Source organism: Etheostoma spectabile, unplaced genomic scaffold (assembly GCF_008692095.1).
Source record: "Etheostoma spectabile isolate EspeVRDwgs_2016 unplaced genomic scaffold, UIUC_Espe_1.0 scaffold00018611, whole genome shotgun sequence".
NCBI lineage: Eukaryota > Metazoa > Chordata > Actinopteri > Perciformes > Percidae > Etheostoma > Etheostoma spectabile.
Genome location: NW_022604349.1, coordinates 182,217 through 313,507, shown reverse-complemented (window position 1 = coordinate 313,507; position 131,291 = coordinate 182,217). Strand labels below are relative to the sequence as shown.

General features: G+C 41.2%; 2 long non-coding RNA genes, 18 other non-coding genes and 1 pseudogene across 21 annotated transcripts; 10 read left to right on the top strand and 11 right to left on the bottom strand.

Moving 5' to 3' along the window:
• Nucleotides 1-6,583: 6,583 nt before the first annotated feature.
• LOC116681321 (U5 spliceosomal RNA) lies at nt 6,584-6,701 on the bottom strand. The gene has a single exon (XR_004330004.1). It is a non-coding gene; the product is annotated as a U5 spliceosomal RNA (small nuclear RNA).
• Nucleotides 6,702-23,560: 16,859 nt separating this feature from the next.
• On the top strand, nt 23,561-23,632 carry trnae-uuc (transfer RNA glutamic acid (anticodon UUC)). Its single transcript has one exon. It is a non-coding gene; the product is annotated as a tRNA-Glu (tRNA).
• A 2,310-nt stretch (nt 23,633-25,942) lies between these two features.
• Nucleotides 25,943-26,014, bottom strand: trnae-uuc (transfer RNA glutamic acid (anticodon UUC)). Its single transcript has one exon. It is a non-coding gene; the product is annotated as a tRNA-Glu (tRNA).
• Nucleotides 26,015-28,876: 2,862 nt separating this feature from the next.
• LOC116681310 (zinc finger protein 235-like) lies at nt 28,877-87,147 on the bottom strand (annotated as a pseudogene).
• On the bottom strand, nt 39,043-43,685 carry LOC116681313 (uncharacterized). Its single transcript, XR_004330001.1, has 3 exons — nt 43,597-43,685; nt 43,317-43,319; nt 39,043-39,053 (listed from the first exon to the last, which is right to left on the bottom strand). It is a non-coding gene; the product is annotated as an uncharacterized LOC116681313 (long non-coding RNA).
• LOC116681311 (uncharacterized) lies at nt 63,850-65,744 on the bottom strand. Of its 2 annotated transcripts, XR_004329998.1 has the most exons (4): nt 65,627-65,744; nt 64,588-64,720; nt 64,360-64,466; nt 63,850-64,301 (listed from the first exon to the last, which is right to left on the bottom strand). It is a non-coding gene; the product is annotated as an uncharacterized LOC116681311 (long non-coding RNA). The 2 variants fall into 2 exon arrangements; XR_004329997.1 differs by having other exon boundaries at nt 63,850-64,466.
• Nucleotides 67,200-67,273, top strand: trnan-guu (transfer RNA asparagine (anticodon GUU)). The gene has a single exon. It is a non-coding gene; the product is annotated as a tRNA-Asn (tRNA).
• On the bottom strand, nt 70,975-71,046 carry trnaq-cug (transfer RNA glutamine (anticodon CUG)). Its single transcript has one exon. It is a non-coding gene; the product is annotated as a tRNA-Gln (tRNA).
• trnal-uag (transfer RNA leucine (anticodon UAG)) lies at nt 73,032-73,113 on the top strand. Its single transcript has one exon. It is a non-coding gene; the product is annotated as a tRNA-Leu (tRNA).
• Nucleotides 76,703-76,820, top strand: LOC116681322 (U5 spliceosomal RNA). Its single transcript, XR_004330005.1, has one exon. It is a non-coding gene; the product is annotated as a U5 spliceosomal RNA (small nuclear RNA).
• On the top strand, nt 82,546-82,617 carry trnap-ugg (transfer RNA proline (anticodon UGG)). Its single transcript has one exon. It is a non-coding gene; the product is annotated as a tRNA-Pro (tRNA).
• Nucleotides 83,247-83,334, bottom strand: trnay-gua (transfer RNA tyrosine (anticodon GUA)). The gene is given in 2 exon segments: nt 83,247-83,282; nt 83,298-83,334. It is a non-coding gene; the product is annotated as a tRNA-Tyr (tRNA).
• A 15,338-nt stretch (nt 87,148-102,485) lies between the features above and the next one.
• Nucleotides 102,486-102,557, top strand: trnaq-uug (transfer RNA glutamine (anticodon UUG)). Its single transcript has one exon. It is a non-coding gene; the product is annotated as a tRNA-Gln (tRNA).
• Nucleotides 102,558-104,806: 2,249 nt separating this feature from the next.
• Nucleotides 104,807-104,880, top strand: trnat-agu (transfer RNA threonine (anticodon AGU)). Its single transcript has one exon. It is a non-coding gene; the product is annotated as a tRNA-Thr (tRNA).
• Nucleotides 104,881-105,623: 743 nt separating this feature from the next.
• Nucleotides 105,624-105,696, top strand: trnat-cgu (transfer RNA threonine (anticodon CGU)). The gene has a single exon. It is a non-coding gene; the product is annotated as a tRNA-Thr (tRNA).
• Nucleotides 105,697-106,431: 735 nt separating this feature from the next.
• On the top strand, nt 106,432-106,504 carry trnat-ugu (transfer RNA threonine (anticodon UGU)). The gene has a single exon. It is a non-coding gene; the product is annotated as a tRNA-Thr (tRNA).
• A 1,039-nt stretch (nt 106,505-107,543) lies between these two features.
• Nucleotides 107,544-107,615, top strand: trnam-cau (transfer RNA methionine (anticodon CAU)). Its single transcript has one exon. It is a non-coding gene; the product is annotated as a tRNA-Met (tRNA).
• Nucleotides 107,616-119,947: 12,332 nt separating this feature from the next.
• Nucleotides 119,948-120,019, bottom strand: trnae-uuc (transfer RNA glutamic acid (anticodon UUC)). The gene has a single exon. It is a non-coding gene; the product is annotated as a tRNA-Glu (tRNA).
• A 3,492-nt stretch (nt 120,020-123,511) lies between these two features.
• Nucleotides 123,512-123,585, bottom strand: trnat-agu (transfer RNA threonine (anticodon AGU)). The gene has a single exon. It is a non-coding gene; the product is annotated as a tRNA-Thr (tRNA).
• Nucleotides 123,586-124,922: 1,337 nt separating this feature from the next.
• trnat-cgu (transfer RNA threonine (anticodon CGU)) lies at nt 124,923-124,995 on the bottom strand. The gene has a single exon. It is a non-coding gene; the product is annotated as a tRNA-Thr (tRNA).
• A 666-nt stretch (nt 124,996-125,661) lies between these two features.
• On the bottom strand, nt 125,662-125,734 carry trnat-cgu (transfer RNA threonine (anticodon CGU)). Its single transcript has one exon. It is a non-coding gene; the product is annotated as a tRNA-Thr (tRNA).
• Nucleotides 125,735-131,291: the final 5,557 nt, after the last annotated feature.

Genomic DNA, 131,291 nt, shown 5'->3' with positions numbered 1-131,291 from the left:
TGTTCCCCCTGCAAACACTGTCCTTATTTGAATGCCTTGCATTTAAATGTAAACCACCCTTCCCCGTGACAATGCTCCTCATCTACCGGCCCCCCAAACCCAACTCAGCTTTCATCTCAGACATACACGACCTTTTCACAACACTTTGCACCACTTCTGCCAACATTATTATACTTGCAGATATTAATATTCATGTTGACAACACTTCATGCCACCTTGCAGCTGAGTTTCTGCAACTATCGGACAGCCTCAACCTCCAACAACATGTCAATGTCCCCACGCACTCCAGGAGACACACACTGGACCTGGTCATTTCCAACTCCGCCCTCATTAACAACCTTCGGACGTGTGATCTGGGTGTGTCTGACCACAAGATCATCTCAATGGAGCTGTTACTCCTTCCCCACACACCAAAGACAAGCGTCAAATCTGCTATAGGGACCTAAAAAAGATTAACCCAGACACCTTGACCTTTGACCTCCAACATCTCTCCTCTGCTGATTTCTCCTTAGTCACAGAGTCAGTTGACTTCTACAATCAATCTCTGAGCAGTCTCCTAGACCTCCACGCCCCTGTCAAAATTAGAACTGTCAGCTTCTTACGCTCAGCCCCCTGGTACACCTACGAAATCCGGCAAATTAAAAACAGCTGGACGTGTCCTTAAGCAGCGCCTCAAGTTCACAGGACTCACTGTTCAGAGGCAGGCCTACCAAGAACATCAGAAGTCCTATGCAAGGTCCTTGAGATATGCACGTTGACAGTTCTATTCCAACATTATCAACAAGAGCCCTGACAACTCTAAGCAGCTTTTCTCTGCCATACATGACATCCACAAACCCAAACTCACTCTCGGTCAGAAGCCGCAGAAGAGAGGTGCAACAATTTCATCACTTTTTTATAAAAAAAGTAGACCACATCCGCTTCCTGCTATCCAGTTTCTCCACACTGCCTGTCCTGACTGCTGACCCACAGCTTGCGATTTCCCAACCTCTCTGCTGTTTTTGGGTCATCTCACAGCGAAAGGTTGAGGACATCGTCAAAAACATGAAACCATCCACCTTTGCCCTGGACCCCTTCCCCACAGCCTTGGTAAAATCCAACCTCCATGCCATAAGTCCCCTCATCACAAAGGTCATTAGCTACCCCCTCCAGGCAGGCCATGTTCCATCAACACTGAAAACAGCTGTTATCAGGCCATTTCTCAAAAAACCCAACCTAGACCCAGAAGTATTTGTCAACTACAGGCCCATCTCCCACCTTCCATTCCTTTCCAAGGTGCTGGAAAAAGTAGTTGCCGCACAGTAGGGATGAGTGAGTACAGCATTATCTGTATCTGTATCTGTATCTGTTTACCACATGAATTATCTGTATCCGGATCCGTACTCGGAGTGGGCGGGGCCTAAACCGGAAGTGGTCATATTTAACCAGGAAGTGGGTCGGGTTCTCTTGAAATGTGCGGGGCTTTAACCGGTATGTTATTTAAGCATGCAATTGATATGAGTTGATCAAAAATTGTTATATTTATTGCTGATTTGAAAACTATTTACATGACAGCATTGAGCTTCAGATCAATGGTGTTGTCATGGTAACAAACAAACTATATACAGAACGTTTTGCAACAATGAATACAACACATGGCTCGCAATTATGAAGTAAAATGTAATGAACAAGAGTTTTCATACTCAATATAACTTTCTTTTTTTAACTTTATTTTTTTATGATCAGTGTGATTTTCTTTATTTTTTGGTTCTTTTTTATTTTTTTAATTTATTTTATTTCCACACAAGGTGTGTGTGTGTGTGTGTGTGTGTGTGTGTGTGTGTGTGTGTGTGTGTGTGTGTGTGTAAGTAAGGGAGAGACACAGAGAGAGAGGGGGCAGCTGACAGTAAAAAAAAAAAAAATCTCCGATGCCAGAGACGCAACGGGAGTTGCATTTAAAACAAGCAGCATGTCTGAAACCCACGTTCACCAGAAACCTACTGGTTACTATAAGTACTACAAACCAAAGTTAAAAACAAACCTGAAGAAACCCTAAACATTAACGGAACAGATCCGCAGACCGAATTGACTGAAGTAGCGGGAGCGAGCGAGAGAGATAGAGAGAGAGCGAGCGAGCGAGAGAGAGAGAGGGAGCGCATTTCTCCTTGTTCTGTGTGTGTGTGTGATTGATCCGAGCGGGTTTGTAGGCGGGGGGGGGGGGGCGCTGTGATTATCACAGAACGCTGCGCGGCTAGTTGAGGAGTTTTATTCAATCCCAGCACGGATATTGACTCATATTACTCGGATAATACTTGTACTCGGCAAAAGTGCTTTATCCGTACCAGATACTCGTTTCAGCCGGATACTCGGATCACCCCTATTAAAAACCTTCACATCCAAAGCAGCACAGCTTCAGGACCATCTCAAACAAAACAACCTTTTTAAATTTCAGTCCGGTTTCCGCCCTGACCACAGCACAGAAATAGCCCTGGTCAGGGTCACAAATGACCTTTTACTGTCCCCTGTGTGATTTTACTTTACATTTACCCCTGACCCTAACACCCCTAACCCTAATACTAGCAGGTAGCTTCTACCTACCGGAGTAGCCCGTATGAGCAGATGTATGTGAATTAATTCAGCCAGTCTCCAACATACGTTGTCCTAGGGAAAGGGGGGGGGCAATTCATTTTCCCAAAGGGCCACACGAGAAACAGGGGCTGTTGTGGAGGAAGTATCAAGGTAGTAAGTACTAAAAGCTAAATGTACAATGTATACTTCGATGTATGTGTCACACGGAAGACACTTGGAGAGATACCTGCTGCTGTACAAGTTGCTGATCTTCAGCTCATTAGATGGTCAGTTAGCTCCATCTAGTGGACAGATAGTAGAACTCCATCATCTGATGGGGGACTTCTCTAACACTGACTGGCTCTGGGAACAGGTTGGACTGGTTCTGACGTGTCTCTGACTCTGAAGTTATGAAGATGTCACGGCTTCATCGGATCAAATGCACATCGACTCCAGAAACTCATACGTTCTAGAATTATTCTATTAATGTTAAGAAGTAACACAGTTGTAGAAGAAAGACATCCCTTTATTCGTATATGTGGTGAGGGGAAATTCACATAGTTCACTCAGTTTGGTACATTTAATACACACTTGACAGTAAGGTATTGGCAGAGGTGGAAAATAAAATACTTTAACTTACGTTACTGTATTGAGCAGTTTTTTTGTGCATTTTTCAAGTAAAATGTACTTCCCCATTGGGGAAATTACAATTTACACTCTGTGAGTAATCACCCACAGTCCTGAACTACTACTACTACTACCACACACACACACGTGGAGAGATGTCAGAGTGAGTGGGCCGCCAGCCAAACCAGCGCCCTGAGCAGTTGGGGGGTACGGTGCCTTGCTCAACAGCACCTGGCAGTGCCCAGGAGGTGAAGTAGCATCTCTCCAGCCACCAATCCTCACTCCCTACTTTTTGGTCCATACGGGGGACTTGAACCAGTGACCCTCCGGTTCCCAACCCAACTCCCTACGGACTTAGCTACTGCCACCCCATTTTTGATTTTAAGGTGAAGGATTGTATTTTGCTACATTACAAATCCTATCGGTTACTGAGTAAAAAGAAGTTTGCCTAACAAAAACTGAAAGGTAGAAAAATAAAATCTTTCTTTTTTGTGCGAACTTATGAACAACATCGCCAGAACACTACGCCATTTTCTGAAGGGGAGTTTCTAGTTACTTTTGAGGTTTTTTCCCTTCTTGTCCAATGAAAACCACGTATCTCCAGATGTGTGTTGATGTTGAATGTTTGTGATAAACTGAAGTATGATGTCATAAAAGAATAAATCTGTAAAATAAGAAGAAACTAAATGTCAAAGTTCAACTCGGTTCAGTTTATTTAAGAAGAAGACAGATCAAATTAATAAAACAAATGATTATACATGGGTTAAAAATCTCAGAATTTGCCAAAAGCTCGCAAACCTCCCCCTGAACACAATCAGCTGTTCTCATGGCGCAGGGAACCTTTCATGAGTAGAAGGAAAAATGGATTCAATACAATTTCAGCAAATTTTGGACGCTAACTTGATGCCATCTGTGAAAAAGCTGAAGTTAAAGAGAGGATGGCTTCTACAAATGGATAATGATCCTAAACACACCTCAAAATCCACAGTGGATTACATCAAGAGTAAACTGAAGGTTTTGCCATGGCCTTCACAATCTCCTGACCTCAACATAATGTAAATCTATGGATAGACCTTAAAACAGAAGAAATCTCAAAGAACTGGAAGACTTTTGGAAGGAAAAATGGGCGAACACACCTCAAACAAGAATCAAAGACTCTTGGCTGGCTACAAGAAGCGTTTCCAAGCTGTGATACTGGGGGGGGGGGGGGGGGGGGGGAGGTTCAAGGTATTAACTGTTTTTGTTTTCTGTTGTTTTGAAAGTGTAAATAATGGAAATAATACTTATTATTAGTTCATTAGTTCATTGTTGTTTTGTTGTGGTCTTGTGGGTTGAGCAAGTCAATATTGAAATCTCAGCAGATAAAAAAACATTTTGAAATTACTGAATATTACTGAATATTTCTGTAATTATTTCCTTAAACATGTCATTATTCGATCCCGGTTTCCTATACATGCAGCTCATTAGAATGTTTTTAGATTTTTCCATTTCAATTTGTACTGTGATGCATTCCATGATTGTATTTAAAACAAAATACATTTTAGTAACTATTTGACATTAATATCTTGGGTCAATATATAATGCAACCCCCCACCCTTTGATTGTTTCCTATTCATGAATGATAGTTCATATCCCTTAATCTCCACCAACTCCGGTTGTTCTACCGTGAGCCAAGTCTCCGTTATTGCAAATGCTGTGAACAATGTGTTCCTTTTGTTTCAGGTACTGTTTGATTTTTTAAAGGTTTGCGATAAGGCTCCTGCAGTTAAAAGTCAGCTCATGGAGTGCTGACTTTTTCTTTCTGTTGGTGAACCGGATTATTACCAATGCAGATGCTGTTTGTTTTTGCTCGGCAGAGTATTACAATCCTCAATGTCCCCGCTATCAACATAAATGCCTTTTCTGTCCAAAAATCAGGCCTGGCCTGTTGTTCCAGCATCTCCTTCTCTTCCTCGGTAGCTTCACTCGGACTGGCAGTGGTATATCCAGCATCCGCGGCCACCCTGGCATAGTTCTGTTGTTTGGTTCTCCGGCCGCTGATAATCACACATATTGCTCGAGGTCAGCAGCTCGATTCTACAGAAAACCAATCTTCTCCACGCTTTGCCTCTTTAGCATTTTTATTTCACTTATCAGATCCATGATTTTCTTCTGTTGCTCTGCAACAGTTGAAATCTCCGCCGACAAGAAGTCCAGAGATTTCTTGATCTCCTCAACCTCATCGGGTAGGATTGCATTTTTCTTAGGCGGCATATTCCCCTGGGCCTGGTGGTAGCTGGCGGCACCAGAGCACCTGAGATGTCAAGGTTTCAATCTCCACTTCTTATGCGGATTATGTCTAACTATGTCGTAAATAGTAGAGGCGAGGCCTCAAAACCGAGAATATACTCGGGCGTTATATTTTAATAGGATTTTTTCCAGCTGTTGCATTTATCAATGTACGATCATTCTTACGCTCTGACTGGTGTGATACAAACGTTTCATGAATCTCACGTAAAGCCTGTTGTAAGAGGATTTCTGCGCTCATATCTGCGCTGGATTTCTACGTTAGGTTGATAAATGAGGGCTATTAGCTCTAAAGATTTGATTCAATACATAACTGAAGTGAACACACGAATGAGAAGCACAATGGTGTTATTTGTTTACCTTGTCATAAGCTAAAGCCTTTTTCCAAAGCTACAAGAAAACAAGGTGCTCTTCTGCAAACGCACAGCTGGGAGTGCTTGAGAGCACTTTGAGGTGCAGAGGGATTTTCGTCTGAGATGCTTCGGGTGTGTTTAGGTGTGAGCCCAAATAGTCATCGAACAACAAAGACAAGAGAGCGATCATGCGGGGGAACCGGGGTATTGATGTCCTGTCCATGCAACCGATGGATATGATCAAAACCTGTATACAGCCCAACCACTTACCAATCACATCACTGGAAAGTCAATATTACTACAGGGTCCTGACCGGGTAGTGGATGTTGATTTGGCAAAATGGACAGTAGACTACCAGAACATGATATTCCTCATATGTCATAACCTCTTGATGCATCACCCTTTCAGAGTGTCTATCAGTGTGTCTCCAGCAGAGGATGGTTTCAATCCATCTACCTTTGGGTTATGGGCCCAGCACGCTTCCGCTGCGCCACTCTGCTAAAAATCAGCCCAGATGGGACTTGAACCCACTAGGCCACTGGGGCTTTACATTAACCATGTACACCAGTTCAGGAGAAATACATATACAGCGACTCCTAGTGGTTATGTATGCCAAATTTAAAGGGACTCCCTCTAGGCATTCAGAGATATTGCATTCACTTCACAAGAATCAGGAACATGGAGGCAGCAGTTGTCTCCAACCACAGATCCAGAGCCAGAAACACCTGCAGGAAGCGATCGGAGCTGCTTAATTTTCACAAGTACAAAAGGCTCGGCCAAACAGCAAAGCCCACCAAAAAGAGTTTCATCTCATCGGGGGGTTCCCCTTCAAGGAAGTCTTTAGTAAAAGGCGAAAGACTTGTGTATTGTGAAGAGAAACCAGAGTGAGTACAGCGGTCTGATCGAGAGCAGCAGAAAACCCTAGTGGACCCAGTCCAAACCATCACGGTAAGCCTCACTGGGTGTCCAAACTAAAATGATAAGAGGCAACTTGGTAAACTCCTTACTGATGTTTATATCTGCACTCACAATGCCCTTTTTTTAAACACCAGCCAATCACAAGTGATACATGTGAATAATTAAGGTGTGAGAAATCAGGAAGCTCACATAAAAGATAGTTGTAAAGTCTACCAAATGTTTAACTTTACAACCCGTAAGCTGCTGGAACCTTGGCTGCCACATGTTCCCTTACCATCCCTCACAATGTGATTCACAGATTGTCCAGCCCATGGTTATGAACAGCTTTTAGATTCAGATTTTACTTTTTTTAAATCAAGGCATTAAGATCACTTTCCAAAAGATGATTTTTTTTAATTCCTCTTTTAGTCAACTTCAGCATGGGTTCCTAAACGAATGCATACCACTGTATGCATGTATACCCGCATGCAATTCAAAATGTAGGCCAAATATGTACTTAAAAAAAAGAAACAGACCCGTTTTGACACAAAAACAGAATTTGACAGCAGAAAGCACCAATTTAAGGACAGAGAAATTAGGAATATCACATAAAAAATAGTGACAAGGTCTACCAAATGTTGCTGTTGGTTGATTGGTTGCCACCGGTTCCCAAACCTTTCCTCGGAATGTCACTCACAGATTTTCCAGCCCCTGAGCTTGAACAGCAGAGCAGAGTGGCGCAGCGGGAGCGTGCTGGGCCCATAACCCAGAGGTTGATGGATCAAAACCATCCTCTGCTATTTGGTATACTTTGGAGCAGTATTAAGTGTGTTCATGTTTATCAAAGCATCTGTTTCTGAAGTGAAATGTCTACATTTGCTGAAGAGTAAACTTAATGTCAAGTTAATTTCATCTATAAAAATGGAAACTACAGTTCTCATACCTGCCGTAACACCCATAAAAACATAATGCAATAAATATACTACATTTAAAGTGCTTGTTATGCTATCTGATAGCCTGTACTCGGATTGAATACAACTCCTCAGCTCACCGCACTGCGTTCTGTGATAGTCACACGCTCTGGGCCCTGAGGCCATTTTTACAGTTTCATTTCCGTCTGGATTCATTTAATAAAAAAGCTTGTAAAACATCAACCCTGATGTCTACAGTCAAGATATCATTTTTTAGGACAAACTGGGTTATTGGAATATTTGGGTTGCAGTGAGGTCACTTGCATGTTAAAAATGGTTGTAGGGCCTTAAAGATAAATAAATAAATAAATAAATAAATCTTCCAGATATGTATTGATATCACAGACATATAAGTAAAACCTAAGCCCTTTTCCTTTCTAAAACACTTCTCATATGTCTTGGGAGCAGAGATGGGAAATAACGAAGTGCAAATACTTCGTTACTGTACTCAAGTAGATTTTTCTGATATTTTTACTTTACTTTACTATTTATTTTTGTGGCGACTTTTTACTTCTACTCCTTACATTTTAACACAAATATCGGTACTTTCTACTCCTTACATTTTAAAAATTGGCTCGTTACTTTCGTTTTGTACAAGAGGTTATGTCGGAAAATAGCGCGGACACGCGCCACACACCGCGAGCGGGTGTGCGCGCCACACGGAGAGAGAAAAGTGAGAGAAGTGAAAAGGAGCTGTCCGAAGGATAACCAGCTGAGATCGTGTGTGTGCGTCTTTGAGAACTGTAAGTCGTATAACTCATGTTGTCAGTTCACTTAAGCCTGTTACTGGTCTATAGTTCTTCACATTTAAAGTAAGTTAGCTAGTGGTTTTGGTGTGTTCTTCACCTGTTAGCTGGGCTGCACGTTGATCTTAATCAACAGTTTCACCAGCTTTATTCGCATGAGTTTTTTTTTTTTTTTGACCGAACTTCAGATTCTGTAATTCAAATGAGAAGTGGATAGAAACTTAGCTAGAGAGAAGTTGTCTCCGTCTGTTTTAACAGACACACCTGGGGCCAAGTTGGACACCAGATTCACCTTTAATCCAGTCCTAATCTAGTCCTCAACTTTCACATTATTTCACTGGAGTTATCCTTATTATTGTTTACGTCATCAATACCATATTCAATCTAAATGGATGGGAATATATCTACTGTACGTTGCATTTGACGCACGACTAAGACAACTCAACAGATTCAGCATTCTGCATTAATTCACAGCAAATCATTGTGCCTTGATGGTGCTAACGTTAGCACATAGTAGCATGGACGGTGCTAACGTTAGCACATAGTAGTATGGATGGTGTTAACGTTAGCACATAGTAGCATGGATGGTGTTAACGTTAGCACATAGTAGTATGGATGGTGCTAACGTTAGCCCATAGTAGTATGGACGGTGTTAACGTTAGCACATAGTAGTATGGATGGTGCTAACGTTAGCACATAGTAGTATGGATGGCACTAACGTTAGCACATAGTTGTATGGAGGGCGACATGATTGAAAAAGAAGAAAACAGCAAGACATTCCCATCATCCTCGGCCTTATCTGAGAGAGATGTTTGAGACAGTAGGCATCAAGAAGGACTCCTGGCCAATGTGCTGGGGAACTTCTTCATTAATGTCTGTTTAGTCATTCATATTTAAATCCTTTACTTTATTTCCAGAAGCCATATTTGAGCACACACCTACATGTAGATTAATTTAAATGTTAGGGGGAAAGATTAAAAATAAAAACTGGATCTGTTAATTCTCACAGAATCACAACTGAATTCATATCTTGCTAATAAGTCAGAATCTTATTAACCTGGAGTCCCAGTTTGAGTCATATAGTTTGAGTCCTCCGTTACTTTGGGACTTGGTAATGAATTAAATGCTAACAGAATCACATCCTTAAATTTAGCTACAGCACTATCAGATAGACATCTTGTATAGGACGTTTTGCCTAACGGCGTGTAGTTCAGCAGTATAAACTCAAAAGTTATCAAACAGTGGTCAGATAAAAAGGCATTCTGTGGGAACACTATTAAATGTTTAATTTCAACACCATATACCAGAACAAGATCGAGGGTGTGATTAAAAAGGTGAGTCGGTTTATGAACACTTTGAGAGAAGCCAATAGAATCTAATAGAGAGATAAACGTAGTGCTAAGGCTATCATTCTCATCGTCCACATGAATATTAAAATCCCCTACAATAATAACTTTGTCCGTTTTTAGCACTAAGTTTGACAGAAACTCTGCAAATTCGGATAAGAATTCAGAGTATGGACCAGGTGCTCGGTACACTATAACAAATAGAACTGGATGCATTGATTTCCAACTTGGGTGTGAAAGACTAAGAACAAGACTTTCAAATGAGTTATAATTTAGTTTAGGTTTAGGTTAGCACACATGTTGGTGTGTAATCGTGGTTGCTAAAGTTCATGTACTTTATATACCGTATAATAAATAGCGACCGGGGCCCCTAACACATGCAAATGTTAGCTAACGCTACCAGGAAACTTAACCTACCCTTTTGTGTCGGCAAACAATAATTTGCTCCTGTTTTTTTAGCGGTGATTTTTGTTGCTTCTGGTTGTGGCAAGTAGCCAACGTGCTGTTGTAAGTTGCGTTGAAAATTACATCATCACGCGTAGCTATGGTGACCAGCCACGCTGAGGCGTTACCCAGTCTGCAATGAAAACGGACGCAGAATGCGTCGAGGCGAGTCGAGGCGAGTCAAGTTGAGCTGTTACCAGCAGTGGAAAAACGGCAAAAGATCAACACTGTTTGCATAGAATGGTGTGAGAAGCCAGGTACTCCCAATGCTCTCTGAACGTAGAGCTAGTGGGGCAATGGGTAATGTGTCTGACTACAGATCACAAGATGTTAGTGTCATGGGCCCGCTGCTGTCTATGTCTGTCTTCCTTTTTTCCCTGTGTGTCTGTCTGTATTACTGTCGTCCACTAGAGGACTCCATTGAGGAACCTGGTCCGGAGGCGTGTCCACACTCTGCCATCCGCTTTCCACACAGCTGCAACCCATCCTCATCAATCCAGCTCCACAGCTGCTAACCATCCTCATCAGTCCAGCTCCACAACTGCTAACCATCCTCATCAGTCCAGCTCCACAGTATATATACCCGGGCCGACCACCTCTTCGGCGCCAGTTTGTACTAACCCTCTAAGTGGTAACTAGGCCAGTCATTAGTACACGCTGCTCTCTAAACCTTGCTTCTGACTAACTTTTTTTGTTCTCTTCACAGTGTTCTACATGCGATCTGTTGCTGATTTTAATTAACAACTGACTGGAGATGATCCGTGATCTAAACGGATTTAGTCTCTGACTTTTTAACGTCACTATCAGCCACACAACATGTGTTCTGGACAGAATAAGTCTTTAAATCAGACAAATAGCAGTTAAAATCCATCCAATTAAAAAACAAAAAGTTTATATAAAACGTCATCATGTTGTAAACCAATTAGGTGTTAAATCAGCTGAGAAGCCGGCGTTTCCCAGCATGCTCTGGGTCCACCTGGCTCTTGCAGTCGGTGAAAAGCAACTGCGCCGCCTGCGTCTCAGAACTGCGGCCGCCTTGCTCTCGTGAGATTTCCGTTGCCCACATGTGCATGACGTCAGAGCAAGTCGGGATCAAGTCGGACACAAATCTAACCGGCATGCAACGGGCGCCGATCGCCGGTGATCGATTCTGCGCAGACCTGGCTCATCTCGAACAAGCCTATTGATAGAAACTGGACAACTTAGCCTAAAGGTCCTGCAGGAGGCCCCACATTTTGGACTACAACAAAGATTTGACTGGCTTTCTGTACACTTGCCAACAAAGATCACCACTGATTGCATACAATGGTGTGAGAACGTAGCTAGTGCTAATGCTAAACGTAGGGCTAGTGGCGCAATGGATAACATGTCTGACTACAGATCAGAAGATTCTAGGTTTGACTCCTGGCTAGCTCGTAGTGCTCTTCAGCGACTAAATCTCTTGTTTGTCATTTCCAACTTTACCCCCCAGGACAAACTCTACAAAGAAAACGTACATCTATAAAGAGCCAAATGATGAGTACTTATTGTTTCAACATGCGTGTAAAGTCATCTAAGTCTCTAAGTGTCAGTCAACGACAGCAATAATCAAGCTTCTGTTTTTGCTTGCTAATCATCTTTCCTTGAAAAAAAATGTCCCTGAAGGAGAGGATCTGCAGTGCTAGATAAACCATCCATAAAAGTTTAATTTGTTAGTCAACAATCTGTGAAAGCGGGAAAATATCAGTTGATATTCCGAGTTCCCACTATGCTTTCACAACAACAAGGCCCTGCTGGTACCAAGTGGCCGTGATCGTATAGTGGTTAGTACTCTGTGTTGTGGCCGCAGCAACCCCGGTTTGAATCCGGTTCACGGCAGCTTTGTAAAGCCAGTTTTCTTTTATGCCTCCAAATTGTTCCATCCTCCGCTTCATTTTACATTGATAGAAACTGCAAAGCAGGGGTGGCCAACTAGTCAAGGAACAGCAAGAGACTTGGTATATGGTACAGATGTGTAATCTGTCATGTCCTGCCTGCTGAAGCTCTAGCCAGGCGCCATTCCTCGCCTAAAACAATATGAGTTATTCCAGTAAGTGAAAAGGAAACTCACATCTACAAAGATAAATTAGATAGTTATGACTCCCTGATAGTCTAGTGGCTAGGATTTGGCGCTCTCACCGCCGCGACCCGGATTCAATTCCCGGTCAGGGAATGGTCTGGCTTGACAGATACAGGTGTCACATTTTAAAGAGTAAGTTTTGGTTGGTGTAGATTTTTCAAATTCTTCCTCACTAGTTTAACGCTAGAACCCCAACACTTTTAAAGAGTACCGTTTCCTTTAAATCAGACCCCCGACAGCGGATGTATCCTTTTGTCATCATTGATGGTCATAAACACTTCATCTGCCTCTATCTCAATAACAATTCTTTTCATTTTTTCAAACAGTAACTTGTAATGGAAAATTATATTTAAACAATTATTTTCATATTAATTATTCATGATAAGATCTCCAATGCCTCTCAGAGTATATGACTTCTGTATCTTTCCTCTGTGTCTTCTCCTTGTAGGAGACAACTGAATTTGTTATGACTTTGCATTTTCCCACCACTGAGGGCTCCACTCGGAAATCAAAACAACAAGGAAGCAATTTCAAACAGCAGGGGTAAGTTAAAGTTTCAATTCTGTTGGATAAATTATTTAAATTGGACATTGAGATGGTTTTTGAGACAAATATTGACTGTGATTCAACTGAGGGATTCGGGGAAAGTTATATTTTGTTTTGTAAAACTTTGGGTTGTTTACAAAACAGGAAAGAAGAGAAGCTAGATTTTTTGCAATTCTTCTGTTCACACTTGGCACTATTTAACATCTTTAGTCTGTAGTGCTCTATTCTGTCAGGATTTAATTCTGTCTCCCCCACCTCTTCTTTTTTTCTTGTTATGTCTCGGCAAGAAGTATTATGCTTTTGGGTTGTCTGTCCATCTCTACATCAGAATCAGAAAAACTTTATGGATCTGTGAAGGGAAACTCTTGAAAAGCGACCTAAGGATTTCAAATTTACGCTTCTACAGTCCTCCGCTCTACCAACTGAGCTATCGAAGGGCAACAATGTACATGAACACACTTCCCATTCTTGTTGATGTAATGACACAGGACCACCCTGGAGGGATTTTCTGACTCATCAGGGCCTGTAGCTCAGTGATAGAGTGCACTTACAGTCTCAATGCCCAGCTCTATTACAAGATTTGAAGTGAACTTTGTATTGACCAGTGATGGTGGTATAGTGGTGAGCATAGCTGCCTTCCAAGCAGTTGACCTGGGAACGCGGAATCCCAGTCATCGCAGTAGCTTTCTTTGAGTGATGTTACTTGCTTTTTTTTTTTTTACAAAAAGTCAGCAGAAAGGTTACTTGCACAACCTGGTTTGATAAAACATTAGATCTCTTTGGGCTGCACGATTATGGTCAAAGTGATACTCATGATTAGTTTGATCAATATCACAATTATCTGTTAATTTTCTACTCCAAAGTGCTGGAAAGGAAGGTTTCACCAATCATTGAACCTCAGGTTAACAAGGAATAATCTCCCTCTTTTGGCTTCTTCTTTGCGCTCATTCCCACTTGGACCTCCACAGGAAATAAAAGATGGCTCGTTACACGTCTAAAATCACTTAAAAAAAGAGCTGATGAGTAAATTAAAGCTAAAATCACTGCCTTTTTTAAAACACCAATGTGAATGGTCAACGTGTGAGCAATCAGGAAGCTCACATAAAAGATAGCTGTTGGAACCTTGGTCCTTCCTAAACCTTCCCTCAAAACGTGAATCACAGATTTAACAGCCCCTGGGCAGGTTAAGGAGAGCAGAGTGACACAGCGGAAGAGGGCTGGCCCATAACCCAGAGGTTGATGTATCAAAACCATCCTCTGTTAATTGTTATGAATTGCTTCAGCTTTAAATTGATGTTTAACAAAGCAGCTCCTGCTGCAAGTGTCTGAAGTTAAATTTCTGCACCTGCTGAAGGCTGTTACGAAATTACAGTGGTCATACATCCTTTAACACCCATAAAAGCTGAAGGGTACACCCTTACTGGCATGTGAAATTGTGCTGTCTGATAACCTGAGGTATGAAAGAGAGCATACTGCTAAGTTTGTGTCACAGGAGGTCTTAGTCTACCACTACGTTCTATAACCCTACCAGTCAGATTACCACAGGAGGTAATATCTTCTGCAGCTCTTTTAAAGACTCTACCATAATACCTGCTGGAGATGCCAGGTCCTCATACATGTAAAGCATGAGCTCTACCACTGAGCTACATTCTTTTTTACTTTTTTTCTGAGATAGACTTAGACTCATCTTTATTAATCCTTTTGGCATGACTCCTGCAAGGAAATTGAAATATTACTGAATAAAAGAAGAAACCTGGGTAAAACATGTAATGGTAATGTTGTATATGGCTTCAAAACCTGTAAATGCAACTGTGGTGGCTGGAAATCAAACCTGGGCAAAATGCTTGCACTGCTATGGTATAAATTATAGTCGAAAAGTAACACACCTGTTGCCTTTCTGCTGGACAATACAACGTTCACTGCAAATCTTGTAACACAGACTGAAAATAAATGCTAAGAGATACATTGGTGGAGACTGGTGGCTTCCAGTACCTACGAGATAACACAATATTGTTCGTAAAGGCACATCTGCAATTTGGTATAATGTGATGTGTCATTAGTTTGCTACCACTTTCGTTGTAAGCAGGATTTAATACTGTACCATACATTCATTATCTTAATGAACAACAATTTAACAATCGCCATTATATCAAATCAACAGCCGGGTGTAACCTAGGTAACAGGTGTAACCTAGCTAAAGATTAATATGTACTGACTTATGCGTAAATGTAGAAGCTGGACGTGCATTGTATTGTTCTTACATGTCAATTTAATTCTGACTTTGAATTCAAATATTTGGCCTCCAAGAAAATTTGGGAACTGATGATGTATCAGTCATTTTGCTGGTGGTTTCTTGGTCACAGCAACAAGCTTGATCATTGACATACAGTTGCACGCCACGTATCACAAAACTATTGGGTGGGGCCTTATGTATTTGCTTATATTACCTCAAGTGACCTGCATACCAATGACCGTAAAGATTAATGTGTACATGGTTTGTAGAACTGTACCTTCTAATAGACATAAGGCCACTGTTTGGGCTGCTCTATGGTCTTCTGGAGAAGGATAAATCCCAGAGTTGGCTCTCTCCAGGTTATTTAAGCAACAAACGTCCCTGGGTGGACTTGAACCACCATCCTTTCAGTTAACAGCCGACTGCGCTGACCTATTGCGCCACAGAGACTGCATCTAGCTGGTGTTTTATGAGCGAGAACTTGATGTTTAAGCCACAAGCGTTTGCTTTATAGCTTTTTGAGGTTTAGCGGCACATGTATGCTTATCAGGCTATTACTCAGAAAATTGGGGAAGCTGACTCATGCAGAAGTGTAGAAGTGTAGAAGCTGACTGACTTAGAATTCAAATATTTGGCATCCAAGAAAATTCCGGAACTGATGATATATTAGTAATTTTGCTGGTGGTTTCTTGGTCACAGCGACAAGCTGGATCATTGACAGACAGTTGCACGCCATTTGTCACAAAACTGTTGGGGGGGCCTTATGTATTTGCTTGTATTACATCAAGTGACCTGCATACCAATGACCGTCAGTGATGGCAAAAGTACTCAATGCGCATACTTAAGTAGAAGTACAGATAATTGTGTTAACAAATACTCTGGTAAAAGTAGAAGTACTGATTTAACTTTACTCAAGTAAAAGTAACAAAGTACAGGCTTAGCAATTAGAGGACTCGCCCCAATGGTGCTATTAAAAACCTCCTTCACCATTCTAAATGTCTAAGGGACAGTTGGTAGGTTTCATGTATTGTACAACCTCGGGCTTAAATTCCTCAAACACAGCTGAGTATGTAGAAGAATTAGATAAAAAGACCTTAACATTAGCACTGGTAATTTTGTGTGACCACCATTGAAGGATGGCTTTCATTGTTGGCAGAATATGAACCTGCGAGGGGAGACCCCAAAGGATTTCTAGTCCATCGCCTTAACCACTCGGCCACGACAACCTGAAAAGCTATGCGATACCGCGATGCACTAATATGGATAACCTATTCAAGGCAAGGCAGCTTTATTTATTTTTTATTTATTTATTTTTATAGCCCATTTCAGCCACAGGGCAATTCCAAGTGCTTTACTCTTAAAAAGGAGTTATAAAATTTAAAAAATAGATAAAACACAAGAATAAACAGTTAAAAAATAAAATCTGATAAAACACAAGAATAAAAGTTACAGTGCAGTATAACAAATCAAACATTAAAGATATGAACAACCATTAAAAGACAGGTCTTCAGCCTTGATTTAAATGAACTGAGAGTAGCAGCGGATCTACAGGTTTCTGTGACTTTATTCCAGATATGAGGAGCATAGAAACTGAAAGCTGCTTCCCCTTGTTTAGTTCTGACTCTGGGGACAGAAAGTAGACCTGTCCCAGATGACCTGAGAGGTCTGGGGGGGTCATAGTGTAGTAGCAGATCAGAAATGTATTTTGGACCTAAACCGTTTAGTGATTTATAAACTAGCGAAAGTACTTTGAAATCAATTCTTTGAGACACAGGAAGCCAGTGTAAAGACTTCAGAACTGGAGGGATGCGATCCAGTCTCCTGGTCTTAATGAGGACTGGAGGGATGTGATCCAGTCTCTTGGTCTTAGTGAGGACTGGAGTGATGTGATCCAGTCTCTTGGTCTTAGTGAGGACTGGAGTGATGTGATCCAGTCTCTTGGTCTTAGTGAGGACCCGAGCAGCAGCGTTCTGAATCAGCTGTAGCTGTCTGATTGATTTTTTAGTGAGACCTGTAAAGACCCCGTTACAGTAGTCAAGTCTACTGAAGATGAAAGCATGGACCAGTTTTTCCAAGTCCTGTTGACACATAAGTCCTTTAACCCTTGATATGTTCTTAAGGTGATAGTAGGCTGACTTTGTAATTGTCTTAATGTTGCTGTTAAAGTTCAGGTCTGAGTCCATGACTACACCAAGATTTCTGGCTTTGTCTGTTGTTTTTAACATTGTTGTTTGAAGCTGAGCGCAGACTTTTAATCGTTCCTCTTTTGCTCCAAAAACAACCACCTCAGTTTTTCCTTCATTTAATTTCAGAAAGTTCTGGCACATCCAGCCGTTAATTTGTTCAATACACTTAGTCAGTTTAAAGATAAACACTTGCCCATCAAGTGTAGAATAACATCAGCTGTGAACTGTAGTTGTGTTTCACATAAAACTGTCAGTACAAAAAGATCTAGGGCCCTTTAGTTGTTGTAATCATTTCAATTTAGTGTCATTCATATGTGATCCCTGGTTAACATACAGTATATTGTCTTTATGACATAATTATGTGAAGCACTATGAAGTCCTGTTGCAAGAAGCAAAAATAATAGATTATTTAAAAAGACAGGATTATCTACTATCAGATCATTGAAGTCACATTTCCAGAGAAACGTGTAATCATTGGACAGAGAAAGTTCAAGTTTAACAAATTATGTAAAGAGTAATGGACTGCAATTTTTAATCAGTTTTATTAGAAAATCATCAGAATTGTCATTTATTTATTGTTACATAGCATAGAGATGTGTTGCAAAGTGGCATATGATGATAAACAGACCTATTCACAACGTAATATTGTCTCTTTTTATTGTTATTTTTGTTCAGCTACATTATCTGCAAACTTCAACTGCCCCAGTTATTACTCTCTGCTGACTCGCCAGAAGATGGAGCTGCTGACTTGTATTTTTCAGGATAGAAATGAAGTAAAGCAGTTGAGATGAGAAGATAAATAGTGGTGTAGTCAAGTCAACCTTTTTCAAGTAGTTTGCTACTTTTACTTTTATACTTTATGTAAATTTCCAAGCCTGTACTTTGTTACTTTTACTTGAGTAAAGAAGTTAAATCAGTACTTCTACTTTTACCAGATACTTAGTTTAAGTATATGTACTTCTACTTGAGTACGGGAAGTAAGTACTGAGCGATTCATGGCGTGGTATGAAATATGTAATGTTAGAAATATGTTAGACAGAGAGAAATACTGGCACTCGCTCCTCCGGTTAGTTTTTCAGTAGTAGAGCACGATTCTTTACTTCACTAGGCTACTGCAAAACAGAAATACTCAAAATGCCCCTGTGAGTGTCAGACTACATGCATTATGTTGTTATTATTGAAAGTTAATTTACAACAAACATTATAATAGCAGTTTCTTAACTGAGAATTTTTACAGTGATAGACTTCACAGTTGACAGGATCCATAATAAGACAGCACTCTGGTTCCACGGGGGATTGAACCCAGGAACTACACTACAGAACCTCAGCTATAGTGTTTTCTGTGATATAATCAAAATCAAAATGTGATCTGAACCATACAGTAGAAATAATAAATGGAGCTCCACTTACTAAAAGTGAAACAAATGCTAAGGTGCAAGAAGTGAAGAGGTCTTTGAGAACAATTAGGTTGATTGTCGTTCACTCCTTTTTAAAGTCTTTTCAACTGATGCCTGCTAGGTTGTAACAGGACGTAGTTCTTACATCAAGCCTTAAGTCTGGCTCCACGGGGGATTGAATCCAGGACCTTCTGCATGCAAAGCAGACGTGATAACTACTACACTATGGAACCTCTGTACCAATATAATCTTTGACATAATCGGATTCATACTGTAAATAAAAATAGATTGAGCTCAGGTTCTGAAAGTGAAACAAATGTGTCTTTAGAGTAGTTTTTTTTTTATTGTTTAGTGTCAGTCACTCCCTTTTAAAGAGACACCTGCCAGGTGGTAACACAAAATAGTTCTTACTTTAAACCTTAAGTCTGGTTCCACTGTGGATTGAACCAAGGACCTTCTGCATGTAAAGCAGAGGTGACAACTACTACAGACTCCAAGTAAATAATCACTACTTTTAGCGTGTATAGAGCAGCATATCTCCACCAGACTCCATGTAAATAATCACTACTTTTAGCGTGTATAGAGCAGCATATCTCCACATGTAAATGGGTGAATTAAGAGTTTATTCCAACCAGACCAGAGGGGTGATTGTTGGAACAGTGGAAAGATGAACCAAGACGGCTTTTGGTAGATTTATTTAGTTTCTGTCCAATTTTACAGTTTTTTCCATTTGCTAACACACTAAAATGACATGCACAGCACAATTATTTAAACTGACACACAGAGAGCAAAACTTCCTCTCAAGTCTCCGAAAGTCTAAACACATTTTCTGCTTTACACACATTTTGCATTTTAAAATGGCACTTTTTAAAATGAACTGAACACAGTTTCCTGCATAAGACACAAAAATCTGACACAAAGTCACATGTTTGCCATTTCAAAACACTGCCATTCAAAATGACACTACATGAGCTATTTGGCTAATTACATGTGCCACCTGGCCAAACACCTCATTGGTTAATTGCCAACACTCCAATCAGGATGTAAGCACTATGAAAAGACCACAGGTGAGCACCTTTTTTTAACAGCAACAATGGAAGACGTTGCAGAGAGAGGAAGAGGAAGAGGAAGAGGGAGGTTGAGAACAAGAGGGGGAGGAAGAGTGAGAGGTAGGTGTAGAGCAGGTAGAGGAGTTCATGGCCAAAGAAGACAAAGACTTTCAAATGAAATCCGAGCAACCTTAGTAGATCATGTCATCAACCATGGGCTGACAATGCGTGAGGCTGGACAGAGAGTGCAGCCAAACTTGAGCCGTTTTACTGTCGCCTCTGTCATCCGGACCTTTAGACTGGAGAACAGGTATGTAACTAAGATTTCATGTAGTACACATGCAGTACACCCCATGACATAGTGCATCAGTTGGGTGACACCTGTTTACTTACTGTATGACATCAGCCATTTATGAACTGTACAAGTTTCCTGTACAATGTACTCTACTGTGGGGGGGAAATATTTAGGCTGCAATGTCCAAGCTCTGTATATTTCTTTATTTAATTTTTTCTAAAGGACTGAGAGACGACACCATGGTGGAGGAAGGGGCCGAATGTTCACCGGGGTACAGGAAGCTGGAATTGTAAACTTGGTTTTGGAACATAATGAAATCAGATTACGAGAAATTCAAAGCCACATCATCCAAGACAACACCTTGTTCCACAACATTCAACGAGTCAGTCTGTCCACATTGGCTCGCATTCTCAAGCGAAACCAAATTAGAATGAAACAACTTTATAAGGTGCCGTTTGAGAGAAACTCTCAAGGAAACAAAGAGGTCAGACGAGCATATGTGGATGTAAGTACTGTATTGACTGTTATCCAGTAGAACTGGATAACACCATATTGACAGATTTTTGTTCTTTGTTCTCAGAGAGTACTGGAAATGGATGCTCATGCAATCCCACATGAGTTCATCTTTATAGATGAGGCTGGGTTTAACCTGGCAAAGACCAGAAGAAGGGGGAGAAACGTCATTGGCCACAGAGCCACTATAGATGTTCCTGGCCAACGTGGTGGGTACATCACAATGTGCGCTGCCATCTCCAGTATGCATGGTGTCCTTCACCGTCATGCCAACCTTGGACCTTACAACACAGCCCATATTCTCACATTTCTGGACAGACTTCACAACATTCTCATACCACCAGAGCGTATGAATGATGCAGACCCTCAAGGAAACCGATACGTTGCAGTATGGGACAACGTGAGCTTTCATCGTGCCGCCGCAGTCCAAAACTGGTTTGCTGACCACCCACCATTTCTCATGCAATACCTGCCACCATACTCACCATTTCTGAACCCCATAGAAGAGTTCTTTTCGGCATGGCGGTGGAAGGTATACGACCGGCAGCCCTTTGTGCGCGTGCCTCTTGTGCAGGATATGGAAGAGGCAAGTGATGAGATTGATGTGGGTCCAATTCAGGGATGGATAAGGCATTCAAGGCGCTTCTTCCCTCAATGTCTGGCAGGAGAAGATATTGCCTGTGATGTTGACGAGGCGTTGTGGCCAGACCCGGCTGTGCGGCAAGATGCTGCCTAATTATTTTTGTTGCCTCTTTTTTTTTACTGTAATATATTTTTTCTGAAATTTTCTTTTCTACGAATATTTTTGTTTGGTCCCATGTGAATATATCCGCTGTGCATATGTTGAATTGACTTGTTTACTGTAGTGAAACAATAAAATGTTCTAACAGCGTGTGTGTGTGTGTGTAAATATTTCTGTGCATGTGAACAATCTGATACATATTTTAGTATTATGGCAATGCATAGTAAAGATGAGGGTGCTTTTCATTATGCCCAACAGTGTGTAGTTGGTTAGGCAAAACTCTGGTAATATGAATGAAGTGTGTGTCGTTTCATGCAAAAGTTTGATTTTGATAATACTATGTGTAGTTTTGGTTGCAGTGCTTCATTTTGCAGGATATATGAGGTATTTTGCAGTTTGGGTGTGTGGTTTTGTGAATTGTGTTAAGTATTTTGATAAAACCAGACTAGTTTGCAAAATTGTGTGTTAGCAATAGGAAAAAACTGTAATGAACTGTGTTTTACGATGATAAAAGTAGTGATTATTTACATGGAGTCTGGTGTGACAGTTGGTTGTGTATTTGTATGTGTGTGTGTGTATGTGTGTGTGTATTCATGTATATGTGTGTGTGTGTATTAATGTGTGTGTGTGTTTATGTATTTGTGTGTGTGTGTGTGTGTGTGAGCATATGCACAAACAATAGTCAGAGTTTTCCAGTCCAATAATGTGGAAAAAATAATGTTCCTTAATAAAAATTGATGAGTGGTCCCTGTGCCACATACCCCCCGGCCATAGTTACACAAGCACACCCAACTTGTGCCATATTTTCCCAGCACATCCTCTGTTTCCCCAAGCACTCTTTACCTAATACCCAATTATACAATACACAAATCTACCAATCTTTATTTAAAAAGAATGCTATCCCATTGTTAGTACACGTGAGTGTCACTAGTCTAAAGCCTCCAGTCCACTATCTTATCGGGATCATTTGGATGCAGCCTTGGCCCTTCACCGGGCGAGGACGCTGTTACTGAAGCTTCTAGTAATGAACCCATTTTCAAACCAATTCCTCTAAGTGGTTCAGTGCTTCACCAAAGCTTCATTTGCCCTTCACTATCAGCACCTAGTTTCTTGACATTGTAATGCCTTATGTCTGCTATAAAAATCTAAATTGAGTTGAGCCATAATTCATTTTTATTTATACCTTTGTTTTTCCTACTGTGACATGTCAAAATGTCAAAAGGTGCATTGTTTGAAAGCCCATCTCTACACATCCATGTTCCCCTCCCACAGGTGGTTTCACACGTGCTAGTTGTCCCTTAAATTCACAATTTATTTTTGTAATTTATTGGTGTTTTTCTGTATTTAAAAAAAAACAGAAATAATCTGTAAAGTTAACAGGAAAATGTATGTAAAATTAGAGATTTTTTTTACAGTGTGTCAAGTTCTGAACATTCCCTGACCGGGAATTGAACCCGGGCCGCAGCGGTGAGAGCACCGAATCCTAGCCACTAGACCATCAGGGAGTCACGTCTATCAACTTTATCTTTGTAGATGTGAGTTTCCTTTTCACTTACTGGAATGACTCATATTGTTTTAGGCGAGGAATGGCGCCTGGCTAGAGCTTCAGAAGGCAGGACATGACAGATTACACATCTGTCACATAGTCAGTTTGTAGTCTTAAATACCAAGTCTCTTGCTGTTCCTTGACTAGTTGGCCCCCCCTGCTCTGCATCGCTCCAGGTAAGTAGAAAGCAATCTGTTATGCACCTTTGCATTGCACTAAAATGTCCACATTTGGACCTGAATCCAACAATAACTTTACTTGACACACACATACATTGGTTTTCAGGTTACAAATGTTGGTCAGGGGTTTAGTTACTGTTTGAAAAAAGTGTTTATGACCCATCAATGATGACAAAAGGATACATCCGCTGTCGGGGGTTTGATTCAAAGGAAATGGTACTCTTTAAAAGTGTTGGGGTTCTAGCGTTCGGATCATCACTATCAACAACTAACCTGAAAAGAACAGGAAAATTATGAGACTGGCAACAAGTAGTGTGTTTCCTTCTCTCGCTTCTGCCAGACTAAAGACGAGAGGCTAAAACCGCACTGTGCCGTCTCACTGGGAGGCGCGGCCCCCTTGTGGTGAACTTTGGCATAGAACTTACTAAATAAATTTACACCAATAAATATAAAAAAAGATAAAACTTACTTAAGAAGCTTCTTCACGTTCAAGAGAAGGCCTGTTTCCAGCCAGACTATAAATTGATTCATGAAATCCCTGTTATTAACATGTGGTCAGTCCCATATGGTCTAGCGGTTAGGATTCCTGGTTTTCACCCAGGTGGCCCGGGTTCAACTCCCGGTATGGGAATTGGTATCTAGCCGATGAAGGTCTGCAGCAAGATCAGTAACATCTGTTTCATTGATCCTGTATTAAATGAGAGCTTCCTGGCATATCTATGGATGTATTCATAAAATCACTGTTGTTATTATTCAACGTGTCAGTCCCATATGGTCTAGCAGTCTGGATTCTGCCTAAATAACCTTTACACACATTCTTAAGGAGTCCTCTGGAGACTTCAATCAGTACATCTGAGAAAGCTTTCAGTTAGTTTGATTTTACATTCATTTGGCCTAAGTGGTGTCCAAAAGGTCTTGGTTTCTGCTCTTAAAGACTTCTAATAGTAAGGAAAACCCTGGTTTTCACCCAGGTGGCCCTGGTTCAACTCCCGGTATGGGAATTGGTATTTAGCTGGTGAAAGTCTGCAGAAAGATCTGTATGATCTCTGACATTGGTCCTCTATTAAATCAGATCTGTAGTTACGTACGTAAAAAGGCAAAAAAGTGGAAGATTAACTCAAGAAGTGTTTAATAAAGATGAGCAAGTACAGCTGTATCTGTATCTGTTAACCATATGAATTATTACAGTATTGATCACAAACTTCCAAGATGCCGTCTCTGTCTGTTGATTGTGTGGGTTTTGACAACAGTGTCATATGCATTTATATATTTATCTATTTTATAGTTATTTTATGTTCACTTTGGTAGTGCAGAGGCAGATGTTCTTATCTGTGTAGTACTTAGGTCTGTTTGCAATCTGTATACACATGTCTACATGGTGTGTGTATATCTGTTTCAGTTATCACTGTTTTGAATGTCATTGATGTTCACAAAAACATTTTGTAAACAAAAATCTGTCTTTAATGCTGATAAATTGAACATAACAGGCAAAAACATTACATAAAATTATGTTACAGAACCATTATCAACTATTAGAACCATAACTAACATGTCACACACATAAAAAGGCACTCATGTGTGTAAAACTAAAAAAAATACACACAAGACCACAAACAAACAAATTAACTACAGCTGCTCTGATATTCCAGACCAGTCTGAAGCCTATTGGCCAGTAACTCCCCCCCCCCTCACATTTCATCAGTGTCCCATATCAAAACCAACAACAATATACAAGTGCATGAACAGGAATTAATTACAAATTATTACAATAACACAGTACCAATACAATGAATGGGTACAACATGAACACATGATTTAGGAAACTTCTGCTTGTTTTCAGCCCCAAAGTGGATCAGCTGCTGTGAGCTGCTGCAGTCCTCCTGTGTGATACAGGGCGGTATATGTAAAGCACGTTGTTCGCCGACACAAAAGGGTAAGTTACGTTTGCTGGTAACGTTAGCTAACATGTGCATGTGTTAGGGCCCCGGTCAGTATTTACTATACGCTAGCGTTATATAAAGTACATGAACTTTAGCAACCACGACTACACACCAACATGTGTGCTGTGTACCATTTGTGTTTCAGAGCATTAACGCTTTGCAAAATCTTTGCCGCAGACCGTCTGGTGGGCGTGGTCCGACTGGTGAGATCTCTGGTTCTGACCTGCTATGCTTCGTATAATCTTTATGAGAGTCATGGAGAGGCTTATGACAACGACTGGGATGCATCTGGGACAGCAGAGCCGGGGGGGGGGCACTGTCACAGGCTGCAGAGGTAGAAGACCAGGATGTATGGGAGCGTTTGATGCGCTACTTGAAAAGTTAAATAAAACCTTTTCTTTGATACATTGTCTTGTTTTTTTAAAAGTGTGCAATACTGGAAAAGACATGCAAAAAACTCTAGTAGCCCTTAATATTGAACAGCTGAAAAGTGAGAATAGTGCAGAGAGTAGATAATCTGTCGGTGTCTGGCTAGATTTTTTTTAAATGTCGCGTTTGTTCTGGACACACACTCCGCACTCTGGTCTGCTAAAAATGCAGTGATAAGTGACGATTCTCTCCAACCATTAGTCTGCAGGTTTCCACGTCACCTTTTGGTATCGCCTCAGCTCACAAAAAAGTACCTGGTAGCAGGTCCCAGGGACTTTTTTTTGTAATGGAAAACCAAAAATGGCAAGTAGACTCGAGGCGGGTAGATCCCACCCTGCGGAAAACCGCCATAAGGCGGAGGATTTAGTCTCTCTGGAGGCGCAGGTTCAAATCCCACCACTCACGCAGGAAGACATCGAATCGATCCTATGCTAATTCTTTGCATGCTTGTATTTAACATTAAATCTACTTCCGGTCTGTTGATGTTTAACAAAGCATCTATTACTGCAAGTCTCTGAAGTGAAATGTCTTCATACTGACCTTGCTGCAGACCTGCACCGGCTAAACAACAATTCCCATACCGGGAATTGAACCCGGGCCACCTGGGTGAAAACCAGGAATCCTAACCGCTAGACCACATGGGACTGATCACATATTAATAACAGGGATTTCATGAATCAATTCATAGTCTGGCTGGAAACAGGCCTTCTCTTGAACGTGAATTAAGAAGCTTCTTAAGTGAAGCTTTTGAGTGTTCTTTAGGTTTTTATCTGCTTTAACTATTACCGGACAGCGGGGGCACGGAGCAGAGCAGAGCGGCCGTTAGGGAGGAATCCTCCTCCGTGTTCAGCTCCATTTGGAACTGGCGGTGAAAAACTTAACGTTGGAACTTTATGACGAATATAAATGTTGACGGGTTGATTTCCGTTAATAACAAACACAACTATAGTCAAAAGAAGAAAAAAAATATATGTGAAAAGCCGTCTTGGTTCATCTTTCCACTGTTCCTACAATCACCACTCTGGTCTGGTTGGAAACTAAAGGATCTAAACTAAAAGGATGTTCCTCTTTAACTAAAAGGTCTATCTCTGTAGGGATCCATCCCATAATGTTGTCACACACTTAGAATAATGATCTGAGTCTGTCAGCAGCAACAACACAACCTTTAGAGGACGCTGACTTTACCTTTAAATTAGGAGTTTAAACAGAGACACAACAGGAAGAATAAATCCATCAAATCAAGTCCCCAATAATCAGCATGTGGCCTTGTTTTATTTCAGGTAGTCAGCATGGAGCTGTTCCACATTCCCAGACATTTAAAACAAGTCAATCATTGGCGTTATTCTACGAGTCAGATGAATAAATCAGCTGTTTGCTATTTGAGCTGCTCTGTTTCCTGCTGCTCCGTCATTCTTTAGTGTCCTCTGGAAACAGGTCGCTGTCCTTTATGTGTCTTTTGTACGACATCATCAGTGTCTTTGCTTTAGTCTGAAGAAACTCCAACAGATTTAAAACCACATGCAGTCACAGAAAATACAAGCAGGGAATAGAAAATATCAGACAAAGAATATGAAATGAAAAGTCCCCAAAGTAGGAAAATATAATGTTAATCTACCAAACAACAATAACTGGAGAGCATCCAATTAAACATGGCCGACTTCCAGTATGTCGGAAATGAAGAGAGGAATGTTTGGACAGATTACAGATTCATTTTATTTTTATTTAACCTTTATTTAACCAGGAACAATCCCATTGAGCTACAGTAACTCTTCTTCCAGGGAGTCCTGCCAAGACAGGCGGCAATAAGTTTCATAAAACATAAAAGACAGGACAATGGTTCCATACTACACCACAAATCTCTATAGATACTACAACACAAACAAGACATTACTCTTAATTTAAGCTAATGCAGACATCCAACTTAAAGGACACCTAGTTAAAATCAATTACACTGTTCAGGCAGAGTGTACTTTAAAAGGTTTTAAACCGAATTTGAGCTGAAGTCCAAATTCAGGCCTTCCACACATTGGTTGTTAAATCATGGACCAAATCGCTGTGTAGTCTCACAATGCTAAAACTTTTTGTGTTCCAACATTTGGAAGTTTTTGATATTTAAAGGGTTCAAAAGTGTGTTCAAAGGTTAAAACTAATAGCCCTAAAGCAGCCATGTCACGTCAAGGCCCAAATGAGAAAGCAGCCCGGAGAAGTACTATACTGAACATTCCTTTTTCTGTTCATCCTAAAGTCCTTAAACATGTATTTTCTAAATTATAGAAAAGATCACATGACCGGTGTTTGCAAGGGTTGCTCAGAGCTGAGGCTCCGCATCCTCCTCTGCATTTTACAATAAAAACCAGGTCATTCTCTCTCATTCGATGTCAGTCATTTGTTACCACCGTGACTTAGTGGAATGTCTGCAGGCGCAAAAAGGTCCTGGAAAAGCAACAATGTAAGCGGTCCACAACGCAGTGAAGTAAGCATTGCTGCAACACATCAGGACAGAGCTTGAGAGGCAGGGAGACAACAGGCAGATAAGAAACCTGCATTGATGACGAGAAGAAATTTGAGTTTAAGCCAGCCAAAATGGAGGACAGATTGAGATACAACAATGTTCGCATTATTGGACTGAAAAAGACGACCCAGTGGGATTCTTGCAGAAACAGCTACTGGTTTGGATTCCATCCTTACAGAACCAGACACCATCAACATGGACAGAGCAGACAGAATCAACGGCAAGGGTACAATGATACATACGCTGATTTTAAGGTGTCTGAGATACCAGGACCGCCAAGCAGTCCTTCAGGGGGCAGCAGGAAGCTACATTTTAAGCCTGGATACAGTACTTTCGCCGTCCAGCAGCACCAGGAATGTATAGGAGTACAGCGTAAATTACATGCTAAAGGTGTCTCAAACTCTCTTATTTATCCGGCCACCCTGAAAGAGACCCGCGGAGGGAGAACGTTCACATTCACTACAGCCAAGAATGTGGACATGTTCTGTCAGGAGCTGGATAAAGATGATGAAGGGACATCCATGTGAGGCGCTTCAGCAGCTGTGGATTAGTGGAGTCTGGAACACTGCAAGGTTGACTTGAGGGCACTGTATGTAAGTTTGGGATCCAAGCTTTAAATGAACATTTAATTAGGCTGACTGTTCACTTTATAGTCTATATGTATTACTCTCACTAGGATGGTGTACTTTTTCAGTTGTGGACTTTATAATAAAAAACTAATAATTTATGAGAATGTCGGTATCAAACAGTAGAGGGCAGCATTACCCCGTTGCAGCAATAGTCTGCCTAATTCAGAGCAGAAGAATGTGTTTCCTTTGGTAGTGTTTTAATGCAAACACGTTATATTTCCTAATCTTAAATGGTCTTACTGCTGGTCAGCCTTCAATAAGGAGAGAAGATCAGAATATAAGAACACAGCTATCAGGGCATGAGGAAGAGGAAACAGCTTGGCTCTGAAACATTTTCACAACGAGGCAGAGTGAATGAGCTGGTGATTTTTAAGATTTTTACTGTGAGAAAACCTTTTCCCACATTGATCACACCAGTACGGCTTCTCTCCAGTGTGAACACGGCGGTGGCTTTCAAGGTTACCACTCAGAGCAAACCTTTTCCCACATTGATCACAGGTGTACGGCTTCTCTCCACTGTGAATGCGTTGATGTTTTTTTAGTTAACACTGTTGTGTGAAAACTGACCCACATTGATCACAGCTGTGTAGATTCTCTCCAGTGTGAACTCTCTGATGAATCTTTAAATATCCAGATGTTGTGAAGGATTTCTCACAGTGCTGACAGTGGTGACGTTTGGGTCCCTCTCCTCTCTGTTTCTATAGCAACAGACAAACAGAGAGAGTTAGTGAACAACCTTCTTTAAACCCTGGATTTTCTCTTACTCACAATTTTAACTATTCATTCAATAATTTATGACAAAATGAAGGAAAATATTGCTGACATGTTTTAATGAAAGCAAATGCACTCTTCATGTTCTGAAATATTCAAAATCTTTCAGGCAAACTTCAGTGAAACAACTGCAACGCTGTGATGAAACAAGAAAGTGTGGCAGATGATGGTGGACCACCTGAATGCGTAAGCAGTCTACAAATATAATACGAGCACTTTAAAAGTTAGCAGAAGATAATGTTACTCAGGAACTTACCATTAAGATAAAATAAAAAATCTTATCAACAATGCTAGAATATGATGCATAGCCTACATACCTACCTCTATCTCTGTCTCTCTTTTGGACTCTGAAATCTAGAAACTATAAAAATAATGAAATTAATCAACTAAATGTCCACTGTATACATGACTGTAATAGTGTATTCATCAGTTTAAAACTGATGTAATAATATATATAAAAACCATTGAAGTGTCCTCTCCCCTCACCCCAGGATGGCAGAAGTCTGCTCATTAGCGGAAGAGAGAGAGAGAGAGAGAGAGAGAGAGAGAGCGCGCATTTCTCCATGTTCTGTGTGTGTGTGTGATTGATCCGAGCGGGTTTGTAGGCGGGGGGGGGGGGGGGCGCTGTGATTATCACAGAACGCTGCGCGGCCAGTTGAGGAGTTTTATTCAATCCGAGCACGGACATTGACTCATATTTCTCGGATAATACTTGTACTCGGCAAAAGTGCTTTATCCGTACCGGATACTCGTTTCAGCCGGATACTCGGATCACCCCTACTAGATACGTTGTCCTAGGGAAAGGGGGGGCAATTCATTTTCCCAAGGGGCCACATGAGAAACAGGGGCTGTTGTGGAGGAAGTATCAAGGTAGTAAGTATTAAAAGCTAAATGTACAATGTATACGTCAATGTATATGTCACACGGAGGCCACTTGGAGAGATACCTGCTGCTGTACAAGTTGCTGATCTTTAGCTCATTAGATGGTCAGTTAGCTCCATCTAGTGGACAGATAGTAGAACTCCATCATCTGATGGGGGACTTCTCTCACACTGACTGGGTCCAAGAGTGTATGGCTGCAGCATGGATGCTGTCCCGCCTGGTGCCATCCCCGAGCTTCTACTTTTCAAAATAAAAGCTTGCATCTGGAATAAAATAAGCTTACGTCAACTGTCATGCTATGAATAAAATACTTACAAAATATATTTCTGTCTATAAAATAAAAGCAGATTATAGGCAAACTAAAAAAATTCCTTCTGCCATCCCACCTGGTGCCGTCCCCGAGATCTAGATTTCAAAATAAAAGCTTGCATCTGGAATAAAATATTTAACAATTAGGCTCTCTTACTTTTCAAAGTAAAAGCTCACATAAACTATCATGCTAATGAATAAAATACTTGAAATTTTTTTTTTTATTATTTAAAAATATATATCAGTCTAAAATAAATAGGCAAACCAAAAGATTCCTGAGGGGGGAATTCTCTCACACTAACTGGCTCTGGGAACAGGTTGGACTGGTTCTGACGTCTGTCTGACTCTGAAGTTATGAAGATGTCACGACGTCATTGGATCAAATGCACATTGTATGCAGCTTCTTCTTCTCTGGTTGCAAGGCGCAATTAAAAAGAAGTAGAAGAAGTGTAACGTGTGGGAGCGGTCGGACCCATGGATGTGTTAAGAGAATGGTCTGACCCCTGTGGCGGCGAGCTGAGACCTGAATGGTAGACATTAATATGGACAGGAATCAGCTGTTATCCCTCAAAAACATCCCTTCCCTTCTAGTCCAATGAAAACCACGTATCTCCAGATGTGTGTTGATGTTGAATGTTTGTGATAAACTGAAGTATGATGTCATAAGAGTGTCATATAAAAAAGAATAAATCTGTAAAATAAGAAGAAACTGTCAAAGTTCAACTCAGTTCAGTTTATTTAAGAAGAAGACAGATCAAATTAATAAAACAAATGATTATACATGGGTTAAAAATCCCAGAATTAGCCAAAAGCTTGCAAACTTCCCCCTGAGTAAATCAGCTGTTCTCATGGCACAGGGAGCATTTCACCAGTAGAAGGAAAAATAGATTCAATACAATTTAAGCAGATTTTAGACACTAACTTGATGCCATCAGTGAAAAAGCTGAAGTTAAAGAGAGGATGGCTTCTACAAATGGATAATGATCCTAAACACACCTCAAACTCCACAGTGGATTACATCAAGAAGATTAAACTGAAGGTTTTGCCATGGCCTTCACAATCTCCTGACCTTAACGTAATGTAAATCTATGGATAGACCTTAAAGGAGCAGTGCATGACAGACAGAAATCTCAAATAGCTGGAAGACTTTTGGAAGGAAAAATGGGCAAAGATACCTCCAACAATTAAAGACTCTTGGCTGCTACAAGAAGCGTTTCCAAGCTGTGATACTCACCAAAGGGGGGGGCGGGGGAAGAGTTCACGGTATAAACTCTGTAGGGTGCCCAAACTTTTGCAGACGTCCCTTTTTAGTTTTCAGTTATTTTGAAAGTGTAAATAATGTAAAAAAAATCTAATTTTTGTGACATATTATACAAATATCTAATCTGTCCGTCTGTGTTGTTTTTCAGACAACAGCAGTGACCAGTCTGTTAGCTCACAGGGCTCTAGGGTGCTAGTTGGTGTCTGTTAGGTCACAGGGCTCTAGGGTGCGGATGACATTTTCCCAGGTCGCACCGGTGCACCTAATTCAATTCAATTTTATTTATAGTATCAATTCATAACAAGAGTTATCTCGAGACACTTTAGAGATAGAGTGGGTCTAGACCACACTCCCGAATTTACAAGGACCCAACAGTTCTAGCAGTTTCTTCCAGAGCAGCAACAGTGCGAGAGTGGTGAGGAAAAACTTCCTTTTAGGCAGAAACCTGGGACAGACCCAGGCTCTTGTAAGGCGGTGTCTGACGGGCCGGTTGGGGTTAGAATGAAGAGTGGCAATAATAGTCATAAAAAAATAGTAGTTTGTAGTAGTTCTTTATAGTAGTTCATGGCATAGCAGGGCACTGTGGGCATTTCAAGGCACAGCAGGACGTGGCAGGGCAGAGCGTAGTGTCGTAATGTCCTCGCATCCACTGCTTCTCCACAAACTAAGCAAATTGATATGGTTTAATTTTGCCTTACATGACCCATTTCATCTGTAAAGCCGTGCCTGTTTGGATCCCTCAACTTACTCTCCGCGCAGCCCCCCTTATTATTTTGGCTTCTCTCGAGTGTGAATGCGTTGATGTTTTTTAAGGTAACTACTCCGAGAAAACATTTTCCCACATTGTTCACACCAGTGCGGCTTCTCTCCGGTGTGAACACGCTGGTGATCTTTAAAGGCACTATTGTGAGTAAAGATTTTCCCACATTGATCACACCGGTACGGTTTCTCTCCAGTGTGAACACGCTGGTGAGATTTAAGGGCACTACTCACAGAAAACGTTTTCCCACATTGTTCACACAAGTACGGCTTCTCTTTGGTGTGAATACGTTGGTGACATTTAAGACTACTGCTTTCAGAAAATGTTTTACCACATAGATCGCAGCCGTACGGCTTCTCTCCAGTGTGAATGCGTCTGTGAGATTTAAGGCTACTACTCACAGAAAACGTTTTCCCACAGTGTTCACACGAGTATGGCTTCTCTCCGGTGTGAACACGTTGGTGATATTTAATGCTCCAACTATTAGTATAGGTTTTCCCACATTGATCACACCGGTATGGTTTCTCTTCGGTGTGATTGCGTCAATGTATTATTAGGTTACTCTTCAGTGTGAAAGCTGCTCCACATTGATCACAGCTGTGTAGATTCTCTCCAGTGTGAACTCTCTGATGAATCTTTAAAGTATCAGATGTTGTGAAGGATTGTTTCTATAGCAACAGACAAACAGAGAGAGAGAGAGAGAGAGAGAGAGTTAGTGAACAACCTTCTTAAACCCTGGACTTGCTCTCACTCTTCATACAATAAATTATGATAAGATGAAGGAAAATATGTGCCGGTTGCAGACATGTTATTATGGAAGTTCAGCAATATTCTACATTTTTTCAGGAAAGTTTCCCAACTTTAATGATTGACAATTTAAAAACTAAATCCTTTGCACACTCAAAGGTCATTTGCAATAATATGGCCCAAATACGTAATCTCACTGCACACCATAAGTGCCGTGCCAGACAGATAGAAGTCAGGGAAGGTTGCTTGTCTGTCTTCTCTACTTCTGATAATCATGATTTTACTCTTTTTAGCATTGTATTTTATATCAAAATCAACACCATATTGTGTGGATACTCTCAGAAGCTGTTGGAGACCAGCACTATGCGGGCTGAAGATGACCAAATCATCTGCATCCATTAGGAGATTAATCAGTAAATCACCAACCCTACAGCCTGTACCACATGCATTTAAAATCAAAGACAACTCATTCATATACATATTAAAAAGAAAAGGAGACAGAATTCCTCCCTGGCGAACACCATTGGTCACTTGGAAGGGAACAGACATTACATCCCCCCCATCTTACTCTCATCGTCTGATGCTGCTATAGGCCTTAACTGCTGGGGGACTTCCCATGATCCACCCATGATAGAGGTTAGAGCGCCAACACAGAGACAGAAGACGGGGACGGAGGTTAGAGCGCCAACACAGAGACAGAGGACGGAGGTTAGAGCGCCGACACAGAGACAGAGGACGGGGACGGAGGTTAGAGCGCCGACACAGAGACAGAGGACGGGGCAAGGGTTAGAGCGCCAACACAGAGACAGAGGAAGGGGACGGAGGTTAGAGCGCCGACACAGAGACAGAGGACGGAGGTTTGAACACCAACACAGAGACAGAGACAGAGGACGGGGACGGAGGTTAGAGCGCCATCACAGAGACAGAGGACGGGGACGGAGGTTAGAGCGCCAACACAGAGACAGAGGACGGAGGTCAGAGCGCCGAGACAGAGGACGGAGGTTAGAGCGCCGAGACAGAGGACGGAGGTTAGAGCGCCGGCACAGAGACAGAGGACGGGGAAGGAGGTTAGATCGCCGACACAGACTATGTGTGTTGTATTAGACAGTGTGTTATACCATTAAAACTGAAATCGGCACATAAAGGCCCAAAACATTTAACAACATATGTCTGTGTCCTCTAACAGGAAATCATGTTTATATGCACTGGTTAATTCATTTGACGCTGAGACACACACACACACACACACACACACACACACACACACACACACACACACACACACACACACTGCAAATTCCAGGACAGTTTTTATGGGAAGTGTTTCTCCTTAAAGGAGAATTCCGGTCAATTTCAACAATTGTTTTATTTTTAAAGGTGTAGTTCTGTCGGTAGAGAGACAAATGAAACCACTGAGTTATCCTCTTGCTATCCTCCTCAAAGAAACCACAGACTATGGAGACCTTTAAAAAAGGACTAAAACATTTATTTTTAGCAGAACTTATGAGTTTTAACCTTGCATAATGATATTGTTGCACTATCCACATATATTTAGCAATAATCTCTCTTTCTCTCTCTCTTTGTGAAAGCATCTGTGTGCATTCATTAATATTGAGATTAGATTCCTGGTCTCTTCAGTCTAGAGTAACCTCTTTCCTTCACTCACCTCCTCCTTTCTTTTGCTCCCTCGCTCCTCTGAGTCTCCCGATGCCTCCCTGACACCTTTCCTTGTGCCCTCCGTCTCCTCGTGTCTCTGCAGGTACTCGGTGATAAGGTCCAGGTCCAGGTTGTCTTGTGGCTCCCATGTGTTCTCCTCACTGGAAAGGTGAGTGCAGACAGAAGAACATCTCCTCACACTTTGTTTTTTAGGAAATACATTCTCACTCTAGCTGCTGATTTGGATTATTCCTTTTATCTGTTGCCATGGTGTAAGGTTATTTGTATACGTATATGTGTATATATATATACACACACACAATAATTATTAATATTCTAGACTCATACTTACTCTGAGAACCCCTTCCATTTCAGCAGAAACTCTACTCTTCCCTCTACCACTCTGCGGTCCAAAACCTTCTCCACCACATGCTCCTCCTCTTCCTCCTTCACTGCGGCAGGCTGCTCTTCCTCTTCCTCCTTTACTACTGCAGGCTCTTCCTCCTCTTCCTCCTTTACTACTGCAGGATCCTCCTCCTCTTCCTCATTTACTGCTGCATGCTCTTCCTCCTCCCCCTCCTCTTCCTCCTTTACTACTGCAGACTCCTCCTCCTCTTCCTCCTTTACTACTGCAGGATCCTCCTCCTCTTCCTCATTTACTACTGCAGGCTGCTCCTCCTCTTCCTCCTTCACTGCTGCAAGCTCCTCCTCTTCCTCCTCCTTTCCTGCTCCGGTCGCCAGTTTGACGTCTGCCCCAAGGCGGGGGTTTCAAATCGAGTAACCGGGGTAACAATTGATTGTTCTTGATTGGGGTTCACTACTTAACTCTCATAGGAGAAACCCTGGAAAGCAGAATCACGGAGTCAGTGAGTGAGAGAACGAACCGCCGTCCTCGTCTCCAAATCTCTGTCTATTTATCACAGATTCTCCGAAACACAAAAGCATAAAACAGTCCTCAACAACAACATTCCCCTCGTGGAAACATGTTTCACTTCAATTTAAGAACCGTAACACCATTTTCTTTACTCCCCATTTTTCAGAGGGCAAAATCTTCCACACTCAAATTCCCAGAAATAGTCTCGTCCTTACCAAAATAAATATCAACCTTACTGTACCGTTTTAATAATAATATATATCTCTTCTTTCTACCTCCAAAACTCCTCCATTATACTAATGTCATCATGGAAATCATAAACCCTCTTTGGCTGTAAATAAATTTTCAAACGACTTCAGAGTCAAAACATGAACCATCATACACCTGGGGACAATAGTTCAACTTATAATACATTCCTTTACTAATACTCTGTAGAACTTTTAGGAGGAACTCCCCTTTAAGAGTTAAACAACATTTTAACATTAACAATCCTGTCAGGATACGTTAAAAACACGAAACAACTCATTAGGCAAGGCAAGGCAAGGCAGCTTTATTTGTATAGCACATTTCAGCAACAAGGCAATTCAAAGTGCTTTACACAAAATCAGTTAAACAGATAAAACACAAGTAAAAACAGTTAAAAATCACAAGCATTAAAAACCGGTAAAACACATGAATAGACAGTTAAAAACAAAGAGAAACATAAAACACAAGAATAAAATTTACAGTGCAGCATAAGAAATTTAAAGAAATGATTAGTCATTTAAAGAAAGGCAGCATCAAATAGAAAGGTCTTCAGCCTTGATTTAAAAGAACTGAGAGTAGCAGCGGATCTACAGGTTTCTGGGAGTTTATTCCAGATATGAGGAGCATAGAAACTGAAAGCTGAAAGCTGCTTCACCCTGTTTAGTTCTGACTCTGGGGACAGAAAGCAGACCTGTCCCAGATGACCTGAGAGGTCTGGGTGGTTCATAGTGTAGTAGCAGATCAGCAATATATTTTGGACCTAAACCGTTAAGTGATTTATAAACTAGCAAGAGTACTTTGAAATCAATTCTTTGAGACACAGGAAGCCAGTGTAAAGACTTCAGAACTGGAGTGATGTGATCCAGTCTCTTGGTCTTAGTGAGGACTCGAGCAGCAGCGTTCTGAATCAGCTGCAGCTGTCTGATTGATTTTTTAGGGAGACCTGTAAAGACCCCGTTACAGTAGTCAAGTCTACTGAAGATAAAGGCATGGACAAGTTTTTCCAAATCCTGTTGACACATAAGTCCTTTAACCCTTGATATGTTCTTTAGGTGATAGTAGGCTGACTTTGTAATTGTCTTAATGTGGCTGTTAAAGTTCAGGTCTGAGTCCATGACTACACCAAGATTTCTGGCTTTGTCTGTTGTTTTTAACATTGTTGTTTGAAGCTGAGCGCAGACTTTTAATCGTTCCTCTCTTGCTCCAAAAACAACCACCTCAGTTTTTCCTTCATTTAATTTCAGAAAGTTCTGGCACATCCAGCCGTTAATTTGTTCGATGCACTTAGTCAGTTTTTGTATTGGACTATAGTCCCCTGGCGATAAGGTTATGTAAATTTGTGTGTCGTCCGCATAACTATGGTAACTTATTTTGTTTTTCTCCATAATCTGAGCCAGTGGAAGCATGTAGATGTTAAACAGAAGAGGCCCCAGAATGGAGCCTTGCGGAACTCCGCACGTCATATTTGTACGCTCAGATGCATAATTACCTATAGACACAAAGTAATCCCTATTCTTTAGGTAGGATTCAAACCAGTTTAGTACTAAGCCAGAAAGGCCAACGCAGTTTTCCAATCGGTCTAGTAGTATGTCGTGGTCGACCGTGTCAAATGCAGCACTGAGATCAAGTAATACTAAGATTGAAATTTTGCCATTATCTGTGTTAAGGTGGATGTCATTAAAGACTTTGACAAGAGCCGTTTCAGTGCTGTGGTGTGGTCGGAAACCCGACTGAAAGGTATCAAAACTGTTGCTTAGTGACAAGAAATGGTTGAGTTGTTGAAAGACTACTTTTTCAATGATTTTACTTAAAAACGGAAGGTTTGATATTGGCCTATAGTTGCTCATTAGTGACTTGTCTAGGTTGTTCTTTTTTAAGAGTGGCTTGATTACTGCAGTTTTCAGGGCCTGTGGAAAGATACCTGAAAGAAGAGATGTGTTCACAATCTGTAGAAGATCATAAGTCAAACAATTGGAAACATTTTTGAAAAGTCCCGTTGGTAGAACATCAAGGCAACAGGTCGAGGTTTTCAGATGTTGAATAATGTCCTCCAGGTTTGTATGGTTGATCGTGTGAAATTCTGTCATATTGGAACTAGTTTTGCTTGAACACTGTGACAACACATATCCTGGACTTGATATGGAGGCACTGACTGTTTGTCTAATCTTTTGAATTTTGTCTTTGAAGAAGGAGGCAAAGTCATTGCAGGCCTTGGTAGATAAAAGTTCAGATGCTACTGGTACTGGAGGGTTTGTTAACCTATCAACAGTAGCAAACAAAGCACGGGAATTATTATTGTTTCTAGAGATAATATCAGAGAAAAAGGACCTTCTTGCATTCCTCAGTTCCAAATTATAAATGCGAAGTCTCTCTTTATAGGAGTTATAATGGACCAGGAGATTTGTTTTTCGCCACCTTCGTTCAGCTTTCCTACACTCTCTTTTTTCTGTTCTCACCAGTAGGACATTTCTCCATGGAGATCTTTTCTTACCAGATACAACTTTGACCTTAGTGGGAGCAATGGCATCAATAACATTTGTGATTTTACAGTTGAAATTATCTACAAGCTCACTGACTGATAGCCCAGAGAGGGCTGGTGTGGAGGAGAAAAGCTGTATAAATGTGTCACTGGTGTTTTCAGTGATATACCGTTTTCTGATTATCTTTGTTTGGACACTTTTGGGCACAGAGATAGTGCCGTTAAAGAAAACACAGGAATGATCTGAGAGAGCAACGTCAGTCACCACAACCTTGGAAATGTTCAGACCTTTGGAGACAATCAAGTCCAGAGTGTGCCCCTTATTGTGGGTGGGCTCCGTCACATGCTGAGTCAGTCCATAGTTCTCAAAAACACAACACAGCTCTTTTGTCCCCCTGTCCTGGGGGCTGTCAACATGAATGTTAAAATCACCCGCAATGATTACACAATCAAAGTTAATGCAGATAATAGACAGCAGTTCAGTGAAGTCATCAATGAAGGTTGCACAATATTTAGGTGGCCTGTAGATATTTAGAAACATCGCTTGAGGGGAAGATCTTAATTGAAGAGCAACATATTCAAAAGAAACAAAATTTCCATAACATATTTGCGTACAGTGGAATGAGTCATTAAACAAAATGGCGACTCCACCTCCTTTCTTATTCACTCTATTCTCACTCATAAAACTGAAGTTAGGGGGAGCTGACTCGATGAGAACAGCAGCGCTGTTATTATGGTCTAACCAGGTTTCAGTTAAAAACATAAAATCTAGATTGTGCTTAGTAATAAAATCATTGATTAAAAATGATTTTCCTGCCAAAGACCTGACGTTTAGTAAGGCTAGTGTTAGTGTGTTTTCATTTTTGGGACAGGCTGTAGCTGACGAGGAATGGATGCTAAATTTGCTAAGTTTGCAGTTAAGTGCTTATTCACCATTCTTTTCCTATTACCTATCACAACAGAAATTGAGGAAGAATTGAATCCACAGGGCCCGGGCTTGTCTTGAAAAGAGTCATTAGTATCACTAGTCCTGCAGCCAAGGCCCGGCACATATCAGATAGTGCTTGCCAGATTTTGCACACAAGCGTCCTTATCAGTCTGGGGGGAAGGAGTTTTCTGACATCCTGGTAGTGGTGCTTGGCGTTTTACTTTTGCCCGGGGTTGAGCCATGGGGGTAGGAAGGGGTGCATAATTGATGGGGGAAATAAGGGAAAGGGTGTGTGGAGACATCAGTAGAGACAGCGATGAATCCTCAGAAGGTTCGGGGTTGGGAAGGTTTGAGGGGTGCTGGACGGGTGAAGAGGGGAGTGGAGGTTTCGTGTCTCTGCTCTCTGGTCTCCCATGGTCAAATCTTTGCACAGGCGGGGGCTGTGCTGGATCACTGCCGCACTTTGTTGTGTCTTCCTTTTGTTTTGTGACCTTGGCAGAGGGAGCAGATGTGTAGCGCAGAAAGTAAAGCAGATTAGAGGTGAACAGCTTTACTCCTGGCTTGTTAAGGGAAAGTCTATCTGCTTTAAAAAGATGTCTGCGCTCCCAGAAAATGTTTAAATTGTCAATGAACTTCAGAGAGTGGACGGTACATTCAGTTGAAAGCCATTTGTTTAGTCCCAACAGTCGGCTGAATCTCTCATCTCCTCTTCTGACTGACGGTATAGGACCACTGATAAACACATTTGCGCTTAGGGGGGTGACTGTGTCAAGCAGTTCCCTAAAGTCCAGTTTCAGCAATTCAGACTGTTGCTTTACAACATCATTTGACCCTATATGCAGAATAATGTTCTTCACAGTTGGGTGTGCTGCCACGATATCTGGGATTTTTTGGGTCAAGTCAGACACCATGTCTTTGGGAAAACATAGTATTTTGGTGTTTTTACTGTTTTTTAAATCTTTTACAGCAGAGTCACCCACAATCAGGGTTTGAGGCCCAGTTGTTAGCTTTTTACTTTTTGAATTGCTCTCAGTCCTTACCCTGCTGTGTGGTGATGAGACGCAGTCCCGGTCATCAGATGACTGTCCAGCGTCTTGCAGCAGAGGAGCAAATCTGTTATCCAGTTGCACACCAGGTTGTTGGGGGGGCATTTTGTTGCTTATTTTCCCTTTTGCAGCTGTCCACGGCTGTGTCCTACTAGGTACAGGGGTTGAAGAGGCGCTCTGCCCAGATGATAATGCAGGCCAGCCGGTCACATCACAAATCTCAGGGCGCTGTGCCCGGCCCGTTAGTCGTCCTCCCATTTCCCAGGAAAATGATTTACTCTTAGGCTTCGCACCACAAGAGTTCCAGGGAGGACCGCCACTTGTTGATTTATTACCAGTTCCACCCTCCTGTTTCTTTGTAGTCTTGTTGGTGCTAATTAGCCGTGTGTTAGCATACTTCTGTCCATTGTTATGGGTCCATGGTAAAGTGGTGTCATTTCCACAAGATCCGTTAACTTCCACGTTCACTTCTAGAAGGTGAACCTTGGTTTCCAGAAGTGCAATCTTCTGAAGGAGTTTGTAGTAGTCTTCTACGGAGAAAGGAGGCATCTTGCTGCTAATTAGCTTTAGCTACAATCACTGTAGGACAGGCTTGAGCTATTGGTAGGCCACGCTCACGCAGAAAAATTTTAAAATATGGCAATAGCCTACTATGTCTACAAAAAATGTATAGTCCAGTGTTTTTGAAGTGTCCAAGAGCCGCTGCTCATAGTTTCTCAGAGGAAAAGCACGATTATCAGCAAAAATATGCAAGCAGAAGCAGGAGCAAGCAGCAAAGCGTCTGCACTGTAAGAAGCAGGAAGCAATCAAGTAAATTACATAGTTAGCAGTAATTAGCCTGTGTCTATGTTAATGTTAACTAGCATGTTAGTTAGCAGTAATTAGCCTGTGCCTATGTTAATGTTAACTAGCATGTTAGTTAGCAGTAATAAGCCTGAGCCTATGTTAATTTTAACTAGCCGGTTAGTTAGCAGTAATTAGCTTGAGCCTTTGTTAATGTTAACTAGCATGTTAGTTAGCAGTATTTAGCCTGTGCCTATGTTAATGTTAACTATATTGTTAGTTAGCAGTAATTAGTCTATGTCTATGTTAATGTTAACTAGCCGGTTAGTTAGCAGTAATTAGCATGTTAGTTAGCAGCAATTAGCCTATGTCTCTGTTAATGTTACCTAGCATGTTAGTTAGCAGTAATTAGCCTGTGTCTCTGTTAATGTTACCTAGCATGTTAGTTAGCATTAATTAGCCTGTGCCTATGTTATCTCCTAACATATACCTACCTCTCAGTCTCTGCTGATTGGAATGATTGAGATTTCTCTTGCACAGCTACCAGAAGACTTACAGCTTTCAGACACGTTGCTCACGTCACATCTACGTCTTCAAGCTCAGTTGGAGTCTGCGCAGTACACACCAGTTAGCTAGCCGCGAGCTCTATTGTTTACGAAACCCGTTTCCCGTGGTTACAAACGCGGCTCTTTAGCTCGCCTTTACACATCATAAACTCCATAACTAACCCCCCACAGCTTCAGTCCACCAGACACACGGCAGAAGGAAACCGGCTGTTGTCATTTTTACCGAGTACCAACCTGGAAAGCAGAATTACGGCATCAGAGAGTGAGAAAACAAACCGCCATCCTCGTCTCCAAAGAGGAGGAAAGTGTCCGTCACCTGGGCACCCTGGTGTACCGATACCCGCACATTGGTTCCGCTTTCTTTGTTTCCCCGCTACGTTAATATTGCTCACCAATACAATTTGAAATTCGTAAACGCTACGCTGGTTATTATGTTATCCCTTAAGGGTGTATCACACATTCAAGCTGAAATAAATGTGGCGATATGCTGCTCTATACACGCTAAAAGTAGTGAATATTTACATGGAGTCTGGTGGAGATATGCTGCTCTATACACACTAAAAGTAGTGATTATTTACATGGAGTCTGGTGGAGATATGCTGCTCTATACACGCTAAAAGTAGTGATTATTTACATGGAGTCTGGTGGAGATATGCTGCTCTATACACGCTAAAAGTAGTGATTATTTAGTGGAGTCTGGTGGAGATATGCTGCTCTATACACGCTAAAAGTAGTGATTATTTAGTGGAGTCTGGTGGAGATATGCTGCTCTATACACGCTAAAAGTAGTGAATATTTACATGGAGTCTGGTGGAGATATGCTGCTCTATACACGCTAAAAGTAGTGATTATTTAGTGGAGTCTGGTGGAGATATGCTGCTCTATACACGCTAAAAGTAGTGATTATTTACATGGAGTCTGGTGGAGATATGCTGCTCTATACACGCTAAAAGTAGTGAATATTTACATGGAGTCTGGTGGAGATATGCTGCTCTATACACGCTAAAAGTAGTGATTATTTAGTGGAGTCTGGTGGAGATATGCTGCTCTATACACGCTAAAAGTAGTGATTATTTACATGGAGTCTGGTGGAGATATGCTGCTCTATACACTCTAAATTAGTTATTATTTACATGGAGTCTGGTGGGTTTGGTGATGGTGATTGGTGATGTTAAACTAAAAGGATCTTACTCTTTAACTAAAGGTCTATCTCTGTAGGGATCCATCCCATAATGTTGTCAGACTCTTAGAATAATAATCTGAGTCTGTCAGAGACAACAACAGAACCTTTAGTGGTCGGAAACTTTACCTTTTAATTAGGAGTTGAAACCCAGACACAACAGGAAGAATACATCCATTAAATAATCAGCATGTGGCCTTGTTTTATTGAATTCATTTTGCATTAAGTTGTTCCACATTCCCCAACATTTAAAACAAGTCGATCATTGACGTTATTCTACAAGTCAGATGAATAAATCAGCCAACCCAACTCCCTACGGACTGAGCTACTACTCAGATCTGCTTCACAGTGCAGAGTGTGTGTGATGGTGAACAGACTGAACTTTGATTTCAGCAGCTGATCTTCAGTCAGTGTTTCTGTCCACAGGAGAGACTCTCAGTCCTGCAGAGGACACAGAGACACTGAGGAACCAGGCCAGAACCCAAACCCAGGATAGAGAGGCTGGGTGAATGTGGTGATGAAGGTGATGAGGGGGATCAGTGAGTCAGAGGAGACTGTGTAGAAGGACAGAGAGCCAGCAGGAACGTCCACATACACTGCTACTCTGTTAGAGACAGAGCAGGAAGTGAGGACTGTTCTTCTGTTATTGTGACAGACAGAGTAACCATCTTCAGACAAGTTCAGACTCCAGGAATGACTGATCCTCCTTCACATTTGTCACCTTCCTGTTGTTGTCAGACAGTTTGAGGTCTCTGTGTACTGAGTTTCATCAGATGATGGAGTTCTACTATCTGTCCACTAGATGGAGCTAACTGACCATCTAATGAGCTGAAGATCAGCAACTTGTACAGCAGCAGGTATCTCTCCAAGGGGCCTCCGTGTCACATATTACTTTGATACTTAAAGTACATTTAGCTGTTAATATTTACTACCTCAGTACTTTTTTTTTTAACACTGCTTGTTTTTGTCTGACATTTACCTTTACATAAACCGCTCCCTCCCTCTTGGGTGAGGAGAATATCTCCAAATTAAAAAAATAAAAGCATCTTTCTCCTGACTGCAGGGGCCTGTTGCACGAAACTAGGATAAGGGATTAAGCCGGGATATTCAAGTTATCCTGGATGAATTTAGCTTGGACTCGGTTGCATGAAACCAGATTGAATTAAGCCCAGCCAAGTAACCATGGAGATTTATTCTTTGTGGCTAGCCTGGTCCAGAGCAGGCTAACAGCCGGGCTAAGATTAATCCTGGAGTCTCATGTGTCAAATCAGCTGATCCAAAATAAACGTGTTTAACAGTTATTGCGTTGTCTTATGCATGTGTTCTGCTTTATTTTTATTAAAATGCATTAGCCTACTTGTCACTATTGAGTATGATTTAAACCCTACAACAGTTGTTTAGATGTTAGAAATGGTTGCACTGGCACCCTGATGCAGAGTGGGACTTTTCCCGGTGGAACAGTATTGTGTTGAGGCTGCCTGGCGTGCGGCCGCTGGTTGGTGGCCGCTGCCTGCCGGGTGACCTGTGCGTCGCGTCAGTGTCCACTCTCTCTGTAAAAGTAGAGATGAGCAGCGCAGCGTCCGTGGTCTCAGCCTCAGGTTTCTACAGGACGCGCTCCGGAGATTAAGTGTGATGATATTAATGTAGCGATGTTCCCAGATGATAATAATGGCAGACTGGTCAGAGACCAATACATTCATTATTTCATTTTCTTGTTGCTTGTCCTTCTCTAATAAAGGGTAGTTTGTGTTACTCCTTAATATGTGGGCCTATTTTTTATTATTATAGCATACATTGGTTTCATAACCTTCTCAATTAGTCTCATATCCCTGGACCAATAACGTGGCCTATATACGTACATAGTGTAGTTTACAGTCATCACACCGGGAACACCACAATGCTTCTTAATCTTTTTATTTTGGTGCGGCCACTGGTCAGAAGAATAAAAAAACATGAATATTGTTTTACATATATGCTCACAGCGTGTATTGAAGTTACTTACTTTTTTTCTAGTTGTTGAACAATCATGATTGTTCTGTATGAACATTAATTGTACAAAGAATTAGGAATATCTTATAGTGATTTGTGCATGGTTGTAAAACATGTTCTCACGTTGTGAATAAGGGTTTGAAATTAAGCCTAAAGTCCTTGGTCCATTTCCCGATGAACATTAGTTCCCTCTGCTCTCTTTTGAGGCAAAGTAGATATTTTTAAACCCCCACACATTCAGTCGTGTCCGCTATGTTGGGCATATTCTCTCCGTTTGATAAGAGCCGTATTTCCCATTTTGCATATTCTTCCCTCCTCGTTACTTTCCATTAGAAGATGCTGCTCATTGGGTGAACCATTTGGCGCATGCGTCTTCTCATCTCTGCATCAGTAAATCTGTGATCGATACCGTGGTCTATTTGAGAAAGACGTGAACGTGCACTTATCCCAGCTATCTACACCTGGCTTGACATAGCTCCACCTGTTCATCCTGGCTCGGCAAACGTGCAACCGATTAAGCCGCGATGAGCAGGTCACACTAAGTCTAGCTGCGCTTTTTCATTTATCCTGGATATCTTTATTCTACTTTCGTGCAACAGGCCCCGGATCTGAAAACCTTACTGACCTATTATCAAAAGTCTGGATTGGAGAGACGCCCAGCAGTAACATGATAAATGTATGCAGAGAAAATATAATGGATGGTGCCATCCAAACCTTTGCAAGGAGGAGTTTTAATCCAGAAGCCAAATTAAGTATTGTATTTATGGATGACTTCATGCAAGCAGAGGGTTCAGTGGATGACGGGGGCCTTACACAGGAGTTTTTCCGACTGCTTATGATTGCTCTAAAAGACAGCAGCCTGTTTACAGGGCCACAGAACAGGAAGAACCTGTCCCTGGACAGCCATGGTTAGTACCCACACATGACACTTATCTGACATATTGATTTTTTCTTTTGTTCAAATTTTAGATTTGAGAAAGTTGTAAACACCGTTTCCTGAAGATTTTTGCCAACTGTTATCCCCTGGAAACTAGAACATTTCAATTTTTTTTGCAGCATTACAAAAAAGTCTCTACAGAACATTTGGAGTGATGATGGCTGTGACACTGGTACATGGAGGTGTGTTGCCTTCTTTTTTTTCCAAGAGGTTCTACCAAAACCTCTGCTCAACACCTACATTGCCACCCGCTCTCGAAGAGGTAGCAGACCAGGATTTGCAGTTGAAACTCAAAAAGGTGTATATTATGTACTGATGGTGTTCTGTTTATTCTTTAACATTTGTCTATATTAATTTGACTCTGTCATTGTAAATGAGGTTCAGCCCTCAATGATCTCAACTACAATGGTAAAATTACTTTTTTTTTTTTTTTCTGTTACAAATGGTGAAGTATCTGAAAAGGCCTCATACTAATAAACTGTACATGTTGTCAATAAGATCAGTGAGGCAGTTGATATTGCATCGGCTAGAGATGCTGTTGAGGAAGCTGCCGAGAGCCTGTCTTTATTGGGATCACTGAGGCCTATCACCACCATGGAGGGATGTGACCAGTTGGTTCAGGCTGCCACAAGTTTCTACGTGGAAGGAAGTAAGTATTTTGTAGTCCTACAATTCACTTGTAATGGTTCATACAAATTGTGGTAATGATTTTAAATTCTTAATTTTGATCATGACAGCAATTGGACCAGATTTTACTTACATTTTTTGGAAAATGCTACGGTGAGCTGGAAAATGTATCAAAAACAAACCTGCATGGTGGCACATACTGTTGTCTTAATATATTGCATTTTACTGTGGGGGACCAAAGGTGTTATGCCTGTCTGTGTTGAAGGATTGCTTAACTGGGTAATAAAGGTAAATTGTGTGGCACTCCTGATTTGTTTGACCTATTGCTTGGCTCACATGGGTGTTTTGGGCTAAAATGCTTTATTTTACATCACCTTTTCTCTTCTCATTCTCTAAAGGTATACAAGGGCCCTTGTAGAATAGCATACACCCTTTTAATTGTTGTGGATTACAGACTTGCTGACGGACTGAATACACTTGTGGCGTTTTTCCACTGCTGGTAACAGCTCGACTCGACTCGCCTCGACTCGACGCATTTTGCGTCCGTTTTCCATTGCAAAATGAGTAATGCCTCAGCATGGCTGGTCACCATAAAACGGGAGTTTGGGAAGTCCGACGGAGTTCATACGTCGACATGACGGTTGTTCGCCGACACAAAAGGGTAAGTTAAATTTCCTGGTAACGTTAGCTAACATTTGCATGTGTTAGGGGCCCCGGTCAGTAATTACTATACGTTAGCGTTATATAAAGTACATGAACTTTAGCAACCATGATTACATACCAACACGTGTGCTGTGTACTGTTTGTGTTTCAGAGCATTCACGCTTTGCAAAATCTTGGTGGGCGATGTCCGACCGGTGAGATCTCTGGTTCTGACCTGCTATGCTTTGTATAATCTTCATGGGAGTCATGGAGAGGCTTTTGACAACAACTGGGATACATCTGGAACAGCAGAGCCGGGGGGGGGGACATTGTCCCAGGGTGCAGAGGAAGAAGACCGGGATGTGCGGGAGGGTTTGATGCGCTACTTGAAAAGCTAAATAAAAACTTTTCTTTGATAAATTGTGTTTTTTTTGTTTTGTTTTTAAATAACAGTGCGAAATATTGGAAATGATATAAAGCCCCCAATAGCCCTTAATATTGAACAGTTGAAAAGTGAGAATAGTGCAGAGAGTCAATAATCTGTCGGTGTCTGGCTAGATTTTTTTTAAATGTCCCGTTTGTTCTGGACACACACACCGCACTCTTGTTCGCTAACAACGTAGTGATCCGACCAACCAGCAGTCTGCAGGTTTCCACATCACCTTTTGGTATCTCCTCAGCTCGCTTGGAACCTCGACTGAGGTAGTACTAAAAAAAGTACCTGGTAGCAGGTCCCAGGGACTTTTTTTCGTAATGGAAAACCAAAAAAGGCGAGTAGAGTCAAGGCAAGTCGAGTAGATACCACGCAGTGGAAAACCGCCACTAGGCAGTTTCTTTCATAATATCCACATGTGTGATATTAAAAGGCACACAACAATCACAATGAAGATGAAAAAGCAACAATTACTGGCCAACTTAAGTCATTTAGTTAGCTAAGCATTCAGAGGATGTGGGAAAAAGCAAGTCAAGAACAGGTTTGAAGGACTTGCCACAGACACTGAATGCAGCAGTAGATATGTCTACTGTGTACAAACACATGGGAACTTTACATGTGTTGACAATAAAAAAACGCTGTACTTGCAATTGCGTTTCTCGCGCACATTCATGTCCTCTTAAATACAAAGAACTGCTAAGTTCTTTATTCCCAATATCATGTCTCAGACATTTGTTCCAGATGAAAAAACTAGTTATCAGAAGTGGGACTTGAACCCACGCCTCCAGTGGAGACTGCGACCTGAACACAGCACCTAGACCGCTCGGCCATCCTGACTGATCCAGCAGATGTTCCGAAGGACCTATCTCAAAAATTATAATATAGTATATTAAACATGTCATGATATAATAGTTTCTCAGTCATCCATTTCATAGTTAAAGGGGTGATAGAATGTAGAATGTTGTGCAGGGAAATCAGGTCGAATCAGGGCGAGCACGTCGACACCACCAACAGAGACACAAAACCCTACACACACACAGTGAGTTAGACGGGAGAATGGCGTCAGAAGCTATATAAAGTTAGCTAGTTTAACATTCAGCTCTAAGTTCAAAATTAGTGCTTCACACAACGCCAAACTAACGGCATTCATTGTGAAACTACATTACAACAATTATACAGTAAAATTAAACATTGTATGGTGGGCTTTTAAAACATTTTGACTAACATTGTCTCTGCGGCGTTAACATGCGACTTACCACAGCAGTTGTCGAGAGTTCTGCTGTGGATTACCCATAATTCACCAAGTTTAACCCTGCGGCGCATTGAGAGGGTGACACCAGCAGATGGCGCTGTTCCCATTTATGCAGGAATTTAACTTAACCTATTTACAATCCGTTAAATATGTTAAGGCTAAATGTGCCAAAAAATAAACTGACGGGGCAAACAGAAGCAGGACATCATTGATGCATTATGGGTATTACAGTTAACCAAACGTTATAAGAAACTTGGTTATACATGTGCTAATAGTTAGCGTTAGATTATGATAAGCATAAGACAATACCCGATTTGCATTTCGCTGACGGAAAAGTAAACTTTGATTTGCAGAAAATTAACGATAGCATGTTTTACCATAGATAGCCAAGTGGCAAGCTAACGTTACAGACAATTTACATGGCAACTTACAGATACATTTACTTTACAATGTGACTCCTTCTATGTAATAACTATGGGACAAAGACATACTTACTGTTAGGTCTGCTGATGGTAGCGCTCTGTCTCTGCCCCCCCGTTACTCCTGCTGGTTTATAGTTAGTTCACTGTCTTAGAGAAATACAGAAAGGGATGCATTTTTTGCACTAATTGTATGTTTTCTTTAACGATAACAGGATTAATTACATACAAACGTTACGTTAGTAAACCTATTATTGTTGTTTTGTTGTCTAATCAGCTGCCATCTACTGAAAGCAGCTTTACACAATAAACAACTTTAACAGTAATTAACAATAATCAACGTAACTTAAGTATTTTGGGATTTAAAACGTTAAGCTAAGTTAGAGTGCATAGACATGCTAGTTACTGTTAACCGGATAGTAGCTAGCTGTCATAAAGTAGCTAACGTTAGTAGGCTACTATAGGATAAGGAGCGTTGCCTACACGTGCACACAAAATACATGAAAACGTGTCTAATCTGCAAAATCTGCAAAAAACGGTGCAAAATTACTCATAGACTTTAATGGGAAACACAGCTCAAAACAACACCTCTTTGGGGCCATGCTGCATCGCCATACTTTAACGTAGAAACATAATTACAAGTTGAAACCGAAGACAAGACTTTAATGTTTATTGGGCTGAATGAGCGTTCAGATAGCAAGCACGGTTTCTCCCAAATCACACTTTTCCAACCATCACAACTCTAGTGTTGGTGGAAATAAACACATACTTACCGATTTCCACGTGAGCATATGTTGGCTTTATACACGCTAAAATTACTGTTTTTTAAATGGAGTCTGGTTGGTTTAGTGCTAGGTTCGTCATAGCTGTTTCTGGGAAACAGAAAGGTCTTAAATAGGTTATAAAAAGGTCTTTCTCTGAAGGGATAAGACACTTAACACTTCACCATTAAAACTAAAATTAAAATTTTAGCAAAACTGGGGTGTTTTATTTATATATATTTTGCTCAGGCAGGCATCGCTAAACCCACCAGATTCCATGTAAATAAATACTCATTTTAGCATTGTGTTACACACTTCATTCAAACTGGACAGAAACCAAATAAACTATGTAAAGCTGTTTTTGTCTTCTCTACACTTTTTCTAACCATCACAACTCTAGTGTTGGTGGAAATAAACACATACGTTACTCATTTACATGTGAACATTTGTTTGCTCTATACACGCCAAAAGTACTGTTTTATTAAATGGAGTCTGGTAGATGTTCTTATTATTTATCAGTCATTTGAACCAGAAATGCAGTCGATACACATGCTTGCTCTGCAGATTGTTTATGAATCAACATGGATGCGTTTGGCTTGCCGTCTTTCTACAGCATAGCTCTTCCACAGCCCGTCATGGCGTTCATAATTTGTGCGATTAGAGTGTGATGTCACTTCCAAAGGGTCTATACCAGTGGTTCTTAACCTGGGTTCGATCGAACCCCAGGGGTTCGGTGAGTCAGTCTCAGGGGTTCGGCGGAGGTCAAGACACACACCCGACTCATATGATTCGTGATGACACGCCCCGCTTGGCCATCATCAGAAGGGTTCGGTGAACACGCATATTAAACTGGTGGGGGTCAGTACCTCCAACAAGGTTAAGAACCACTGCTCTATACATATGGCGCAGTTTGATATATACATGGTGTATATTTTAAATAAAAAATAAAATAACTGAAAAATAATTATTAAATATTAAAATGATTTATTTCCTTTATATTTCTTTTTATTATTACTACGCTGTCTACCTCATGGTTTTGTTTATATTGTTTTTTTTTACCGTTGATACCTGACCTTATGTTATATAAGTTGCAATTTCCTTACTATAAGTTTATGTTTTGAATTGCGATGTCTGAATGGTTGTAATTTTAATTGTTAATAAAAAAAAAAAAGGCTGAGTGTTTGTATTTTAAGTAAGAAAAAGGTTTGTAGTTAATTTGAAACACAGGATGAAGCTAGGTTTGGGACAACAACCTCAACTTCAACCAAAACAATACCACGTGAAACTCATAAGCAATAAAACCTTTATTTAAAAAAAGATGTGAAAAACAAAATGGAAAAGCAAAAGAAAATGTAGCTGTCCTCCAGATCTCACTCCTCTCCCGGCTCTGCCTGCATTGCTGCATCTGCAAGAAAAAGGATAAATATAAAAGTATGCTTTGTGTATCAAAATAATCTTCTAATAACCCTATTAACAAAACATTGTATTTCACACACTACATGTGCTAAATGGTCGGTGAGCTCCAGATCCTGTATTACACAGCCGTACTATCACAGTCATAGCTGTGACAATATGCAGCGCAACTAAAAACTTACCATCTCTATTGAAGGCTGCAGCAATGTGCAACAACTCCAACTCCTGCTGGAGTTGTTGCACCTTCCTCTCAGCCGCCTCCTTCTCCCTCTTACAACGCTCCAGTTGTTTTTGGAGCCACCTCTCCCGGCTCTCGGCAGCCCTTCTCAGCCGATGTTCCCGGCACACCACTGTCATCACCCCAGTTGTTGCATCCATTAACTGGGGGAACAGGGTGTGCCGGGGAACATCTGGGTCCCTTGAAGCATACTACAATTACAAAAAAAGATTGTCATACAACTGCATGGTCAAGCACTTTATACAATTAAGATTGACATATGGAACAATTTATTGAATTAATTACATTTTCATTGTTGGATGTGTTTATACAGTGGTCTGCAAAAGTTTGGGCAACCTTGTTAATTTCCATGATTTTCCTTCATAAATCGTTGGTTCTTAGGATAAAAAAAATCAGTTAAATATATCATATAGGAGACAAACACAGTGATATTTGAGAAGTGAAACGAAGTTTATACCATTTACAGGAAGTGTGCAATAATGTTTAAACAAAATTAGGCATGTGCATAAATTTGGGCACCACAATCAAAAAAAATAACTCAATATTTAGTAGATCCCCTTTTGCAGAAATAACAGCTTCTTAAACGCTTCATATAGCTTCCTATGAGAGTCTGGATTCTGGTTGGAGGTATTTTGGACCATTCCTCTCTACAAAACACCTCTAATTCATTCAGGTTTGATGGTTTCCGAGCATGGACAGCTCTCTTTAAGTCACACCACAGATTTTCAATAATATTCAGGTCTGGGGACTGAGATGGCCATTCCAGAACGTTGTACTTGTTCCTCTGCATGAATGCCTTAGTAGATTTTGAGCAGTGTTTAGGGTCATTGTCCTGTTGAAAGATCCAGCCCCGGCGCAGCTTCAGCCTTGTCACTGATTCCTGGACATTGGTCTCCAGAATCTGCTGATATTTGGTGGAATCCATGCGTCCCTCAACTTTAACAAGATTCCCAGTCCCTGCACTGGCCACACAGGCCCACAGCAGGATGGAACCACCACCAAATTTTACTGTAGGCAGCAGTGTTTTTCTAGGAATGCTGTGTTGTTTTTCCTCCATGCATGACGCCCCTTGTTATGTCCAAATAACTCAATTTTAGTTTCATCAGTCCACAGCACCTTATTCCAAAAGGAAGCCGGCTTGTCCAAATGTGCTTTAGCATACCTCAAGCGGCTTTGTTTGTGATGTGGGCGGAGAAAAGGCTTCCTCCGCATCACTCTTGCGTACAGCATCTCCTTGTGTAAAGTGCGCGCAATAGTTGTACGGTGCACAATGACTCCATCTGCAGCAAGATCATGTTGTATGTCTTTGGTGCTGGCCTGTGGGTTGACTTTGACTGTTCTAACCATTCTTCGCTTCTGTTTATCCGTGATTTTCCTTGGTCTGCCACTTTGAGCCTTAACTTGAACTGTGCCTGTGGTCTTCACTTTCCTGACTATGTTCCTAACTGTCAAAACAGACAACTGATATCTCTTAGACAGCTTTCGGTATCCTTCCCCTAATTCATGATAGTGAACAATCTTTGTTTTCAGTTCATGTGACAGTTCTTTTGAGACTCCCATGTCGCTACTCTTCAGAGAAGATTCACAGAGGAGGGAAACTTACAATTGCCCCCCCCTTAAATACTCTCTCATAATTGGGTTCACCTGTGTATGTAGGTCAAGGGTCACTGAGCTTCCCAAACCAATAATTCCAATAATTGGTTCTAAAGATTGTGAAATCAGTAAAATGACAACAGTGCCCAAATTTATGCACATGCCTAATTTTGTTTAAACAATTATTGCACACTTCCTGTAAATGGTATAAACTTCGTTTCACTTCTCAAATATCACTGTGTTTGTCTCCTATATGATATATTTAACTGATTTTTTTATCCTAAGAACCAACGATTTATGAAGGAAAATCATGGAAATTAACAAGGTTGCCCAAACTTTTGCAGACCACTGTATGTGTTTGTTTTATGGTTTAATCAGATTTGTTATCTTCATATTCATTATTAAAGTACTGATGTTAAAAAAAATAAGGGGCTCCATCCTTACTCTTATTTTGTAAGCTTAAAATATTTTTGCTATATTGAGGTTTACTTGTAATTATTCTATGTCCTATTTTTTTAATTGTAAATTAACTGGTAAAAAACATCTATACATAGCCATATTCTACTGCTCTTCATACTATTTAGTCTACACATACTTATTCTTACTATTCTTATAAAGTTTCCACACTGCAAATATGTCTATATGGTACTCAGTTTATCCATATTTATTGAATTTTTATTTTTCTTACTTTATATTCTGTTAATACAAGGTATATATATATATATATATATTAGGGCTGTCAAACGATTAACATTTTTTAGTTGATTAATCGCATAGTAATGGTGAGTTAACTCACGATTAATCACATTTTTAAAATTCTATTTCAAATCCACTCCAATTGAAGTTAAATGAGATTATCAAATGTAATGACACATTGTCATTCATACCAAATGTACTTAATAAGTAAAAACTAGACCAATTGATCTCAACTTGCTGTGTCTTGAGTTCAGCAGTATTAGGTGGGCTATGTTTGAAGTGGCCAACCACTTTGCGACATTTAGCAAGTGCACCGTCAAATGCACTGTTTTGTAGAGACACTGTGACTGAGCGTTGAATACTATGAGCCGTGCACGGCAGGTGTTCGAATGGTAGCTGTTTCGAAGCTGCAATCATATTTCTAGCACTGTCTGTGTTCAGCGTGCTCACTTTCTCTTCAATGTTCCACTGACCCGCCACATCCATAAAATGACTCGCGCATACGTCAGCCATATGCCTCTCATCAGTTCTCATTACAGTCAATGCATGTGAATGCATGCTTCCACTCCTGATCCATGTAATGAGCTGTTACTCCAAGATACCTATGATTACCTAGCGATGTCCAATAGTCACCAGTAAGCGCGACAGAAGCTGTGTTGTCCAAATTCGTAGCTAGTTTTGCGTTCTCTGTGTCATACCACTCGTGTATCCTGGACTTGACTGTGGCCCTGGATGGCATCTCGTACGTGAGGTCACCGGAGGCAATCCGGATAATATCACGGAGACCTTCGTCTTCCACTATATAAACTGGCCTGCATGCTGTGGCTATCCATTTAGCTATAGCTTGGGTCAGTTTACTTGAGGTCGACGTATCCATCGATCTGCTTCTAAAACGGCTGTCACGTGTAGTTTGTCGTACGTTACCAGAAGCAGAGCTTACGCTGGGATCCGTGTGCTTGGCTTGCAGTGATTCCTCAGACTGGATGTACTTCGGTGATAACTAAACTCAGCTCGACAAATGCTACATATAACTTTCATTTTGTCAACTGTACTATCTGCCAAAGTTTTGAAAATAAACTTCCCATCCATTATCCCTTCTTTCTCCATAATTCAACTTCTGTGCTGATTCTTTTCAATCTGGCTGCACACCCTTCTATGAGACTACCACTTGGCGGCACAGCTACTGTTCATCAGTGTCGTGCGCCCTGTGCAAACACCTCAATACGGGTCCTTCAAGGAGTCAAAGACAACGTGCGTTAATTGCGACATTTTTTCTTAATCGAATTAATATATGATTGCGTTAACTCGTTATTATCGCGCTAATTTTGACAGCCCTAATATATATATATATATATATATATATATATATATATATATATATATTATTCTTATTACTAGTATATATTACTGCTACTACGTTGCACATCTGTACATGATGTTCATACATTGTATATATTACATAGCCATATTTATTCTGCTCTTATAACACTACAATATATTTATTGTCCTGCCTATGCACCACCTGTCTGAACGTATGTAAATTATATTGCAATTTTTTCTGCTTTTTCTTGTTGCACATCTGGTTGGATTCAAACTGCATTTCGTTGTCTTTGTACTTGTACGCTGCACAATGACAGTACAGTTAAATCTAATCTAACTAAATGCCCCTTGTTTACATATGCAAAAATTAATTTATATAAGGGATAATATTTGTATTGTTATTTCAAATGTTATGATAATTGAGATAATTGAGTTATGATCTTTAAGAGGCGTGGTTTACGTCAGGCTGATGTGTACCTGTGTTATTACATTATCTGTGTTACATGACAGCAAAATGAACAACAATCAAACTTTTATTTTTCTTGAAAAAGTACCAAATAAATTGACTGAAAGAGACTATTATGTCAATTGCAATTATTTGTGAACCTTTTCACTGTACTGCAAATTTTGGAATTGTTGCTATTTCTAGAATGCATGTGTCACGCAGGACAAGCTCTTCACATGGGAGCCGAAATAAAACGGTCACGCCACGCAGCTGACATGCTCATGACATGCAGACATTATTAAGAATCAAAGCACACTATAACCATTCAACCTACCGCACACAGCTGCAGGGCCTGCCGCGCCCTCTCAATGTCAGGGTCCTGGACGGACGGCAGTTTCATTGGAGATGCATCTGAACAAATGGAGCAAAAAAGAAAAATCATCCCTTTCAGCATGCAACATTTACACTAATATTTAGCCAAATCAAGGCACATCACAATTAGAACCAGAACGGCATCCAAGTTAGTCACTAAATTGCCTACTTTCAAAGCAATTATGCTAAACTACCATGTGCTTTTTGGATTAGCTAGCTAAATCAACCTTAATGTATAAAAAATATCTATATAGGCCTATAGGCTATCTATAATGGTCTTTCTGAAAGTCTGCAACTACACCAGCAAATGCTAAGCCATATGGGTAACACCAGAACGACAAAAAAATAACATTTGTTAAAAATGCAATACATAGACAACATTACTTACTTCTGTTCGCTCCACAATCCAAATGAAAGAATGGAGTAATTCCATTTTTCTCCATAAAGGGACTGTGGGGGCGCTGTCTCCCGACCACGGTAAAGAATCTCTTTTCTCTTCTTTTAAGGTGCTAGGTGATTGACAGCAGCAGAAAAATGCACAGAATTATTATTATTATTTTCAAAAGAAAAGAAATAAATTCAAAGATGATCAAATATTATATTAGTGGGCGTTTATGAAAAAGAAATTCATTCTATTACAAACTAAATGCATAATTAAGTTGTGTTGTATGTGGTTTTCTGTCAGGCGAAATAATGCTCACACCCCCTCCGTGATTGGTTGACTTGAATATTTGAAATAGTGTAGTATAAATCAGTGATTCCCAAAATGGGGGTCGGGACCCACAGGGGGGTCGCGAGCCAGAGGGGGGGGGGGGGGTCGCAAGTTGATTTCCAGAAATAAAACAAAAATTTAAAAACAATTACAATAGCAAATGTTAGCCATGATTTTAACACAAGATAAAACTAGTGGCTAAATTTAAAATAAAACCAAGCAAACAAATAAAAAGGGAACAGCTCTTTTGATTTTCACGCCTATGGTGCGTGCGCGGTTGCACGCAATGCAAGTTTATAGTGGGGGGGGGGTCGCAAGTCACTTGCACCGTTACTTTGGGGGTCGTTGACTGAAAGTTTGGGAACCCCTGGTATAAATGACCGTGCATTCTGTTTAATGGTGCTTTATTCTTAAACTAACAGCTTTGCTATTTAGGGAGAGAATAACGTTAAGGCATACAGAGAGAGATACGGAGATACGGAGATTGGGAGAGATATCAGCACATTTTTCACTGTTTTCACCATTGAAGGACTTCTTGCCAGCACTAACAGTAAGTTCGTTTGCCAGCTGATTGACTTTGTTAGCATGCTAACGTCTTTTTTCTGCAACACAACATGAATGTATGTAACGTATTTGTATAATTTGCTCAGCAAATAACAAAGTCAACTGAGCTCTAACTGAAACGGAGTGCGTTACCTCTTGTTGTTATGGGGCTAACATCAAGTTAGTTAATTAAGGCTACTAACGTTTCTTGGCTAGCTAACATTACAACAAGTTTAGCAGCGGGGCTAATAGAGCTGACGTGGCTAACGTAAGTAGCTAGCTAGCTATAAGTCTGTTGTAACCAGAGATGGGAAGTAACGAAGTACAAATACTTCGTTACTGTGCTCAAGTAGATTTCTTCTGATATTTGTACTTATTTTTGTGGTGACTTTTTACTTCTACTCCTTACATTTGAACACAAATATCGGTACTTTCACATGAAGGGCATGTATCAGACCACTGCGCCTCTATTATACCTGGTTGATAAGCAATACATTGTAACATATGATGTGTCTGTGTCTTAAACTACAGGTTTTTAATTGCAATACACAGATTTTAAGTATGCCGAAATAACAACATCATGGTGATGATTAGTAAAACATCTGAAATCATACATGATCAGGTCTGTTTACAAGATGACAAGCAGACAACTTTTAAAATTCTTATTTTTCGGATGGAGTTTTGGTTTGATCAGGGCCCTGCTAACATTGGAGCTGCTCCATGAACATAGCAACAGAGATATCCTTTTCAGAACTTACTAGATAGTAGTGTGTGTGAAAATATTTATTATTATTATTATCTGTATGAACCCGGCATATCAGCTTACACTGATATCTTTTATTAATAATATATAATTCAGATCAGTGATGGATGAAGCAATAATGACTTTGGATGTTAAACAGTGTGAGACATGGCTCTTGGACCTAAAGGCATATTTTGTCTGCATATTCATGGATTTCAATAGAAATTAGTCAAATTTGCCATAAAAGTCTTTAAAGGCCGTTGTTTCTCACACTCCAAGCAAAGGTTTCCCACTTCTGTAGCACCTACATTCACCAAACTGTACAGTCGTATACCTAACCATATTTTGAAGGTGTTTACAGAGGGATTTGTTGAGAAGTCATTTTTGGCCTGATTTTTATGACATGTTATGCCTACAAATCCATTATTCAAGGCTCTTGGCAGATTTTCTCATTAACTGGGTAACAAAAGGAGATATTCATAGTCCCTTCTGTAAATGTCTTGTCATTGAATATATCAAGAAACGCAAAAAGAATTTTGAACCTTATTTTTTTCAATGGTCAGATTCTTCGCTTCAAGATGCAAATTAGCAGATATTTAATTAGATATAACCTGATTCGCATATTTAAACATCAATTACAGAAACCTTCTATACATTTTTTTCTCTCATTTATGTGAGTAATCAATGGTTAAAGTTTCATGGTGATATCTTTAAGTTATTGTTAGTCTATTCACCTGTAGTGTCTCACTTTAATGTGTTCATGCTTTTTTATACCAAAGTAGATTCTCACATCATTACAATGTATATAATATGCAATCCACCCAATTATATAATAATAATTATAATAATAATAATAATATTATGAAGAGTCATCTCTACCAACGATTGGGTAATACCAGCGTCCTTGAGAGAGAAGATGTGGTGTTATTTATAGCGTTTGAGCCTTAAAACAAAATGTAGGCGGCAGCTGGCAACTTAAAATAAAACAAATACATTTGAATATAATGCAGTAATGAACTCTGGCATTCTGTACTGCCATCAAGTATTATTATTCCTGCTAAGTTAAAGGAGAATAAATATCATCATACAGCCTTTGTGTCTTGTTAGGGGAAATAACATCTTTAAATATGCAATTATTATAATGTATATGTGTTTTCTGCTTATGATCAAAACTTTAAAACTTCATTAATCCCATCGTGTTAAGTAAATTACTTTTTTGTTACTGAGTGTGAACTGGTGGCTAATATACAATAGCCTGCCTTTTGCTTTTCCTAACGTAGCGTAAAACCTTTTCATGAAACTTGTACAGAAGCAACAGTAGATGACACTATGTAATGTCAAAAGTGTGTCAATATTTGAGTATTTCCTGAAGAAATGAATGACAACCAAAATTGCAAAACATGTAACCTTTAATTAAACATTTCAACTGAACATTTTTAACAACAAAATGTAACATTATAATCAAACAACAAATCTATAGTAAACTAAACAGAACTACCAAACTTATTCTTCCTTATCACAGGCCTCTGCCTCTTGCCTGAGGTTTTAATTTTTAAATAAAAAGACAGCTTTGTTAAAAGTTTTTCTAAGGGTGCCCACAGGGCTTCCTCGATCTCGTACACAGCGTCCTCATCCTCCACCGAGAGCTGCAGGGAGCCCGGCTTCCCAAACCCAGTGGCTCCCAGAGCGCTGACCACAGCCGTGGAGACCGGGTCCTGGACGGAGGAAATCAACATTTCTTAGAACTGATTTCAAGTTCCTGTAATCACAATGTTTGAAATAAAACATCCATCCTCTGGAGGAGTCCACCGAAGTTAATAAACAACAGTGTTGCCTCAAAATCAAAACTGCACTGGTGATTGACAATAGTTTTCTGTTTCTAGTTTTCTGCAATGCCTCAGAATATTAATATTCCTAAATGTACTGAACTCATGCACTGTAATCTTTCAGAGAGGAGGTATCCAACACTCCTCCCTTATTGAAATATTCTCCTTTATTAAGCAATAGCAATTTACTGTATCCAGCAATGTTTTTAGCTTTTGTTTTCTTGCTAAATTTGATGATTTGTGATTCTATTTTTATTTATTTCTGTCAGAATGTTTATTTTTTCTGAAAACTCTTCTTTGATAAGCTACTGCAGAAACTCTACTTTTGAGTTTTACAGAAGACTGAGTCTGAGAAAACGACACTAAAAATAGAAACACAAAGACTGCAGTGTTTTATATCAGTGTTTGCTGGTGATATGAAAGAGTCATTCAAACGGTGCGTGTGTGTGTATGGTTTTATGGGAAGAACTTCATTTTTAGAAAGGAGTGTTAACTTTTGATTGCAGAGTTTCATTTTGAAATAGCTATGTCTGATTGCCTTGTGTGAAGAGTTTTGACATAATGAGCCAAATTCAGCCAAAAAGTGTAAGCAACAGGCCACAACTGTCAGAAATTGATACCTAAAAACTTTTCAAAATATCTAAGGCTATAAATACAAAATAAGGCATTGCATGTATAATCACTTTATTGAAATATTTATAGAGGGTGTTTTAAATATTTTACATTTCTTATTTGTCATACTTACATCAATACTCGCGATGATTTAATTAAAAATTAAATCATCAATGAAAAAAATACCTCAAGGGCCGTGTGGCTTGTGGACTGGAGGCGGAAACCATACGAGGTTTTGTTGCCGTTTAAATGAGTCAGCTTTGCCTGCTGACCCAACTGGATGGGAACCATCGCTGCATCCCTCCACAGGCTCACTTCCACCTGATGTTTGTCCTATAAAAAAGAAATGTATATTATTGTATCCCTGTAAAACAATATCCCGTATTCCCTTTAAATACTAAATTACCACAGCATTGCTAGGTTATATGTCATGTATATTAGTTTATAATAACAACAAAACATCCTATGTCCAGAGTATTGTGTGTAAGTGTATTATTTCTGTGATTGCCAATGACCAGGCTGCGACAGGGTGTCCCACCCTGAACAGACTGAGTTGAAGAAACACTGTCACAGACCTCGGTCGTTCCAAACTAGGACTCCTTACACTACAGGACCTTTCAATTTGCTATTGGTGTTCACTCCTTCTCTATTTAGCAGTAGCCTGCCTAATAAAGTCTTCATCTCTTTTTTTATCTTTCTGAAACATCTTTTCAACACTATCAGTAGTTTATAGCTACCTGATCCAATGATTTGGTTTTAAGGGACACAGTCCCCCCCCCCCCCCCCCACCTGGACCCATTTAATTGCTGAGACCTGAAAACACAATGTATTCATGTTAATAGGCTACTTTCAACACAATTTACTTACAACACCACAACTAAATTAATGTTGTCATTTTGGAAAATTCATTAACTGACCTTCACAACGTCTCCTTGGACGGTGAGAAGCCCCCCTGCCCTGACAGCTTCCACTATCTCCGTGGTTACGGACGACGGGCAGAGGAGCTTCTCCGCCTCCTCCCTCAGGGCATCGGCCACTTCAAGAGGCGCGGATCGGAAGAATTGTGTGTCTTTGGTCACATTAATTGAATAGGGTGGCGCCTGGCCCCGCAGGGTGTACCCCCTCATAACGTAACTACATCCACATTTTACCTTTGAGGCAAATTCCTCAAACAAAGTTATTTTAATGAGAGAATTCCATCTGGTAATATTACTAATACATTTTCTTTGGAGAGCAATGGTCGTACTGCTCCGTCCTCAAAGCTCCAGGAACAGAACTCTTTTTTCTGTTTTACTAACTAAAGCTGAAACGTGTATAGACCATAGACCGTTAATATGAATGGACAGAGCATGTGTGACGTCACCCATTGGTTTGTGGAGATCAGAAATGAGTCGTCGAGTTTGCGTTTATGGGCGCAGCCATCTTGGTTGCGGATGTGACGATTTTAGAGAAGAGGGCGGAGTGAGAGAGGAGCCACCGACCGGTGGGCGGGATATACAGTCTATGGGCGGGATCTGACTGACGTTAGCTGAGAGTTAGCAACACTGCTCTACCGTAACCTTAGCTAACCACTTTCACTGGCAATCTGGTTGCAACTGTTGCTGAATAATTCAAGGTAAGATTTAGCTTCACTAGGTTTTAAGTATATCTTTGTCCCATATAGTCTATGGTTATGTAACATATAAGAGTCACATAACAAAGTAAAGTAAACGTATCTGAAGTTACCATGTAAATTGTCTGTAACGTTAGCTTGCCGCTTAACTAGCTATGGTAAAACATGCTAACGTTAATTTTTTTAATCGAAGTTTACTTCTCGTAGTTTAAACGTAGTGTCAGCGAAATGCTAAATGGCGATTATCAATGCTTATCATTGTGTAACGCTGTTAGCACATGTATAACCAAGTTTCTTATAACGTTTGGCTAACTGTAATAACCATAATGCACCAATAATGTGCTACTGTTTGCCGTGTCAGTCTATAGTTGGGGCATTTAACCTTGACATGCTGTTAAGAGCTAATGTTAGCAGAAATAAGCTTATTTAACTAAGTTACAATTACACTAAAGAACAATAGACTGTTGTTGATTCATGTGTATTCTCCTGGATAATTAATGAAGTACAGTTACATGCTAGTGTGCATAGATATTTAACTATGAGGGGCTCAAATGGAAATTGATGATTCTTTCATTCTTTTAGAAATAAGAGTGCTGAGAGCCACGATGGCATGTTCACCCCCCAAATGCCCCAGAAATAAGCAATAGTATTAGTTAATTTTCTTTTGCTATATATTGTATAACATTAAACTTTAATCAGACTTTTTTACAACTAAGCCAAGGTAACAAAGCATTTTCAAATAGTGTGTAATTAAGAGTGCTGTTCATTTATCCTTTTTCTCTATAGCTTAAAATATTTGCTTGGCTGGTCTGCGGTGGAAGAGACTTCTCCCTTTCTTTTACCAGTCCCTACAAGGAAGAGCTGTCCCGGACGTCCTCCTTATTCACTGTGGCGGGAATGACCTGAGACATGTCAAGGGCGTCAACCTTGTTGCAGGGATGGAGGAGGACCTGCAGCACCTCCACCTGCAGTATCCGGGCATGATAGCACAAGTGCTGTAAGATTTAAATGTTAAGCTGTATTTTTATATTTTGATTTGTAATGTCAACCATTTCTACTGTAATTAACAGTGTGAGAGATTCAACGACCTCTTTATTATGCAGACATGTCTTGTGACAGTTAAGTTTGCCTTTACATTAACCCACAGCAGTATTTTATGTATGGAATTTACTCTTGTAAAAGGTGAACTACATTATTTAATTCATATATTTTTAAAAATCTTTAGTGTTTGGTTAATGTATTTTTTGATGCCCATTTCAATGTGAAATAAAGGTCCTTCTAAAGCTACATTTGTTGTTTTTCTGAAGTAACTATAATAGGAACATCCAGCATTGTAGTCATACAAGAAGACATTGGTAATTTTATAGAATTTGTAATTGATTAAAAGTGTCTTTCTATTTTGGCTTTAATACACATAAATGTTACCATACTTGCTTTTCTTGTGTATTTTGAACATTTTTAGTAGATAATTGAAAATGCACTAGGTGCTGTTTAATCTGTGCAGGGCTATTGTAAAATCATAGCGTATGATCACAAATTGCAAAGGAGAATTAAACAACTTATTAAATGTCAGTAACTAATGATTAAATCAAATGTATCAGGTACATTTGATTTAATCATTAGTTACTGACATTTGTAAAGTATGAAAACTAAAAACCATAGGACATGCAATGTCAATATTTAATTCTAACAGTACATAAATACATAAAATATACAAGACCCTTTATGTGAAATTACCAAACATACTTTCACCTGTGACTGCTAGAGTATATTCATTATTTTATTCCAGTTTAATATTTATAAAAGTTTTAATCCACAAAACTACTTAATGTTACTACTATCACCTCTCAAACTACAGCAGAAACTAAGTCAACCACAAGAAATTGAACCTCTAACTACCAAGTGCCAAAAGATTGTCCATCCTTCCAGCAGAAGAAGCTGAACCAAAAATGATTTTCTGGCATTTTTACAATCAGAACACATTTGAGAACTTTGGATGTGGTCAACGCTCTGGTTTCCACATCCAGATGAAATGGCACCAAATACGCCGCTCTACACAACAGGTCTTCCTTCTGGAGGCTCTATACACCAGGTCTTCCTTCTGGAGGCTCTATACACCTCGTCTTCCTTCTGGAGGCTCTATACACCTCGTCTTCCTTCTGGAGGCTCTATACACCAGGTCTTCCTTCTGGAGGCTCTATACACCTCGTCTTCCTTCTGGAGGCTCTATACACCTCGTCTTCCTTCTGGAGGCTCTGCTCATTCAGTTTTCAGTGTGGATACCTTTGTAGTTCCAGTAAAAGACAAACATGTAGTTAAGGCACGGTAGATCACAATTAATTATATTAATATATGAGCTAATTTATGAGACACACACTAAATTATTTATTTAAATTAATAATACCTGCTTGTCTCTAAAAAACTGATCTTCCTCAAAGTGTGAACAGCAGACGTGACTTTTCGTGGTTCCATTTGCTGGTCTCTCTCTCCTCATGTTCACCAACCATTGCTTCAGCCTGGCCTCATCAAAAGGAAGTCTGTTAGGACAGAAATTCATGTTGTGCATTTAGAACTCACATCCCAAAAGGTGTACATACTATCAATTTACACTAACAAGGCACCACATCTGCTGTATGCATCTGTAATGAAAATGATTGAAATGTATATTTAATAGATTAATATAATGTCATACCCCAACGAATCGTAAAATAATGTCTAATTGTTTCATGTGCGCCATTTTATCGCTAACAATCTGACCCACTCCCCCACCCGGAGACCTCCGTCTCCAAGTCAACGCGCTCCCTCCCGCAGCTTAGTCCGTGTGGTGATGGTGATGCTGGGTGGGTGCTGCCGCGGCGAGGGGGACAGGGTGCCTGTAACCTCTCGCCCAGAAAGATCCGCAGCCCCGACTGGGGTGGGGTGTGCAGGCCTCGCCATGGCCGTCTTTCGCCCGCCTCCGGGTAACGTTGCCCAGACTTTCGGAATACATATATTTGACTCAAAAGCAGGTCTACGTTTGACGTACAAATCCGCCACACAAAGATATGAGGGGTTATGTCTGAATCACACGCTGTTCCACGCTGATCTTACCCCGTGCTAACAGGGTTTATGAATTTGCAATATAATGTTAGCTACATCAGGCTTTGATTTTAAGCTAACGTTACCATTACATGCGCATCGATTAGCACTCATACCACCTATTACAGATCAACAGATCACAGGCGAGATCGGTGCATACCTTCTGTATTCGACTGTAACATTAAATATATTTTAATACGTTTATACATAGACTGCATGCGTTTATACGGTCTGCATAGCCTTATTAGTTAGCCCGCTAGCTTGCTTAGCAAGGTGCAATCTAGAAGCTAGCTAACTGATATTAATTGAGATGCTAACGTTGGCTAACGAAAAACTGTATTAAAACAAAATATAATTTTACTTACCGGAAAAACTGAACTGCCGATTCCTTTGAGTGTCTTGCCGTGCAACCGACCGCTGAACAAGATATTATTATCCGACCAAAATGTCACAGCCACAGCGATGAAACAGTCAACCCCCAAATGAAGTTCAGGTGCCGTGGACAAGCTTTGCTAACACTCTGTCATGATTGACAGGCCGAGAACTGTCAATCACATCATAGCCACGCCCTAAAACACCCCCGGCTTTATCGCCGATTTTAAAATCAACGAGACCGTAATTTCAAAAATGAACATCATTCTGTATTGCAGAATACTTAGAACTAGCGATCGAGACCATAAACTCATTATGAAGCTGTTTACTGAGGTAATAAATCAAGTGAGAAGTGGCTCATTTCGCCATAGACTTCTATTGAAACCAACCTCTTTTGCAACCACGCGTGTCGCCCTCTGCAGGAATTCAGATAGAATGCAGGTTTAAGTTACTTCCGCAGTGGTTGCACTTTTCGAAACCGGATGCTCTGTCCACTTATATTAACGGTCTATGGTATAGACGGGGGCTTGTAGTATGGTGTCTCCGGTGTGGTAAGCAAGATTTTATCGAAAGCCATTCTGAAACAAAAAAAACAAAAAAAGGGAAGAAACAAATTAATATGACAGAAAGACATCAGTAAAATAGCTCCCAGCCTCAGATGGATGGACTATATGCTGTAGGCTTGGCCTATAGCTGCTCCGTCAAATGCGGGATTTTTGCTTTTATGTTCCCGCCACTGATGCTTCTGCTTCATCTCCATCGTTTAATTGTTCTTAATCTCCTTAAATGGCAGCTAATAGCCTTGAGATACCCACACCGGTTTAAGTGGGTAGGAAAATACATTTTTTAATTTAACTTTTATTTTCCCCCATAAACCATGGTAGCTATAGACTCAACTCCTAACACCATATTCTTTGAGTTACACATTCTTTAGCTTAACATCAGACAGGCGCAGTCTCTGTGGCGCAATAGGTCAGCGTAGTCAACTGCTAACCGAAAGGATGGTGGTTCAAGTCCACCCAGGGATGTTTGTTGCTTAAATAACCTGGAGTGAGCCAACTCTGGGATTTATCTTCCTGCAGAAGACCATGGAGCAGCCCAAGATAACCCAAGAGGTCTTATGTCTATTAGAAGGTACAGTTCTACAAACCATGTACATATTAATCTTTGCAGTCATTGGTATGCAGGTCACTTGATGTAATACAAGCAAATACATAAGGCCCCACCCAACAGTTTAGTGATATGTTGCATGCAACTGTATGTCAATGATCAAGCTTGTTGCTGTGACCAAGAGACCACCAGCAAAATGACTGATACATCATCAGTTCCGAAATTTTCTTGGATGCCAAATATTTAAATTCAAAGTCAGAATCCAATTGACATGTAAGAAACATAAAATGCACGTCCAGCTTCTACATTTCCGCATGAGTCAGCTTCCCCAATTTCTGAGTAACAGGAAAATAGCCTGATAAGCAGACATGTGCAGCTCAACCTCAAAAAGCCATAAAGCAAATGCTTGTGGCTTAAAGATCGAGCTCCAGCTCAAAAAAACATCACACAGGTGTAGTCTCTGTGGCGCAATAGGTCAGCGCAGTCGGCTGTTAACCGAAAGGATGGTGGTTCAAGTCCACCCAGGGACGTTTGTTGCTTAAATATCTTGGAGAGAGCCAACTCTGGGATTAATCCTGCAGGAGACCATAGAGCAGCGACACAACACATTCACACTTTTTCTTTAAAGTGCTACCCTTTGAGTCTGCCTTTAATCTGTGACTGTCACAGATTGACAAGCTCATGGCAAATTTATAGTTTGCCGAGTGCTGATGGTTTTTCACATGTCTACAGAATATTCCTAATTCTGTGTTGTATGATGGTAGCTATTGACTCAACTCCTAACTTTCTTTGAGTTACACACTCTTTTGCTAAGGTCTCATACACTAAATAGGATGAATTCAATGAAATGTCACATTACAGAAAGCAATAATACTACTGCAAAGTAAGGCCCTGAGGCAAATCTTTGCTGGACATCCCGATGGTTTTAAGTGGCCAAACCCTGAAGCCAAGGCAAAAAACTGCTCTCCATAAATGCTGGAGACACTGAATTTTCCACCAGAACTAGAGCTAAATGTGGTTAACGTTGAATTAAATTAACCACACGTCTTTTTTAGCTAAAAAAACTACAAAGATTATTTTTTTCCCTTTCCATCCACCACATTAACGTTACTTAAAGACGCTTTTACTGTCACCCAACATATAGAATGGGTGTTTTTTTTGTGTGTGTTTTTTAAAGACATAGCTTAAATGTTAACTAGATGGACAATGTAAAGATAACGGTTTAATGTTAACTTTACCTCCACTAATATAACTGCGTACCCTATACTAGGCCTATAATTTAGCTGTAATAAGTTTTGCTTAATCATTCTAAAACACTGACAAACCAACCAACAGAATCGAGAACATAACGTTAGCATTAACCGGAGGTAATGTTAGCCAAAATGCAGCAACAGCTAGCTCAAAAGCTAGCAGCAACCGACCTTAAACTTCCAGAATATGGGTTACATTGTATTTCAGGCAATGGTCTGACAGTAAAGTAAAAAAGGTGTCCTGAACAGCGCATATAGAACGAGTTGTGTTAGCTTTACCGAACGTCGTATTATAGCTAGCTAATCCTAATTTTCCCCTGGGGGGGGGAAGCTAGTTAACAGCTAGCTCTAGCCTAGCTATGACACAGGTTGGTAAGCTAACGTCGCCGCTTGCTAAGGCTATCAGCAGAGATTTTAATGTCACAGAATTATTAAAGGTTGATCTTACCTTGACGCTGCTCCAGCTCTCTCTGAGTAGTGTGTGTGACCGGACTCTGCTGCACACGGACCAAAGCGGTCCTCCTTTGATGTCTCGAGCCGCTACTTCTTTCAACACCTTTGAAGTATCTACCCGCTATTCTTTAGAAGTCGTGAGGTCAGAGGTCAAATATGGCGGTCAAGCATTTATATCCATAATCCCTTTCTTGTTTGTCTCTACAACTCTCAATAAGTTATTTACACTGCTGAAAGCATGTCACATTTTTTAAATTACATTTACTGCTAAAAGCATAATAAATAAAATGTAAAATATCTCTATAAAATGAAATAATTTAATTTATAGAGATATTTTATTTTTCCATTTCATTTTTAATGATTCTATAACATAAACTAAATATTTTATTTAAGTCTGTCTTATTCAACTACAGTAGCACTACTGCTGTTGTTTTACAGCAGACTACCGCAAATTCAAAAAATACAGTAAATCACTGTAAATTAAATGTTACTACCCATAATGCAATGCATATTACAGTAATGAACCGCAAAAGAAAATTATGGTATTTTACTGGTTATTTTGTGGTAAGTAGCTGTAGAAATACAGTAAAGTCTAACAGTGTACCGCAAACTCAAAATATAGAGTAAATCACTGTAAATGAAATGGTAATACCCATAATGCAATGTTTATTACAGTAATGAACTGAAAAAGAAAGTCATGGTATTTTACTGGGCATTTTGTGGTAATTAAATGTAGAAATTACAGCAAAGTCCAACAGTGTAGGGTACGTATGCAACTACAGCTCTGATTTAATACAAGATCAATTTTGGAGATTGTACAGATCTTTCTGCAGACCTTCACCAGCTAAATACCGATTCCCATACCAAGAGTTGAACCCGGGCCACCTGGGTGAAAACCATGAATCCTAACCGCTAGACCACATGGGACTGGGATTTCATGAATCAATTCATAGTCTGGCTGGAAACAGGCCTTCTCATGAACCTGAATGAAGAAGCTTCTTAAGTAAGTTTTATCTTGAAGCTTTTGAGTGTTGTTTAGGTTTTTATCTGCTTTAACTATTACCGGACAGCGGGGGCACGGAGCAGAGCAGAGCGGCCGTTAGGGAGGAATCCTCCTCCGTGTTCAGCTCCATTTTGAACTGGCAGTAAAAAATTAAGAAATGTTGACAGGTTGATTTCTGTTAATAACAAACAACTATGCTCTTACATAACTTGCACCATTATGCCACTTGCATACTTAGGTAAAACAGAACTACCTCAGCCATTTATTGGCCTGATTTTGAACTATTTTATTATATTGACTGTCTACTGTATGCACAACTGCACATTTCAACTCAAATTTTGCTGCTCTTATTTTCTTCATTGTATGTTCCTTCTTATTTTCACTTTTACTTTTTATATTGTTTACTTGAATATTATGTTTGTCTGTGACCTAATGGTTAAAATATGTCTTGTTTTCACAGTGGGAAAGAAGGAAACACAATTTTGATCTCTTTGTATGTCATGACATGTAAAGAAATTGACAATAAAGCAGACTTTGACTTTGACTTTGAACTATACTGAAAATATATATATGAAAAGCCGTCTTGGTTCATCTTTCCACTGTTCCTCCAATCACCACTCTGGTCTGGTTGGAAACTAAAGGATCTAAACTAAAAGGATGTTCCTCTTTAACAAAAGGTCTATCTCTGTTGGGATCCATCCCATAATGTTGTCACACACTTAGAATAATGATCTGAGTCTGTCAGCAGCAACAACACAACCTTTAGTGGACGCTGACTTTACCTTTAAATTAGGAGTTTAAACAGAGACACAACAGGAAGAATAAATCCATCAAATCAAGTCCCCAATAATCAGCATGTGGCCTTGTTTTATTTCAGGTAGTCAGCATGGAGCTGTTCCACATTCCCAGACATTTAAAACAAGTCAATCATTGGCGTTATTCTACGAGTCAGATGAATAAATCAGCTGTTTGCTATTTGAGCTGCTCTGTTTCCTGCTGCTCCGTCATTCTTTAGTGTCCTCTGGAAACAGGTTGCTGTCCTTTATGTGTCTTTTGGAGGACATCATCAGTGTCTTTGCTTTAGTCTGAAGAAACTCCAACAGATTTAAAACCACATGCAGTCACAGAAAATACAAACAGGGAATAGAAAATGTCAGACAAAGAATATGAAATGAAAAGTCCCCAAAGTAGGAAAATATAATGTTAATCTACCAAACAACAATAACTGGAGAGCATCCAATTAAACATGGCCGACTCCAGTATGTTAGTAATGAAGAGAGGAATGTTTGGACATATTACAGATTAATTTTATTTTTATTTAACCTTTATTTAACCAGGAACTCTCCCATTGAGCTCCAGTAACTCTTCTTCCAGGGAGTCCTGCCAAGACAGGCGGCAATAAGTTTCATAATACATAAAAGACAGGACAATGGTTCCATACTACACCACAAATCTCTATAGATACTACAACACAAACAAGACATTACACTTAACTTAAGCTAATGCAGACATACAACTTAAAAACAGGTTCCACCGAGATTTGAACTCAGATCGCTGGATTCAGAGTCCAGAGTGCTAACCATTACACCATGGAACCTTAAAAAGTGTTGCAAGGGTTTGCTAGGCAGTTTCTTTCATAATATCCACATGTATGATATTGAAGATACACAACAATCACAACGAAGATGAAAAAGCAACAATTACTGGCCAACTTAAGTCATTTAGTTAGCTAAGCATTCAGAGGATGAGGGAAAAAGCAAGTCAAGAACAGGTTTTGAAGGACTTGCCACAGACAGTGAATGCAGCAGTAGATATGTCTACTGTGTACAAACACATGGTAACTTTACATCTGATGACAATAAAGATGCTAACACAAAGCTTTACTTGCAACTGCATTTCTTGCGCACATTCATGTCAGCTTGAATACAAAGAACTAATACGTTTTTTATTCCCAATATCATGTCTCAGACATTAGTTCCAGATGAAAACACTAGCTGTCAGAAGCGGGATTAGAACCCACGCCTCCAGTGGACAATGCGACCTGAACGCAGCGCCTTGGACCGCTCAGCCATCCTGACTAATCCAACAGATCTATATGGGCGTGCATGGAGACATGGAAGAAAGTCACCAGGGTGGCAATGTGCTTGACAATGGCAATACATTGCGCAGGATGTGAAGGCAATGTGCAATACGGGCTAAATCCTATGCTGGGAATCAAGATCCACCAATGTTTCTGTCCACAATGTCCACCTGAATCCAGAAATGTCCCTGCCAGATGGGAAATAGACTGATAATTGTGCAATTATCTTCAAAATGTCCAACTGAGTCCACAAATACACCTGCCAGATGGGAAATAAACTGAAAACTGTCTTTATAGTCTAAACGTGTCAAATATTGCCATACAATGCCCACATTGAGTCCAGATGTGTACGTTGTGGTTCCTGATTCATGCTATAACCCCAAAAGTGACAACTAGGCCAAGGGCAACTGGATTTGGTAAAAGGTCCTCCACAGATGCTTTGTCTCTCATCCAAGATACTTTTTTAGTGTTTTTTTTACAAAGAAAGGGTTGGACACAGTGCCCACTCCCACACCCATATCTGACAATTGAAAGCTGTGGGGAAAGGGGGGTTCCAAAGCTAATAGACCATTCAACAAGCAGTTCTGATGCACTATACTGGTCCATTCAGGGTGAGCACTGTATACTCTGACTGCAGCAACAAAAGTTCCAATTTCAGTGATACCTAATTTTTATGGTGATTACGAGACTGAATGCAAAGTGTGTATCCTCCATGTAACTCAAAGCCTATCCCTTACAGTCAATACTGTCAAATTTGGAGCTTCTTCCTATTACATTAACGACCAGGTGACCAACATACTGTTTACAGTCTAAATGGCCAACCCTCTGAACCCGAGAGACTCGCCCACAAGCAAAAACAGCACCTCTGATTCATAGTTTAATCATTTAATAACCATAAAAGCTCACCCTGGCCACCATCAAAGATAAAATTTGGACCTCCAGAAACTTGCTGGTAAGAAAGCACATGCAGATCCCCCCGTGGCTGTGATCAGGATGCTGCAATATCTAAGTAGTATGTGTTTCATGATTGTACTTTTGTTTTTGAATGGTAAATGAACAACTGTGCTGGAATTTGTAATCAAAAACATGACTTTTCCTATTTTAACAAACTGTTTTGATCACTTGAGGTATTTCAGTGAAGTCTTTGGTCTTGGACAGTTACCTTGCAATCTAAAACTGTATATCCTATTGTCTCTGGAACAATAGTTGGCAGTTGGAGGAGTAATGGCTCTTTACAGTGAATATGCAAAAGAAGATGTTCACAAATTCAGCCCAGGTAAATGCTCAGCCCATATTCACACAGACCTAAACCTACTCACTTAATGCTGGTTATAATATTCTAAACTCAACAATGCCAGAGAAAAATGACAAAGAGTGATAAAATTTTTTAGTATGTAAGTATTGGCTTTTTCCTTGCAAACGTTTTGTTCCAATAACATTAACAAGCATACCGTTAGTTACGTTCCTTGTGTTTGTAACGATTTGGGGAAGTGCTATTTGCAGGTAGTGTGGCCGAGCGGTCTAAGGCGCTGGATTTAGGCTCCAGTCTCTCTGGAGGTGTGGGTTCAGATCCCACCACTGCCATTTGCTGAAATGTTACATACATTGGCACACTCCTTGCTGAGGATTGCCTAAACCGTCCTTTCCAGCACCTTGGAGTAGAGTTTACCAAGGAGCCTAGTGCAGCCTGAGCATAGTAATACTCCTGTAATGGGCAGATGCCGTTCTTCTTGAAGAGGGGAACCACCACCCTGGTCTGCCACTCCTTAGGCACTGCCACAGACCTCCACGCAATGTTGAAGAGGTATGTCAACCAAGACAGCCTCTCCTTACAATATTTCTCAACAAATTTAATCAATCCCTGGGGCTTTGCCACTGTGGAGTTCTTTAAACAGTAAAACCAAGGATATTTTCACTACTGTAAAACTAAGTTACAGTAAGGGTATTATACTGTAAAAAAACATGTAATCAGGAAGTTAAAGCACGTTGCCAGTAAGTTAACGCAAATTTACAAAAAAAAAGTCTAACAGTGTTCAGACAAACCTCATTGACTTTCTTTCTTGTAAAAAACACAACTTCCTGGACTTTCTTTACTCGTCTATTATTGTCCCTTGCTTCGAAATTCCCATTTTTCATGGGCTGAATCTCAACTAGCACTGACTCTGCAGAGAGAGCCAATCAGAGCTGATCAGCAACAGCTGTGCTACCTGCATGATGGTTTTTAACCTGGCATGTAGCACAGGAACCAGTTTCTCTTGGTGACTGGAGTGATGGGAGCTGTTTGGGTCTTTGTTGTTTGTGTGCTGACTGTTTGGATTAACAAAGGTTGTTACATTTCTTCTGTTATGAAGCTTGTATTCAGATATGTAGTGGAGTATAGCAAATGTAAAGAGTAGGGTAAATTACTCAATGACTGAAATTAAATTTAGCTGGAATAAGTTCATGATATGTGGTGTCAAACAGCAGAAACATTTGATTAACAGCAGTTGCATTGTCCTTAGGCTTGAGTTTGCCAGTTGGCAGCACAAATGAAAGACATGATGATGAGCTGCAGAGGAGAATGATTAGAGGTAAGAGCGTTAGTGACAGAATCTTTCAAGAGCTACTTACGGACACTAACTGAATTTATTTTGTGCTACAGATGTGTCTCCCAATGATATCTCCATGAAGAGGGCCTTTGCACTTCTCCAGTCAATGGAGTCCAAGTTGATGCAAGCCGCTAAAGAAGGTGAGCAGGTTCTATGAAACCATATTGGGAAAATGTTGCAATTGTATTTACAGCTGAGGTTCTTTGTGGCACAATGTAGTAAATTAAGGTTAAGTTGTCTAGCTTTTTAGATTGGGGATTCCGACCCATGTTTGATTTAAGCTATTTTGACCATTCAATGTGGGTATAAAGCTGGCTTCTCAAATTATTCAGACATTTATATAGTCAGTCAGCCAACTTAAGGTAAGGTAGCTCTGTAGGGATCGTGGAAGTTCCCAAAAAAGTGAATGCAGCACATGAACACAACTGCTGTGCTAGCTAAATCTAAACACAGATTCTGTAATGTAAACAAACTCCACTGGCCTAATTACCAATTAAATGTTTTGGAGAGGTCAAGTCTTAAAAGGAAGTCTTAATACTTGCTTTATTGTTCAATCAAAAACAAAGAAGCCTTAATGGTAAATTCTTTACAGTATTAATGTCAAGGGTAGTTGGGACTTAATGATTTCTACATATTTTCAGCACAACTGGAAACCAATGAAGTGGAAGCTGAGGCAGCTATTAAAAAACTTGCAGATGTTCAATTGCCCCTGAACGCACCAAAACTGCTCAAAACCAACCAGACGCTGGGCGACCAGGCTGCCAACCAGACGCTGGGCGACCAGGCTGCCAACCAGACGCTGGGCGACCAGGCTGCCAACCAGACGCTGGGCGACCAGGCTGCCAACCAGACGCTGGGCGACCAGGCTGCCAACCAGACGCTGGGCGACCAGGCTGCCAACCAGACGCTGGGCGACCAGGCTGCCAACCAGACGCTGGGCGACCAGGCTGCCAACCAGACGCTGGGCGACCAGGCTGCCAACCTGACGCTGGGCGACCAGGCTGCCAACCTGACGCTGGGCGACCAGGCTGCCAACCTGACGCGCCTTTGACATGTTTCTGCATGTACCTACTTATATCTGTGGTGATATTAAACTGAACTGATTTTACCATACTTCTCTGATAAATTGTAAGCAATGAATGATTTAATCTGCCAGGAAGCACAACTGTTTCTTTTTGCCATTTCTTTATGCATGCCTCCAAACTAAAACAATTGCACAAAAAGGTCACTTCGGGATCAACACTTCAAATTTTACATGTTAAGTTTCTTTATCAGAAATTAGTTTCTATTAACAAAAAACATGGGTTTAAAATTTTATATTTATGAATTTTAGGGTTTTAAATACATAGTGATTAGTTTTCCTAGGTCAATTTTTGACCTGTTGGTCCAATGGATTACTACTGTGCTTTACAGCAGATGAGCACATGTGAAGACCCACTAAAAAACCTGCACACATACACGGCCCCCACAAACCCAATCATACAACCTATATACAGAATGAGTTTTGCAAAAATGAATGCAACACATGCAGTTGCAATTATGAAGTAAAATGTAATGAACAAGAGTTTCATACTTAAAACTTTCTTTTCTGGGAATATCACAGAATGCAGTGCGATCAGTTGAGGAGTTGTATTCAATCAGAGTACAGGTTATCCGATAGCACAACAAGGACTTTAAATGTATATTGTATTACACTCAGGTTTTTATGGGTGTTACAGCAAGTATGAGAACTGTAGTTTCGATTTTTATAGACGAAATAAACTTGACTTGTCATTAAGTTCACTCTTCAGCAAATGTAGACATTTCACTTTGATAAACATGAACACACTTAATACTGCTCCAAAGCATACCAATTAGCAGAGGATGGTTTTGATCCATCGACCTCTGGGTTATGGGCCCAGCACGCTCCCGCTGCGCCACTCTGCTCTGCTGTTTAAGCTCAGGGGCTGGATAATCTGGGAGTGACATTTCGAGGAAAGGTTTGGGAACCGGTGGCAACCAATCAACCAACAGCAACATTTGGTAGACCTTGACACTATTTTTTATGTGATATTCCTGATTTCTCTGTCCTTAAATTGGTGCTTTCTGCTGTCAAATTCTGTTTTTGTGTTAAAACGGGTCTGTTTCTTTTTTTTAAGTACATACTTGGCCTACATTTTGAATTGCATGCAGGTATACATGCATACAGTGGTATGCATTCGTTTAGGAACCCATGCTGAAGTTGACTAAAAGAGGAATTAAAAAAAATCATCTTTTGGAAAGTGATCTTAATGCCTTGATTTTAAAAAAGTAAAATCTGAATGTAAAAGCTGTTCATAACCATGGGCATGACAATCTGTGAATCACACTGTGAGGGATGGTAAGGGAACATGTGGCAGCCAAGGTTCCAACAGCTTACGGGTTGTAAAGTTAAACATTTGGTAGACTTTACAACTATCTTTTATGTGAGCTTCCTGATTTCTCACACCTTGATTATTCACATGTTGCCTCTTATCATTTTAGTTTGGACACCCAGTGAGGCTTACCCCGAGGGTTTGGACTGGGTCGACTAGGGTTTTCTGCTGCTCTCGATCAGACCGCTGTACCCACTCTGATTTCTCTTCAGAACACACAAGTCTTTCGCCTTTTACTAAAGACTTCCTTGAAGGGGAACCCCCCGATGAGATGAAACTCTTTTTGGTGGGCTTTGCTGTTTGGCCGAGCCTTTGGTACTTGTGAAAATTAAGCAGCTCCAATCGCGTCCTGCAGGTGTTTCTGGCTCTGGAGCTGTGGAGTCTGGATCTGTGGTTGGAGACAACTGCTGCCTCCATGTTCCTGATTCTTGTGAAGTGAATGCAAAATCTCTGAATGCCTAGAGGGAGTCCCTTTAAATTTGGCATACATAACCACTTGGAGTCGCGGATGAACTGATTTTGGTTTTGGAAGTCAAAGGTCAAGGTTACTGTTTCATTATGTCTCCAGAACTGTATATGTATTTTTTCTGAACTGGTGTACGTGGTTAATGTAAATCCCCAGTGACCTAATGGATAAGGCACTGGCCTCCTAAGCTAGGGATTGTGGGTTCAAGTCCCATCAGGGGTGATTTTCAGCAGAGTGGCGCAGCGGAAGCGTGCTGGGCCCATAACCCAGAGGTCGCTGCATTGAAACCACCTTCCGCTGGTCTCCTTTGCTGGTGACATAACGTTAGACACTCTAAAACATGAGGAATATCATGTTCTGGCAGTCTACTGTCCATTTTGCCAAATTAACATCCACTACCCGGTCAGGACCCTGTAGTAATATGACTTTCCAGTGATGTGATTGGTAAGTGGTTGGGCTGTATACAGGTTTTGATCATATCCATCGGTTGCATGGACGGGACTTCAATACCCCGGTTCCCCCGCATGATCGCTCTCTTGTCTTTGTTGTTTGATGACTATTTGGGCTCACACCTAAACACACCCGAAGCATCTCAGCCAAAAATCCCGCTGCACCTCAAAGTGCTCTCAAGCACTCCCAGCTGTGCGTTTGCAAAAGAGCGCCTTGTTTTCTTGTAGCTTGGAAAAGGCTTTAGCTTATGACAAGGTAAACTAATTGCATCATTGTGCTACTCATTAGTGTGCTCACTTTAGTTATGGATTGAAGCACATCCTTAGAGCTAATGGCCCTCATTTATCAACCTAATGTAGGAACCAGTACAGATATGAGCGCAGAAATCCTCTTACGACAGGCTTCACGTGAGATTCATGAAACATTCGTATCACACCAATCAAAGCATACGAATGATCGTACATTGATAAAGGCAGCGGCTGGAAACGATTGTAATTAAAATATCACGCAAAAATAATTTCACTGGAGTTAGTTATTATTTTTGCGTCATCAATTGGATGGGAAAATACACAGACTTCTCACCAAATCACACTTGAATTCATATCTTGGTACTCGGTCAGAATCTTATTAACCTGGAGTCCCAGTCTCTGTCAATATAAATAGGCTATATGTTGTTGGTCTATTGGCAGACAGCCATTTAAAATATAGGCAATGGCATATAAAGAATAAAGAACAAAGAGTCTTTTTTCCATGTCCACTGTAGTTTCTCAGCGTGCTCTGTCTGGTCCAGGTAGCTTTGTCATTTATAAGGCTACTTTTACTTTTGTACTTTAAGTCAATTTCTAAGCCTGTACTTTGTTACTTTTACTTGAGTAAAGAAGTTAAATCAATACTTCTACTTTTATTTTAGTTTTAGTATTTGTTAACACAATTATCTGTACTTCTATTTGAGTATGGGCATTGAGTACTTTTGCCATCTCTGACGGTCATTGGTATGCAGGTCACTTGATGTAATACAAGCAAATACATAAGGCCCCACCCAACAGTTTTGTGATACGTGGCGTGTAACTGTATGTCAATGTTCAAGCTTGTTGCTGTGACCAAGAAACCACCAGCAAAATGACTGATACATCATCAGTTCCGAAATTTTGTTGGATGCCAAATACTTGAATTCAAAGTCAGAATCCAATTGACATGTAAGAACAATACAATGCACGTCCAGCTTCTACATTTCCGCATGAGTCAGCTTCCCCAATTTCTGAGTAACAGGAAAATAGCCTGATAAGCAGACATGTGCAGCTCAACCTCAAAAAGTCATAAAGCAAATGCTTGTGGCTTAAAGATCGAGTTCCCGCTCATAAAACATCAGACAGGAGCAGTCTCTGTGGCGCAATAGGTCAGCGCAGTCGGCTGTTAACTGAAAGGATGGTGGTTCAAGTCCACCCAGGGACGTTTGTTGCTTAAATAACCTGGAGTGAGCCGACTCCGGGGTTTATCCTTCTGCAGGAGACCATAGAGTAGCCCAAAGACAACCCAAGTGGCCTTACCTCAATTAGAAGGTACAGTTCTGCAGACCATGTACATATTAATCTTTATGGTCATCAAAGATGGGAAGTAATGAAGTACAAATACTCAGTTATCAGGAGTGATTGTGAGTCCATGTCAGAGAATAGCGCGGACACACGCCTCACACCGCGAGCGGGCACGCACGCCACACAGAGACAAAAGTGAGAGAAAAGAATAAGAGACAAGCTGTCTGGAGGATAATCAGCTGAGATTGTGTGCATCCTTGAGAACTGTAAGTCATAGAACTGATGTTGCCAGTTCATTTAAGCCTGTTGTTGTATTGAGTTTTGTGAGTTTGGAGAGAGGGCATGTGATGAAAGTGAGGGCTCTGACACAGAGAGGGATATTCCTGAGGGTGAGGAGGATGAAGAAGAGGGTGAAGAGCATGAAAAAGAAAGTGAGGAAGAAGAAAACATAAATGGGACAGAGAGAGGAACAGCCAGAGGGACAGCAAGTGGATCCATGTGGATCAAGTACTGCACCATCAGGTTTGTGATGAAGAAGGTTCTTACTATTTTCAAAGCAGTGCAATTACGATTTCATTGTAGGTCTGCTGTGTGTCCTTAAAATGGTGCTTTCTGCTGGAAAAAAATTTTTTGGTGTCAATACAACTCTGTTTCTTTTTTTTAAGTACATACTTGGCCTACATTTTGAAATGCATGCAGGTATACATGCATACAGTGGTATGCATGCGTTCAGGAACCCATGCTGAAGTTGACTAAAAAGAGGAATTAAAAAAATCATCTTTAGGAAATTGAGCTTAATGCCTTAATTTAATAAAAAGGAGAAATCCAACCTTTAAGGACAGTAGCATCATTACCCAGTGATGGTAGTATAGTGGTGAACATAGCTGCCTTCCAAGCAGTTGACCTGGGTTTGGTTCCCAGCCATCACAGCAGTTTTAGTTGTGTGGTTACGTGCTTTATTTGTCTAGAAGTAACCAGAAAGGTTACTCACCCAACCCGCTTTCATAAAACATTAGAGCTCTGTTATGGTACAATTAAGGGAGCATATTAATCAATCAAGCTCCCTCCACGAGGATCCACAGAGACAGGCAGTGCACTACGATTTGCACTTTGCCCGTGTCTGGTAATGACTACTAACCAATGAATTTAGGCTCCAGTCTCTCTGGAGGCGTGGGTTCAAATCCCACCACTGCCATTTGCATGAATTACATAGCTGGAAGGTAACCAACGCGATGTCTTACAGCTGTGTCATTTGGGCTGAAGGGTTAGTGAGGTAGCTACAATTATCCATCAATCACCTTGCCGAGATCCTTGTTAACCTGAGGATCAACGATGGTGAAACCTTCCTTTCCAGCACTTTGTAGTAGAAAATTAACAAATAATTGTGATAATCATCCATATTGATCAAACTAATCATGATCATCATCTTGGCCATAATCGTGCAGCCCAAAGAGATCTAGGGTTTTATCAAACCAGGTTGTGCAAGTAACCTTTCTGCTGAATTCTTGTAAAAAAAAAAAAAAAGCAAGTAACACAACTCAAAGAAAACTGCTGCAATGGCTGGGAATCAAACCCAGGTCAACTGCTTGAAAGGCAGCTATGCTCACCACTATACCACCATAACTGGGCAATACAATGTTCACTTCAAATCTGGTAATACATCTGGGTATTAAGACCCAAGAAAGAATTAAGAAAATGCACTCTAATTATCACATTAACAAGAATGGGAAGTGCATGTGTGCTGGCTGCTGTCTGCTGTCTGCTAGCTCCCTTCGATAGCTCAGTTGGTAGAGCGGAGGACTGTAGAGGCATAAGGCTGAAATCCTTAGGTCACTGGTTCAAATCTGGCTCGAAGGAGAAGTTTTTTTTCCAGAGTTTCCCTTCTGGGATCAATAAAGTATTTCTGATTCTGATGTAGAGATGGACAGACGACCCAAAAGCATAATACTTCTTGCCGAGACATAACAGGAAACAAAAAAAAGAGGTGGGGTAGATATGAGCGCAGAAATCCTTTTACGACAGGCTTTACGTGATATTCATGAAACGTTTGTATCAAGCCAATCAGAGCGTAAGAATGATCGTACATTGATAAATGCAGCGGCTGGAAAGCAACTTGATTTTGCCACTAAGAAGTGATAGTAGTATTGTGATGAATTTGCCTTGCTGAATTTGCCTTATTACTAAACCGATTGGAAAACTGGGTAGGACTTTCTGGCTCAGTACTAAACTGGTTTGAAACCTACTTACAGAATAGGGATTACTTTGTGACAATAGGTAATTATACATCCGAGCATACAAATATGACGTGTGGAGTTCCCCAAGGCTCTATTCTGGGGCCTCTTCTGTTTAACATCTACATGCTCCCACTGGCCCAGATTATGGAGAACAACAAAATAAGGTACCATAGTTATGCGGACGACACACAAATTTACATAACCTTATCGCCAGGGGACTATAGTCAAATACAAAAACTGACTAAGTGCATTGAACAAATTAACGGCTGGATGTGCCAGAACTTTCTGAAATTAAATGAAGGAAAAACTGAGGTGGTTGTATTTGGAGCAAAAGAGAAACGATTAAAAGTCTGCGCTCAGCTTCAAACCACAATGTTAAAAACAACAGACAAAGCCAGAAATCTTGGTGTAGTCATGGACTCAGACCTGAATTTTAACAGCCACATTAAGACAATTACAAAGTCAGCCTACTATCACCTTAAGAATATATCAAGGGTTAAAGGACTTATGTGTCAACAGGATTTGGAAAAACTTGTCCATGCCTTTATCTTCAGTAGACTTGACTACTGTAACGGGGTCTTTACAGGTCTCCCTAAAAAATCAATCAGACAGCTGCAGCTGATTCAGAACGCTGCTGCTCGAGTCCTCACTAAGACCAAGAGACTGGATCACATCACTCCAGTTCTGAAGTCTTTACACTGGCTTCCTGTACCTCAAAGAATTGATTTCAAAGTACTTTAGCTAGTTTATAAATCACTAAACGGTTTAGGGCCAAAATACATTTCTGATCTGCTACTACACTATGACCCCCCCCCAGACCTCTCAGGTCATCTGGGACAGGTCTACTTTCTGTCCCCAGTGTCAGAACTAAACAGGGGGAAGCATTTTAAGCTTGTTGCGTATTTCATTAGCATTGTGTTGGGGTGATGGGGACAGGTGGGGCTCAAAAATTTCTCCTTACCCCGATTTCACTTTCACTTTTTACTGACAACATCAAGTCTGTGTTTTGGTAAAAATATTTTGTATCAAATGTTTCCTGTTGTCAAATGAGATCGGAAAGCTGAATCGGGCAGTAGAGCCATGAAAAGACCCCATGCCAATCTACCTGACCATAGTCTTTCAAGTCAGTGACAAATCCAAGCTGCATTTCCTTTTTACCAAAATTCAAGTTCCAATGTTGGTAAAATGTTTTGCTTCAAAAGTAGTCTTTCGTCCAATATAATCATAAAGCTCAATCTGGCAGTGGAGCCATAAAAACACCCCATGCCAAACAAACTACTTAACAATTGCCTTTCAAGTCACTGACTGATCACATTTACTTGATGGAAAATTACTATTATGCTGTTTTAATGTGGCTCGTTGGTCTAGGGGTATGAGTCTCGCTTTGGGTGCGAGAGGTCCCGGGTTCAACTCCCGGACGAGCCCTGAAGCAAGGTGCTGTTCCAACCCTAATCTGTATTTTAAAATCCAGTTTATTGTTAAATTAACCCAGATTAGGAACCAGCACAATTGTTGTACAGCATGTTGGCAATTTTCATATCCTGCTTCAACTGCACGCAGTAAAAAAAAACTGGGAAAAGATATGAGGAACAATGAGCAGGACATGGCTCTCCTTGTTCATTGGTCTAGGTTTATGATTCTTACTTAGGGTGCTTTAGGTCCTGGATGAGACTACTTTGCATATAAGTAGAGGAATGGATTGAATAATCTGGTTTAGTTATTGAATATGATGGAAAAGAGTGTCACACGCGAGGCAAATTCATCACAATACTACTATCACTTCATAGTGGCAAAATCAAGTCGCTTTCCAGCCGCTGCATTTATCAATGTCCGATCATTCTTACGCTCTGATTGGTGTGATACGAACGTTTCATGAATATCACGTAAAGCCTGTCGTAAAAGGATTTCTGCGCTCATATCTACCCCACCTCTTTTTTTTGTTTCATGTTATGTCTCGGCAAGAAGTATTATGCTTTTGGGTCGTCTGTCCATCTCTACATCAGAATTAGAAATTCTTGATTGATCCATGAAGGGAAACTCTGGAAAAAAACTTATCCTTCGAGCCGGAGTTGAACCAGCGACCTAAGGATTTCAGCTTTATGCCTCTACAGTCCTCCGCTCTACCAACTGAGCTATCGAAGGTACCCAGCATTGTCATACGAACTTCCCATTCGGTTGATTGTGATAACACAGGACCCCCCCTGGAGGGACTTTCAGTGATAGAGTCCATTTCCATTTTCTTGAGCCTTAATCCAGTGCCTTAGACCACTCGGCCACACTACCTGCAAACATCAGCTCTCCACATTGTGACAAACACAGGCACCGTAACTAACGGTATGCTTGTAAATGTTATTGGGAAAAAAACCTTTGCAAGGAAAAAGCATATACTTTATTAAAAAATGTTATCACACTTTGTCATTTTTCTCTGGCATTGTTGATTATTAGAATATTGTAACCAGCATTAAGTGAGGAGGTTTAGGTCTGTGTGAATATGGGCTGAGCATTTACCTGGGCTGAACTTGTGAACATCTTCTTTTGCATATTCACTGTAAAGAGCCATTACTCCTCCAACTGCCAACTATTGTTCCAGAGACCATAGGATATACAGTTTTAGATTGCAAGGTAACTGTCCAAGATCAAAGACTTGCAAAGACTTGTTTTTGACCAGCAAATTTCTTGAGGTCCAAATGGCATCTTTGATGGCGGCCAGGGTGAGACACTGATTTGCAAAGTGTATAGCTGTAAATCTACTCCCTAAAAACAATAACAGGTCCGGCACTCCTTTCCCTCTTTTCTCTTTTGGCTTCTTCATCACTCTTCTTTGCACTCGTTCCCACATGGACCTCCACAGGAAATAAAAGATGGCTCGATCCAGGTCTAAAATCACTTAAAAAAAGAGCTGATGCGTAAATCAAAGCTAAAATCACTGCCTTTTTTAAAACACCAATGTGAATAGTCAACGTGTGAGCAATCAGGAAGCTCACATAAAAGATAGCTGTTGGAACCTTGGTCCTTCCTAAACCTTCCCTCAAAATGTGGGGCCCATATTCACACAGTACTAAACCTACTCAATACTCAAATCAACAATGCCAGAGAAAAATGACAAAGAGTGATAACATTTTTTAATAAAGTACTGGCATTTTTTCATCAACAGTTTCACTCTACCAATAGACAACTCCTTGGTCTCCCTTCCCCACGGGTCAAGAGTCTGGGCGTCATCCTCGACTCCTCCTTATCCTTTCAGTCACACATAAATAATATCTGCCGGTCTGCATACTTCCACCTACGCAACATTAACTGCCTCCGTCCCTCCCTTACCACTCACACTGCCTCCATCCTTATCCACAGCCTCATCACCTCCCGCCTTGACTACTGTAACTATTTGGCCTCTTTCCATAAACTTCAACTTCTTCAGAACTCAGCAGCTCGTGTCGTCACCAGAACCCCCTCTTTCCATCATATAACCCGTGTCCTCCAGCAGCTCCATTGGCTTCCAGTTCAATTCAGAATACAATTTAAAATCCTTCTCCATACTTTCAAAGCCATCCATAACCTTGCTCCTCCATATCTATCAGAACTCCTTCACATCGCCGTCCCCTCACGCTCCCTCAGATCTTCCTCCTCCATCCACCTCACTGTCCCCCCAGCTTGACTTGTCACCATGGGGACCAGAGCCTTCAGCTGCTCTGCTCCCCAGCTCTGGAACTCACTCCCACCTGTCCTCCGCAGTATCGACTCTCTCCCCCTGTTCAAAAACAGACTCAAAACCCACCTGTTCCAGCTTTCTTATTTGTAAATACACTCTTCCTGTCATTTTTTCATAACTGTTTATACTTTTCAGTTGCCTGTATCTGTCTTTTTTTTGTCTGTAAAGCGACCCTGAGTGCTTAGAAAGGCGCTGTTAAATAAAATGTATTATTATTTTTATTATTTTTCAATAAAGTATTTGTTTTTGCCTTGCGAAGGTTTTGTTCCAATAACATTAGAATATGTGGGTGTGGGACGCCCGGGTAGCTCAGTTGGTGAAGAGGGCGTTTGCTGCATGTCATTCCCTCTCTCTCTGCCCTTACATGTCTTCAGCTGTCCTATATAAACAACAGGAGTTGGTGGAGATTGAGGGATATGAACTGTCACTCATCAATAGGAAACAATCAAAGGGTGGGGGGGTTGCATTATATATTGACCAAAGATATCAATGTCAAATAGTTACTAAAATGTCTTTTGTTTTAGATACAGTGATTATTTACATGGAGTCTGGTGGGTTTGGTGATGTTTTATGATAAACTAAAATGATCTTACTCTTTAACTAAAAGCTCCATCTCTGTAGGGATCCATCCCATAATGTTGTCACACACTTAGAATAATAATCTGAGTCTTTCATCACTTTTAGTGGATGGAAACGTTCTCTTATCAAGGAGTTTAAACAAAGAAACGGCAGGAAGGATAAATCCACCAAATCAAGTCACAAATAATCAGCACGAGGCCTCATTTTATTTCTTTTATTTTGTATTTAATTGTTCCACATTGAATTGTTTTAAATGTTTTGCAATCACTGATGTTATTCCACAAGTCAGATGAAAAAATCCGCTGTTTGCTTTCTATTTTAAGATTTTGTATGACATCATCAGTGTCTTTACTTTCAGTCTGAACAGACCTCAACAGATTTAAAACCACATTCAGTCACAGAAAATATGAAATGTCAGACAAAGATTATTAAATGAAATTCCACAAAGTAGGAAAACATGATGTTAAACTATAAAACACAAATAACTTGAGAGCGCACAATTAAAAATGGTCAACTTCTAGTATGCTGTAATGATGAGAACTGTTTGGACTAATATACACAAATATTGAATTTGCGCTTACTAAACTCCCAATGCTCAAAAGTTAGAGTTTTTGCCAACTTTTGGGAGTTAAGAAATATACAAGGGTGACAAAAATGTATTCCAAAAATTAAAATTGTACTGACTTCCTGTCAGCCCAAAAAAAAACTTGGATGTTTCTAGAGATGAGAAGAAAGTTTTTACAAAATAAAAAAAGTTTCAAACATGTCTACGTTTTCCAACCAAAACATCTTTAAACGTCTTAATGTTTCTCCTTTGGGCCTTCTCCTTCCCACGGTGGGTACATTGTGGTTATGGTTGGGTACCGAAACCCGGTGCTAGTACGGCACCGGTGCCTTAACACCCGGTATCTATCGGACCGAATAGTAACGGGGATTTTGGTTTGCCTTTTTCCATCTAGTTGTTGTTTTTGTCATTTAGCAACAAAAAATGTTTGGACCATATAGCAATAAACAAGCCATTCTTAAATGTTGCTGACTTTCTTTTTGTGCTCCTTCATTTTTAAAATATATAAATTTAAAAACTGTATTTTTAAAAGGATGGGTTCAGGCACCGATTCTGGTGCCTAAATGGTAAAGGGTTCTGAGGACAGGCAGAAAACAGTCCAGCTGATCCACAATAACATACATGTTGATCAGAAGATAAAGTTACTGCTGGTCAGCCTTCAATGTGGAGAGAAGATCAGAATATAACAACACAGCTATCAGGGCATGAGGAGGAGGGGACAACAGGCTGAACACAATGCATGTGTGGCAGTGTGAAATACTCTGAGAAAAGGTTTCCCCACATTGTTCACACCAGTACGGCTTCTCTCCAGTGTGAATGCGCTGGTGAGATTTAAGGCATCACCACGAGAAAAGGTTTCCCCACATTGTTCACACCAGTACAGCTTCTCTCCAGTGTGAATGCGCTGGTGAGTTTTAAGGTACTACTCTGAGAAAAGGTTTCCCCACATTGTTCACAGCTGTGCTTCTCTCCAGTGTGATGCGCTGGTTTTAAGGTGTCCCCTCTGAGAAAAGGTTTCCCCACATTGTTCACAGCTGTACGGCTTCTCTCCAGTGTGAATGCGCTGGTGAGTTTTAAGGCTACTACTCTGAGAAAAGGTTTCCCCACATTGATCACAGCTACGGCTTCTCTCCAGTGTGAACTCTCTGATGAATCTTTAAATTTCCTGATGTTGTGAAGGATTTGTCACACTGCTGACAGCGGTGACGTCTGACTCCTCTTCCTCTCCGTTTCTATCAACAGAGAAAAACCAAGAGAGTGAGTTAGTGAGGTGCCATGCTGTAGAGCTCTATCTTAAACTAGAAACAACATTTAGAGCATGTCTATGGAACATTGTTTGACTGACTAATTACCTTTCTTAAAAAATGTAACATCCGGTGTTCGTTAGTTTGTGATAAACTACTTTTAGATAGATAGATAGATAGATAGATAGATAGATAGATATATAGATAGATAGATAGCTTTATTGTCATTACACATGTACAAGTACAAGGCAACAAAATACCGTTCGGAGCATGCCTCCGGGCCGCTGCTAATACAAGCGCCGCCACACGCACTCCCTGAAAACGATATATGCAGACAGCAACATGGTAATACAAACATCACAATGTAATGCACAAGACAACACACAGTTCATGTGGATACATGAAGGAATTTTTTGAAGTGGCATATAGAGGGGGTGTGAGATACACAAAATTGAGGCAGACATATGGATGTGGGGCGGGATGGGGGAGGGAGTGTATGGTGGGTGTGTGAGATAGTGAGTTGTGTGTACAATGTGAGCATCAAACTGTCTGTGTTGTTAAAAGCTCAGTTCATCAGCGTGACCTTGAAGAGATAACCAGAGCACAGGACGAGATAGAATGGCCAGCTGCTGGTTGTTTTCCTGCTCGGGTGAAGGGTTGCGGGGAGGGGGGTGCGGGTAGTTGATCAGTTGCAGTCCAATTTAGATTGACTCGGTAGAATTTATCCGAATCAATGTCCATCACTCAATGGTTACCGACCTCAGAGTCATAAGTTCCCCAGACAGCTTGTGGGTAAATTTGCTGGCGGCTGTGTTACCAATTTTACGATAGGTCAGCGAGACCCCAAGGCCGATGATCAGGAGCCCCACCAACAGAATTCCAATTATCCAAATATCTTCAACGTCTTCCACAGTGAGCACATCCAGGCAGACCACCTGCCAATCCCCCCAGGAATCGCGAGCGTAGCCTGCAGGGAACGTTCCACTCGGACATTGTGGCTCCCCTGGAGAAGCATGTTTAGATGAAAAAAATCTTGTCAATGGCGCTGAGTGACCAGTTAATCAATTCCATTTCGAATGTTTCAGGAAAACAGCGGGCAGGGGACAAAGAGAAAAGAGAAAAAGAGATTCCACAAGACAGGGTAGACAGACTGGGAAGGAGCCAAGCTAAGATAAGAGGGGAGAGGAGGAAAAACACGTCTGCTCTCGCCAGAGTCAGGAAGATCAATTTATGTGTGGCCTCCATTTTGTTGCCAACCTTTAGCCAGCCGGTAACAAATGGGGGATCATCCGGGATTTTAGTGCTGGGAAAGTTGTAAATATAACATATTCCCACAGATTTTTAGCTTTCACTGGTATCTGGTTCCTCACCCCCAAATATGCACCTTTCATCAACCGCGTGAAGCCATCAGTGAAGACCATCAAGGTGTGGCCTGCCGGAGCAGATTCATCACTTCAGGAAAGGTTTCTACACACAGACTGGAGTATGTTTGCTTCTCAAGCCACCAGTGGCTCTCACACGGACATTGACTGCTACACCTCCTCTGTTCTGGATTATATTAACACCACCATATACAATGTTACAACCCAGAAGCAGATCACCACATACCCAAATCAGAAGCCATGAATGAACAGGAAAGTGTGACTCCTATTGAAGACGCAATACTGCCTTCAGATCAGGAGACGCACAGGCCTATAGCACATCCAGGGTAAATCTGAAAAGGGGCATCAAAGAGGCCAAGCACTGCTACAAGCTGAAGATAGAGGGACACTTCTCCAACGCTGACCCTCGACGCATGTGGCTGGGCATTCAGGCCATCAGTGACTACAAACCCACTCACTCCACCCCCGCAGCCACTGATGTCAACTTCCTGAACGAGCTGAATGACTTTTATGCTCGCTTTGAAAGAGACAACAGAGAAACTGCCACCAAGCTCAAACCCTCAGCCGACCACCCTCCCCATCACACTCTCCTCCACAGATGTCTGCAAGGCACTGAGCAGGATCAGCACGCACAAGGCTGCTGGACCGGATAACATCCCTGGACACGTACTCAGGGCATGTGCGGAGTAGCTCCCTGGGGTTTTTACAGACATTTTCAACCTGTCTCTGGCCCAAGCAGCTGTACCAACATGCTTTAAATGTACTTCCATTGTGCCAGTGCCAAAACACTCCAGCCCGAAGTGCCTTAACGACTACGGCCCTGTAGAATTCACACCCATCGTAATGAAGTGCTTTGAGCGGCTGGTCCTGGCACACCTAAAAGACTCGCTACCATCAACATTGGACTCACACTAGTTCGCCTACCGTAGCAATAGGAGCACAGAGGATGAAGTTTCCATGGCACTGGGGCCATGGGGATCCACATCTCGGCGAACATGTCCTGGTCAACCAACACCTCCTGCCTGGTCAAGAAGGCTCACCAGCGCCTTTTCTTCCTGAGGACACTGAGGAAGAATCAGCTTTCCTCAACTATCCTGGTGAACTTCTATCGCTGTGCTATAGAAAGCATCCTGACCAACTGTGCAACAGTGTGGTATGGGAGCTGTTCTGTTGCAGAGCGCAAGGCACTGCAGCGGGTGGTGAAAAACGCCCAGCGCATCACCAGGACTCCACTACCCGCCATCGAGCACATCCAGAGGAAACGCTGTCTGCATCGAGCAGCATCCTGAAGGACTCCTCTCACCCAGCCCACAGACTGTTCTCTCTCCTGCCCTCCGGCAGGCGGTTCAGGGTCCTCCGGACCAGGACCAGCAGACTAAAGAACAGTTTTTTCCCCAGAGCTGTCTCTTTATTGAACTCTAATCCTCATTGATCCCACTCCCCTCATATAATGATAGACTCTCCTCTCCCTCCTCACACCTGCCTCCATTTTGTTATCTGCAATATTATAATGTTCACCTGCACTGCTGACTGTTACTATAGTAACAACTGTTTATATATGCATCTTTTTGCACTACTTACCTTGACTGGTATTTCAATTTGCACTGCTGACTGTTTATTTACAGTACCAATTGTTTACATATACATCTGCAATACCGTACTTTAACTGTAATATGCAATTACTTTCCATTGCACTTTAATTCGGATAGTTTCTGCCCAAACTTTATTTGTACTACCTTTAAACATTGTTATACAGCTCATTTTAGCCTAACTTATTATATATATATATATCTGTAAAATTCTGTCCATAATAATAGCTGTCTGTATATATATTCATAGTACATATTCACTTGTAAACTCTGTAAACCATTAGTATATTATGTTCATTGTACATATCTGTACAATTTCTACTTATAGTAATATCCACCTGTATATTCAGCTGTAAATCTTGCTCACAATACTTGTTATCTATATATTATAGTCATAGGAAAAATCTATCTGTAAAATTCTGTTTATAATAGTATTCATTTCTATATTTATTCAGTACATATACATGTCCTGCACTTATGAAACCATTGTATATCCTGCACTTACTGCTATTGCACTTCTGGTTAGACCCAACCTGCATTTCGTTGCCTTGTACCTGTACATGTGTTATGACAATAAAGTGGAATCTAATCTAATCTAATCTGTAGGGGTTACCGTGTTGTCTTCATGTTGCTGGAACAGCTCTTCTCCAGTAAAGTAAATTGGAACCATTGTCCCTGATAGGCATTAGCAATGAGGGGCACCAGTTGAGCTTTTGTTTTAGGTTGTTGTTTTTGCTAAATCAAACTTGTATGGTGTAAATAAGTAACATGGTAGTGTAATGTGGTATTGTCCACACAAGCTCCATTTTCTCAAGCATTTCTGAAGCTCAGCAGAGCTTTCTGCTGTGCTCTGGAAAAAAACTGCTGAGAATCACTGATGCCTCTGACAAACACAGGCGCATATGTCGTGGTCAAGGACGTTTAAAAAATAGCTTTGATGTACGGTTGTGTTCAAAATAAAAGCATCACTAAACTCATGAAACCTATTTTTTGGTAAAAGTGATATTTCTACATGGCAAATAATTTACTAGTAAGTGTTGTAGAGTCCTAGAAAACCAACAGTCATGACATGCATGCTGCTCATTCTGTGTAATTGAATCTGTAATTGAAAGGAGCATGTTCAAAATAATAGCAGTCTTGTGTTTAATTAGTGAGCTGTGAAGAAACAGGTGTCAGTTATGGCCCATATTTAATCTATATACTGTATATACATATTTAAGGAAGGAAGGAAGGAAGAACATGCTGTGCATGCTGGTTATTGTGCATTTCACACTGAAATACTCAGCGAAATGGCTCGTTCCAGACATTGCTCTGAGGAACAGAGGACTTTGATTAAAAAGTTGATATGAGAGGGGAAAACAGAAGTGCAGAAGATTATAAGATGCCCCGCCAAAATGATTTCAAATGCCTTGAAATGGCATCCAACGCCTGACCGACGTGGGAAACAACCAAAGGACACATTGACTGGCCAACGGAGAAATGGAGCAACATTCTGGGGACTGATGAGAGGGAAAATGTTCTTTTTGGGTCTAGGAGCCGCAGACAGTTTGTCCTCCGACCCCCCTGCACTGAAATCAAGCTAATTAGCTTAATTAGATCAAAAATCTAAATTTGGTCAAAGAAAATACTTTACATGAGAACCATAATCCAGAAAAAGAAAGTGTGAATATATTGTTGAATCTGTTAAGTTAAATTGGTAGAAATGCACATTATGATAAATTTGACTGCACATTATAAGAAAGGCACTGAGGAGATTATCCTCACTGATTTTTCCCCGGCCTTTATTTATCCGTGTTGCCCCCCCGGCCACTATCAGAGGGCCGCAGTTTAATTGACTACCGTTTTTTCTTTGAGGAATAACGGTATATATATAAATCCTCAAAGACATTTGTGAAACCCTCTGTGTACATTCGTTAATATTGAGATTAGATTTCTGGGACTCTTCAGTCTGGAGTACCCTCTTTCTTTCACTCACCTCCTCCTCCCTGACACCTTTCCTCTTGCCCTCCTTCTTCTTCTCCTCTGTCTCCTCGTGATTCTGCATGTACTCGGCGATAAGGTCCAGGTCCAGGTTGTCTTGTGGCTCCCATGTGTTATCCTCACTGGAAAGGTGAGTGCAGACAGAAGAACATCTCCTCACACTTTGTTTTTAGACAATCCATTCTCACTCTAATTATCATTCCTATAATTCCTTTTTTCTATTGCCATCTTGTAAGGTTATTTGTGGGTCTGCAACGTAGTGTCAAAATACCAAACCTTCAACTTTGAGGGCATGATACCATGCTGACACTTATTTGCAATATGTAAATATATTAAATATATCAGGACCAAGAACACCAAGCATTAATATAATAGACTCATACTTACTCTGAGAACCCATTCCATTTCAGCAGAAACTCTACTCTTCCCTTCACCACTCTGCGGTCCAAAACCTTCTCCACCACATACTCCTCTTCCTCCTTCACTGCTGCTGCAGGCTCCTCCTCTTCCTCCTTCACTGCTGCAGGCTGCTCCTCCTCTTCCTCCTTTACTGCTGCAAGCTCCTCCTCCTCTTCCTCCTTCACTGCTGCAAGCTCCTCCTCCTCTTCCTCCTTCACTGCTGTAGGCTGCTCCTCCTCCTCCTCTTCCTCCTTCACTGCTACAAGCTCCTCCTCTTCCTCCTCCTTTCCTGCTCCGGTCGCCAGCTTGACGTCTGCCCCAAGGGGGTGGTTTCAAATTGAGTAACCGGGGTAACAAGTGATTTTTCTTGATTGGGGTTCACTACTTAACTCTCATAGGCGAAACCCTGGAAAGCAGAATCACGGAGTCAGTGAGTGAGAGAACGAACTGCCGTCCTCGTCTCCAAACCTCTGTCTGTTTATTACAAATTCTCCGAAACACAAAAGCAAAAAACAGTTAACAACAACATTCCCTTCGTTAAAACATGTTTCAATTCAATTTAAGAACCGTAACACCATTTTCTTTACTCCCCATTTTTCAGTGGGCAAAATCTTCCACACTCTAATTCCCAGAAATAGTCTCGTCCTTAGCAAAATAAATATCACCCTTACTGTACCGTTTCAATAATATGTATATATATATATATATATATATATATATATATATATATATATATAATATATATATATATATATCTTCTTTCTACCGCCACAAAATTCACCATTATACTAATGTCATCATGGAAATCATAAACCCTCTTTGGCTGTAAATATATATTCAAACGACTTCAGAGTCAAAACATGAACCATCATACACCTGGGGATAATAGTTCAACTTATAATACATTCCTTTACTAATACTCTGTACAACTTTTAGGAGGAACTCCCCTTTAATAGTTAAACAACATTTTAACAATAACAATCCTGTCAGGATACGTTAAAAACCACAAAATAACTCATTACCAGGGAATGGAAGCAGCAGCACCCAGAATCACACACACAACCCTATTTTAACTAGCATGTTAGTTAGCAGTAATTAGCAACTGTCTATGTTAATGTTAACTAGCCTGTTAGTTAGCAGTAATTAGCCTGAGCCTATGTTAATGTTAACTAGCCTGTTAGTTAGCAGTAATTAGCCTGTGCCTATGTTAATGTTAACTAGCATGTTGGTTAGCAGTACTTAGCCTGTGTCTGTGTTAATGTTAACTAGCATGTTAGTTATCAGTAATTAGCCTGTGTCTATGTTAATGTTAACTAGCATGTTAGTTAGCAGTAATTACCCTGTGCCTATGTTAATGTTAACTAGCATGTTAGTTAGCAGTAATTAGCCTGTGCCTATGTTAATGTTAACTAGCATGTTAGTTAGCAGTAATTAGCCTGTGCCTATGTTAATGTTAACTAGCATGTTAGTTAGCAGTAATTAGCCTGTGCCTATGTTAATGTTAACTAGCATGTTAGTTAGCAGTACTTAGCCTGTGTCTGTGTTAATGTTAACTAGCATGTTAGTTATCAGTAATTAGCCTGTGTCTATGTTAATGTTAACTAGCATGTTAGTTATCAGTAATTACCCTGTGCCTATGTTAATGTTAACTAGCATGTTAGTTAGCAGTAATTAGCCTGTGCCTATGTTAATGTTAACTAGCATGTTAGTTAGCAGTAATTAGCCTGTGCCTATGTTAATGTTAACTAGCATGTTAGTTAGCCGTAATTAGCCTGTGCCTATGTTAATGTTAACTAGCATGTTAGTTAGCAGTACTTAGCCTGTGTCTGTGTTAATGTTAACTAGCATGTTAGTTATCAGTAATTAGCCTGTGTCTGTGTTATCTCCTAACATATACCTACCTCTCCGTCTCTGCTGATTGAGAATGATTGAGTTTTCTCTTGCACAGCTACCAGAAGACTTACAGCTTTCAGACAGATTGCTCACGTCACATCTACGTCTTCAAGCTCAGTTGGAGTCTGCGCAGTAACGCTCAGCATCACCGGGAAAAAGCTTCTAATAGACCATAGACATATAAAGAGTAGACGCCGCATCGACCGCTACTGCCTATTGGCGCTGACGAGACGTGGGGCCGCCATCTTGGACCGGTCACCCGCTCCACTCAGTGTAATGTGTTTGGCAGGTGAAATGAGCTGTCGGCGCGTTTAATTAGTCAATCTCACTGAATCCAAAACTGATTTTCATGTTTTTTTAAGCTACAAAGGTCATACATGTAGCTATGAAACAGGACACATGGTTAGGCGTATTTTAATATGCGTAGTGGGCTTAACAGTAATAGAATATTCTGATATGATATAAATTCACCAGACGTCCGAGATCAAAACTGGGAACATAATCCCCAAAAAGGGAGAAAAACAGGGACATTTCCAGTTTGACTATCAATCTGATTTAAAAACTTAATGTTGTTTCTTTAAAAACAGAACAGGGACAGAGGTAGTTTATTTTCTTCTATATGTAGTTAGGGACAGACAACCAAAAACGGGGACTGTCCCCTAAATACTAAGTAGCCTACTACCACGTTGTTCTGCATCGCATCTCTCTCACACACACACACACACACACACACACACACACACACACACACACACACACACACACACACACACACGGGTTGCACGACATTGACAGAATGTGATATTGCAACATCGATATGAATTCCGATATTTTTAAACATATGTAAAATTACAAAATAGATTCATAACAAATTAAACAAGTTTTCTTACAACAAAAGGTTTATTTCAACTGACAGTCATAGTGTATGGAGGACCAGGTCCAACATGAATAAGTAACTAAGGACCATGACTACAGAACAGGACGGGTTCTACAGGTTGGACAGTATAAAATACATAAATAAAGTTAACAGGACAGCTCCACAAAATAAACTATATATAAATATATATATCTATATATATATATATTATCTTATAAAAGTAACGTGCAAGTCTTATCAAACAAATCCCATATATATATATATATAGATATATATATATATCTATATAGAGATATATATACATATATATGTATATATATACATATATATACATATACATACATATATATACATATATATACTGTATATATATATATATATATATATATATATATATATATATACATATATATACTGTATATATATATAGATATATATATATATATATATATATATATATATATATATATATATAGATATCTATATATATATATATATGGGATTTGTTTGATAAGACTTGCACGTTACTTTTATAAGATAATATATATATATATCTTATAAGAGTAACGTGCAAGTCTTATCAAACAAATCCCAACTAAACCAGAGACAATCCCAATGTAATAACAACATAAGCATACATTAGTGCTGCTTTAGGACCCCCAGAATAATGTATAGGTTATACTCACTTATATAAGATGTGCTTTGTAACGATATTGCGTTGATATATCTTTCACCCCTAACAAAGCACGCGTACCAGTACTTATTTAAAGTAGCAGTATGAAATGTAAGTGGCAGTTTTTATTTAAACTGCACATTTACATGGTTCAAAACATAGATTCAAAATGCTTTACAGAACCCAGAGTTAAAACGATAAGATAAAAAAAATCCGCCGATCTGAGCAGGAATATTCTGCACAGTGCTCTGGCTTCTTGTATCTTCTGCTGCTAAGTAACGAGTATGACCGGTCCAAGATGGCGGCTGGAAATCTCGCGCTCAGCAGCCAATGCGGCGTCTACTCTTTATTATGTCTATGTAATAGACTTCACTGGTCTCCATGGAAACAACGGGACCTGTTGGTCCATTTCTTTAACTGTCTATGATCCCACCCCGATACACACCTGTTAGCTAGCCGCGAGCTCTATTGTTTACGAAACCCGTTTCCCGCGGTTACAAACGCGGCTCTTTAGCTCGCCTTTACACATCATAAACTCCATAACTAACCCCCCACAGCTTCAGTCCACCAGTCACACGGCAGAAGGAAACCGTCTGTTGTCATTTTTACCGAGTACCAACCTGGAAAGCAGAATTACGGCATCAGTGAGTGAGAAAACAAACCGCCATCCTCGTCTCCAAAGAGGAGGAAAGTGTTCGTCACCTGGGCACCGTGGTGTACCGACACCCGCACATTGGTTCCGCTTTCTTTGTTTCCCCGCTACCTTAATATTGCTTACCAATACAATTTGAAATTTGTACTAAACGCTACGCTGGTTATTATGTTATCCCTTAAGGGTGTATCACACATTCAAGCTGAAATAAATGTGGCGATATGCTTCTCTATACACGCTAAAAGTAGTGATTATTTCCATGGAGCCTGGTGGAGATATGCTGCTCTATACACACTAAAAGTAGTGATTATTTACATGGAGTTTGGTGGAGATATGCTGCTCCATACACGCTAAAATAGAGATATGCTGCTCTATACACGCTAAAAGTAGTGATTATTTACATGGAGTCTGGTGGAGATATGCTGCTCTATACACACTAAAATAGTTATTTACATGGAGTCTGGTGGAGATATGCTGCTCTATACACACTAAAATAGTTATTTACATGGAGTCTGGTGGAGATATGCTGCTCTATACACGCTAAAAGTAGTGATTATTTACATGGAGTCTGGTGGAGATATGCTGCTCTATACACACTAAAATAGTTATTTACATGGAGTCTGGTGGAGATATGCTGCTCTATACACGCTAAAAGTAGTGATTATTTACATGCAGTCTGGTGGAGATATGCTGCTCTATACACGCTAAAAGTAGTGATTATTTACATGGAGTCTGGTGGAGATATGCTGCTCTATATACACTAAAAGTAGTGATTATTTACATGGAGTCTGGTGGAGATATGCTGCTCTATACTCACTAGAAAGTAGTGATTATTTACATGGAGTCTGGTGGGGATATACTGCTCTATACACACTAAAAGTAGTGATTATTTACATATCTACACAGACACAACCATGGGTTCAACATGGGAGGGGGGCACTTCATTTTCTGTAACAATTTGTGTCTTTTCTGCATTAATTTATGGTGCAAATGTCTTCATGTATGCAAAGGAAATATAATAGGTATTTGGAGTAGACTGCACTGAGGTACATAGTTTTTTATTATTGGGGGGGCGGTGTATCAATCTCAGTAAAGAGAAACAACTGATGAATGAAATCATGATATGATCAAATGAACAAATGATGAAACTTATAGATTTTATTAAAAGCATTTAGAAACATTAGACTATGTGATGATTGTTTATAAAAACATTTGTTTTCCACATTTTAAATATATTGCAATATGATTTAAAATATAAATGACATAATAGTGACCAATAACAGTTGATTATTTTTTAGATGTGACATATCATGAAGTGTTTTAGTCAAACAGTTCAAATGTTGATAACCAGAGATGAAATCAGATGAATGTTTTTGTGTTTGAGTCTCAGATCTGCTTCACAGTGCAGAGTGTGTGTGATGGTGAACAGACTGAACTTTGATTTCAGCAGCTGGTCTTCAGTCAGTGTTTCTGTCCACAGGAGAGACTCTCAGTCCTGCAGAGGACACAGAGACACTGAGGAACCAGGCCAGAACCCAAACCCAGGATAGAGAGGCTGAGTGAATGTGGTGTTGAAGGTGATGAGGTGGATCAGTGAGTCAGAGGAGACTGTGTAGAAGGACAGAGAGCCAGCAGGAACGTCCACATACACTGCTACTCTGTTAGAGACAGAGCAGGAAGTGAGGACTGTTCTTCCGTTATTGTGCCAGAAAGAGTAACCATCTTTATCAGAGCAGAACAGACTCCAGGAATGATCATTAGATCCAAACAAACAGTCTTCACTGTCTCCTTTCCTTCTGATTCCTCTGTAACTCACTGATATATCAACCTCTCCTCTCCTCTCGACCTCCCAGTAACAGCGACCAGTCAGACCATCTCTACACAGCAGCTGAGGCCAGCGGTGAAATCTGTCTGGATGACCAGGATATGGCTGATCCTCCTTCACATTTGTCACCTTCCTGTTGTTGTCAGACAGTTTGAGGTCTCTGTGGACTGAGTTTCATCAGATGATGGAGTTCTATTATCTGTCCACTAGATGGAGCTAACTGACCATCTAATGAGCTGAAGATCAGCAACTTGTACAGCAGCAGGTATTTCTCCAAGGGGCCTCCGTGTCACATATTACTTTGATACTTTAAGTACATTTAGCTGTTAATATTTACTACCTTAATATATATTTTTAACCCTACTTGTTTTTGTCTGACATTTATCTTTACATAAACCGTTCCCTCCCTCTTGGGTGAGGAGAATATCTCCAAATTAAAACAATAAAAGCATCTTTCTCCTGACTGCAGGGGCCTGTTGCACGAAACTAGGATAAGGGATTAAGCCGGGATATTCAAGTTATCCTGGATGAATTTAGCTTGGACTCGGTTGCACGAAACCAGATTGAATTAAGGCCAGCCAAGTAACCATGGAGATTTATTCTTTGCGGCTAGCCTGGTCCAGAGCAGGCTAACAGCCAGATTAATCCTGGAGTCTCATGTGTCAAATCAGCTGATCCAAAATAAACGTGTTTAACAGTTATTGCGTTGTCTTATGCATGTGTTCTGCTTTATTTTTATTAAAATACATTAGCCTACTTGTCACTATTGAGTTTGATTTAAACCCTACTACAGTTGTTTAGATGGTTAGAAATGGTTGCACTGGCACCCAGATGCGGAGTGGGACTTTTCCTGGTGGATTGGTAGTGTGTTGAGGCTGCCTGGCGTGCGGCCGCTGGTTGGTGGCCGCTGCCTGCCGGGTGACCTGTGCGTCGCGTCAGTGTCCACTCTCTCTGTAAAAGTAGAGATGAGCAGCGCAGCGTCCGTGGTCTCAGCCTCAGGTTTCTACAGGACGCGCTCCGGAGATTAAGTGTGATGATATTAATGTAGCGATATTCCCAGATGATAATAATGGCAGACTGGTCAGAGACCAATACATTCATGATTTCATTTTCTTGTTGCTTGTCCTTCTCTAATGAAGGGTAGTTTGTGTTACTCCTTAATATGCCTATTGTTTTTTGTTATAGCTTACATTGGTTTCATAATCTTCTCAACAAGTCTCACATCACCGGACTAATAACATGGCCTATATACAGCACGTATATAATGTAGTTTATATTCATCACACCGGGAACACCACAATGCTTCTTAATCTTTTTATTTTGGTGCGGTCACTTAGAATAAAACGTGTATATTGTTTTACATATGCTCACAGCGTGTATTGAAGTCACTTACTACTTTTTCTAGTTGTTGTCCCTTTCTGATTGTTCTGTATGAACATTAATTATACAAAGAATTAGATATAGCTTATAGAGATTTGTGCATATGCTTGTAAAACATGTTCTCGCGTTGTGAATCGATACCATGATCTATTTAAGAAAGCCGTGAACGTGCACTTATCCCAGCTATCTACACCTGGCTTGACATAGCTTCACCTGTTTATCCTGGCTTGGCAAACGTGCAACCGATTAAGCCGCGATGAGCAGATCACACTAAGTCAAGCTGCGCTTTTTCACTTATCCTGGATATCTTTATTCTACTTTCGTGCAACAGGCCCCTGGTTGCTCACACGTTGACTATTCACATTGGAGTTTTAAAAAAGGCAGTGATTTTAGCTTTGATTTACTCATCAGCTCTTTTTTAAAGTGATTTTAGACCTGGAACGAGCCATCTTTTATTTCCTGTAGAGGTCCAAGTGGGAACGAGTGCAAAGAAGAGTGATGAAGAAGCCAAAAGAGAAAAGAGGGAAAGGATTGCCGGACCTGTTATTGTTTTTAGGAAGCAGATTTACAGCTATACACTTTGCCGCCATCAAAGATCCCATTTGGACCTCCAGAAAGTTGCTGGTAAGAAAGCACAAGCAGAACCCCCCTTGTTTTGAACACTTGAGGTATTTCAATGAAGTCTTTGGTCTTGGACATTTACCTTGGAATCTAAACTGTATATCCTATTGTCTCTGGAACAATAGTTGGCAGTTGGAGGGGTAATGGCTCTTTACAGTGAATATGCAAAAGAAGATGTTCACAAGTTCAGCCCAGGTAAATGCTCAACCCATATTCACACAGACCTAAACCTACTCACTTAATGCTGGTTACAATATTCTAATAATCATCAATGACAGAGAAAAATGACAAAGTGTGATAACATTTTTTAATCAAGTATTGGCAGTTTTTAATAAAGTATTGGCTTTTTTCGTTGCAAAGGTTTTTTTCCCAATAACGTTAACAAGCATACCGTTAGTTACGGTCCCTGTCACGATGTGGAGAGCTGATACTTGCAGGTAGTGTGGCTGAGCGGTCTAAGGTGCTGGATTAAGATTCCAGTCTCTCTGGAGGCGTGGGTTCAAATCCACCACTGCCATTTGCATCTATTACATAGGTGGAAGCAAACCAATGTGATGACTTACAGCTGTGTCATTTGGGCTGATCTTGGTGAAGTAACTACAATCAATCACCTTGCTGAGATTATTCCTTGTTAACCTGAGGTACAACAATTGGTGAAACCTTCCTTTCCAGCACTTTGGAGTAGAAAATCAACAAATCATTGTGATAGTTAATCGTGATTTCCATATTTATCAAAATAATCGTGATTATCACTTTGGCCATAATCATACAGCCCAAAGAGATATAATGTTTTATACAACCATGTTGGGCAAGTAACCTTTCTGCTGACTTCTTGTTAAATAAAGCAAGTAACATCACTCAAAGAAAGCTACTGCGATGGCTGGAAATCAAACCTAGGTCAACTACTTGGAAGGCAGCTATGCTCACCACTATACCACCATCGCTGGGCAATACAATGTCCACTTCAAATCTTGTAATACATCTGGGCGTTGAGACTGTGAAGTGCGCTCTATCACTTAGCTAAAGGCCCTGATGATTCCGAAATTCCCTCCAGGGGGTCCTGTGTTATCACATTAACAAGAATGGGAAGTGCGTTCATAAACATTGTTGACCTTCAATAGCTCAGTTGGTAGAGTGGAGGATTGTAGAGGCACAAATCCAAATTCCTTAGGTTACTGCTTCAAATCTGGCTCAAAGAAGCAGTCTCTTCCAGAGTTCCCTTCACGGATCAATCAAGTATTTCTGATTCTGATGTAGAGATGGACAGACGACCCAAAAGCGTAATACTTCTTGCCGAGACATAAAAAACAAGAAGGGCTCATTTAAAGGTTTTATTGCTTACTTAGCCATACAATTGTAACATTATTTATTAATATAACATTAAAAATAATCCCATGTTAGTCATATTTTTTATGTTTTAATTTATTAAAAAAACTATTAAAGAAGATAAGGATAAACAAGATAAAGATAGGATGGCTGAGCGTTCCAAGGCTCTGCTTTCAGGTCGCAGTCTCCACCGGGGGCTTGGATTCAAATCCCACTTCTTACATGTATTGTTTACCTCTAGAACTAATTTCAGAGACATGTTATTGGGAAGCTTGAACTCAGCTATTCTCTACATTATAGTGGACATTAATTTGGGCAAGATACTGAATTGCAAGTACAGCCGTACCTTTTGTGAGAATCTGCATTATCAACCCTTGTAAAGTTACCATGTGTACACAGTAGACCTATCTACTGCTGTATTCATTGTTTGTGGCAAGAGCTTTAAAACCTTTTCTTGACTTGCCTTGTTCCACATCCTGTGTGAACACTTAGTTTACTAAATGACTTAAGTTAGCCAGTAATTGTTGTGTGCCTTCAATAGCATAAGTGTTAATATTATGGAAGAAGCTGCCTGGCAAACCAGTGTTGCTTTTTAGAACAGTGGTTCCATGGTGTAATGGTAAGCACTCTGGACTTTGAATCCAGCGATCCGAGTTCAAGTCTCGGTGGACCCTAGTTTTAAGCCAGAGTACTGGTGAAATAAAACAATCAACCTCTACACTGTCCACATCTAGGCTAATGGGTAAAATATTCTTGGCTGTTTGACTGAAAACAGGATGTTGGTGGTGGCATGTTGAGGTGTGACCTGTACTTCACGTTAACTTAAAAGAGCTCCAAATTTAGACTTAGTTGAACATATTGAGGATATTTCCACAATGTTGACCCAAATGTCAGTCTATTTCCCATCTAGTAGGCACATGTCTGGACACAGGTGGACATTTTGGACAAAAACATTGGTGGATATTGATTCCCACCCAGAGGTGAGTAGTAAGGAGTTACATTTACTCCGTTACATTTACTTGAGTAAGTTTTTGAAAAGATTGTACTTCTAGTAGCAGTTTTAAATCACTATACTTTTACTTTTACTTCAGTAGATCAGTGAAGAAGAAACTATACTCTTACTCCGCTACATTAGGCTACAATGAGCTCGTTACTTTTCTTTTTACCTCTTTGGTATTCTACGCGTCATTGTTTTTACCCCAGCGTACGTCTCATTTTAATGTTTTATTTTGAAAGAGAGAGAGAGTCTTCCGCTGAAGACTCTACCACGTGACTGTGTTTCACCAATCAAACGTTGTTGTGCAGTCACGTGACCATACTCGATCTCAGCGCCGGGAGAGGTTAGGTTTACGGTCTTACCAAATCAAAGATGTCAGAATCAACCGTTGCCAAGGCAACGCAGACCAGGAGGAAGGATGTTTGTTTTTTAAGTTACATACAGTATGTTTTGCACATGCAGTATCCATCCAAATTTGATGTGACAAGTCTCTTCACTTAAGCTATTTTGTTATTAATAAATACATTTTAATTTATTTTATTGATTGGATGAACTATAATTTCCCTAAATATGATTATTTTGTATTTTTGTCTGTCTGATTGATGCTTGTGTTAAGAAATAAATCAGACGTTACTCATCAGTTACTCACTACTTGAGTAGTTTTTTCATCAAGCACTTTTTTACTCTTACTCAAGTAATTATTTGGATGACTACTTTTACTTTTACTTGAGTCATATTATTCTAAAGTAACAGTACTTTTACTTGAATAAATTTTTGGCTACTCTACCCACCTCTGTTCCCACCACAGGATTTAGCCTGCATTGCACATTGGGGTACAGAGTCGGTGAGATGCCTTCACATCCCGCGCAATGTATTGCCATTGTCGAGCACATTTCCACACTGGTGACTTTCTTCCATGTCCCCATAAACACCCATATATTTGGGCTGACAATAGCGAAACTTTCCTTTGATAACTATGACCTGGATGACTGAGAACCTACTATATCATGACATAGTTGACTTACCATATTATTATTTCTGTGAGAGATCCTACTACACGTTGGAATATTCAGTCAGGAAGGCTGAGCGTTCAGGTCGCAGTCTCCACTGGAGGTGTAGGTTCGATATTGGGGATATTGTTTTTGTTTTGTTTTTTTGCTGTTTGTTGTGGTGGTGTAGCTTAGGGGGGGTGGTAAGATAAGTTGCTTGCAAGGGTTACACATCAGCACACATTTGCACACCGACTTTCAACAGTACATTCCTTTACTTACTTCACATACGCTCCTTTGGTTGCTTGGCCATTCTTATCAAATATGGCTGCCACGCACCAACAGGGGACAGTCGCAAAAAGGGATGGGGACGAAGATGGTGCATCCTGTTTAATTAGTTGTATCTATAATACACGCAGTTACACTTATATTACATGGTTTCTTTTTATATCATTAGCATGTTTATTGAGCTAAATTAGAGGCAATTAGGGTGTTTTGGGGTTGAGGGTATTCTGGGGTTGTTTAAATAAAGTAGACAGGACTAGATTATAGCCGATAGATATCAGAGATCCCCCCATTACCTTAATTTTTATGCGTTGTACTTTTCCCTTGCCGGGTGAGTTAGGGAAGCTGTTACAGCATAGCGAAGTATTCTCTCCACCTCCACACGCGTAGTCTTCTCTTCAAGCAGACTTACTGCCTCCTGGTCTTGTCTTGACCTGGTTACCACTTTCTCATTTTCGTATGGCAGCACATCCAGCTGCAAGAGATTCTCAACAATCTGGAAGAGCTCCATGTTGGAAGGAACAGTGGACGTCAGAAGGTACTGTTGGGCGAGCTAAGCCGTTACTCCCGATACTGCCAGTCAGTATACTGTATGTTTAGCTTATACAAAGTAAAAGACAAATTAAGACTTAACAGGGTAGCTACTTGTGGAGGTGCTGTGACTTAGTTGGTTAAAGTGCCTGTCTAGTAAACAGGAGATCCTGGGTTCAAATCCCAGCAGCACCTTGTTGTTGGAGAGATTACCTCTTTTGGCGTGTCGTCGTCGTCGTCATCATCATGTCAACCCAATCCCTGTGAAAGTACCCTGGTAGCAAATGAAAATTGCTTGTTACATTTACACAGAAAACACCAATAACATGCCCACAAGGTGTTCGATTTGCCTGATAACTAATGAAATGAATTAATAAATGTGCTACTTTGGCTCCACTACAGTTCTGTGTCAGTCAACTGCTCCATTTCACTCACCACTGAGTCAAACTTAATGCCCCCCCCCCACAACATCTGATTAGCAGGCAACTTAAAAACAAGTACAGGTAATCTCTGCAACAACAAGGTGTTGCTGGGATTTGAACCCAGGAACTTCTGCTGACTAGACAGGCACTTTAACCAACTAAGCCGCAGCACCTCTGGGGATGAACACGGATGCATGGCCATTATGGAGGTACTCGGTGTAAACAACTGAGGTGGTTGGGTCATCTGGTGAGGATGCCTCCTGGGGGCCTCCGTAGAGAGCTGGTCCAGGCACGTCCAGCTGGGAGGAGGCCTCGGGGAAGACCCAGGACTAGGTGGAGAAAGTACATCTCCAACCTGGCCTGGGAACGCCTCAGGATCCCCCAGTCGGAGCTGGTTGATGTGGCTCGGCAAAGGGCAGTTTGGGGTCCCCTGCTGGAGCTGCTGGACAAAGATGGATGGATGGAGCCCTTTTCACTAGCTCATTGTATTCTTGCAAGACAGACTAAGCTGCAGGAGGCGCTGTAGCTTAGTGGTTAAAGCGCCTGTCTCGTGAACAGGAGATCCTGGGTCCAAATCCCAGCAGTGCCTGGTTATCACTTAATGAATTGTTTCTGTATGTTTGCCAATACTAAATATGTGCAACCAAGTTAATGCCTGATTTTTCTAGAGCACTTAAGTGACATGTCATGTTGTTTTGTACCATAACATTACATGTGTCCATGTAAAGCGAATAAAAGCCTTTTGTTGGAGGTGTTTTTGCAACTTTAGTGTGAAGATTAAAAAGTTTTTATTATCGTGAATTTCATTCTTACCTTGGAAGCTTAGGGCTCCTGCACACTGCCTGCATGGCGTGAGCGTGTCAGCTGAGGTTAGAATGCCTACCGTATTGGTCAATACTGTTAACATGAGAGAAATAAAAACAGACACTCCACACAGCAAACGCTATGTTAACTGTTGAGGAGGACTAGATTAGGACTGTGTTTTAAGCTTTCCATGGCTTTCCATGAAACATGGCCTGCCCGGAGGGAGTGGTTAATGACCTTTGTGATGAGGGGACTTATGGCATGGAGGTTGGAGTTTACCAGGGCTGTGGGGAAAGGATCTCTCATCTCTCAAGGTCCTTGCATAGGACTTCTGTTGTTCTGGGTAGGCCTGCCTATCAACAGTGAGTCCTGAGGCATTGCTCAAGGACACGTCCAGCTGTTTTAATTTGCCGGAGTTCGTAGGGGTCCCCTACTGGAGCTGCTGGACGAAGATGGATGGATGGAAGCAACCCTGTTCATTAGCTCATTGTATTCTTGCAAGACAGGCTTATCTGTAGAAGGTGCTGTAGCTTAGTGGTTAAATCGCCTGTCTTGTAAACAGGAGATCCTGGGTCCAAATCCCGGCAGTACCTGGTTCTCACTTAATGAAGTGTATGCATATAATTCGTTATTCTTAACCGGTGCAACAAAGTTACCAGTTGCCTGATTTTCCAGAGCACAGAAGTGACATGTGATGTTGTCTCATAACATTGTATGTGGCTGAAAACAGTCTATAGCAAGGATAGGGCACCAGCTGCTCGTCCACCATCATGTCGGCGCCCGGGTTGTAGAGGCGAGGCAGCTGCCTGTCCACGTGTCCCACACCTCTTGTACGGCCTCATTGCGGGACCGGTACACGCCTCCAGCTGAAGAGGAAGTGATGCAGCGGCGCCTAGAAGCTGAGGAGACAGGCTTAATTGCGGGTGGTGGATCATGTCTATGTCTGTGGATACTCATGGAGGCAGCTTGGTTGATTGTTATGCTCCTTATTTGTGCGATATAACAGAGATCTAACGTTTTATCAAACCTGGTTGGGAGAGTAACCTTTCTGGTTACTTTTTGACAAACAAAGCAAGTAACGTTACTCAAAGAAAGTTACTGGCTGGGAATCAAAATCATATCAACTGCTTGGAAGGCAGCTATGCTCACAACTATACCACCATCGCTGGACAATATAACGTTCACTGCAAATCTTGCACCACATCTGGGTATTGAGACGCAAACCTAAATGCTCAGAGATGCATTGGTAGCTTCCAGTACCTATGAGATATTACAATATCGTCCATGACGGCACATCTGCCATTTGTTACAAAGGGATGTGTGACCACCATTAAATTATGTGTTGTTTGCGTTGTGTGAAGGTACGGCGCAACCGCAGGGGAACGTTACAGTTGGTTGGTTCTCTTAACGTTTAGGGAATGTTATAACCAGGAGGGAACGTTCCCTAAACGTTAGCTTTTGGTTTGGTTCGAACTAACCTTTAGAGAACCAAAAACTAACGTTCCCTAACGTTCTCTAAAACGTTCTTCAAGTTGGTCTTTTTGTCGTTAATGGCCACAAGTGAACAGTTCCTTTCTGCCTTTGACCGACATATTTCGGCTTGTTTTTCCAGCCCCTGAGCACGAACAGCAGAGCAGAGTGGCGCAGCGGAAGCGTGCTGGGCCCATAACCCAGAGGTCGATGGATCGAAACCATCCTCTGCTAATCAGTATGCTTTGTATCAGCAGGAAGTATATTTCCAGTCTGTTGATGTTTAACATAGCATCTGTTGCTGCTAGTGTCTGAAGTGAAATGTCTCCGCCGGCTGAAGAGTTAACTTAATAGTTTGTCAAGTTCCTTTCATCCATAAAAATAGAAACTACAGTGCTCATACCTGCTGTAACACTCATTAAAACTGGAGCATAAAACAATACATACATTACACTACAGTTATTAAATACTGTAAATAGAAACATGTACGTTTAAAGTGCTTGTTGTGCTGTCTACCAGTCAGATTACCAGAGGAGGTAATGTCTTTAGCAGCTTTTTTAAAGACTCCACCATAATACCTGCTGGAGATGCCAGGTCCTCATACATGTAAAGCATGCGCTCTACCACTGAGCTACATCCCATGAAGAGTTTTTTTTACTTTTTTCTGAGATAGACTTAGACTTATCTTTACTAATCCTTTTGGGAAGACTCCCGCAAGGAAATTGAAATATCACTGAATAAAAGAAGAAACCTGGGTAAAACATGTAATGTTAATGTTGTATATGGCTTCAAAACCTGTAAATGCAACTGTGGTGGCTGAAAATCAAACCTGGGCAAAATGATTGCACTGCCATGATATAATTCGAGTAGTGCGCATGCGCCAACGTGCATGCAGCGTGCATGCAGCCTGTTGTAGTTGCTCCGTCTTCTTACTTTAACTTTTAATTGTCTTTTTTGTTTCTTTTCAACCGTCTTCTTTTTGTTTCTTACGTGTGTGACTTCCAGACACTAAGTCACAACTTTACTACACTCTCCCAAATTATGCGAGTTGGGAGAGTTTTGGAAAGCCATGGCACCGTCGCGAAGCAACTTAATGCCCGCTTTGTTTACACTCGGGACCAGCTGATTGCGCTGAAGCCGAACAAGGCGCCGTCTTGGGCGCCCCGGCCCACAGACATCCCCACGGAAATCTGGAGGAGGACACATCGAGGATGCAGAGGTGGAATGAAACGGCGAGGGAAGAGAGAGGGGTCCAGGCAACGAAGGCTTAGGAGAAGGAGTTTTAAGCCGTGTCTCCCCTCTCTCATCATGGGCAATGTGAGGTCACTGGCTAATAAAATGGACGAGCTAACAGCGTTAGTCCGGAGTCAGCGGGAGTACAGGGAGTGTAGTCTAATGTGCTTCACGGAGACTTGGCTACACTCGGACATTCCCGACATCAACGTCTCCATCAACGGCTTTCAGACTGTTCGGGCCGACAGGGACTGCACCGAGAGCGGTAAGCGTAAAGGCGGGGGGCTTGCCGTTCTAGTTAACAACAGATGGTGTAATCCCGGTCACATTACGGTTAAACAGCGTATCTGTAGCCCGGACATTGAACTGCTCGCTGTGGGACTCCGGCCATATTATCTGCCACGTGAAATCTCACATGCCATCGCCGTTGCTGTTTACATTCCGCCCTCTGCCAACCCGACGTCGGCGTGTAACGTCACCCACACCGCCATTGCCCAACTCCAGACTCAACACCCGAGTGCCCTCATTGTGATCTCGGGTGACTTCAACCATGTCACCATGACCACCACACTAACAAACTTCACCCAGTACGTGAGCTGCCATACCAGAGAGGAGAGGACCCTGGACCTGCTGTATGCTAATGTCAGGGACGCATACAGCTCTTCCCCCCTCCCCCCACTGGGCAGATCCGACCACAACCTGCTTCACATCAACCCCTGCTATGTGCCTCTGGTGAAAAGGCAACCTCTGACCTCAAGGACAGTGAGGAGATGGTCGGAGGAGGCCTATGAGACACTTCAGGGATGTTTTGAGGTGACAGAATGGGATGCACTCTGTGAGCCACATGGAGAGGACATAGATGGGCTGACTGAGTGTATCTCAGATTACATAAACTTCTGTGTGGACTGCACTGTCCCAGCAAAGACTGTTCAGTGTTACCCAAACAACAAACCGTGGGTAACAAAGGACATCAAGAACATCTAAGAATACTAAGAGGAGGGCTTTCAGTGCTGGGAATAGGGAGGAGGTGAGGGCCATTCAGGGGGACCTGAAGGTGAAGATCAGGGAGGCTAAGGAGAAGTACAGGAGGAAGCTGGAGCGTAAACTTCAGCAGAACAACATGAGGGAGGTCTGGAGCGGAATGAGGACCATCACTGGCTTCAGACCAACTGGCAGCAGAGGAGTTGAAGGCAGCTTGGACAGGGCCAACGAACTCAATCTGTTCTTTAACAGATTTGATGCTCCTGCTCCTGCCCATCCCCCCATTAACACAACTGCTGTCGTAACCCCAACCCCACTACTTCCCCCTCCCCCCCTCACTGTCCCTTGTCCTCCTCCCGGGAGAGCCCTACCTCCCCCTCCTCTAGCCCTCCGGTTAACACCTCTCTCCAGCCTGACTCCCCCTCCCCCTACCCCACCTGTGACCTCTGTGTGCCTCACTGCTGACCAGGTGAGAAGACAGCTGACCAGACTCCACTCTAATAAGGCTGCAGGCCCTGGTGGTATCCATCCTGGGGTGCTCAAAGCCTGTGCCTCTCAGCTATGTGGAGTCTTTCACCATGTCTTCAACCTGAGCCTGAGTCTCCAAAGGGTCCCCATGCTGTGGAAGACATCTTGCCTCGTTCCTGTGCCAAAGACGCCACGTCCCAGTGACGCCAAGGACTACAGACCCGTGGCACTGACCTCCCACATTATGAAGACCCTGGAGAGACTGGTTCTGGAACAGCTGCGGCCCATGGTGAGACCTCTCCTGGACCCCCTCCAGTTCGCCTACCAGCCCCGGTTGGGAGTTGAGGACGCCATCATCTTCCTGCTCAACCGCATCTACGCCCACCTGGACAGGCCGGCAAGCACGGTGAGGGTCATGTTTTTTGACTTCTCCAGTGCTTTCAACACCATCCGGCCGGCCCTGCTGGGTGAGAAGCTGACAGCGATGAAGGTGGATCCCCCCCTCGTGTCCTGGATTGTTGACTACCTGACTGGCAGACCACAGTATGTGCGCCTGCAACACTGTGTATCAGACAGAGTGGTCAGCAACACCGGGGCCCCGCAGGGGACTGTCCTCTCTCCCTTCCTCTTCACCATCTACACCACAGACTTCAACTACCCCACAGAGTCCTGCCATCTTCAGAGTACAGAGCTGTGGTGGGGGACTTTGTCACATGGAGTGAGCTGAACCATCTCCAGCTCAATGTGACAAAGACCAAGGAGCTGGTGGTGGATCTAAGGAGAGCCAAGGCAGCAGTGAGCCCTGTTTCCATCCAGGGGGTGTTGGGATTAAATATATTCATATCATGTGTGCTCATGAACATCATTATATTCACGTAGTGCATTATATTAATCATGTGTGTTAAATTCATTATATTTTGAGCTAAAGAGCAAAAGCATTACACATAGTCTGCTTGGTTTTACTGTGACCTTTTGATAAGTTGTTTTGGTACAATGTGTCCAACCATAGCTCTGCCAAAGTGAGTTTAATTCTGAAAAGCAGGGCCAAGGGTGGTTAGGGACACGTCCTGTGTATGGGTGAAGGTCCTCTCCAGTAGAAGTCTGAGACCTGTTATCTATTTTGCAGGCCAAGCTCTGCTAGGCACTAACCTTCTGAAGACAAAACACAGCGCACAAACATGTCACGTGGTAGCAAATGAACTGCCCCTGTGCACATAAGATCATGCAGAAAGGGAAAAGATTTAGACAAACTTAGGGAGAGCTATGGATGCATAATTCTCATTAACCTTGTCTCTGGAATATTCCATGGTAATAAACGTTCTTTCATCCAACCTACGGACTTGAACCCTTCTTCCTGAAAGAATCTAGAAGGGCAGGATGTCAACCCAACATTTTGGCGAGCCAGCCAGGAGGAAGAGGTTCTATTGGACAAACAACCAGAACCGGACACTCTAATCATTCACCAAGGGTGGCCACCTAAAAAGGTAAGCAGAACCTGTTTATATCAAATCTGCTATATTGGAGAAAAGTAAATTGAATGGGTGAGGTCCTTGGTTCTGGTTGACAATTTAGAAAAGGTATTTTGATTAATCTTGACATCAAGACATAGAGGTTGGATTCTAGGAACGTACCATATTGTGAATAATTTTGTTGTGATAATATAAAGAAAGTCAGACTCAAGGGGTAGCACTTTAAAGAAAAAGTGTGAAGGTGTAATGTTGAAGTAGACATGAAAAGCAGCACTATATTGGCTTAATTAGTGTGAAGAAGAGTCAGAGACGAAAAGTAACGTCTCTAAAAATAGAGTCGTGAAAGGTAGTGACACTGAGGTGATCATGAAGGATAGCACTAACATTGACTATTTAGTGTGAAAGGTAGTCTCAAGTTTAAAATAATTCTCTGTAAAAACTAAATAAATAAATAAATAAATAAAAGAAGAATAATAATAATAAGAATAATCATAAATTTGGAGGAATGGAGGCCCAAAGAGATCATATAATTACCGGCGTAGGCTGCGGGCCCTATAAACCGTGGAAAAAACAAATGGAATTGATAATGCGCGGAATGGCAGATAAGACAGCTGAAAAGGACCAGGAAAAGGTTAAAAAAGAAACAAAGACAGTGTTGTGGCCTCTCGTTCAGGATAACGCAGAGGACACCACAACTACATTATTGGCACATATGTGGAAAGTCAGAAATAGATATAGACAGGAGTTAGAAGAGTATAAGAAACAATTTGACTCAAAGGCTTTGATACCACAATCCAAACTCAAGAAAAGGGTAAAAGAATTAGAGGCCCAGGGTCTAATAATTCATGAATTAGCATTAATGGGGAAAAGCGTGAGTCATCTCATGCCAGATAAAACTGAAAAAAAAAAAAAAAAAACGAAGGAGTCCAGGGAGCCAAAGATCCTACGTTTCAGAACAAGACAGAATCAGACCCCAGACAGGACATTAAGCGTCCCTCATATGTTGCTATATCCGACACTCAGACTGACGAACTAAAGGCCCCCAGACCCCCGGACTATAGCCAATAATAGATGTGACAAGCGGCACAGTTACTTTCTTCCTTGACTCAGGACACCAGACCAGACAGACAGAGCCAAGCGCGCCCCCGAGCCCCTCCCCTCTCTGCTCCTCTCCTTCTGTAGAACAGGATCGCGCACTCTCAGAGCAGCAAATGGAAAGTTATGAGAATGCTCCATTCAGTTAGAGAATGAGGCTTGAACAGCTGGAGGAATACAAGAAACAGAGTAGTTCAGGCCACAAGCAGAGAGCAGATCACTCTGGAGGAAAGGTACGAGAAAGAATTAAGGGACAGGAAAAGGAGAGAAAGGGAAAGAGATCAAAGAGACAGGAGAAGCAAAAGGTAAGACAGGTATGGGTCGCTGCAGAGATTAAGGAAAATTGGAGAGATAGCAGTGAATCGGAGGGAGAAACTGATAGCAATAGAAAAGGAAGTAGAGATGTGTGAGACTCAGGAAGTGGAGATTACAAAGAAAAAAGAGGAGAATTGGATGGCAAGGAAGATGATATCAGGTACAAAGAGGTACTGCCCCCTGTAGATGCAGCTAAGGATGGCTTAAACACACCACATTACTACACCTGTTCACACATACGTTGAAACTCTGAACATTATCAACATGAGGTCTGCACAATAGAAAAAGAAGCTATAATCGAACTTTAAGACGATGAGTCACTTTTCATGCCCCATTTATATCGAATAGCAGAGGTCATGAGGAGAATTTATCCTCTGCCCCAGTCCGCAGGAATACCTAGCTTCCCGTGGGACCCCAAAGTTGAACCTATGAAGTATTTAGCTGATTGTTATGACACATGGCTGCGTCAGACAGGAAAAAATCCAGCGCAAAAGGGCAATACATCTGTGTGGTTCAGGAAGGCGGTGTTTGCAGGGCTGCCATCAGAGGTGTGTGTAAAATTGGAAGAAAATTTCAGATTTAGATGATGATTGTGAAGATGCGGTGTGGCGGAAACATGTTAGACATCATTTAGATATTGCTAAACGTAAAGCTGACAAAAAGGGGAGTGAAACCACAGAGCTGCAGACACAGATTTTGAAACTACAATTAGCAGAAGCAAAGGCTAAACTTAACAAAAAAGATGCTCAGAAACAAATGTCTGTAACAATGTCTGCTGATTCTAACCCATACCCTCCACCCCCTCCAGTCAACCCCTCCCCTTTCCCTTGTGATCCTATCCCCCAGATCCCTCCTCCCTTCCCTGCTCCTCAGCAAGCCTATCCTCCTGCTTTCCCATCTCCCCAGGGATATTTTTCCCATCCAGAGGTCAGTTCAGGGGTACATACAGGGGGGCTGCAACTCGTTTCAACAGACCCCAACCACTTCGACAGAGTGGAGGCTTCTTGTGCAGTGCCATGGACCACTGGAAAGTTGCCTGCCCACATGCTCAACCAAGGCAGAGAGGGCAAGGCAGAGGACAACGAGGGGGACACCAGGCCCAAACCCCACCATTGCTCCCAGCTACGGATACCCAGGCCAGTATCCCCTGACACAGGAAGGTGACCAGGCTCCAGGATGGTACGAGGGTATGTACTGAGGGGGCCCAGGGGAAGCTACGGAGAGGGCTTTGGCAGAGCCTCTCCTTGCAGTGGAAGTAGGTGGGAAAGACTATCCATTTTTTAGTGGATTCAGATGCTACCTACTCCACTTTGAATGACACGAATAATGCACCTCTATCAGAACGATTTGTGACTGTTGTAGGCTTCTCTGGGAAAAGACAGAAACTGCCTGTTTTACTTCCTCTTCTGTTCCCTGAGACACCCACTCACACTGGCATCCTGTCCGCCTACCTACAATGGAAACCCTGGATTTGCAACCTCCGTCCGTATGTACCACCTGCTGACCCTCCACACCTCACCATCCATTATGACAGAGAAAATGACCTTCTCTATTATAATGAGTTTTCCGATAACCTATTTGGTAAACAGTGGGATTTAAAATCCACTAGCATCTATGCAGGTCCCCAAGGTGTAGCTGCTGAGGTAGAACTCACCCCTGAAAAAATGTCCTGGTATAAAATGTCAGGTGAATCTGTTCCCCACATTACTCTGGCAATAAACCCCAAACATCAAGCTAAGGAATTAGGCCCAATGGTTAAATCTGCAGTAGCTGCTAAAGATTTTAGACGCACTCAAACTGACGTTGTTTTCTACTCACCCAGCACTGACACATACTCCATCCACATGTTCCCGCCATATGTGCATGATACTGCTTTTTTGGAGAACTGTCTCATTTCCAGGTTACATGGTAGAGAAATGACTGATCACCCTGACGCGGCTGCCCCGGTGACCTCACTTCCTGAATCCATGTGGAGTACTGGCTCCACAGATGTAGGGTTGGTGCATTGTAAACCTGTCACATTTGAAATGAAAACTTCGCTACCGATCAGACAGCCTCAGTACCCCGTTAAACCAGTGGCTATTGAAGACCCAGAGCGTCGCGAACGGTAAACATCTACTCTGACTCAGCATATGTGGTAGGGGCTTGTCACTTAAACCTCCAGCAATGGGTAAGAACAGGGTTTGTAACTGCATCAGGAGAGCCAATTAGACATGAACAGGAAATTAAACTGTTAGTGCATCGCTTACAGGAACCTGCAGGAGTGGCAGTGATTGAATGTAGGGGGCATGACAGTGGGAAGTCAGAAAAGGCAGAAGGAAATAGAATGGCAGATGAAGCAGCTAAAAGGAGTGCAGGATATGATAACCGTTTATGCAGACAACTAGTGTGCAGACCAGAGAATGAAACACAACACACACCCTAAAAGAACTACATTTGAAAGCTATCCCAGAACAGAAAACATATTGTAAAAACAGAGGAGCTAGAGAGGTGGACGGAATCTGGCACGGACCTGACGGGAGAGTACTGTTACCTCTTAGCATTACCAGACAGACTTTGACTGAAACACATAGATTAGGACATGTGGGATCAAACCAGCTGGACAGAGCGCTATGTCACTGGTGGCATCCACACATGAAAGACATGACAAAAAACTAGGTAGGAGAATGACAGACATGCTTGCAATACAACCCAAAACCAACAGTGAAACCAGAAATGGGAGCATTCCCACTGACGTGCGACACAATGGGGGAGGTAATCATCGACTTTACTGATATGGGGACAGTTAGCAGAGGGGGCCAATACCGATTGACAGTCAATTTTTTTAGGATGGCCTGAAGCCTGGCCAGCAAAAAGGGAAGACAGCAAAACAGTGGTAAAAATGTCTAATCAACCATTACATCCCCACTCATGGTTTTCCTTCTAGGATAAGGTCTGACAACGGCTCCCACTTCAAGGATTCAGACCTACAAACTGTAGAACAAATGCTGGGGCTCCAGCATAAGTTTGGTATAGTGTACCATCCACAATCACAGGGAAAAGTGGAGAGAATGAACCTAAACATAAAGCAGAAACTGAGCAAAATCTGCAGTGTGACTGGGATGCATTGGGTTGATGCTTTGCCTATTGCTCTAATGACAATTTGTTTTTCTGTGAACAGGTCCACTTGATTCACCCCATTTGAGCTGGAAAAAGGCAGACAATTTCCTGGTCCGGCGGCTACTGGGCCAGCAGAAAGTAAAGTAAAAAGATTGCCCAAAGCCTATTTTTATGATTTACAAGTATTTGTGTCCAGGTTCTCCAAACAGAAAGGTGAGAGGTCCACAGCCCACACGGTCCCCCAGGCTGCCTGGGTCCGCCTCAGAGAGATAAAAAGGAAGTGGAACCAACCTAGGTGGACCGGTCCATTCGAGATGACTGAACGCACCAGCCATGCAGTGAAACTACGCAGAAAGGGGGAAACATCATTGGAGTCAGTGCACGCCAGCGGAGGAGCCAGGACGGACACTGAGAGAAGTGCAAGCCGCACTGGAAGGAGGCGAACGCATCCCTTCGGACGAAGGGAAGAGCGGAAAAGAGCAAAGGGACCAGCAAAGGGGCAGAATAATCCCCTCCCAAGCTCCAACTCCAGGTGATTAGTCCAATCCCTGGTTGAAGAAAGAAGTGGACACAAGGTTGACGAAGAGTGAAGGTTGAAAACGCCCAGGTTAGAGGTTCTGAATCTGGTATAAAGGTATCCCAGTCAACAGTCAAGATGAAATTCCATTCCCAAATGAAGCGTTTTGCATTGTTATTTGTAATATCTGTTGTAATTGTGACTGTGATTCTGATTTTGTGTAGAGAATTTCCGGGATCTGTTCAGTAGGTGGTTAGTTAATGATGATCTTTTAAAAAAGATCAAAAGGGGGAGTGGAAACCTCCTTAATGTATCCTGGGATGCTCTATGATTAAATTCCGGGACGCTTGTCATTTTGTTTTGATCACTGAATAGGTATCCAATAAAGGTGGTCCCAGGTGGGACCAAAAGGGGGATTGTTGGGATTAAATATATTCATATCATGTGTGCTCATGAACATCATTATATTCACGTAGTGCATTATATTAATCATGTGTGTTAAATTCATTATATTTTGAGCTAAAGAGCAAAAGCATTACACATAGTCTGCTAGGTTTCAGTGTGATAGTTCATAAAGTTTACTGTGACCTTTTAATACGTTGTTTTGGTACAATGTGTCCAACCATAGCTCTGCCAAAGTGAGTTTAATTCTGAAAAGCAAGGCCAAGGGTGGTTAGGGACACGTCCTGTGTATGGGTGAAGGTCCTCTCCAGTAGAAGTCTGAGACCTGTTATCTATTTTGCAGGCCAAGCTCTGCTAGGCACTAACCTTCTGAAGACAAAACACAGCGCACAAACATGTCACGTGGTAGCAAATGAACTGCCCCTGTGCACATAAGATCATGCAGAAAGGGAAAAGAGTTAGACAAACTTAGGGAGAGCTATGGATGCATAATTCTCATTAACCTTGTCTCTGGAATATTCCATGGTAATAAACGTTCTTTCATCCAACCTACGGACTTGAACCCTTCTTCCTGAAAGAATCTAGAAGGGCAGGATGTCAACCCAACAGGGGTCAGTGTGGACATTGTGGACTACTACAAATACCTGGGAGTGCACTTGGACAATAAACTGGACTGGGCCAAGAACACTCAAGCCCTCTACAGGAAGGGCCAAAGCCGTCTCTACTTTCTGAGGAGGCTGAGGTCCTTTAACATCTGCAGGACAATGCTGAGGATGTTTTATGAGTCTGTGGTGGCCAGTGCTATCCTCTTTGCTGTTGCATGCTGGGGCAGCAGGCTGAGGGTAGCGGATGCCAACAGACTCAACAAACTGATTCGCAAGGCCAGTGACGTTGTGGGGGTGGATCTGGACTCTCTGTCGGGTGTGTCAGAGAGGAGGACGCTGTCCAAACTACATGCCATCTTGGACAATGTCTCACACCCACTCCATGGCTTGCTGCTCAATCACAGGAGCACTTTCAGTGACAGACTCATTCTCCCAAAATGCACCACAGAGCGCCACAGGAAGTCATTCCTGCCTGTGGCCATCAAACTTTATAACTCCTCCCTCTAAGTGTCTGACACACACACTTAGAGAGGTTGAAACTGGACATTATTATCTGTATTATCTGTTTTGTGCAATAACACTGGCCTGATATGTGTGCAATTTCAAATACTACAATTATTATTATTATTATTATTTAACTTTTCACCATTCCAAATCCTTAATTATGTTAATTATGTAAATAATGTATAATAACATTCCTTTATGTAAATACCGTACGTATCCAATTCCTTATATTTCTTTATTTCTTGTATTTCTACTCTATTTATAATATTTGTGCAACTACAACACAGAGTTTCCCTTCGGGGATCAATAAAGTATTTCTGATTCTGATTCAGATTCTGATAATTCATAGTCAAAAAGTAACATATCTGTTGCCTTTATGCTGAACAATACAACGTTTACTGCAAATCTTGTAACACAGACTGAAAATAAATGCTAAGAAATACATTGCTGGAGGCTGGAGGCTTCCAATAGTTATGAGATAACACAATGTTATTCATGAAGGTACATCTGCAATTTGGTGTAATGTCATATGTTGTTGGTTTTCTACCGCTCTTAAAAAATGCCTCTCGTTGTTGGCAGGATTCGAACCTGCGCGAGGAGACCCCAATGGATTTCTAGTCCATCGCCTTAACCACTCAGCCACGACAACCTGAAGTACAGCCCTATACCTGTTTGCATGAATGTTCATAAACATTTCAATTGGTTAGTAATACCAGACATGGACAAAGTGCAAATCATAGTCTGTGGATAGTTGTGGATGAAGTTTGATTGATTGATATGCTCCCTTATTTGTACAAGAGCTATTTTGTAACAGAGATCTAATGTGTTATCCAATCCGTATGGGCAAATAACCTTTCTGCTTACTTCCTACTTGTTTCTGCATTTGTTCAGAGCTATGTCTGATGATGAACTCACTACCGGGAACACCCCAAAGAGAAGCACTCATGAACCAAATAATCATCAGTGTCTCCATTTGAGATGATCTGAATGTGATTACAATGACATCCATCTTCCGTTAGTCTGTAGCGTTGTCATGTTCAACTGCCCCAACAAGTAGCACTTACTGAATTCAACAGTCAAGTCAATGCTAAAGTTAGGGTAATAAGAATGACTTAGAAAACATTTCAGCATTGTTCAACCAGTAACAAGGGAGAATATCCTTTTTAAACATTTCTATAGGGAGGTCAGCAAAACTACCCGTCTGTCTGTACAGACTACAACTCAACCCTTTTTCAAACCTAAGCTGGGTGAGTAACGTTTCCAGATGTCTTTGTGTAGGTGTTGCAGAAATGCTGGAGTAGTGTGGATACATGGCCTAAATAAAACAACAGATATGTGTTGTTATAGGAAAACAGTATTAAATTGAATATAGTCCAAGAAAGACAAAACTTTTACATAAGCATTGAGCATGTTCCTGCTGTCAAAGAGAGCTTTACCGTGACGTAGGATCACCTACCTCAGGATCCAGGAATCCACAAAAACAACAAATGAGGCTAAAGAGTTATATAAACATTTGAATAAAAACATGTATGTGCATGAGTAAAGACAATGAAACCTGTACTCTTTCTCTATCTATGTTGTTTCTTCTTGCTGACATAGTGCCAAATGTTGTCCGGCTCACTGATGACTCGACTGAACCATTTAATTGTATCACTCAGTGTTCAAAATTAAATAAAAATCAAACATGTTTTCTGCCCGGTTTCCAATCTGGGACCAGTTTCAGCGGAGTCTGATTTAAAGGAAATGGTACTCTTTAAAAGTGTTGGGGTTCTACCGTTAAACTAATGAGGAAGAATCTGACAAATTGAAATTAACAAAAAACAAGTCCAGGAACTTACTCCTTCAAACGTTACACCTGAATCTGTCAAGTCCTGACCAGTCCCTGACCAGGAATTGAACCCGGGCCGCGGCGGTGAAAGCGCCGAATCCTAGCCACTAGACCATCAGGGAGTCACATCTAACCAATTCATCTTTGTAGATGTGAGTTTCCTTGTGCAAATGTGAAAAGTGACGTGTAAAAAAAAAAAGCTTTACAAATTTTGAGAAAAACCCACAAAGATTTAAGAAGGAAAATCAGAGGGAGAAGACAAGGACAGATCGGTGGCAGAAGACGGGGACAGATCAGAGGGAGAAGATGGCGACATATCAGAGGGAGAAGACCGGGACAGATCCGTGGGAAAAGACGGGGACATATCAGAGGGAAAAGACGGGGACATATCAGAGGGAGAAGACGGGGACATATCAGAGGGAAAAGACGTTGACATATCAGAGGGAAAAGACGGGGACATATAAGGGAGAGAAAACGGGGACGGATCTGTGGGAGAAGACAGGGACATATCGGAGGGAGAAAACGGGGACATATCAGAGGGAGAAGACGGGGACAGATCAGAGGGAGGAGACGGGGACAGATCAAAGGGAGAATACGGGGACAGATCAAAGGACCAACACACGGAGACTTTGATTCCTAATAATTAAACTGAAATAATAAATCTGTCTTCCAGGAAAAGACGGGGACAGATCCGTCTGGAGAAGACGGGGACCGATTAGAGGACCAACCCAACATCACGAAGACAGAGACAGATCCTTTTATTCGTCCTTATTTCTTGTTGGAGAACAGAAGAACTCAGTTTTGTTTTTATTTTTCTGTTTGCGTCCGTTTTAAAACCCGAGCACCTTAGTTAAGTTTTGTTGCATGAATGTTTTATTTTGAAAGAGTTTAAAACAACTTCCTAATAAAACAGGTTGAACTATCTGAGGTTTATTCATAAAGTGTGTGTGTGTGCGTGTGTGTGTGTGACAAAAAAAAACAATGATTCAGTTTAAAATATATTTTTATCCACAAATAAATTTTAGTCTTCAAAGCCTCGCAGTAACTCATAGTATAGCACGTCAAAATATTCATAAAAAAAATAGTATAGTATGTCGAAATAGTCCTAAAAAGTCATGGCATGACGTCTCGAAAATTCCTAAAAAGTCATAGTTTAGTATGTCAAAAAATTCATTAAAGTCACAGTATAGTATGTCAAACAATTCATAAAAGTCATAGTATACTATGACAAAAATTCATAAAGTGTCATAAAAATTCATAGTATAGTATGTCAAAAAGTATATAAAAAGTCATACTATAGTTTGTTGAAATATTTATAAAAAGTCATAGTATAGTATGTCACAAATTTATAAAAAGTCATAGTATTCTATGTCAAAAATTCATAAAAAGTCAAAAAAATCATAAACAGTCACAGTATAGTAAGTCAAAATATTCATAAAAAGTCACAGTATAGTATTTCAAAAACTTCATAAAAGTCATAGTATAGTATGTCAAAAAAATCATAAAAGTCACAGTATAGTATTTCAAAAAAATCATAAAAGTCATAGTATAGTATGTCAAAAATGTCATAAGTCGTAGGATAGTATGTTGAAAAAATCATAAGTCTTAAAAAGTCATGGTATAACATGTATAAAATTCATAAAAGTCATAGTTTAGTATGACAAAAAAATCATGAAAGTCATACTATAGTATGTCAAAAAATTCTAAAAAAGTTATAGTATAATATGTCAAAAATGTGTAAAAGTCATAGTATAGTATGACTAAATATTCATAAAATGTCATAAAAAGTCACACTGTATTACGTCGAAATATTCCTAAAAAAGAAGATTCTAAAGTCCTCTGGAGAATGCAGGCATCGATGCCGCTAACTCTCGCATGCTAAGCAAGCACTCTACCATTTGCACTAATTCCCCTCTTCAAAAGAAAGGTCATAGAATAGTATATCAAAAATTCACAAAAAGTCATTAAAGCCATAGTATGTCAAAAAAATCATAAAAAGTCATAGTTTAGTATGTTGAAATATTCATGAAAGTCATAGTATAATATGTCGAAAATTCATAAAAGTCATAGTATAGTTGTCAAAAAATTCATAAAAACTCATAAAAACTCATAGTATAGTATGTCAAAATATTCATTAAAAGTTGTAGTACAATATGTCGTAACAAGTCCAAATTTATAGTTCTTGTTGTAAAGCAAGAAAAATAAATTTCGATTATGCTGAAATTAAACTTAGTGGTTAAAGCACTTGTCTTGTAAACAGGTGATCCTGCGTCCAAATCCCAGCAGTGCCTGGTAATCAGTTAATACTTACGTTATCTCCACTACAAAGACTGTGTATATTTGCTTGTGATTAACAAGCATTATATAATTCTGCCCAGTTGTGGCCTGTTGAGGGGCTATAAATATATGAAGGGAAATGGATTGAACACATTTTTTAATGTTTTTAAACCTTGTTTTGTTCGGGCTGAACATGGCCCAGGTGTACACCAGGACCCTGTGACATCACTGTCAGGTGGGGTTTCAGGTGTTTGATGCTAAATGAGGTCAGAGGTGAAATAAACATGAACATTACCGGCCAAGGCACTTTGGGCGCTGACTGCCTGATTTTAACGTCTTCAGTGCTGCTGGAATAAAAATTAATACATTGATTATTTAATATTAGTGGACTATATCGCGATATGCAACTAAAAGAAGAATCACTGTGTCTTCATAGATCTAAGAAGAGGGAGCCAACTTGTAGGGATCTGCACCACCAATAAACTATAATTTCTCAAAATATCATCCTCCCCTACATGTCACTGAATTTTTATTTATTCTGTAGTTGGAAATCGCTGTGAGAGGCCTGACAGACTCCATTACAGTTAGTACCATCAATCAGACAAAGATACCTTGTAGTACCTTGGGCAGTTCTGAATGACTGATGGGGATTCCCAAGCACTTCAGTTCCAAAGGATCATTCAAATCTTGAGGGTATTTCAGGTGTAATGTGGGTAGTTAATCCAACCCCTTTAGATGATCTGATTCATTTCCGAACCAGTCCAGAATAACAATTAACAAGTTATTGAATCACATGTCAATGAGAAATATACATGTGTACAGACAAGGCTAGCAGCAACATCGCCATGCCAGAAACATTTCTGGTGTGCAAAGACCAAGAAAATGCCTCGCAACAGAAATGCCATGCTCACACCACACAGGCAGTGTGCAGGAGGCCTTACCCCTGACTTCCACCAACTGCGGATCCACTCCGCTTCGTGTCTGCTCCGTGATCCACAGTCCGTCAACACCCACCAGGTCCGGATTTGTTGCAGGCCATGACGGACCGCTGAAGTCACAAGGACCCACAGGATTTTGCGAATTCATGTATGATCACGCGATATAACAGGATGTAGTTTCTATAAACAGAACCACAAAACCTGATGAATGAACTAGCTTAAACTTGCCTTGCTCTGAATTTCATGTGGTTTCATGTATCATCTTGAGTCTGTGTTGATGTAGTCTTTCTGTGTAAATGTAACATGCCTTTTTCATTTGCTACCAGGGCTTAATGAGTAGCATGGGGATTGGGTAGAAATGATGATGGGATGCATAAAGAGGTAATGACTGTAACAACAAGATGCTGCAGGGATTTGAACCCTGGATCTCCTGTTTACTAGACAGGCACTTTAACCAGCTAAGCCACAGCACCCCCTTGAGTACTACTCACAAACAAAACAACAAACTTACTCTCATTCAGAAGCCATAGAAGAGCGGTGCAAATATTTCATCAGAGTGATGTCTTGTGGTAAGGAATTGGTCCTGACTCTGTTGGTTTTGGCGTAAAGTGCTCTGTAGCACTTACCAGAGGGGAGAAGCTGGAACAGGTTGTGTCCGGGGTGAGATGGATGAGAGGGTGCGAGGCCATCCGTCATCACCTGCACACTTGATGAGGGTCATCGGTGGAAGTCTAAACCAGTGATTCCCAAAATGGCTGACCTAACAGCGTACAGCCCACCTGCACCTATTAAAGCCAGCATTCCACTCCACTGGCATAGACTGTTTTCAGCCACATATAATGTTATAAGACAACATCACATGTCACTTTTGTGCTTTGGAGAATCAGGCAACTGGTAACTTTGTTGCACCTGTTAAGAATCAGGAATCATATGCATACACTTCTTTAAGTGAGAACCAGGCACTGCTGGGCTTTGGACCCAGGATCTCCTGTTTACAGACAAGACAGGCGCTTTAACCACTAAGCTACAGCGCCTTTGACAGAGAAGCCTGTCTTGCAAGAATACAACGAGCTAATGAACAGGGTTGCTTCCATCCATCCATCTTCGTCCAGCAGCTCCAGTAGGGGACCCCTACGAACCCCGGCAAATGAAAACAGCTGGACGTGTCTTTAAGCGACGCCTTAGGACTCTCTTTTCATAGGCAGGCCTACGGAGAACAACAGAAGTCCTATGCAAGGACCTTGAGAGATGAGAGACCCTTTCCCCACAGCCCTGGTAAAATCCAACCTCCATGCCATAAGTCCCCTCATCACAAAGGTCATAAACCACTCCCTCCGGTCAGGCCATGTTCCATCAACACTGAAAACAGCTGTTATCAGGCCATTTCTCATGGAAAGCCATGGAAAGCTTAAAACACAGTCCTAATTTAGTCCTCCTCAACAGTCAACATAGCGTTTGCTGTGTGGCATGTCTGTTTTTATTTCTCTCATGTTAACAGTATTGACCAATACGGTAGGCATTCTAACCTCAGCTGACACGCTCACGCCATGCAGGCAGTGTGCAGGAGCCCTAAGCTTCCAAGGTAAGACTGAAATTCATGATAATAAAAACTTTATAATCTTCACACTAAAGTGACACCTCTAAAAACACCTCCAACAAAAGGCTTTTATTCGCTTTACATGGACACATGTAATGTTATGGTACAAAACAACATCACATGTCTCTTTAGTGATCTAAAAAAAAGGCAATAACTTGGTCGCACATCTTAAGTATTGGCAACCATGTGAAAACACTTCATTCAGTGATAACCAGGCACTGCTGGGATTTGGACCCAGGATCTCCTGTTTACGAGACAGGCGCATTAACCACTAAGCTACAGCGCCTCCTGCAGCTAAGTCCGTCTTGCAAGAATACAATGAACTAGTGAAAAGGGTTTCTTCCATCCATCCATCTTTGTCCAGCAGCTCCAGCAGGGGACCGCAAACTTTCCTTTGCCGAGCCACATCAACCAGCTCCGACTGGGGGATCCCGAGGCGTTCCCAGGCCAGGTTGGAGATGTACTCTCTCCACCTATTTCTGGGTCTTCTCCGAGGCCTCCTCCCAGCTGGACGTGCCTGGACCATCTCCTACGGAGGCCCCCAGGAGGCATCCTTACCCGATGCCCTAACCACCTCAACTGGCTCCTTTCAACACGAACAAGCAGCGGCTCTACTCCAAGCCCCCACCATCCATTGGGTTAGAGATGCCAGCCCCCCTCCTGAGGAAACGCATTTTGGCCGCTTGTACCCTGGAACAGGGTTGTGGACAATAATAGACGTTGAAAGAAAACACTCCTTTGCAAATGTTTTTTAGAAGGGAAATGCATCGAACACATTTGTTAATGCTTTTAAACCTTGTTTTGAAGGGGCTGAACGTGGCCACATGTAATGTTATGGTACAAGACAACATTACTTGTCCCTTTTTTGCTCTGTAAAATTAGGCAACTGGTAACTTTTTTGCACTTATTAAGAATCACAAATCACATGCACACACTTCAATAAGTGATAACTTCGCACTGCTGGGATTTGGACCCAAGATCTCCTGTTTACGAGACAGGCGCTTTAACCACTAAGCTACAGCGCCTTCTACAGAGCCCTGAGAGACTTCATTACAGTTAGTACCATCAATCAGACAACAACGAGCCTATCTCACAAGTACCTTGGGCAGTTCTGAATGACTGATGGGGATTCCTGGGCATTTCAGTTCCAAAGGATCATTTACCTCTTGAGGGTATTCCAGGTGTAATATGGGTAGTTAATCCACCCCCTTTAGATGATCTGATTCTATTCCAAACAAGTCCAAAGTAACAATTAACAAGTTATTGAATCACATGTCAATGAGAAACATACATGTGTACAGACAAGGAAGGAGCATCGCTGCGTCAGAAACGTTTCTGGTGTGCAAAGACCAAGAAAATGCCACGCAACAGAAATGCCATGTTCACGCCACACAGGAGGCCTTACCCCTGACTTCCACCAGCTGCGGATCCACTCTGCTTCGTGGATTTGTTGCAGGCCATGACTGACAGCTGAAGTCACATGGACCCACGGGATCTCGCGAATTCATGTATGATCACACGATATAACAGGATGTTGTTTCTATAAACCACAAACCCTGATAAATGAACTAGGTGTATATTGTAGCTTAAGGGTTAATTGCTCTGCATTTCATGTGTCATCTTAAATCTGCATTAATGTACTACTGTTGGTGGGGCTCCTGATCATCGGCCTTGGGGTCTCGCTGACCTACCGCAAAATTGGTAAGACAGCCGCCAGCAAATTCACCCACCAGCTGTCTGGGGAACTTAAAGAGTGCCTACACGGAGTGGTTGAGAGGATGAAGGTTTTACATCTAAGGGCTGACCAGTCCTGTGAACTGTCTCGTAACATCTCAGACCGGACCGTCGAAGCGCAGAAGGGGATTGATACCAACAGGGCCCAGTCGGTGGAGTTGCTTCGTGTAACCACCGGACTGGCAGAAAAGGTGGATGGACTGCAAAAATCACTACGTGATATGGATGCTCGCATGACGCTGAGGTCGGTGACAAATGAGTGATGGACATTGATTCGGATAAATTCTACCGAGTCAACCTAAATTGGACTGCAACTGATCAACTACCCCCCCCCGCCACCCTTCACCCGAGCAGGAAAACAACCAGCAGCTGGCCATTCTATCTCGTCCTGTGCTCTGGTTATCTCTTCAAGGTCACGCCGATGGACTGAGCTTTTAACAACACAGACAGTTTGACGCGCACATTGCACACACAACTCACTATCTCACACACACACCATACACTCCCTCCCCCATCCCACCCCACATCCGTATGTCTGCCCTCGATTCTGTGTTTCTCGCTCCCACTCAATGCCACCTCAAATAATTCCTTCATGTGTTCACATGAACTGTGTGTTGTCATTTGCATTACGTTGTGATGTTTGTATTACCATGTTGCTGTCTGCATATATCATTTTCAAGGAGTGCGTGTGGCGGCGCTTGTATTAGCAGCGGCCCGGAGGCATGCTCCAAACGGTATTTTGTTGCCTTGTACTTGTACATGTGTAATGACAATAAAGTTATCTATCTATCCATGCATTGTATTTGTGTAAATGTAACATGCCTTTTTCATTTTGGGTAGAGATGATGATGCAAACTGAGGTAATCTCTGCAACGACAAGGTACTGCTGGGATTTGAACCCAGGATCCTAACCCTAATCCTGTTTACTAGACAGGCACATTAACCAACTAAGCCACAGCACCTCCTTGTGCACTTTCACCTTCCATCCATCCATCCATCTTCATCCACTTATCCGGTATAGGGTCGCGGGGGCAGAAGCTCCAGCAAGGGACCCCAAATTTCCTATTCCCGAGCCACATCAACCAGCTCTGACTGGGGGATCCCGAGGCGTTCCCAGGCCAGGTTGGAGATATAATCTCTCCTACCTAGTCCTGGGTCTTCCCCCGGGCCTCATCCCAGCTGGACGTGTCTGGAACACCTCCCTAGGGATGCGCCCAGGAGGCATCCTTACCAGATGCCCAAACCACCTCAACTGGCTCCTTTCAACGCGAAGGAGCAGCGGCTCTACTCTGAGCTCCTCTCAGATGACTGAGCTTCTCACCCTATCTCTAAGGGAGACCCCAGCCACCTTCCTGAGGAAACCCATTTTGGCCACTTGTACCCTGGATCTCGTTCTTTCTGTCATGACCCAGCCTTCATGACCATAGGTGAGGGTAGGAACGAACACTGACCGGTAGAGCTTTGCCTTCTGGCTAAGCTCTCTTTTCGTCACATCGGTGCGATAAATAGAATGTAATACCGCACCCGCTGCTCCGATTCTCCGACCAATCTCACGCTCCGTAGTCCACTCACTCCTGAAAAAGACCCCAAGGTATTTAAACTCCTTCACTTGGGGTAAGGACTCACTCCCTACCTGAAGAAAGCACTCCATCGGTTACCTGCTGAGAACCATGGCCTCAGATTTAGAGGTACTGATCCTCATCCTAGCCGCTTCACACTCGGCGGTGAACCGATCCAGTGAGTGCTGAAGGTCACAGACCGATGACGCCATCAGGACCACATCATCTGCAAAAGGCAGTGATGAGATCCTGAGCCCACCAAACTGCAACCCTTCCCCACCCCGACTACGCCTCAATATCCTGTCCATAAATATTAGAAACAGGATTGGTGACAAAGCGCAGCCTTGGCGGAGGCCAACCCTCACCTGGAATGTGTCCGACTTACTGCCAAGAACACGTACACAGCTCTCACTTTGGTCATACAGAGATTGGATGGCCCTGAGAAGGGACCCCCTCACCCCATACTCCCGCAGCACCTCCCACAGTGTCTCCCGGGGGACCCGGTCATACGCTTTCTCCAGATCCACAAAACACATGTAGACTGGTTGGGCATACTCCCAGGCTCCCTCCAAGATCCTTGCAAGAGTGAAGATCTGATCCGTTGTTCCATGACCAGGACGGAATCTGCATTGTTCCTCTTCAATCTGAGGTTTGACTATCAGCCGAACCCTCCTTTCCAGCACCTTGGAGTAGACTTTACCAGTAAAATATAAACTGTAAAACATGTATTGTTAAAGGACTTGTTATGCTGTCTGATAAAAGAGAGAGCATACCGCTTAGTTTGTGTCACAGGAGGTCTTAGTCTACCACTACGTTCTATAACCCAACCAGTCAGATTACCACAAGAGGTAATATCTTCTGCAGCTCTTTTAAAGACTCTACCATAATACCTGCTGGAGATGCCAGGTCCTCATACGTGTAAAGCATGTGCTCTACCACTGAGCTACATCCCCTGAAGATTTTCAGTTTTTTAAAAACTTTTTTCTGAGATAGACTAAGACTCATCTTTATTAATCCTTTTGGGTTGACTCCCGCAAGGAAACTGAAATATCACTGAATAAAAGAAGAAACCTGGGTAAAACATGTAATGTGAATGTGTATAGGGCTTAAAAACCAGTAATTGCAACTGCAGTGGCTGGAAATCAAACCTGGGCAAAATTCTTGCACTGCTATGGTATAAATCATAGTCAAAAAGTAACACACTCGTTGCCTTTCTGCTGGACAATACAACGTTCACTGCAAATCTTGTAACACAGACTGAAAACAAATGCTAAGAGATACATTGGTGGAGACGGATGGCTTCCAGTACCTATGAGATAACACAATATTGTTTGTGAAGGCACATCTGCAATTTGGTATAATGTGATGTGTCATTGGTTTGCTACCACTCTTAAAGAAAGTCTTTCATTATCAGCAAGATTCAAACCTGCGCGGGGAGACCCCAATGGATTTCTAGTCCATCGCCTTAACCATGGACGGGCAAATTGCAAATCGTAGTGCGCTGCCTGTGTCTGTGGTTCCTCATGGAGTCTGCTTGATTGATTGATATGCTCTCTTATTTTACCATAACAGAGATCTAATATTTTATAAAATCGGGTTGGGCAATTACCCTTTCTGGTTACTTCTTGACAAATAAAGCAAGTAACCACACAAAGAAAACTACTGCAATGGCTGGGAATCAAACCCAGGCCAACTGCTTGGAAAGCAGCTATGCTCACCACTATACCACCATCACTGGACAAAGCAGGAAGTGTCCTTAAAGAGGTAATAGAATGGTTATATAGAGTATTTCACACTGTTCCTTAACGTCTCCTGATAGGGTATGTAACATTTGTTTGGCGGAAAATGTTGCTTTTGCAGTTTTTTTGGCCCTAATGCTACCCTGTTAAATTCACCATGATTGAAACGAGAGGAGTTCTGCTTTATATGGTCTGCTCATAAATATTTAAATGAGCTGCGGCCTGATTGGACAAACAGCACGCACTAAAAGATCCAAGGTGGAGATAGCATGGATACTTTATGTGTTGAACCGTATCTGTTTGAGCCTGAATCAGAGGAAGGATCTGACATAGAGGAGCAACCTGCCAGTAGATTGGAAATAACCCCTTCAGGCTGTTAAGTTTTGTCATTTAGCATTTACTAGCATTTTCAACACATAGCCCAACATTAGCCATTCATTGTTATACTAGTGTAATACTCACACTTCAGTGTTGTAGCCTAAGCATAACTTTGTATTAGTTTTTTTTTTTTTTACCATTGTAAGCAACATAAGTTAATTTGCACACAGACAAATATTTTACAACTTGTACCCTCACAATTTCAGTCAAGATGTCCAGTTGGCTGAAAAGTTAGTGGCTAGTTCATAGAGCTGCTCACAACAAAAGTCTCTTATTCACTTTTGTGACATTGTTACCGTGTATTCTCCTGCTGAATAGTGATTGATTGTGATTATGATTATGAGTTCCGTATATTCTTTGCCATGAAGTAGTAATATGTTATCATACAACAGGACGTCCATTTAGCTGGACAGGAGCCTACTATTTCTGTTCAGTTTGTATGCTGCGTCTAACGTATTACTACTCAAACGTTATCTTGGAACTACTATCCTGCTGATTAGATCTTCTGACTATGAGATTATTACCTTAACATGTAAAATCAAAGCTACGGTACATCAATCTTACCGTGACCGGTGTACTTGTGGAAACTGTGCACACATGTCCCAGGAGAGAGAAAATATATGTTGCAGAGAAATACCTAAGGTAACTAAAACTAGAGAGACTGTACATTAACTCAAGCTACTTTATGCTTTCTGCTCATTCAACATTATGAAATAGCAGCATACTCATTGTGTTTATTTTTAAAGGTCATGAGAAGAATGATACAGGTTCCTGAGGAGACAACCTGTATGATTGACCAGCACGCCTTTTCTAAAGACTTGTTTTGTTGAATGATGAAGTTCATAGGGAGTGTACATACCTGCGTAACATTCCAATGAAGAGAAAAACAACATTTTTGGGAGCAAACTGGATAACACTGCTCTGCTAAATGCCACCCAGTCATAATGCTACACAAACACCAAAATACATCTGGTTTTGTAAGAATAATTAGAAAGGTTACCTTTACTTCGTATGTGAGGTCTTATTGTCATATGAGACAGTTGTGTCCTGCAAGAAGCCACACCTGGAGCATCTGTTTGGCAAGCTGCATCTTTCGTGTGTTGTCGTTCTTGTGGTGTATTCTGAAATTTAAAAAAACTTTTAAATTAATATATTGCAGCCTATAAACACAA